The sequence below is a fragment of the Panthera leo genome, chromosome F3 (assembly GCF_018350215.1).
Source record: "Panthera leo isolate Ple1 chromosome F3, P.leo_Ple1_pat1.1, whole genome shotgun sequence".
Lineage (NCBI taxonomy): Eukaryota > Metazoa > Chordata > Mammalia > Carnivora > Felidae > Panthera > Panthera leo.
The window spans coordinates 54,141,018-54,285,196 of record NC_056696.1 but is presented as its reverse complement, the minus strand read 5'-3'; the positions used below and the strand labels follow the sequence as shown (position 1 = coordinate 54,285,196).

The following is a 144,179-nucleotide window of genomic DNA, read 5'->3' as shown; positions in this document are numbered from 1 at the left end:
AAGGTTTTCCCCTTTGCAGGGGATTGAGAAATTCAGATTAGAGCATGTCTTTCCAAGAGAAAGAGGGAGAAGAGAAGGTAAGAAGCAGTAGCAAGAAACAGGTACACAGGCTAGTCTGGACATCTTGGCCAAGCTGTCTCCTTCCAGTGCCACCTATTTCGATTCCTATAAATCTTTACTTTTATTTTTGTATTTCATTTTTTAAAAGATTTTCTTTTAAAGTAACCTCTACACCCATTGTGGGCTTGAACCAAGATCAAGAGTTGCATGCTGCACCAACTGACCCAGCGGGCACCCCTAGAAATCTTTACTTTTAGGTCTCCTGTTGGTGTGTGGATCCAGTTGGGTTTGCTCATTTGGTTGTTTCTAGATGTAAAGTTTGACAACACAAGGGTTGTCAACACAGTACTTGATAGGAACCTTTCCAACAGGGTTGAAGAAAACCTTCCTGGAGATATCTTTTCTAATAGATGAGATCTCTGGGCTACAGATTATGACGTCTGATGCTTTCATCTCCCAGGAGTGAATTATGGAAGATTGTCCTACCAAAGTATGATTATTCTCTATGGATTTGATTAGGCTTTTGCAAAATTGAAGTATAGCTCTTCTATCAGCTGTGAATCAAAGGAAGTAGGGGCTAGGTGCATTGGGTGTCCTACCACAAGAAGAACATATTCTCATTGATCTTATGCAAGTGCACATATTGCCATGGAAAGTAAGAATATTTAATAAGTGTTTCAGAATTCTGGAGGGATCAGGTAGGGAGAAGAAGATAAATGCTTCACCCTTAGTCCTAAAGATATACTTTATCAAATTGCTTCAAGTTAGAGAGCTTAAAGGAGAAGAGAAAAAGAGATCCTTTAAATCTGGAAAAACAGAACATAAAGCAATCTGTTTTCTATTAGTTTTAGCAATTCTTACCCAGTTCAGTGTTCTGATCTTCAATTTATCAAAACCTGTATTTTTAGAGTACTTGTCAAAGTCTTTTTCATGACTCTCTTTGAACATGAAGCACTTAAAACAACAAATGATAAATGTTCATAAATGGTAAAAATCTTAAAAATAGCATTGGTTAGAGATCTGATCAAAGTTCATTATGATATAATTGACAAGTAAATTTGGTTATTTTTGTGATGTACATTTTAAAATTACGACTGATAACATTATACCAGGACACAGCAGAATTTTAGAAATTTCACATAATTTTTGGAACACTTTCATTGATGTACATCTATACAAATACAAAGTAAAAATGGCTTAGTCTTCTTATTTGACAAATGCTACCCACGTTATTCAGCATATCAAATAAGCCTAATGAGTGTAACATCTCTCTTCTTTAAGAAGAGAAAACAAATCGTTTGAGATGTTCCAGGTACCTTCTGGAAATTTTAATAGCTGCCTTGAGTCAAAAGACTTCATTTAAAATTTTACTGGGGGAAGTTTGACGGAATGTCAAAGGTTTGGACACTTGGCTAAATAGGATCACAGAAAACTATGAAACAATACTTAATTATCTATTTAACCAAAGTGACAAAAACATTTCAAGGACATACATAGAAGATTCCATGGCTGCAAAAAGTTTGGCTCTTTTTGAGGAAAGAAGTCTCAGCTTTTCTAAGTCACCAAAGACAAATCACAGAATGTCTGTTTCTGAGGCAGATTACATTACAGGTGAAGAAGCATTTTTTTTTTTACAATTTCTTATTAAGATCAGACCCATACGCTAAGAAAATTTTGTCCTTTCAGCAGAAATAAAAACAAATTCTAATTTTGTGCCAGTGTACTTTTGATAGTTAAACTTATTTTAAAATAAAGTCATCCCAATCATAGCCAGCTTGATTACATATAAAATTAATGTCCCACGAACCTACAGCTTCCTGTGTCCATTTTAGTTTATCCCTTTTCTTTTTCTCTTTCCGAAATAACCATCGTTACTTCAGGAAAAAGTCACTTTCATTTCCCTCAACAAAATACATTTCCATTCCTCATACCATCTTTTTTTTTTTTAAACAAAAAACACATATTGTGTTTTCCTTGCTTACTTGACCATATACAATGATTTTCTTTGACCCTTATTATTTTTAGTATTTTTATTTTATATATATTATTTAGAATTCTTAACCCTTAGAGTCCTTAATTGCCAGCAAAAAACTAATAAGCAAGCAATTATGGACTAGGAAATTTAGAAATACATTTTATAATTTCTAAAAATGTGTTCTTTCTCATCGAACATTCTCCCAGTGTGACTGTGACATAAAACATGTTTGCTAAACATGAGAAACCAAAAGTGGATAAACTTATGTTCAGAAATTAATGATTTAGTATTTTATCTTGTTTAGAAAATGATTCAGATATTCAATGAAATTCATTCATTTGGTTTTACTTAGCAAAACTCTAAAGTTGTGAGTTACCAAAAAAAAAATTTAGAGAAACTAATTTTTTAAGCACACCTAGCATAGAGCATAATTATTGCACTTAAAAACTATCCCATTTCAATTCATATCTCTAAATAATTTTGTTCCAGACAATTAGGTTTAGCTTACTCACACAAACTTTATGAGAAGTTTGAGAAAGTCAGTCATCATCTCAAGTGAATGCTCTTGCTGACAAATTTTATGATAGAGATAACATGAACGCATTTGACTAATAAGCCCATGTAGAGTAAGAGTGGTACGTTTGCATTCTATTCAACGTTGATAACTTTAAGACATGCCTGTATTAAACCAACAAACTTAAACTAGCTTTTATTATCATAGATTATCCCAGATCACATAAACTTGAAAAACATTTGGGTTAGTTTACTTAGTTTATATAAGTGCTTATTTTTTCCTTATGCCAATTAAATAGAGCTCTTTACAAATTAATTTTGGCAATACCTTCTGGAGGTAGAAATATATCATAGACATTCATAGACATGCATAAACAGACAAAGATCTTATTGGTGTAGTTAAAAAAAAAAAATGTTAGCCATGCTCAGGTACAAAACTCAAAAGAATAGTTGGGTCCAAATTGTGTTTCTGGAAGATGAGCTGTTATGGTCACCTGCTCAGATGGCCAAAGTAATTTGCTAAAGATTTTTATTTTTATGCTGTAAGAATCCTTTTGGAGCTGTTTTTGAAGTCATTTTGTCTTTAAAGCTTCTGCATACGAATCAAAAAATGCATTCCATTGTCTCTGAGATGTTTGGGATCCTCTCTTCTAAGGTATTTCTTAAGATAGATTTATATAGGTCAAAGCTTCCCCAGAATGGCCATTAGAGTTACAAATTATCCACAAGTTCACCCAGTTTTCCAGAATAGCACAAGACCTTGTTCTTTTTTTTTTTTTTTACATCTATTTATTTTTTGAGAGACATAGAGAGACAGAGCACAAGTTGGGGAGGGGCAGAGAGAGAAGGAGACACAGAATCCGAAGCAGACTCCAGGCTCTGAGCTGTCAGCACAGAGCCCGATGTGGGGCTCAAACTCAGGAACCATGAGATCATGACCTGAGCCGAAGTTGGCCACATAACCGACTGAGCCACCCAGGCACCCCATACAAGAGCTTGTTCTAAGGACCAGGTGGAATCTATCGGACTCCCTAAAACATCTTAAATATGAGTGGCCCTGTTTTCCAACAGCTGTTCTAAAACACCAGAAATCAGGTGTTTCCCTCATTTTGAACAGGATGGGTGGCTTACCAAGAAGCTTCATAGAAACAAAAAAAGATCCAGGTAAAGTTGGAGAGCTCAACCAAAGGAAGGGGAAGTCTCCAAGAGGAGACCTACCAAATGGAAAGGGAAAAGAGAACTCAAGGAAACAGAGAGTGCAATGAGCTTAAGTGGGTACTGCACTCGAGTCCATGGGTCATTGGTTCCTCAGGGGTTCATTTCCTTTGGATCCCATTTCGGACATCATATAATGTTAATCTTAAGAATAAAATGGCCAGTTATTTTATCAGCAAAATGAATTTATTCAGGAAGAGCAAAGGTCAATTCAGGAAATGCAGACTGGTGAACCATAGGCAAGTCCAGAAAATGAAGGAGAGGAGCACTCTTTGGTAAAGAAAAGGGGGGAGCTGGGAGGGACTGTTTAGAATGCAAATCCATTAGAGAAGAACAAGAGTGGTGGTGGCTTCTCATTGGCTGAGTGTAGCAGTTTGTCATTGGCTGGGCTGTTGCCAGGCCAGAAGAAAATCTTTCTCCTAGTAGGGTACGTAGGATAAGCTTATTCCAGTTGGAGCTTGTGAATGGTGGCAGGTAGTGGTGTAAGAGAGCCACCCCTTCAGGACTTCCCAGCTTGATTTGAAGTGAAGTTTCCTTTACACATTTTCACAACCAGTCTCTCAGGTAGTCTTCCTTCCTGTACCCCATATCATTATGCTCATCCGTTATCCTAATTTCTAAAATCTCTGTAGCACTCAAGGATTCAGTTGAGAACATATTATTTTAAATATTGACTATTTGTTGCTTTTTAATATTTGTCATACTATTTTCTATATGTATATGTTGTCTCTTTTAACTAGATTTTTAAAACTTTGAATGTCAGAATTCAGTAGACATTCAATTAGTTCTTTTTTTAGATGATCCACTCATATGAATTACAAGAAAGTGATAAGGACTTAAGAGTCTAGTTTGGAAGGAGCTCCAGGGTCCAAACCATATCAGGCCAGGCCTCTATGTTTTGTTCTTTCAGAACCTGGACCAAATGTTGGCCATTAAAGAAGAAAGCATATTTCACTTGCTTACTGTGAAGCACAGTGTGACTTTAAGTGATTAGGATGGTGAGCAAAATACCCTACCCAAGAAAATAAGGAAAGCTGAGATTTGGCCAGACATCCAGCCACCTCAATTCACCATTTAAGTGAAATGCAGGTCACTGGAGAATTCACTGCTCCTGATTGCTTATAATTGTTGCCTCCCTTTCTTATAGTTTCGCACTGTGGGTTTTCAATATGAACAGTTTCCATCAGGGCTTGCAGTCGAATGCTCTAGGTAGAGAAGTTCCTCTTAACACAACTCAGGAGATTTTTATTGGCACTTCCATGAATGCCATATTATCTATTTGCAGATGTGTGTAACAAGCACAATCAACAGTCAACTCAGCCCCAAGTTCCAAGATAGGCTGCTTAAGGCTTAGGTTTGGTTGCCAGGATGAATTACATCATTGATTCAACCTGTCTGTGTGTTTGTCTGTAATTATTTCTACTCACAGTTCTTTTATTTCTAGTTCCATAAAAACAGTATAAATGAAGGATTAATTGGAAATACTGACGTGTAGATGTCAACATGGTTTTCTAGGACACCCTTTTACCTGTTGATCTTTATGCATTAATACATGGGCAGCATTTGGGGCGGTGCCTGGTCCACAAGAAGCATTCCATAAGTGTTAATCATCATCATTATTATTGTGGTTGTTACTGAAAATAGAAGTGGAAAACAACATATCTGGTGGTAAACATGTATGTGCAGTATCGCTGTGTGAGTGCGTGTGAGTGTGTATGTGTGCCATCTACACTGTGGCCTCAATGAAATTCTTTCCAAAACACAAGTCTCATCAAGTCACCTGTTTCCTCTTTTCCTCTACCCACACTACTTATTCTGCCACTTAAATGAATGTGTGGCTTCTTAAATATGGAGCCAAAGCCTGCATTTCTTTGAGTGGTTTGTCAGGATCTAGAGGATCAGGTCCCTTGGTGCATTTCAAACCTCATAGCTTGTCACTTCTCAGAAGTCTGCATCCCTGAGTCAGCACTGTCCAATAGAATATTCTGTAGTGATGGAAATGTTCTGTAACTGCATTGTCCAATAAAGTAGCCACTAGCCATACAGGACTATGGAGCATTTGAAGTACAGCTAGTATAACTGAAAAAAAAAAACCCATTTTAGATTTTAATTAGTTTACACTGAAATTTAAATAGCCATATGTTGGGCAGCATGGCTCCAGATCCTGTTTTTACTTGCTTCTCTGGCACAACTATCTTGTGTGACTCAAATGTCCTATCTTTCTACCTTCTTCTTCTACATATATACTTCCATGTCTCACCTCAGTGATGCACAAGTACCTTCCTTGACTTCCAGAGAAGTTAATTTTTTTTTTCTTTATGTTCCTTCTAGGGCTGGACTCATGCTTTTATTAGAAAGCAAGCATTCCATCACTGTAATTATTTTGCTATGTGCCCACCTCCCCAGCAGACTATGAACCTGAAAGGAATCCTCTGTTATTGCCCCATGCCTACCACAGTGCCTGGCACATAACAAGCACTCCATACGTGTTTGAATGTTGGATTGGGTGAATATAGTGAGGCCAACGGATGAAACCAATCCCTTTAAGATGCGGTAGAAAATTAAATGTGTGGCCCACTCAGCTTGTTACTGCTGCTACTATCATCATCATCATCATCATCATCATCATGACACGGGGCAGGTTTAAACATATTAGAAAAACAACAGAGAAGAGCCTCTAGCTGGTCAGCCACTCTTACCTCTACCACAAATATGGTAGATATCCAAGAGACCAAAAAAGCAGCGTATATCTTGTATTAGTTAACCTGTCCTCCCCTCCCTCCCACCTCCCCGGTTCGAATTGCATCGCCTTAGCACTCAGGATGCCATGGCCAGATGAGATTTGGCCCAAGTCATATTGTAAGCAGATGCAAACATATGCCACTGATTGCAAAAAAATTAAATTTAGTTACTGTTTGGATGGGGAAGCCTAAGCCGCGATTCACTTATTTCGGAATTGAGTGCATTGTGATGGGTTAGCCATCTGTCCCACATGTGAGACGTTCAGCTCACATATACTTGTGGCACTGATACTGGCTGGTGGTGTTGGCCAAAGCCAAAGTGAATGCAAATGTTTCATGTTCACAAACAGAAATTGATTTAGAGGTAGCTGCTCTGTCCTCCCTCCCTTCTTCCTTCCCTCCAACCCTCCCTGGCCTGCCCACTTTCCTCCCAATTCTTCAGGCTTTGCAAAATAAAAGCGAGGCTAGTAGAGTGTAATGGCTCAGCTTTAACTTCCTTATTCCGAGGAAACTCCCTAGGTCAATTTCAGTCCCTTTCACACATCCTCCTCTGACTTTGAAGACAGAGCACCACCCCCTCCATCTCTGAAGCTGGGCAATGGCCCTTTTTTGTTTTCATGCACTGAAAATAAAGTGTTCACATGAGCTCATTTACTGAGAGTGGAGTTGGCAGTCTTATCAGGAGAAGAGAAAGGAGCTCTGAAGATGAAAAGCTCTCGCAGTGACAGAAGTCTTTATTACTTTGGGCAGTAATGGAATGTGGTATACACAGAGTAAAGTGACGGCTACCTAGAGCATTTAGGGAAAACTAGAGCAGTAATCGTGTTTTATGTTGTTCCTCATCTGGCTTTCTCGGGAAGCCGCTTGACCCCAGGGATGGGGCTTGTATAGGTTGGAAGCAATGTAAAAATGCGTGTTCTTCTCCAGAGAAAACGGAGCTGCGGGTAATCCCCGATTGCTCTCTGAATTGACTTTGGGGCAGCACACGTCAACACAATGCATATGAAACATGGCAATAAACCCTTGCCTTTCCACCTACACAACCGAAACATCCAACTTGTTGCAGGTTTTTACTTCGAATGTGCTACCATTTTCTACCAAAATTATGCAGAGAAGAAATTCTATTAGCGTTTCGTAGAAGTGTTTTCATAATCTAGTGTTGTAGAAAATAAAATCGTCTCTTGATCCCAAGGGCTTTGAGGCAGCTTAAGCAGAAATTCAGCATTCTAAATAATCAGAAGTTGGGAGAAAATAGGCAGGAATGCCCTTAGCTTTTTCTCTGAGTTGTACTTGAATAGACAGCTAATTAGGCTCTCTCAAAATTTATTTGTCTCCAGAAAAAGAGGAAAGGTGCTAAAAGCATAATAGAAATGAAATCTGTGCTGCACCCTTTCCAGGAAATTGACATTTTATGCATTTGACATTTGACACTTGATACTAGCAGTTTATTTTTTAAACTATTTGAAGTTTAATTTTCTGAGATAATTTAAACAAGTTCTTATTGTGCATGCTTCTTAATGCATTTCCTGGACTATGTTTTATCAAATGGGAAATAAATACGCTCAATTGTGATTGATTATGTTAGACTATAGCAGTAGGACCACATCAGTTTCTTGTTTCTCTGTGGATCGGGCCCTGTCATTTTTGAGTGAACCTGAGTTCTTAAAGTAATGAGAACTGAATGCCATGAGGACTCAAGAATTTTAGACACCCGGTAAGCCTACCCAGGTACTAATATTAACCCTAAAAAAAAAAAGCCATGTGTTCTATCATTAAACATTGTTTAATGTGCTATATAGTAATGTTTTAACCATATTAGTTTCTCTTTTTCAAATATTTGTCTAGAAAGAAGTATCCTTCATCTCTCTTAGAAGGAAAGGAGATAGATTTCCATCCCACACAAGTACTTGCAGGATTTTTGCTAGAGGAGTTGATGGGATCATTACCTCTACCCACAGTCTCCTGTCTGCAGGATGGATTCAGTGATTGCCACTTGTGACGTGACAGATGCTAGAAATATCCCAGGTCTCAAAACGTCTTCTCTATCAAGACACTGCTGAGTGCAGAAACTCAACCCAGAAAGACTTATTTTCTTTGCATTGCCGTGGTTTCCTTTGCGTGGTCATCCTTCCCAGGAAGGAGTAACATGAAGGCCAGTAGAGAATTAACTGTTACTGAGGGTCTCTTGTGTGCCAGATACGGAGCTAGGCTTGTAGAAATGTTTTTCTGATTCCTCATGCTAACTCCACAGGAAAGGAGGAGAATGATCTTTGGAGGTGTTAATGAATTGTGCATAAGTCACACAGCAAGAAAGTGTTAGAGCTGTGTGATTCTAGCAAAATCCAATCATTTTTTCCACTTCATTTTACTGTGGCCTGAGGGATCGATCAGATCTCATTAGTTGGTTCCAGAATGCTTAGTGATCTGGTTAGCTGACAGGATGGAGGTAGGGGACCAACTTTGAAAGGTGGGAGGGACGGAAGACAGTTTCTGAAGGTTTTCCTTCTAGATTGGATAGCTGGCTACAAAATAGGGCTGATGGAACCATTGAGCAGATAAATTCGCATGGACATTTTGCTACCCATGGAATATTCTAACTGGAGATAGTATTCAAAGAGGTATAAATAATTGTCTCTAAATAGGCAGGGTAGAAATTTGAAAAACTAAAACAAAGTCTAACACATAGTAAAGTGTATCAGATATGCAAATGTTATTATGAGTAATAACTAGCATTTTTTGGTAATAGAAACAAATTATCTCATTTGGTATCACGTGTCCGGGAGGTGCATATGGTTATTATGGCCATTTTATAAATAAGCAAGCTAAGGCCCAACAAGAGATAAATCACACATCTGGGAAATGATGGAGCAGGGATTTGATCCTGTCTTATAAATTTAAAGTCACTGTGCCACTCTTAAGTGCTTCCTTACCCCAATTATATAAGGATTCCCTGTGTTTCAGGATTCATACTACTATTAAGATTCAGTCCGTATGAGTGAAATAAATCCTAGAATTATTCACTGGGAATTTATTCAAGCATATATATAGCTCCTTTTGATTTCAAATCTGTTCACTCCATCAAACTAGATAACTATCCAAACTTTACAAAGGCATACAAAGTGGTAGACTTGTAATTAGTTGGATTTTTAAAGTAATAATTAGAATGCAGGTAGTTATTTACAATTGGCCATTATCAGAATCCAATCTTCTCTACAGTGGTTGGCCCAATTGTCATGGATGTTCCGGTTCAAGAAGGCAGAGCTGGGGTATGAAGGAGGGCCAGTGTCAGTGTTGGGATTGTCTTTTTAATGTCCAGGAAACAATGGGTCTATATTTCCATTTAATTAAAACACTAACATTGTGCCTCAAATATATGGAATTCACCAACAATTATAATTGATTTTGTTCATTTTCTTTATTTCTTTCCTTTTTTTAAAAAGAAAATCACAATTAAACAATAAAGGACTGTCCATTTTAGTTACAAAGCTAAGTAGCAATGGAAGAGAAGATCGATTACTGTGTCCTTCCATACGTTAATTGAGATGGCATAGGGACCATTATTCATTCACATTGAGCAACCTGAACAATACCAACTTCTTTCAGTGGCAATTCTTTGTCTAATTGATTTATTCTGTTTTATAATGCTGAAATGCAGATAGTCCTTTGGATATATGATGCTGATGTCAGAGTGCTCACTTTAATCCACAAACAATGGATTGAATTTGCCTCAGTTTCCTCATTTGTAAAATGGGAAATATAGCAATACCTGTCTCTCAGAGTGGACTTGACAATCAAAAGAGGTAAGCTAGGTGAAGTGCTTCAACCAAAAAGTAATACACAAATGGTCTTCAAATTGTTACCTCTGACAGCTTTTACCAAGATGGATGCACCATCCTGAAATCACACCTACTCCAATGTCATTAAAATCTATTGAAAATACAGGTTCAGGAGGTAGAAAAAGAAATGGAAATCTATTGGAGGATAAATATTGTTTCCTGGTAACACTAACCACTAGAATCTGGGGAAGGGAGAGATGAGGAAAAAGAGGGTAAGACAGAAGATAGAGTGAGCCATATTGAAGGAACTAAAAATTAAAAAAAAAATGAAACTCAAGGGATTACTGAAAATTCCAAGAGTAATATATTTCCATTAACAAGAACTATAGGTTTATAATTAAATTTGAATTTTTTTCTTGACTGTCATAACTAGGAATGTCGAAGATTTGGGGCCAGTTATTTTGTAGAATCTTCTTCGATTTGGGTTATTATGTTTCTTCATGATTAGATTCAGCGTACGCAGCTTTGACAGGAACATCACAGAAGTGATATCACAATTTCATTACATCAATCAGGTGGCACATGGTTTCCCCTTGTCTCATTACTGATGACATTAGGTTGGCCACTTGTTGAGGGTATCCACCAGGCTTCTCCACGATAAGGATAAGGTTGCCCTTTTCTGCTTTGAGAGTAATAAGAACTATAGGAGGTGATAATCTGATACTATACAGATGTTCCATTCTTCATCCAACCTGCATATTATTCATTTATTTATTTATGTCAGCATGGATTCATGGGTTCCTCTTTCATTCAGTGAGTTATACCCCATTGCTGTCATTATTTATGTGGTGCTCAAACTGTCTCAGACTCATCCAGTGGGGTTGAGGGGGATGCTCTTCAAGATGGCTTCTTGTGAGTTACTGATATGTTGCTGCCATTCTTGGTTCACTTCTGTGCTTTTCTGGCCCAAAAGGACAATCCAGGTTTATTTTCTACTTTCTGTGTCATGGACAGAGCTAAGAAGCTTTAGTTCTTTGTGGTATAGAATGGTCCTAAGAAACCAAGATCTAGACACTATTGCTATTGGGTTTTCTAACACCAAGAACCAGTCTTCTGATTCTCCAGACACCACCTAGGTGTCCAGCAATTCACTTCAGTTCTGCCTCCATCTTTCTGGAGTTAGCATCAGATTTGACATGTTAAGGGCTCAATCACACAAAACTACTTTACTTTATATGCCCATCACAAGTTCCAGGCTACCCATACTTTTGACCAACTGGCTATAAATGGGATGTTCTCACACCCCTGTTCCTTAGGTTTTATAATTTGCTAGAATGGCTCCTAGAACTCCGAAGAAACTTCACTTATTATCAGTGATTATTATAAAGGACATACTTGGAGACTAGTCAAAGGAAGATATGTATAGGGCAAGGTATGTGGGGAGATTCTAAAGCTTCCATGCTCTTTCTGGGAACACCATCCCCCTACTTCAGTGTGTTCACCAACTTTGGAAGCTTGGTGGTTCAGTCAGTCTTCAGTCCCTGTCCCCTTCCTGGAGATTGAAAATTCCAAGCTTCTAATAACGGCTTGGTCTTTCTGGTGACCAACCGTAATCCTGAAGTTTACCTGGGGCTTGCCAAGAGTCTCCTTATTAGAACTTAAGAGGCTCCTATCACTCTTATTTATCACTCAGACAATTCCAAGAGTTTTAGGAACTGTGTGCAGAGAATAAGAACAATGAGTAAATATCTTTGTATGATACCACAGGTATTGTTTGATTGTTTGTATAAATGGAATATCATCTTACCACAGGGTAATGGTCACGTGTCAGTAAAGCTTAAGCTTTAGAAGGTCACATGTCAATAAAGCATAAGCTTTAGGAGACAATAGAAGGAACATATATTTAGTCTTTAGTTACTGAATATGAGTCTATCTGTGATGCTGTGTTGTGGCTCATACTCTCTTGTGGGAAATAAGGTTGGGTTTGTAGTTCTCATGTTATACTTTCATACTCCATAATAAGATGTCAGGCTATATTGTGTGTATTTAAAGACTTGAAATCACAGAATAATATTCAGTCTTTTGTTTAGAAGCTGGTTCCCTCTTCCGTTTCCCCATTTCGCCAAGAGCAAAATTTCCTTTAGGATCTAATTTTGGCACTTCCTTTGAACTTTGTCTTCTTTTCTTCTCTCACATATTCAGTTGTGAGTCTTGTGGATTGCTGCCTTTCACTTTGTTCCCATTGACTGCAAGTCCTGGGGGTGGGGAGAACATGGAGGTGGGAGGATCAATGAGTGAGTTACCTGCTTTCCTTTTATTTATTTCTTTTTCTATTTTTTCTTCTTAAAAAAAATTTTTTTAGAGTTTTGGAAAGTATATGCTATATGTGTATTATACATATAAATACACACACACACACACACACACACACACACATATATGTAACTTAGAATTACAAAACCAAGTCCAAGATCTTGGTTACAAGTTGCTTAGCTCTGAGCCTACAAACTGGAGATAGTAATCCTATACCCACAGCACTGAGTTATAAGAATTAAATGAGATGATCTATATGAAAGTGCTTGGTAAACATTAATAATTCATTTGGATGCTTTTACTTACTGTATTCCCAAGTCTTTGAAATAGAGGTGATTGTGCTCCTTCCAGCAGCACATATACTGAAATAGAGGCGATTAATGTATTTGAGATGTCTGGAACTTAAAGGCATTGAAATTATAGTTATTTATTTTTGTTTCATATAAGGCAATGCCAGACTTAATTCACAATGATAAATTTATTAATAGAAACGGTCCCAAATGCCTTGGTTGTTTTTTGTTTTTGTTTGTTTTGTTTTGGTTTGGTTTGGGTTTTGGTATTGTTGTTTAACATGGTAGTTCCTTACTCTCGGGTCTTCACATATTAAACGTTATGGAAGGAACAGTAACCCAAGGATACGAAAGAATTAACAGCAGTGTAATCTGCAAGTTTGCCTAACTTAAATAGTACTGATTTCATGTGCTAAAAACCCTAACAATCCGTGGGCATCCATCAAATTAAACCACTAGATTGAAAATAAAGGTGAAATCACAGGTATAATGCACTTATTTATTGATATTGGTTCAAATTAATTGATGATTGAGCATTAGCCAGGGTGAGCCCATGTTAAGTAGTATGCCCATAAGATACGGAGGAATTCACACAACTATCTGTGATATATTTGATACTCATTTCAGATTTATACTGTTGCTGCTAAAATGGCATTTCACTCTGTGCAGAGCTCATGCAGTTTCAAAAGATGTTTAATGTAAAATTAGGATTAATGGCTCAATGTAACCTTTCCAAATAGAGTCATGCTTAGGAAATGAACACACCTCAGCAATAACATACTGCTTGCATGAACGCTAATTCTCGTGTATTATGTCCAGAGTAAGCCTGTAGGCTATCCCTGCTTTAAAAAGGTTTATTACTAAAGGAGGGGAAACTATACGTGTTTCTTGCTGCACAGTGCTTTTCTTGCAGATTCCTTTTCTTTTGTTTCTTTTGGAATAGTTTTATTTAAAAATATGAATTATTTTTGTGAAATTCTAAACATAAATGCTTTTATAAGAGCGGGAAGGGAGGCAAGCCTTCTCTTGTGACAATTATTGTCCTTATTTTTTTATTTATTCATTTTTGGGTTAATTTAGTCTGGCTAAAATTACATACATATTCATGTTCTTAATAAGAACAAAGCTTTACTCTTGGTTATTTTCCATAAATTTGTCCTCATAAGCAATTTGATAGACATGTACTTTAACTACTAGAATACAAGTTCACAGTGAATCCATAGAACTTGGTTTCAGATCTGTAATTCATTAACTCCGTCTCCAAAGGTCCAAATGCTTCTTTATCAGATTACAGTAAAATTGCTACTGCTTTCTTTTGAAGTTTCAGTGTGGGCACATATTGTCATAGAGGGGTAGATTGTCTGTTACTAAATGTGTTAGGATTATGAATGTCATTTCATTTTGGTCCGAAACATTGATTTGAAACAAAATTAGGGATGACAAAATGAGTTATAATTTTTCAAAAAAGATTTTTTTACTCAGAATTCCATGGAATATATGTCTACCTGTTTTATGATAAATATACCGTTATTATATACTTACATTGCCAGTTTATCATATATGTATACACACACATACACACACACACACACACACACGAGATTTATAATAACCATTCATATTGAAGTACTAATAATGTGATGCTTTTTATTAAACTTTCAGTTATCATATGGGATTGATTGGACATCAGACACAGGAGACTTAAGTAGGACAAAATATCTCAAGTATATGGAGGTGCTAATAAAGGAAGATTTTGGAAACCCAAAAGTTAACTAAGGTTATCAACTTCTTAGACAAGTAGAACTTGACATAAAGTTCACTGTGATTTCACTTAATAGTTTTATCATTATTATATATATGTATTCATTTATATTTATTATGTAAATAATTTATATTTATAATATAATACATATAATTATAATTATATATTTAAATGTTTATTTATATTATATTATTATATATTACATTTTAAAAATAATTAACACATCCTTTTAATGGCCAAAATTAATGCACCTTTTAACTTTGCCACTAATGTACTTTAAAAGAAAGCATTAACTGTTGGTTTTCAAAATGATGTTATTTCATCTATGGCAAAAATATCTTTGGAAGTCGTTATTTTAAAATATTTTTAAAGTATTTTTTATTCCAGATGCCTGGAGAGATTGTGCTGAACTTTTTGGTAAGGAAGCTGAAACCCAAGTAGTTTCAGAAACTAGCCTTATGCCAAAAAGGAAACTAGAAAAGTTGTAACGATTTCAGTTTTTAATTTAAAGAATCGTTACTCTGGTTGTGAATTATCATTTGTATATATTCACATTTCCTTAAAGGAAAAATGCAGTATTGGTACTGTGATTTCTTCAAAAGTATAAGGACTTTTTAAATATTAAAGAGTTAGCTTGATTTTTATGTATTTTCATTGGATTCAATTGTTGGGAACGAGAAAGCTTATATAATCGGTCCTATATTTCTATTTCTATTGCATTATTCGATAGCAACATGTTATTCAAAAACAATGTTACTTACACACAACTATAAGACATTTCTTGACATTGTTTGGAATAATTAATACCCTACTTGTAAAAGGTTCTTTTTTCTCAAATATCAGGTTTCTTCCCCCATTTACTTATTCAGTGAATGTTTTAGGATTTATTTACTTCCTTATTCAGTCCTAACTTGATTTCAAGAGAAATTTTACAATTAGGTATTCTAAATGCAGATTTGGCCCTCTCTAAGAAGGCAACATATGATTTAAATTGATATATACAATATTTGATGTACCCATGCTAAATACTTTGCATGAAAATTCAGAACATGTTAGCAGTTTATTAAATGTGATTATGTAGATTTACAGAGCTCATGCCATATTCTTTATTTTCCCATTTTAAGTATATTTCAATCTTGAAAAAAAAAATCCATAACAAGTACCAGCGAAACATTAAAAATACCAAGTAGTATTTTTTGTAGGTATTTTTTTCACATTAATACCAGGCCACTATCATATCTTATTTAATTTTTAAACATTTTCTCAATTTGGGACTGAATATGTGCTGATAGATTAATTGAATTCTCATTTTGTTAGAACCAATAATTAAAATAATTCCAGTTACTTTTATTTTCATCCTTATTAACAATGGACTTTTACTGAACATTTTTTGTACCATGAGATCTGGAACATTTTAACATGGTCCGGTATTTAACACACAATTGGTCTTAAAACAACTTCATCACATGTTGATATTCTTGAGTCATGCCTTCAACAATAATAAATAAATCATATTATGGACGGATATGTAGAGAATTATAGAGCAGAGTTCTATTTTCCCCATCTTAATACTAAGCTAATAGTACTTGTCTTTCTTTTTTTTTTTTATAAGTAGCAACTGAGACATATGTAGAAACAATGTGAAAATTTTAAAAGGATATGCAAATTTTTTATGATTGCTGGGAGATTATTTGGAATTTGAAATAATTTGAATAGTGGCTATTCACAGAATGTTCCTGAGTTTACTGATGTATTTATGTTTTCTCAACTGTAACGTAAAAGTTCTTAAAAACAAAGTACACTGATTTACAAAAACTATAATTTCATTGGGGCACCCGGGTGGCTCATATGGTTGAGCATCCAACTGTGGTTCAGGTCATTATCTCACGGTTTGTGAGTTCAAGCCCTGCGTCAGGCTGTGTGCTGACAGCTTGGAGCCTGGAGCCTGCTTCCGATTCTGTATCTCCCTCTCTCTCTGCCCCTCCCCCGCTCATGCTCTGTCTTTCTCTCTCAAAAAATAAGTAAATTTTGTTTTAAATTAAAAAAATACGTATATATAATTTAATTTAGAAAGATTTGATCAGTCCTTACATAGATACATAATGCATATGTATGTGTATCAGTGTGTATGAATATATATAAATTTAAATTGGTTGGGCAGACAGGAGAAGTAATGGAGAATGAGGGGGAGAATGACTTCTGTTTCTCCTCCCAAACACATTGGCCGTGTTGACGGTCTCCCTTAGGGTGTGCTTAAATGCATGAGGTAACTAAGATAAGACTATCCAAAACTTTTTTAGAAATCAAAATATCATATGTTTTCCAGTCTCAACATTGGGATGGAAATTTTATTATGATGTTAAAGTCTACTCCTCCCACCCACAGATAAGTAAGTAAGTAAATAAATAAATATAAACGTAAAATAAAGTCTACTCCCAGGCTGCTTGATGGGCCACCTGCTGTGCTTTCTTAACCTACTGTGTGATGACTTAGTTTCAATTTCTTTGTCTTTCATTTCATATCATTTCCCCCAGTATTTCCTGAATGCTGAGAGGGCCACCAGGAAGCCCCTGGAGAGGAAAGGGACATCTCATGCTGCCTGACGGCAACCTTCCTGACTGATCAGGACACTGTGATGATAAGTTCCAGGGAATTTCTGTCTTTTCTCTTGATGGCAGCAGAGATGAGATGGCCGCTTTGAAAAGCGACCTTCTGGAATTCATACTACTAGAAGCAGCCAGAGGTCCATGTTGCTGGGATGGCTTGATATAATAGGGGTTATGGAGTACCATTTAGTTCCTCAGATGTACACATTTGGCTTTCCTCTGTTAAAAATGAGTCTGGGGCCTCATAAAAATGAGTCAAGAGCCTCTGACTCTTAACTTCGGCTCGGGTCATCGTCTTCATGGTTTGTGGGATCGAACCCCATGTCGGGCTCCATGCTGGCAGCATGGAGCCTGCTTGGGATTCTCTGCCCCTCTCGCCTGCTTGTGTTCTCTCTCTCTCTCTCTCTCTCTCTCTCTCTCTCTCAAAATAAATAAATACACTTAAAAGAAAATGGGTCTATGTTTTCCTGCGCTCGGCTGCAAGATATGTTGGTTCAGGACCTATTGCTGTCCAGTGTGTGCCATGGTCTGTCTAGAGACGCACTTTTTTACCCTGTGTGATGCTCTATTCGGCATATGGAAAATCATTCATGATGCATTTGCATATTCTTCATAACATTTAACAGAAAAGTGATTTTTGCCACCTTCTTTCAAACTTAGCGGTTTTATTTTTTAAACACTCAAATCTTTTCAAATTAAAATTCTTTCTCCTTCTCACAATATCTTTGATAGACAGTCACTCTACTGCGACCATCTCCCACCCACACTCACCCCCTCCAGCTTTCCATCCTAGCAGCATCTTCTGGTCCTCTGTACTTTGTGACCTGCTAACCCAGGGAAAGCACTGTTACAGCCAAATTCCTTCTAGGACTGTTCCAGAAAGCATTCAGCATCATCTTACTCCTTTGCCACTTCGAAGACCTTCTCTTCCATATCATGCAACAAGTTGGGGGAGAAAGGGTGTAGGCCAACACAAAAATGATTCTCCGCCAGCTAATTCCCAAAGATGATTCATCTGGTGTAATCTCAGTGACAGTGGAAATGTGCCAGTTGTATGACAAGAATTGTCATTTCCAAAAGAGTTCACAAGGCAGAAAGATGTTCCTTCAAAAAGTGAAAACATTTAGCACACCTAATGGGTGAATTTAAAGAAAGCCTTTGCTGCCATTTACAGTAAATTACCCTGGAGATCTGTGCCTAATAAGAGATTCTTGAAGAGGGACTGGCAGCCCGAGGGCCGTCAATTAGCTAAAAAATTGTGCAAACACTTAAATATTGGGTGATTTTATGTAAAGGTCCAGATTGCTGGCTTCTTTTGGAAAAGGGGAACTCTGATAACATCAGACTACTATTCAGTTGTGCCGACCACTCACGAGGCGGTACCACATCAGAGCTGGCCAGAGGCTGTGCGCATCTGTGGGACAAGTGCACTTTCATTCCCTGCAGTACATACAGACCCCTCATTTTTTTTCTTTTTTAACACATAGCCCATTTCACCCCATGTAGTTGTTTGAATTTGCAACTCCTGATATAATTATCCACATAAACACACATAACGCGAGTTCTCTTTGGATGGAAAAAACTGGCAAATATAAAAAATTCTCACAGGGGTGACTGGGTGGCTTAGTTGGTTGAGCATTTGACTTTTGATTTTGGCTTCATTCATGATCCCAGGGTCATGGGATTGAGCCCCACCTTGGACTCCACACTGAGCGTGAGCCTGCTTAAGATTCTCTCTCTCCCTCTCCCCCCTTCCCCCCACCTCTATTTTTTTATTATGTTTATTTATTTTGAGAGAGAGGGTGCAAGTGGGGGAGGTGCAGAGAGAGAGAGAGAGAGAGAGAGAGAGAGAGAGAGAGAGAATTGAGAGAATTTGTCAGTGTAGAGCCCAACATGGGGCTCAGACTCACGAACCATGGGATCATGACCTGAGCTGAGATCGAGTCAGACTTAACTGACTGAGCCACCCAGGTGCCCCTCCCTACCTCTAAAATAAAAAGTAAATAAATCTTAAAAATTCAAAACACAATTTGCACAGAATCATTTGACCAGCCAAATCATTATCAGGAAAATAAAGAAATTGAATAATATCTTCTATATTTAGAATTGTGTGTGTATCTTTCTCTGTACTGTCTATATATTTTTGTATGTGTGTGCATATACATAATGTGCACACACACACTACAATTTCTGAAACATGGATGGCTGTAGAAGTGGAGATGGAAGATTACCCACTGTGATGTATTTACTGAAATCTGATCAACTTAGTCAGATGCCTTTTTCTTTTTAAACTCCAGATGAGATTTAGTTAAATAGTACAGTAGCCATTAACTACTCATTGGTTGCTTTCAAAATATCCATTATTAGGTCATCTTCTCCTCTCCTTAGCATAATGTAGTGTCTATATTGTAAAATGCACACAAATCTGTAGCTGTTTATGATTTTCCATACTTCATTCTCCATAGTGATGTGCAACAGGCATTGATCTTTTCCTAATGCAGTAATAAGCTAGAAGCATTTTTCAAACATGGGCACTTTATTTGCTTTATTATTGTCAAGAACAAAAGGAAATGCATTTGGCCAAGGTCAGCATGAGGGGAATGCTAAGACCTGGACCAGAAAGCCTACTGCTCTTCTGGTTCATTAATGCTCTCCATTTGGCTCCGGTCTTCCCTGATTTAAGATATGAAGCATGTTGATGTTTCCAACTGCCAAGCAGTTGTCGTACTCTGAATCTGTGGGTCAGTTCCATCCTTTTAAATACACCCATTTCATTCATAGAATCCTAGAACTGGAAGAGAGCATACCACATGATCAGACTCATTCATCTGCTTCCAGGCAGAACGACAATAAAAACGTCTCAGAAAGAGAATGGTTTTCTTCATTTGTCAAGTTTCCCAACTATAGGAAGCTATGATCTTTCTTGTTCAGTATTCAGGATCTAAATGTAATTATCATTAGTAAGTTTTCTTATTATCTATCTGAGTTTTTCCCAGCAAACCAAATGCTGGGTGTGTGTTTTTTTTTTCTCATATTGTCCAGGATGAACATAGAAACATTTAATTCTGATGTCTTACCATTCAGAAACTCCTTTTTTCAGTGCTTCATGCTATTTTGTTACCTTTAAATTTTCTATCCCTTTCTAAAGTTATTATAGATTAGTACATTGAGAAAAACACAACCAATAAAAACTATTGAAACAATTGTCAAGAGAGTCCTATCTCTCTGTGTGTCCATGTGGGGTTTCAAACAAACAAAAAGATGAGAAAAAAACTAATTATTACATAGCGATAAAGGATATTGTAAATTTATTTTTTTATTTAAAATGGTTTTTTTTTTGAGACAGAGAGAGAGAGAGCAAGTGAGGAGGGGCAGAGAGAGAGGGGGACAGAGGATCCAAAGCGGGTTCCATGCTGACAGCACAGAGCCCAATGCGGGGCTTGAGCTCAAGAACCACGAAATCATGACCTGAGCCAAAGTTGGGCACTTAACTGACTGAGCCACCCAGGCACCCCTACATATTGTAAATTAGTTTGTTTGTTTGTTTGTTTGTTTGTTTATTTATTTATTTATTGTTATTTATTTCCTTCCTTCCTTCCTTCCTTCCTTCCTTCCTTCCTTCCACAGTATTTTTGAATGTCTATGTGGCAGGCATGTGATATATATACTTCATATGCAATGGTGAGCAATATACAGTTCAAACACACACCAAAATCACTTTTGATCAGTTGAAACTATTTCAGTTAGTATATAATTTCTCACCATACTCCCTCCCTTCATTTTTTTTGTGGAATGAATCTGGATACATATAATAAATAAAATATTTTGAAGTTTGAGGTTAGTCCAAACTTTTTGGGTTTTGTATTTTTAGGTTTTGTATTTCAAAAATATAGAGAGAGCCAGTTGACAGGGAAGACTTAAGAAAATGTAGCTTGGAAAATGGCACACTTTTCATGGGAAATCTGCCTCCTCCTACATAAGGTAGTGACACTGGAGTCTTTATCCCCAAAATCTAGTCTTGAGCTGCCTTTTGACTGGAAAAGTGTGTGTGTCTTTTCTTGGCACACTTTGGGATTTCAAGATGGCTCCTAAGATTAAAGACCATCGGAATATGGACTCCTGAACAGTCCTGACTCCTCATGTAGCATCTGTACACAGGAAGTCAATCGGGAAACTCACCACCTGGTGCAGGTACAGGCTTTCTTCAGCCAGAACCTAATATATTTGGCATCTGGAAATATCATTAGTGTTTTCTATATTCTTTCCCGCACTCTTCACATGTCCTAATTTGAGAATAAAAGTAAAGACTGTGGCCTATACCTGCCATAACTCTTTAAATGTACAGTTTTCCTGTGCCTCAAAGTATGCACTTCCCCGTTTGTTATTTTCCTTGACAGAAAAATGTGATGTGTTTACATTATGTGTAATGTAAACCCCAAAATTTCAACACTGTTTATCAATTAAGCATGAATCTAGAGTAGATATTTATTAAAACCTAGATTCTCAGAGCAGTAAAATAAACATGTCATTGAACAGTTGGCTTGAAAACTGGATGTAAATTTTTTTCTTTTTATGTGCATATTGTCTCCAGCAAATCAAACCAAATTGGTAGTCATCTTGCTGAAACCAGGTAGAACGGAGATTCTGAAAATATTCAAGAGATAAAAAGATGATAAAAGGAAATTAATTGCACAAGAAACATTACTTAGCATGTCTGTTATTGATAGACTTTTTTAAAAGATGTTTTCAAAAGTAATCTCTACACCCAACATGGGACTTGAACTCACAACCGCGAGATCAAGAGTCACCTGTTCCACTGACTGAGCCAGCCAGAGGCCCTGTTCTTGATAGTCTTTTAATATATTCCTTTATTTCATTTTAGTGAATGTATCACTTATATAGAGGTGCTTTCTGGGGTGTCTGGATGGCTCAGTAGGTGAAGCATCTGAGTCTTGATTTTGGCTCAGGTCATGATCTCACAGTTCCTGGGATCAAACCCAGCATCGGGTTCTATGCTGACAATGTGAAGCCTGCTTGGGATTCTCTCTCCCTCTCTTTCTGCGCTTCCCTCCCCCAAATAAATAAATAAACAACAACAACAACAAAAATGAAGGTTCTTTCTTATTATCACTGCCAGTCATGATTCTCCCATCCCAGTTTTTCTCATGAGGTCTTAAATTCCTCAACAATCAAATTTGTTACCTTTGAGGGAGAAAAATTTTATTTTATTTTATTTTTAGGGTTTCCAAATAATTTATCATCCAAACCGCACTTTTTTAAAAATATAATTTATTGTCAAATTGGCTACCATGCAATGTATACAGTGTGCTCTGGGTTTGGGGGGTAGATTCTCGTGGTTCATCACTTACATACAACACCCAGTGCTCATCCTAGCAAGTGCCCTCCTCGATGTCCATCACCCATTTTCCCCTTTCCCCCACCTCCCCACAAACCCTCAGTTTGTTCTCTGTATTTCAATCTCTCATGGTTTGCTGAGAGAGAAAAATTTTAGCTTGAAAATGTGTCCACAGTGGCCACATGCTGTTGTGAATGTCTCAGCGTCAAAGGCAACTGGGAATGTACTGATTCTTCCATGCTTGTTTTCTCCACTTCTGCATTCCTACAATCCTCATGCTATCTTTCATACTTCCTCTTGTTTTTCTTTTTCTCCCTTAACTTTCCTCACAAATATTTAACAGCACAAGTAGCAGGTGAATAGGCGTTAATGATGGAATATAGAGTTAGTTGAGAAGGGATGAAAACCATTGCATTTCTTTATTTCGTATCAGACCCTGAATCAACCCATTGTCCATTCTCTCTCCAACTCCGTTTTTATGTTCCTTACTTTCTTGTCTTGGTCCATTTGGGCTGCTATAACAGAATACTATAAACCGAGTGGCTTACAAACAACAGAAATTTACTTCTCACAGTTCTAGAGGCTGAGAAGTCCAAGGTAGAGGAGCTGGCAAATTTACTGTGTGGTGAGTTTCTGGTTCTCTGACCCTCTTCTCTCTGACCTCCCATGGCGGAAGGGGCGAGGGAGCTCTCTCTGAGGTCTCTTTCAGAAGGGCCCGAATCCCACCATGACAGCTGTACCTTCATGACTTAATCACCTCTCAAAGGCCCCGCCCACCTCCACACACCGTCACATTGGGGGTTAGGTTTCAACACATGAATTTTGGTGGGGCACAAACATGCAGTCCAGGGCACTTCTCATTGACTCCACTAAAGACTTACAGTGGAGCCGCTAGACTCCACTATTTTCCTCTCCAATGAATGGAATAAAGTGACCATGGCTTTCATCCCAGCCACTCGAAAACTAGCTTGTTTAATTTCATATTTAATTCATTTTTACAGGGTACTGAATTCTGCATAAATAGTGCTTGTGCTTTTGTTTACACAGAGCATCCCTGTGGAGTGCTGTGCACTGTTATTACTATTATTATTGTATTAAACTTATTGCTGCCACTATCACAAGAAATTAGAAATAAGTGTCAGCACCAAAAGAAAATTTGTCACTGGTATGAAATTCGGGCATGTTTGCATTAATATTATATTAACATTTAATCTCTCTTGAACTGATTTGTTCCCTACATATTTTATGTGCTAGATATAATTCTTCTTCTTCTTCTTTTTTTTTTTTTTTTTTTTGCATGGCCTGGATATATATATATATATATATATATATATATATATATATATATATATATATATATATATATATAAAATGTTTCTTTGTACTAGATTTACTTTGTTTTGAATCTCAATTTTGCCAAATCACAATCACCAGAAAAATATTATTAAACATCTTGTGTCACTATGATGTCTTATCATTGGCTCTCAGCATCTCTGCTGGAGTCTAGTAGTACAATTTATGTTATCTTTGGCGACTTACTAACAATTTGGCCAGGACTTAAAGTTTTCTGCTGCTAAAATGACCATACGCTTCTCTTTGAAGCTTCAAAACTGTCTTTGGGTGCCCAACTGATCAAGAGTCAAACATAATGAAAACAAATGACCGCCCCCCGCTGCCCCGACTCACTGCCACTTTTCCCTGTCACCTATTCCCGCCCCCCGCCCCCAACCTGTATTCTCTTTGAAACCTACATCTGCTTTTTTGGTCATTAGACTCCACTGTATTCCTGTCCATTGAATGAAACAAAGTCACTCTGGCTCTCAACGCAGCAACTTGTAAGCCAGCTTGGTTGATTTCATATTTAATTCATTTTTACAGGGCATTGAATTTTGCATAAATAATATTTGTGCTTCTGTTTACACAGAGCATCCCCATGGGGTGCTGTGCACTGTTATCACTGTTATTATTGTGTTAAACTTATTGCTGCCAGTGTCACATTTAATTGTGAATTAGTAGAATCACTTCTCCTGATGTTGATGTGCAACCACATTTCATGTCCTTACCCGCTAACTCATAACTTTATTCATATGAGAAGGCAATTTTGAAAAGAATAAAGGGAAGAGTCGCCAGTATTAAATAGTAACAAGACAAAATAGAGTTTAGATAGGCATAAGTCACAGCAGTATCTCTTTGAGTAGTTTATGCAATTTTTAACAGGCAAAAGAAGGAAAGGGGAAATCTTTTTTTCTTTAAAGGTTGTCTCTGTGTTTAGCAAGTGCAGGCCAAGCGTGCTCTCCCTTTCTCTCTCTCTCTCTCTCTCTCTCTCTCTGTGACATCAAGCAAAGTAAGAAATAGTGCCTTTTGAATAGGAGATTTCCTTTAATTACATTGGGGAAGTGATAATGGTAGGTATTGCATGTTTAATGTAATGTTCTGGATGCCCCTTTTTCTTTTTCTTTTTTTTTTTTTTCCTTCACAGCCACCTCATCTTGAGCAGAAATAAAAGGTTCAAGGCTTGTCAGCATCAGTTTATAGATAGCTGTTTAAAAATAATGAGATATTGGGTATTGTAAGGCTCAGGGCCGTCTTGCCAGACTCATTTATTTCCATTCACCTTTTGTCAGAATTGCAGACAGAAGACATTCAATTAAAACTTGTCACCTGTTGCAGATGACCTAATTTGTACTTGTATGTGTCATAGATTAGGGCTGCATGCTTCAGATGAAGCAACTTTACTCCTGATGGAACAACATTTCCCCTGCAAAATATTTTGTCTATGGTATTTCAAATTTCTATCATTTTGATTTCCGCTCCAATCCAGATTATAAATTTAGCACATACCTCTGAAGCAGCCAAGCAAGAATGGTGAATCACACCTTGAGAAAAAGAAGGAGGAACTTCTGTAGAGTTATGCCCTATGCAGGAAACTCTACAAATGAATTTTAGATGCACCTTGAATCTGAAACAGAGGGAAGCCTTTGTAATTTCCTATGCAAGCCTCACATGTTTAATAGTCCAGATAGCTATCGGGAGACCAAAACGAAAGACTTCCCCTTGCTAATTGTTAATTCATCTGTAGAGCAAGGAAGCTTTAATGTGAGCCATGGCTTTTATTTCTTTTAGTGACTGAGGACTCAGTTAAGAAAAAAAAAAAAAGCCCACCTAATGGATATGCATTTTCTCTCCCTGTGTGATTTTCCCCTTTTATTTCAGCAGAACTTAAGAGTGTTTCCACAGGCAGCCAGTCGATTTCCAAAGTTCCTGAAATGTTGCCATGATATTCCAGCAGAAGTAAATGTAACCCTTGGGCAGGGGTGTCTGGGAGAAAAGCTGCTGTTTGGACCTCCCTCCTGAGCTCAACATTCAGCCAGAATGTTGCTCTGCCTGCGTGGCCCTACGGAAGAGGCTTGTCTAATTTGCAATAACATTTTAAGTAAGAACAAAGAAATTAATTTCTTTGGGCCCCTGCCTCAGTGGAAAAGCAGAGTCACTGAATCTTTTAATCACTTTTACTTTGTCTGCAGTCTCATAGCTGCGAACTTTGTAGAGGCAGCTCACCCTTTCTGGAATGATAGATGCAAAATCTCTAGCCTTTTAGTTGAGTAAAAATATTCCTTCCCCCTGCTAGTCTAGTGTTCTGCCCACCTCTATACATGCACCCCCATATTATGATGCGAGTATTGTTTACCATGATAATCAGGTTTTATCTGCCTGCAGTTCTAGCTTTTGGAGTAAATACCAACTGTTCTTTTCCAAAAATAGAATTTGATGGCAGGGAAGCGGTGTAAACATAGTGCTTAAGAGTGTGGGTTCTGCAGCCATTCTCCCAACTCCCAGGCCTGGCTCTGCCTCTCCCTAGCTCCGGTTTTCTCATTTTGTAAATGGGATAATAATAGCACCCGCCTCATAGGATTGCCGTAAGGCTTAAATGTGTTCATATATATAAAACAATTAACCCGCTGCCTAGAAGGTAAATAAGCTCTTGACAACCAGTGGCAGCGGGTACCTGGCTGAGATTTTGGTTTATTCCAAGACACTCCGTGCAGAGATTGATTCATTCAATTAATAATGAAGACATGGCTTGGGAGGAAAATGTAGGTACGAGGCGTCGAAGACTGCTGAATCAGGAAGAGGGACCAAACCAGGAAGACAGGTTTAGCAATATCACTGTCTATTTTGAGAAGAGGCTATGGCAGCTGAAGATACCTAGGGGTCGGTGTGGCTTATTTTCTCATGCGATCCTCAAGAATTTAATATGATCAGATTCTCCCTGGAGTATATGTGTGAATACACAAGTAATTTTCACTCATCCCATTAAGAGAAACCTCTAAATATGCACAAGTACTCTAGGTTAAACTGGTACACTCTTTTAGGACATTGTCCCAAAGGAGAACCCCATCAGAGGCTGCCACTAACATGACCCTCTGCGGTGTGTGATACTACTAATCTGCCTTAGCTTCTTTCCCTGCAGCTCCTCAAAGGGATTTTCTCTATCCTCTGTTTATGACGGTTCCCTCACAGGAGCATCTGGAGAATTGAAGGGCGCTCTTAGGTACCTGTCTTCCCAAAGGGAAGGAGCGTGGTTTCCTCCTGCAGCAAAGGGAACTGCAGGATGGGGAAGACATCAAGTGGAAGGGAAAACTCCCGTCCTCTCCACCTTATTGTTTCAGAAGTCCTGCTTTTCTAGTCCCATCTCAAAACTCAATTGCAAGCTACGTTTGGTAGCATTTATTTAATACAACCCTTCATTTAGCATTGATTAAATTAACTGATCTTTTTAAAAAATTCACTATCTTTAAAAAAATAGTATCACTTTAATGTGACTGTTTGCATCTTTCTTAAGTGTTCCAGGAGTCTGTGTAATTAATATTTTTAGCAAACCTTTGCGAACAACATTGTAAAAGGCTGGTCTTTAATATAGGAAAGTAGGCTAGGGTATCCTTGTATAATTCTCTGAAGGGGAGATTTTTTATTATCCTATGAAATGTCTCTGACTTTGTGCTATTAAAAATGTGAAAAATACTTTTGACTTTGGACTATATAATATTATAAAAATTTGCATTTGGGCATAAAATGTGGACTTAAAACGAGCTGACCTAAGAAGACCTTGTGTTGAACTGTTTCACTTCTTTTGGCGTTTATTTGCCTCACGGCGTATTTTTTTCCTCCTTGCCCTCTTCTTGCTTTCTCAATTTTGTAAATTCTGACAATGTAGAAGATTTGTAATTCCCTTGTGGCCATGTAGGCACATGCAGTATTTGAAAGAAGAAGCAATGTGAAACATTCTACTTGGTAGGTAATGCCAACTATTAAAATCTTTTAAAAAAAAAAAAAAGCAGTCTCCACATGAATAGAAACTCCAATTGCCTTAATTAACTTCAAAACCTGTCAAACATTGAACATTGTGGGTATCTTATTTCCTGGGAAAAATCTTACTTTTCAACTTTTCCCAAACTGGTTACAAGCGAAGTCCAGACAGATTGTGTGTGTGTGTGTGTGTGTGTGTGTGTGTGTGTGTGTATTTCAGGTACTAAAGAAGTAAAAAGACAGGCTTTGTCACATTCAGTGGATATATTCCAATTAGATTGATATCTTGTTATGGCAAGTCTGGATTTCCCAGGTCCTGGTCATACATAGTGTTGTTTTTCTTTGTTTCTGCTAAACAATTTGGAAGGCACCTGAGTGGCTCAGTGGTTAAGCATCTGACTTTGGCTCGGGTCATGATCTCATGGTTCTTGGGTTCAAGCCCCATGACGGGCTCTGTGCTGACAGCATGGAGCCTGCTTCAGATTCTGTGTCTCCCTCTCTCTCTGTCCCTCCCTCACTCACGCTCTGTCTGTCTCTCTGTCTCTCTCAAAAATAAACATTAAAAAAAATAAACTATTTGGAGACTTTTAAATACATTAGGTTAATTGGATAATTATCAGTTGTTTACCTTGTATTGTGTGCTTACAGCTAAACTCAGGGATAGCATCCTTATTTTTTATAGAATTTGGTTTAGTTTCTGTATCTAGTCTAAAATAATTACATACCTAAATGATATTATTAATGACAAGGATGAACAGTAAATAGAATGGGACCAAATATTTCTATAAATCTCTTCGACATCAAATGAGTATCATTATTTGTCTTGTATCCTTTGAATTCTCTTACCACTCCATCATACCTCAGTCTATTTTCCTCAGAATTGAGGCAAGGTAGACTGTCAAACTCCATGGGAATAGATTTTTAATAAATGATCAGGATGCAAAATATATTTCAATAAAGTAATACAACAACAAGTATTTCAACAACAAAACAATGATAAAATGACAACTTCCTTGTTTTCCTTGGCATTTTAAGGTTTATAAAATATTTTAATGATGCATATGGATAATATCCAAACATATTAACATTATATGAATACAATATTGAGTCCTTACAGAAAGACAGCAGGAAGGATATTGTCTTTATGTCTATCTTATCTTTGGAAAAATAGATAGGTTAAGGAACTCACCAAAATTTACAAAGCCGGTTAATAAAAGAGCCAGAAAAAAACTTAACTATCTGACTTGCAAACTGTGCTTTATTTTCTTTTTTTAAATGTATTTATTTATTTTGGGAGAGAGAGAAAGAGTGTGTGTGCCCAGGGAAGCGGCAGAGAGAAAGAATCCCAAGCAGGCTCCACGCTGGAGCCCCATGGGGCTCAAACTCATTAACTGTGAGATCATGATCTGAGCCGAAATCAAGAGTCAGACACAACCGACTGAGCCACCCAGGCTCCCCTGCTTTATTTTTTTGAGCTTATTTTTCTTATAATACTTAGGAATAAATTACTATGTTATTATAGTTGGAGACATTAAAGGGGGGGGATCTTCAGTCTTTTCACAATATCATTATTATAGACAAGGGACTAGCTGATAGGGATATAGAAATTGATGATACATACTGCTTTTTGATAGATGCAAGGCAATACATTTTAGACTAGATAATCCAAGAAACTTTCTATAAAATAGGAGTAGTTACAACAATTACATTAAATTACTCTTATTTGGTGATTTTTAATATCTTTATTGTTTCCCTTGAACCATCTTCATTTTTTTTTGTAGATACCTGTTTCTTTTTTAACACAAAGTATCATTTGTGTGTTTTCCTTACTAATGAGAGATTGTGGTTTAAACCTATGTGCCCTCAAGTGCAATAGAGGTAGAATCTTTATTTACAGTGTTTGATTTGCAGTATTTTAAACTTTAGTAGCCTTACATTTTGATTAAGTATTTCTGTTCTTTGTACTCGACCGTTTATCTCTACAAAATCAGCATCCTAATGGGAAGAAGCGTAGTATCCCAGTTCTGCAGTTTCTTTTCCGCCAACTTTTCTACACTTAAAATCAGATGAACAAGGGAACAGAACTCTACTGTAGGCAGAAAGTACTTTAAAAGCAGCAATAGGGAGGGGTACCTGGGTTGCTAAATCGGTTAAGCCTCCGACTCTTGCTTTGGGCTCTGGTTATGATTTCACAGTTCGTGGGTTCGAGCCCCACAGTGGGCTTTGCGTTGACAGCTGTGGAGACTGCTGGGGTTTCTCTGTCTCTCTGTCTCTGCCCCTCCCCTGCTCGCTGTCTCTCTCCCTCTCTCTCTCAAAATAAATAAATAGACTTTTTTTTTTAAAGGCAGCAGTAAGAAAAACAGCTTCTTTGTAACTCACGTGTGCTACTATTTTCAGTAAGTACTTAGACACTGTACTAATTTCTTTGTTTGTGAAATTTGCTGTGGAAACCTACTTAATTGCTCTTGAAGTTGTCTCCTGATTTCCTTTAAACTCTGCTTTGATATTTCAGTATGACATTTCAGGCTTTATCTAGAACCAAGCATATGTTTCTGTGTTTCACGAAAAGATAGTCAACTCTTAAAGCAGTATTATTAAGCTAATATGAAAAATTGTGTTTTACTTTATCTCGTGGTTGAATTAAGTAATCCTGAACATTCGAGTGTATATATTCACTTCAGGATTCCCTAGAGCTGTATCAGCCTTTCCCAAACGGTTTCGTAAAACTCAGAGAACCCACTATTCACATGTTATACATGATGTTACTAAATATTCCAAAAACAGGATCTTTGGTTCAATTGATTTGCAGAACATCGCATAGGCTGTATCTCCTTCTGAGAGTTTTACAGAGGTCATTTGCATATTAAAGGCTCTGAGAGGCCTTTTCAGTAAAATAATAATACTGATGATGCTGTTAAACGAAATCTGTTTTCTAAACATTTTGAGAAATGCCAAAACATGTACAGTGAATTACTTGCTTGAATTTGTTAACGGATCATGTTATACCGTTTTATCAATTAAGGTGCAGCCTAATATCAGAGTGAGTCTCTCTCCTGGCTCTTACTCCCAAGCCACTTCTTCATTAGATAAAGGTTTATATGGTCCGGTCCTAAACTTCATAATTGCAGATTGGAAACCAAGTTATTAATAAGCTCAGCTCACCACTCCCCCACATATGAAACATTTATATTTAATTCCTTTCTTAACCTTTTGCCTCTTCGCTCAATCTTTTAAATCCAGTACCAGCAAAAACTCTCTGAACCTTGACCCAACTCCTCACTCTTGGGGATTTACTAAATACCTGTCGGCTTTACCTCCTTTTCTAGCTTCACCCTTCAGCTCTGCCTCACTAACATAGCCTTCCTTCGACGTCCAAGCCTTCTGAATTCTTTCAGGAAGCTCCTTTTGTCTGTCCTGTGTCCAGTCCCGGTTTTCTCTCATCTGGAAGAAAATACAGACGTGTGCCAAAAATATAAATGACGTTCTCCTCTGAGACATGGTGACATTAGAGTATGGAACATCTCCTCTTACGGAGTGTCATCCCACCTCTCCACGGCATGCACACGCTTGCAGTTCAGTTCAGTTCCACGGGGCCATATTGAGCCTTCTGGTGGACCAGGGAGGGTTGGATAGCTCTTACGAATTGAGCTTTCACTGGTGACTGATGAAGAGGATCAGCTTGCCACTGTCTTTGATTTGAGAAACTAGGCTAGTACCAAGTAACAGTTTCTTTGTATTAATTCCCATGGAAATGGGCCTTTTCTTTGGTGTGCAAATGGGACTTTGATGGCCTTGCATCAAATGTTTTTCAGGCCTGTTACTCTCTGCTGGATTTGGTTTCTAATTACCGGCAATTTTGGTTTAGTCACCCCCTCTTTACATTCTCCCGACACCTCTGGACCATTCTGGGTTCTACTCTCGGTCTCCATAGCACCCACGGGTGATACTCCATGTATTTGATTGGTCTCAAAGATGGATACCTCAGGAGTAAGCCAGTGCCTGTCTTTGCCCACAGGGGTGCGCCTTGACAGAGTACGTGGAGGTCGGCAGAAGTACAAGCGCAGAATAGATGCGGAGAACAGCCCCTACCTGAACCCTCAGCTGGTTCAGCCAGCCAAAAAGCCATGTAAGTACAGCAGACATGTCTGGCTTTCCAACACACGGAATCCTCCCAGTTGGCTCAATGTATGTCCGTTTTGGCATGCCCATCCCCACTGACTCCAAGGAGACTTGTCTTTGTTGGGGGCCGTGGCTCTGTTCCCAAGAATTGCCTTTTAGGAGCAACAGTAACTCAGCTAATTATCTTTTTTTTTTTTCCCTATGGTTTCTCTCCCCTACCTTTTTTTCACGTAGTCATTTTGTAGAAGCATAAGCATATTAAGGCATAGCTTATATAGTGAGAATTTTACATTTACTGGTTATCTTTATTTTCAGAGGTACATAAAATGGATCATACTGTAATCATTAGTTCATTGGAGCTGTTAGTTTCAGATTTCACAAGAAAGTGATTTTTGTAGTTTTCACTAACTAAATGAGTTTGACTGCTCAACCTCCCAATGAAAATACATTAGGAGCCTCATTAATTTGGAGCTATGGAAGGTTAACACACTAGCTAGCAATAGATTAAAACAAGAATAGGCCCTACTAATAACAAGCATAGGTTGGTGGTTCCATCTCAGATGCCCTGATGGGCCTTATGAATTGTTTTTAAGGAGTCCATGGTTTTATAATGCCAGATTGCAATTTGAAAGGATGATGGGTACACTGCTAAAATGCAAGCCCCATTCTCTTTGTCATTAACTAAAAAGAGCCGGGATATAGATGGAGGCAATAACTGCATCCCATTTTCTGAAAAATCAGCTCATAGTTCTAGCACAACAGAGCTAACCTCCTAGGATATTTGCGCATAGAGTTCGTACTAGGCACTGAGAAGTGCTTTGATGGAAACGGTTCTCACATTTAGCTGTCTTTGTCTCAGAAGACACAACCAGCACTTAACCAGAGGAAGCTGCATCCAGAGCAGTTGTGGGAAGACACACGGGTAATTTTTGATCTGCTTTCAAGGGAAGAGAAAGTGTCCGCTTCTAATTCAGATTCTCCAGGAGGGGTCGCTGCTGTGCATCATACATGTGAGCATATGGGGATCTGTTAAATAAATAAAACAGACCCTGAACTGTAAATGAAAGGACATTTTAGCTATGTCAAAGGAAAAACAACCAGTTTTACATAAAATTAAAGCTTAAGTGAACATATGGCATAGTTTCCTTTTGCCTTTCCAAAAAACATTATGTTGATTATACCTTCAATTGTCCAATCTGGCATCTTCTCCTCAGCCTGCATAAGCTGGTTGGCATTCTGCAAATACAATCTAGGACTGCATTAAGCAGATTTTGCACATTATAATAAAAAACTTTCTGATAATACAATAAAATGCAATAAACACTAATGCTTAATTTCGTTAGGGGTTAGTTTCCTAGGCTCAATATTACACAGCCTGCCCATTTCTCATTCATTTTGCACGAACATTGACTGAAACCATTGATAATTTCCTCTTCTGAGAGAAAAATGAGCACCAGCCCGTTTGTAAGTCCACCTGATAGAGGAACATCTATGGTTTTCGGCGTAAACCTGAGAAATTGGGAAGTGGCTTGTCGAGTACCTTTAAGAAGATTATAGCAATTTCAGTGAGCTCCATTTGTCTGAGATAAAGAGGCCTCCTAATAAATCATTACTCATTATCTCAAGGCCTCTGTGTTAATTTCCCTTAGTCCATCCAATTAGTGTGTTTTTGTAACAAACATTTATAAAACTTAATTTTCAGATCCTGTCAGATAAGTCAAGAGGCTGTGCCTGGGCTTTGCTGAGAAAGTGGCTCAGGGAGATTTCTGGACCCTGACTGATTGTTTGTGTACTACAAAAGCCCAAGAATGAAAATTGGGTTCTATTGATTCTAATTAGGGAAACATTAAATAAGATTTACCTAGAAACAGTGCTGTCGGCTATTCCATTTTCCGAATAATGGGAATTTCTTCGCTTCAGCCAAATTTCTCTAACCCTTCCGGTCAAGTCCACTGACTTGGGTAAAACAAGTACCATCTTCTCAGTACTAAAAGAACTAGAGTCAGGATTTTCTTTGGGTACATTTCTGTGCCCTTTGTTAAATGTTGCATTTGCTTCTAATCCTGAGAATCCAGTGGTTGCTGACAGGTTTTGTCGCATTGTCAGAGCAATGAAAGTTGAAACTTTTCCAAGCGTAACTAAACATACAGGGTGTTGTTTCCATAGCATATACAAGAAACAAATGCCATTCTTCACAGATCCTAAAAGTTAAAAAAAAAAAAAGAATCTATATTTAATTTTATTTTTTTCCTACAAAATATGGTGTTTGGGAATATTTCCTCCCAAATCTGCATTTTCAATTTGGTGATAATTGAATATTCCTGCCAACGAACGGTTATCTGTTGATTATTTGCAATAAATGTAATTCTTAAAGCAGCCATAATAATAAAGTTTTTAAATGTTAGAAAAATTGCTAATTACAGCTTGTATAATTTCCTTGTCATTTCATTAAAGAAGACCAAAACGCATGCTACGTTTTCAATTCTAAGAAATATGCAGTCTTTTCATTTAGGGTTAAGAAGTTAATGATGGGTTAAATAGTTAATAATGAAAGGAAAATTATCTAGTAAACACAGAGGAAACTTTGGCTTTGCTCACAAAAGTCCCATTTAATGCCCTGGTTTTCTAGAGTCATAGCAGTACATAGAGCATAAAAATATTTGGGTTTGTTCTTACCCATTTGTATCTCTTAATTTAGAAGAAAGTACAAACTCTAAAGCTACACATAGAAATTGAAAATAGGGCCAACAAGAAAAATCATTCTGTTAGCAAGGCTTTACAGCCTTTCCATAAACTCTCACATGCCCCTAAGCAATAAAACACATTTGATGTGATGCTTTCCATTTGTCTCTAGTGTTTATTTTATGAAGGATTTTAAAAACATATATCACAAATTTCAGACAGATAAATCTGAGCCAGAGAATGAGATAAAGACAACAGATAAAAATAGAGGATTAAAGAATTAGGCGCTCCAAAGAGAAAATATTGTCGCCTTTAAGTAGGAGTAGTTTTCTGGAAACTGATATTGGCTATATTTGAAAGATTGGCTGGGTGTGTGGGGAGGGAGAGAAAGGAGAGAAATTCCTATTTAATGCATCCCACAGAGATAGAGTTATATAGTCAGTAATTCACCCAGGCAGAAGGGCTCTGACCTTTGCTCTTCTTTAAAAGAATTAAGACAATTAATGACTTTCGTGCCCATTACGACTCTGGGCACTGGTAGTTCTCTGCCTTCCACATTATATTCCACAGTTCAGTGGCTCATTGTGGATTTTTATTTTAAAGATGTTGTATACTATTTCATCTGCTTCCCGAAATCCCACTTAAGAATCAAAGAGCAAACCTAGAAAGCATCTAACTTCTCTGATCTCTTTGCTATAAAAAATTTCATTACAGGACAGATGCTTAATTCCAGCAAAGGCAGGTAGAGCAAAGAAGAAAGGAATACATTCTGTTACAACCGCAGTGGCTTATTTCTTGCTATGAGTTTTCCCGAACACTGTTTGCTATATATATATATTGTAACGTAAATAGAATATTCGGGGTTTATTGTAGACCATTTGAATTATTTTTCAAGATGCGGCATACTTTAGGGTCTGTGAAACAGGGGTGATGCTACTAGTGATCTTGTAGTGCTCTGGTCTGATCCTGCAGATAACAAGATTGTCTCACATTTGTTGGTGGCCGAACCGGAGAAGATCTATGCCATGCCTGACCCTACGGTCCCTGACAGTGACATCAAAGCCCTCACTACACTGTGTGACTTGGCTGACCGAGAGTTGGTGGTTATCATTGGATGGGCGAAGCATATTCCAGGTACATTTTCTGAAAAGAAAAAAATGAAACAGAAAAGGTTGCGATGATTCCCTAGGTTGCCTATGTAGATTTAGACAAATTCAAAATTTTCTCACTAGTATGGTTTTTAACGTCTACATTTGTTTTTATCATACTTAATTTAGAGCTTTGCTGATCCTAATCGAATCATAAACCTTTCTATGTCTGTAGCACCTCGAACACTTGTTATTTTCTTCATATGCAAAGGCACTATTGCCAATATAAGATAAAGAAGAGTGTATCTTTAAAAAAATATGTCTTTATTCGTCTTAAAATTCTGACCTTTCCCCTCAGGAGATACTTCTGCTTTTTCTTTTCACTTAAAACAATGTCTTTGTCAGCAGTTATCTAATGTACCTTTTTTTTCCTGTTAAGAATAACTCATTTTGTTGTTCGTGGTGGCTATTTACGCTGAATTGCTATTTGTATTTATAAGCTCTGCTTTGGTTGACATTTACTATTTCCCATGGATTTGAACACAGATTATAAAAAGGAATATTAAATTGACATCATACAGTTTCTCATACGGTAACTTAAAAGTAGTATTTGAAAGTAGCCTATTACTTTGCTTTCTTGGCCAATCCCATACCATCCATAAACATAGAGCTGGTCACAAGTTTTGAGAATTTTAGTAGTCTGCTTGAATTATTTGTTATTTGTTTGTTTGAACTTTGATCTTCAGGTAGTTAAGAAACAAGTTTTTGAATGATGCGCACTGTTTTCCTGGCACAGTTAACTTATTTCTGTCTCCTTAAACTAGTTTGTCTTTATGCTTTGAATGCTACAGTAATTTCTTTAATCAAATTGATGGAAGTCCCTTTCCCAGCCCACACTGAAACCAATTTCTTGGTCATGATACGCCAGCTATGTTGCTAACAGTCGTAACGAACTGTCAGGCGATATCGCAGTGAAGCTAATTTGAAGTCATTAGGTGTGCAGCGTTCAGGCGACAATTTGTTACAGTGGTTAGGAACACAGCTGACATTTCTGAATGGCTTTGTTCGGTGCAGTTCTAGATGAGGCCAAGCAAATTGTAAACTAATTTAAACATCACTCTGTATTATACTAGCTACTTTGTCTTACACTGTTTGCTAATAAAGCACCCCAAATTAAGTCAAAACTAGTTAAATAGGTGAGCTTGAGTGTGTTCTTTGGAAGATACCTATACGAGGGTTACTGCACGTGAAAGGAGGAACATTTGATCATCTGGAGAGTTGATATTGCACTTCGATTGTAATCACACTCGTGTGACTTCTAGAAAAACGAATAAAGGATATGCTGAAAGATGTTGAGACATTTGGGAATTGTAGCATTAGGAAATGTCAGAATTCACTTAAACAATGTATGAAGACTTTTCTGACTTACCTGGATGCAAAGTGTGTTGAAGTGTTTTAAAGCAAAAAGAAACAAAAGCTAACATCTGTGAAGTATCCACAGACCCTTTTGAAGATAATCAATATATATCATTTGTATTTACATATTTTATTATTTTATATAAACAGAGACACACACACACACACACACACACATATACTCAGCTATTTATTTTATTTTTAAATTTTTTAAAAAAGATCTTATTTTTAAGTAATCTCTACACTCCGTGTGGGGCTCGAACCCACAACCCTGAGATCAAGAGTTGCACTCTCTACTGACTGAGCCAGCCAGGCACACCTACCTATACGCACATATTTAAAATATCATTATTCTAACCCAGGGCTTCTCAGCCTTGACACTACTGACACTTGGAACCAATTATCCTTTGTTGTGGGGGACTTTCCTGCTCATGGGAGGGTGCTTACAAGCTTCCTTGGCTTCTACCACTAGTCCCCTTGAGTTGTGACAAACAAAAAATGTCCTCAGGTACGGACATATGTCCGCTGGCAAGCAAAACTGTGCCCCAGCTTCCCAACTGAGAACTGTTATTCTCACCTGGGAATCGAGTAGTATTATCTGTGATTCATAGCTAGGGACAGTTGAGCATAAAGAGGTAAAAACACACGGAATCACAAACGTATCCGGTGCCATCAAAGCATATATTCAGCATTGTTTCCTGGAGTAGAGTCAGGAGACCCAGATGACTGCATTTCACAGAACCATTTCAGAATATTAATGATAATAATGTTAATGTTATTGATAACGACATGAAAGACCATGTAACTATGACTCCAAACCACCCATTATTTCAGAGAACTCTGCCCAAGTTCTCCCTGAATTGAGATACATGTTAAACCAATCCTTTAATATTGTTCAGACATCCCATAATAAAGACCAATAAAAGGCAACAACTCCTTACAGTGCTCTCTGGTAAGGGAAAGTCAGTGATAAATTTGTGGGTCCAGTTGTGCATCTAAGTAGAAATGTCAGCTTACAAAGGAACTTGTCACAGTAAAGGGGCTCTAGTGACTTTTGTGAAGACAGTAACTTTAAATAACTATGAGTAACAGCATTTCCAGTGGTGGAAACAATTACTATACGATTATGTGTTCAGTCTTAAGCTGAGGCTTAGAATCGGTGGGGACTGACGTTATTCTCTCTCCATAGCAAATGCCAGAGGAGGTCACTGTGAAGTGATGATTCACAGCTCTGGTGTTCCACAGCTCTGGTGTTCCCGATACCCTCAGGGTGTTTTAAATGATTGCAAGGAGTGGGTTGGCTTTTCAGAAAAGGATTAGCTGAACAAGAATTAACTGAATTCTTTTAAATTGTTAAATAATGAGTGTGCCATGCAGTGCTTTGAGGTAGAGGAAGAGGATGCTCTGATCTTAGAGTGCTGGTGTACCCCGAGTTCAGGGAGGTTGGGCAGAGCAGCAGTGTGGAGTCTGGGATGGGGGACTGGTGGGGAGGGAGGGAGACAAAGAGAATATAAAGATTAAGGTCACATTTGTGCCATGATAGAAGTAAAATCGTGTTCCTGATAACATGACCCAGTCCTCATAACTGGGGTCAGAGCCTGAATTAAAGCCAAATCAGAACAGAAATTCCACCTGTCTTTGTCTTAAGCATTTTAAAGTTATGTTAAAATTAAAATGAAATATTTTTTAATACCAAAATTTAAGCCTCTGCTCTCTTTATGCTGCTCTCAGTTTGTATAATCACACACGCGCGCGCGCGCACACACACACACACACACACACACACACACACAGTTCAAAAATTAAGTTTAGCATCTAAGATAAGATCAGTAGCCTTTCTACACTGCTGGGAATGCACTCTTGTATCCTTGCTTTTGCTACATAAAAAAATGAAGAATTCAACAAAAGAAAATATTGAAGAAAATACATATGGAGTGTTTTTTTTATCAGTAAATCGAATTAGTTGACTTACTTTAATAAATCATATAAATGGAAAAGTGTGTTCTTACAAAACATGACCATACTTTATCTGTAGAAGAAAAAAGATCACAAGGGCTTTAGAAAATGCTTGACTTTAGCTGGAGGAGCATAAGGGCACAAGAACAGATGATGGTGCCCTAATAGCCCTTTTTAAGAATGACAGGGCCCCGCCATTAGCATCCTTTTATATCCTTGGAAATTGCTCATGCCTCGCTTTTCTGGTTCCTATCTGCCTGACTCTTTTTTATTTCTCTTTCAATTTCGTCCGCGCTCGGATAAGCGCATGCTAACACAATATGATTGAGCTGTAAAATGGAACGCTGTCGCCTCTAATCTCTTTTATGTAGATACGGACTTACTGCACACTCCACTTCATTCTCTCCCCATTGTTGGCCTTTTTTTAGAATGGGCTGCCAAGTAATGGAGGCTCCGTCAAATATTAGAGCTAGGTTTCACAGGGTGTGATAAGACGATTATCAGCCCAGCAGTCAGATCTATTATTGTTCTTTGTGGTTGATTAAAATATTATTATGTACCGTTACTTTGTTAGCAAAATGCAGAATGTGCTTAGTCAGATGGTGCTTAAAAAAGCATAACCCATATTAGCTGACCTATATAAGTGGCTTAAATATATTATGGGTCTCATCCGACAGTTCACTTTAAAAGAATGGAAGGGTATTTTAACAATTAAGTGAATGAATATATTTTAGAACGTTTTTTTCTTTTATCATATATGGTAAGTTTTCAGGTAGGCTTCTTTATTTTTAACATGACAAATTAAACAGCTGTCCTACTGAACAAGAGGACTCGGCATAAGTTCGGGGCTTCTTAGTCACATTTATAAAATGGTATTTATTGTAATGACATCAAACAAACAAACAAAAAACTCTAATTTTTATTCATGCTCAGTGAAGGCAGGAAATACTAAGCTCTAAAGGAAAACCACACTAGGAAGATAATGTGATAAAACAGTCTTTATGGGTAGTTTATTCGTGTAAGAAACAGAAATCTAAAGATTAGAAACCAGTGTTTTTCATTTACACTGAAATATTTTTTGTAAAAACAATCCGTTAGAAGAATATATCAATAATTGCTCATTGAGTTGGGATTTGTATATTTTTCTCAACAGAAGTATTGAGATTTTTCTAGAAATGACAAATCTCTAAAGAAGATGTATAAGCTATTTCTACATTAGGATGTAAATTTTGTGGGCAAATACCCAAGAATATTTTGAACATTTATTGCTAATGATACTGTTTAAAAATCTATCTGTTGTTCTAATGCATTTTCTATAGAGACCAGTTTTTTAAGATTATGTCATCTGCCAACCAAAGTTGTGGAGGTTTTAATTTTTTTAATTTTTAAAATATTTTTTTTAAAGTTATTCACTTATTAATTTTGAGAGAGAGAGGGAAGGAGGGAGTAGTGGAGAGAGGACAGAAAGAATCTCAAGCAGGCTCCACACTGTCAGTATGGAGCCCAACACAGGACTTGGCTCCATCCCAGGAACCCTGATGTCATGACCTAAACTGAAATCCAGAGTTGGATGCTCAACTGACTGAGCCACCCAGGCACCCTCAAAGTTGTGGAGGTTTTTCAAATGCCCATTACTTACCTAAAACTGGTAGCACCATTAAGTGATAATGATATGGGCAAAAACCACCAAAAAAAAAAAAAAGTGTGGTGGAAATAATTACCATAAGATTATGCTTCCATTTGTAACATGAAGTATGTTTCCACGTGTGTATATGTGTGTGTGATTATGGTTTGATGTGCAGGTCAAGGGCATGGTTGACTGGGAGTTATATCATATATAAGTAGCACCTAATATTCTGTTCTGTATCTGTATCACTGACATTTGATAAATATTTTTATTGATTAGTTGATTGAAAATATGCATAGCCCAAAACTGTTCATTGACCCTGAGGCTCCACTCTCTACCCCATCCCATAACCAAACTGACGTGTAATTGTAATTTCTACTTTGCTGTGAATGAATTGAAGTGATTACAGCCTCTTTCCTCAGGATTAATTTTCTTTTGCATATGGAACTTGATGATTTCAGAACTATGAAGTAATCGAGTCTTTTATTTAAGTGTAGAAAATGTAAATTTAAGACTCGAAGCCTTGGCTTAATAATGCTATTAAGTATTACCAAACATTTGGAAGTAACATTTCATGTACCTGACATTTGTATACCTGTGTACCTATAGTTGTGTTTTTTTCGGGTGCAATGAACCTAAAAGTAAAATCAGACAGCCTAAGCTGTAGTTGAGTAATTTTTTGTAAGTTATTTAATTGCTCTAGCCATTAGTTATATTGTGAAAATCAAATGAGGGAAAGAATACACATGCAAATTAAACACATATGTATAATTAATTTGCAAATTACAAAGCATGATCTAAATGTAAAATATTCAGTGTTCATTCTAGTTTCTGAGATACTGCACATAGATTGTCATTTTATTGCAATTAAAACCAAGTGATCTAAAAAGTCAGTTTAATAAAATCCATTTCCAAAAATACTCACAGTAAACCTCAGTGGTAATGCAAAGGTTGGATGGAAACTTTTTGACCAAAGGGATCTTTGTGTGGATACTGTCATCATTCTATCTTAGGTGGGCAGGATCATTAGCATCTAAATAATCTAGTTCATCCTTCTTGGCCAAACCTAAAATAACTGAATGTTTATCAGTTCCTGAGATCACAACTATGATAAGGAAATAGGAACCAGTAAGTTGAAAACTATGTTATGAAAAAAATAATCTGAAAGGTCACCTAAGGTCTTTCATTTTCTGCAGCTACCCTTGCTAGAAGTAAAAAAAAAGAAGAAGAAAAAAAATAGACCAATCAAGAAGTCACAAGTTTTCCTAGACCGAGATGGAAAGATCCTAGACAACCCAAACATGGAGTTGCTTATAGAGACATGGTTACAGTTGCTTATAGAGACTTATTGCCACCACTCAGTGCCACTGTTTGTGACCTAATGCCTGTTCTGTAACCACGTTGAATTACCTGTGCTCACGTGATCTCTATTCCAGCATTACTTACGCTCCATTACTAGGTGTCCCTAAATTATGTTTGCCATCTATAATAGCCATGCTGTTGTATACCTCTAATCACAGAGGAATCATAATTTCATAGTATTCATTGAGTACAATTTAAGTATTTGAGTTGCTATGTACCTAACACTATGGTAGGTACTATGGGAAATATAAAAGATTAACATGACGTGATCTCTACCCTGAATCATGTATCTCTGTCTACATAAATATATATATGCATGTGTGTGTACATATATATGTGATTATTTCCTTTTACTGAGATTAAGCTTTGAATACAAAAACAATTGACATCTAAATAGTGATTTAATGTTTACAAAGTGCTTTCACAAACATTAAGTTGTTACTCATAGCAATTCTGTTATTCTCTGGGTAGGCTTTATTCTTATGATCCCCACTTTATATATGAACAAACTTGAGAGTCAGAAGTTTGACTCACACTGTTAATGGGACTTGTACTCACAGAATATTCAACATACATGACTTTTTACCAATAGCTTCATTATGTCTTTCTTCCCCATCCTTATCAACCCCCCTTCCCCCACACCAATGTACTATCTTATTTGTTCCAGGTTACCTATCTACCTGTCATAACAAATTTAGGTGAATGTAACATATTTGCCCTATCTTTAAATTCTGTCTATGCATTTACAAAATACAAGATTAAAGGAAAGGAGGATGAATTTAAAAAGGAAATGTGTGACACACCTTCACTCAGTGAAAATCAAGGCATTTGACTAATAGTGTACCCTAGATATGCCCGATCACAAATTTTGATGAAACAAGGCAATTGCTGTTTAACTACTCACCTGAATAGTTGAAGAATTCCTTCAATGATTAGTTGCTAAAATCGGATGCTCCCCCTCCCTTACTCCTGTTTGGATTCACTGGACATTGAATTTGATTGAGAGTTACAGGTAAACTGGAGCAAAGGTGAGTCAAGAGACTTTCAACCACACCAAATATCAAAATGTTAGTTCCACCGCTTAACCTTGAATCCCTTTCCTCCCTCCCTCCCTCCTTCCTTCGTTCCTTCGTTCCTTTGTTCCTTCCTTCCTTCCTTCCTTCCTTCCGTCTTTCCTTTCTTCCCTCTTTCTCCCTCCCTTCCCCCCTCCCTCCCTCTCTTCCTTCCTTCCTTCCATAAAGTATTTAGTGAGCTCTGTGTCAGGCAGTGTGCACAAAAGATACACATGAGTATGAATAAAGCACAAGTTCTGCTTTTACGACCCTCCCAGGGTAGTGGGTGATTAGAAAGATGAATCGACAACTAGAACTCCACGATGTGGGCTGTGATGGTGCTCTTACACAGAGTTGCATGGGAGCATGGAAGGAGCCGCATGAGGCTAGACACAAAAGCAAGGACCCCATTATGAAGAATCTTGATAGTCATGCTAAGGAAATAACATTTTATACTAAGACAATAGAAGCGATTAAAAATTTTAATTGAGCCAGCTTACATAGGGAAAGATTACTTGGTATACTTTTGAAAACAATAGTGTTAAATTTCTGAATGTTAAAGATGTCTATATGTACTATGTCCTAAAATATGATATCATTTTCAGGCAAGTTCTTGGTAATTGTTAAAGTCTTTGAATGATGAGGTGACAGGATGAGTCCAGTCATTTGGATTACTATCTATCATGATCTTTCAGAAACCTGAAATACCCGAGGTTTATCAAACTATTGACCTCCTATAAACCTGGCCCAACTCTTTTTGTTCTGGAATTCAGTTTGTCAGTGGAGCTGTTACTTCTGACTTGTCTCTTCTTCTCAAGGCTACTTGATGAGTTAAAGAGAGAAAGACTTTTGTATCTTGGGAGGAAATTGTTATATGAAAGCAGCTATAATTAGTATAATTCCTATATGCTTAAATCCTGAATCAAAATATCTTTTTCTATCTCTAAATGAAGAATTTGAGGGAGAAGAGCAGAACATGACACTGGCATGTTCTGTTTCTCTCTGTTCCTTTTTGACCCTCCCTCCAACCCTAACCCCACCTCCCTTCTGGGGCTGGTTGCACTTTTTCCCCTGCGCCCCCCTTTATCTGCCTCAGCCAATCTCCAAATGAATGCATGTCTATCCTGGCCTTGGCTTTGACACTCTGGATATATTGATTAATAGTTGCCCTAAGCTCCTTTTAGCAAATCAAATTTTCACTTTTAGCAAGGATTTCGCCTCTGATTTATTCAGCAAAGTGAAATGCACTAAATTGACTTTGACATTCAGGGAAAATGGCTGAAAAACAAAGAGCAGAAGAAAGAGATATAAATTGTGTGGCAGCTGGAGACTTCAAGCATCAGAGAAACAGTTTTCTATAGAATACAGAGTAATTTAAAAGCACTTTTTAAACACGGAGAGAAGTGATGTCTTCAAAAAATTTAACTGCTGAGTTTTCTTTTTGCAAGAGGGTGTAAGTATTACTCAGCTGAATTCAGAATTTCTAGTACAAGACATTATATTTTGTAGAGAAAAATAGCTTTGTAATCCAGGATTGTATATATCAAAATTAGTTTATGCAGGCTAGGAAGTAACCTAATTACTTTGGAAAAAGAAATATTCAAAAATTATCCTATACAAAATAGAATAACTTGTAGGTGTTAGTGCTTTACAGCTGTGTGTGTGTGTGTGTGTGTGTGTGAGAGAGAGAGAGAGAGAGAGAGAGAGAGAGATAACGAATGGAAATACTTCATCACCGTAAGGAGAATTTGAAATAATTTTGGATCACAATCTCAGTGTAGAAAAGCCATGCAGCTTTGCTCTTCTGTATGCCTTTTCTCCAAGAATGTCAGCCTTGGCTGTGTTCTTTTGTGTAACTAAGCCAGCCTACTTCCTTGTTAGACCAAGGTTCAGTGAGTAAGTAACCATCAGGTTCAAGATACAAAGTGTGGTTTTGATGTGTAAAAAGAAATAGTACTGGTCTGTGGATGAAGCAAAGGAAGGAAAGCTGAACTCACTAGGGGCACTTGGGGAGGAATTAAAGATGTGAAAGTATCAGGGAATATTTTTTGATATCAAGACCTAATAGACTGTTGCATCGCTTCTGTTGAGGGATTATCAGAGTAGAGAAAGGAGAAGGGGAAGGTGAATTTTACAGTTGGAATTTGGTTCCTTTCCCTCTTTCCTGTTCAGTATGATTTTTCCTTATTAACCAAAGCCAGGGTCCCCGTGGTCACTGCACTCTCCCTTTAACTCTATACATTTATTATTCTCTTTCCTGTGACTAAATAAATGTGATTTATTTTAAATAAATCCACAGTGACCCATTTTGGCATTTTACACATCAGTTATCATCACACTATACCTCCTCTGTCTATATGCATATGCTTTCCCTAAAATCAAGCCACTTCCTCCCCAATTCAGGCCACTTTCAACCATCATAAATGACTGTTTAAGTAGAAGAATCCAATTAAAAGAACCTATTTAACTTGCCAGAATCACTTTAATTGACAAAAACTTCTAAGAAGTTTATGCTATATGATAAACAGACATAACACCTCCATTTGTTTATAAAAACCTTGATATTTTTCTTTTTAACTTTTGTTTATTTATTTTGAGAGAGAGAGAGTGAGACAGCCACTCACATGCATATCAGTGTGGGGGGGGGGAGGGGCAGAGGGAAGGGGAGGGAGAGAATCTTAAGCAGTCTCTGTGCTGAGTATGTGGCTCTGTGGGACTTGACCCAGGGCTCAGTCTTCACCATGAGGTCATAATCTGAGCCAAAATCAAGAGAAGGACAGACGCTCAACTGACTGAGCAACCCCAGAGCCCCAGCCTTGATATTTTTCTTAAGAAAATGTTTATTTTTGGGGTTCTCTCTCTGGCCCTCCCCCACTTGTACTCACTCTCTCAAAATAAACTTAAAAAAAAATTTTTTTAAAGAAAATTTTTCTTTTTTTCCCAGAAAAGAAACTGTTTTTTTTTTCTCTAAAGCCATCAAAACCTTTTTTTTTTCTTTACTATTTTTGCCAAGTTTCTTTTTTCCCTCTAGCAAAAGTCAGGAATCAAGTACAAAATATACAAACTCCGCATGAAAGGAACATTCAGCTTACGATTTATACTTGGATCTCTTATTGGGCACTTCAATATTGTGGTTCTAGGAGTTAAAAAGTGCTAATACATTGTGATTTAAAGAGGAAAATATAATGGGTAAATACCACCCCTCGGTGATTCTGAGCAGTCCCTTCAACTTAGGGAATCCCAAACTTTTACCGGTCTCCATTGATCACATAATTTTGCTTCCAGTAAGAAAATTCTGCTTTCATCGCCAAAATGGGCATTGAGCCATTACTGCCAATTGTTAATATAAAATCAAAAAGGGGAAAGGGCCAATTTCTTCACCTCGATTCAGATTAAGCAAGTGGGTCACTGGACGTCCGGCTCAGCAGCATAGCCTATCTGGTTTTAGAGTCATCGGAGCCCAATTAATAAACACGATCACTCCAGGGGTGTCTCTGAAGAGCGGCTCCCTCCTCTCCGTGTGAAGGAGGCTGCACACCTGCTTAACCTACATTAGGCAAGGATTAATTACCTGGAGTGCCGGGCCCCTCAGCCAGTCAGCACACGGTGGCCTCGGCTGAGGAGGGGGGGGGGGAAGGAGCAGCTGGGAGATCACAGAGAGACGGACCCCTCCCGATGTGGTCAGCACTTCAGGAGAAAAAAAAAGAAGGTCCAGCTGTACTTATTCTTGTGATTTGCTGTGTCGTGGTGGACACAGATGTGTATGCCTGAGAGAGGAGTATACTCCCGAAGGTTGTTTCGCCTGTGAGCGTAACTCAGATAAACCTCTTGTGGGAGAACACGGAGTAACTGTTGACAGCGTTTCAGATTTATTTCCGTGAGTTGCTGTTGTTATGAAGTAAAGTGTTTTATGGTAGATTTTCCCCAAAGTTTTAAAAATGTGCTTGCTTATTCAGAAACGTGCCCGAAGAAAACTTTGTGACACTGTCGTTTTGGTTTGGTTTGGTTTTTTTAATACGCGAAATAATATCGAAGAGAGACCTTGTTCGCAAAAAAATTAGTTATGGGATGACAGAACCAGAATGGACCTTGGAGAGCATTTTCTAGGACTTGGCTTTTTAAGTGGAGGTTCCACACTGGGTGGGCATTGTAGCATCTTTGGAGTTAGAGACCTTGATTCAGATTCTGATATCGCTACATACCATGAACTCAGTGCGTTTATACATAACATGGGATAATAATGTTTACTTTATGGGTTGTTTGGACAATTCTGTGGGTTAATGTGTATAAAGTGCTCAATCCAATCTTTGGCTTTTCATTGCAAGTGTTCAATAAATATTAAATGGCTTTACTTGCAAATTCACTTATGGATAAAGACACTTAGGATGAGGAAAACTGAATGAGTTACCCAGAGTAACAAGCGAGTCAGAGACAGAGTTGAAATTAAAACTCAGTCTTCGTTCCCATTTGGGCATTGTTGACATTTGTCATTGTCACTACCAGTTTTTCAGAAAAAAGTATGCATCCTATCCATAGTATTAAACATTAGCAACTTATCATCTTCACTTTATATCCATTCTACATTATACCATATTATGTTACATTATATGAAAACATGCATGTACTTTTAGGACATGTATTTCTTGAAGATAGACGAGAAGTGAAAACGTTATACAAGAGTTATTGTGGTATGTTTTTTAAAAGGGTATACTGCAAATTACAGGCAATAAACCTGTCTTTATTTTTGGTTATTCTTTGGTATAGCCTGGGTAGCACATCTGGCTGGATATATGAGATAAACCCCTTTCTGAAGGATTATTAATCTCTAGATATGGCTCAGAACACTTCTGTGTCATACAGGGGGAAAGGACAGAGAAATATACCCGATTGAAGCTTCAGGTGGGAAAACATGGCCAACAGGCCAGAGTGTCTACAGGTTGCTAAGAGGAGGCTCTCGATTCAGAACGAAGTGTCTCAATGGCATAAAACAAAGTAACATGAATACATGAGGGGTGCCTTATTCATAAAGCCTCTCTGAATATACTTATATGTAAATGCTGATGCTATCTTTGAAAACAATGTCTCTGGCAGATCAGTATATAACGTTTGGTTAAAATCAGCTTGTGAATAATCCACGAATGTTAATTAACCTGGTTAGTTATCTGACCTGTTACATTCTGTGAGGGTTTTAGGTTTTAACATCTCTGTAATGGCCATGGAACTTTAACTCAAGCTTCCAAGGCAATGTTATATATTTGGAATAGAATTATTTATTATTTAATTTGAACCTGACCATACTAGAATTGTACGGTTGAATCAATTTTATATGGGCTGAGAATGGGTGATATGTTATCTTTAAAACATCAACTATGATAATATTTGAGATAATCTGAATACAGTAATAAGCTCTGTAAATTCAGTTCAACATGTACCTAAACTCCTTGTTATATTCAGCTCCCCACCAAAAATACCATGTGTGAAAGCTAATACCTATCCATTCCTGCACTGAACAAAAATATATATTGAAGGTCTAGTTAGTACATGATAGGCCTGATACTATAATTGATGCTCTTGGGAGACTTTCTTTGTCATTATTATATGGCTAAAAGGCACAGTTGATCTCTTATCAAAATATATTTTGAATTTTTATCTCAAGAGTGTTGCTTTGCAACTCACTCAGGATCACGGTTTTCATTTTTCTGTCAAACATCCTCAAGAGTCTTGAAGAAATGTTTTGAGAGTGATCTAAGCCAGATGTCAGCCGTGCCTCCTGGCCCAGTATTTCAGTGTTGACCCTTCCATAGAGCTTTATCCCCGGGTTCTGTATATCAGTGGTATTCTGTGAACTAGACCGAGTGCCAGCAGCTGCCCGAAAGGATTTTTATGCTGTTTTCAAACTATATATATGTGGTTGTTCTGAACCCATTGGGATTTGAAATGATTAAACTACCTCAGAAATGGAGTCTCTTTATGAAGAGAGGCCTGCTTACTGCATTAAGAAGGTTGGCAGTGTTTTTACTGTAAGGAAATGTTCTTCATCTCTCTGGCCACAATATGGGAATATAGAGCTGATTTCAGCCGTAGCTTTTCTCGAGATTAGGAAGCTCGTGTCGCATCTCCCGCGGTTAACTTTTGTTCTCGTCTGCAGCAGCACAGTTCAGAGGTGTGGGCTCCATGTTGCATCCATACTTGGCGTGTTATCCTCTTATCAAGCTCTTAGCATCCCTTTGTTTATTTGAGGCGACAGGAAGACTGTGTAAAGGCTGCTTAGTCAGGGATATCAGCCTTGTTGGCAGGGGAGTGATTGCCAGTTGAAAAACAAGGCATTATTGCTCATTTTTTCCCTCTTATTAGTTTGATTACATTTGCAAATCAAATCAATCCATCAGACATGATCAGGCCTCGTCCGCATTTTAAGGAATAGTAATCTCCGTCTAATAAGATGCAAATGTGTCACATCGGTAAGTAACCAATAAATCATCGTCTTGTCTTTGGCAATCATTAAATATCAGAACCAACAGTCAATTTTTAGTATTTTCAATTTGCGATATGCCGCTGGAATATAAAGATAGATGGACGTAATTACACAAACCAAACACTATTTCAGTTCATTCCAGACAGCAAATTTAGTGGAAGGTATAACTGGCTTGTCATCACACTACATTATTCCTAGCAGTTCATGCAAAGTTCACAGACGAGCTTCAAATGGACATTGCTTTTTTTCAACTTCTAACAACGTCCCTACAATGGCAAGCAAACTTTGATGTAAGGACTTGAACTGACTTCCGCGCGGCTGTTGCAGTCAGATGCCAACATGACAGGAAACATATGCTCTCTCCCATCAGAAACTGCTGTCAGTGCCAGCTTCAATCTTCTATATTTTCCATTAAAAAGAAAATGAACTCACAAATGTAAAAAGAAAGAAAAACAAAAACAGCCAGAACTCTTCAGATGATCTATACCGTCTTCATCTATTTTGACAGAAAAGTTTCCCTTGGGGCAAGAAGTGGACAAAAACTTTTCATTTTTCCGAGTTTCACATTTTTAGAGCTTCTCTGTTTGGGCGACGTATTCTTTTCACCTAAGCCCTTCTCTGTAAAGTTGTGCATGTATGCAGTGCCCTGATATGCAGTGCCAAAGAAGAGAGTGAGTGTAAATTTTTGGTGCCATACTGAAATGTTGACATACGAAAATGTTATAATTCGAAGGGTAAGAAATCAATTGTTTGGACGGCATATCTGATCTGAATGCCTTTTCCCAAATTATGCTTGGCAACTCAATATCTTCTGATGACCTGTGACAATTGCCTATTCATTCATCCATCCATCTACCCATTCATTCATTCATTCATTCACTCACAGGAATTGACTTCTCACAAATGGAGGATCATCCCCAATCTCTCTTGGCTCTATTTATCTCAATACCATCAATATTCATACTTTTCCACCCTTTTCCAATAATTTCTCTTGTCTACTTCTTTTTTTTCTGAGTTCTAATAGAAGAAGCTCTTTTAAATCATTGATCAGATGATATTTAAAATTTGCAACATTTCTCTCTTTGATTTTTGTTTTTCACCTTAGCCTCACCCGGTTACCGACATCACTTTTATTCTTTCACTCTCTGCTCTCCAAAAGTTGCTTCTCTTCTCCAGTGGAAGTTGCTAAATAGGATGTGAAGAACACATTTCTATGACCTTGGTGCACCTGCTACTTTATTTTGGTGGCACTCCCAGTCATCACTGACTGATTCCAGTTTGTCTTGACAGATTTATCATATTCTTTATAGTTAAAGCTTAGAGCTTAAGATTTGGCAAAGCCAACCCTTTGCCGTACTAGATTCCCTTATTTGCAGTGACAAAAGCAAACTCTTCGGAATACTATTGAATAAAATCTGTTGTTTAAAGTTGATAAAGTTAACATTTCTGACTGCATTGCTTATTTACTTTTAAATGTGCTGGGTACCTTTACCCTAATCACTCTGTAGGAGGAGGTGTACAAAGTACACAGTGTAGATATGGTCACAGTCGGCTGGGGGATTAAAAACAAAGAAACGATTATTACACGATGTTCTAAGTGTATTGATGTGGTAACACAGCATACTAGGGGTACCCCATGGTAGGAACTCTAAGGAATCAGAGAAGGCTTCTGGGAGGCTTTTTGTGTAGACATCCAGTGAAGATAAATTTATAGAGAGGTATCAAGATGTTCCAGTTAAGTGTTAGCTTCCTTCTGCTAATGAAACCAATAGTGTAATGAAGCCCATTTCCAGTACCTCTGTCCCATTTGTTAGCAGGACTGAGGAACATCATTCATTGAAAAAGGAAGAACATTCTTTCAAATTTTAAGAAATCGTAATAGAGAAGTTGATTTACATGCTGGTTAAAAACAGGCCAGGAGGTTTCAAACTTAGACTGGGAAAACATTCAGTAACTGGAGGTGGTGGTCAAAACAGCTTTTGAATCCGCATAGTCAACTTCTTACATTTTTTTTTAATGTTTATTTATTCTTGAGACAGAGACAGAGTGTGAACAGGGGAGGGGCAGAGAGAGAGGGAGACACAGAATCCAAAGCAGGCTCCAGGCCCCGAGCTGCCAGCACAGAGCCCGACGCGGGGCTCGAACCCATGAACTGTGAGATCATGACCTGAGCCGAAGTCGGACGCCCAACCGACTGAGCCACCCAGGCGCCCCCAGCATAATCAACTTCTTAAATGTCTCATGTGTATGCCTGTTGGACGCCCTCTATGTGCCATCCACGTGGGCAGGCAAAATGCACCTTCACTTTGTGAAAACAATTTTATGCTGCTTCTGCACCTCTTCCCGTCGCCATATCCTCTCAAAGTTAGTAAATTTCCAGCATTCTTTTCCTTTCTCCGAAACTGTTGTCAATTTTTTCAATACAGCCCTGGTCTTTCCAGGGGATTGTTTTGCCAGCCAGCCCATGTAGCTCAAGGAACCCCATACATGGCAGCAATTGCCAGGCACCCCTATGAGTTACAGCTGATGAAAGCCATACAGCGCATGCCTTTGAAGCTTTGTACCAGAACCTTATGCTCTCTCTAACCGATTTACATACCACCATGGTATGTTTAATTTGCTTTTTCATCAAATCAATAATGGGTCTAATTGAAAAAATTGGCAGTGCTACGTGCAACCTAACTGCCGATCTCAATGTTTGCCGGCTAAAGGGAATGTTGCGCAGCCCCGTGTCAGACACCTGTGTTATTGGTGCTCCTGCTCCTAATGCGTACAAAAACAAACATTAATACAGGTGGAGCATCTGCACCAATTGATCACTATGCTATGAGAATTAATCACCTGGCTTTCAGCTTGAAGAATAAAATTTACATCTTTAATGTATGAAATGTATTAACACACACGCTTGCACCATCGACTCAGGGTGATGTCAGCAGTCAAGCACGTGCAGCGCCATTCAGATGTGTTCCTCTGGACACTTGGACCTGGCTGTGTAAATTCGGGGCCAGGTTTAAAGCCCTCGATAGCAGTTTTAAAATTTAGATTTGGCACTTTTGTGTCAATAGTGATTGGAAAAGATCGGGCAAGTGTGATTCAATGTTAAGGGATCGACTCTTTGAACTCCGTAAATCCTCCTTCGAAAACTTGTATGATGAAACTTCGGAGGTTGAATTTTATTCTCTCATTCCAATCCGGGATGGATTTTGGCAACATCGTCATTGTCACGGGGCTACATTCGTTGAGCCCTTACTTGGGACCAAGCCCGGTGCTAATTGTTTTACATGCATCATCTCAGTTACTCTTCAGAGCAACCCCATAATTGAGGATTGCCTCTGATGTCACTTTATAATGGAGAAAATTAAAACAGGGAAGTCAAGCAACTTGCCTGAGCTCCCAAAGCCAGTATGATAGAGGAGATGAGATTTGAATTCAGATCTATTGGATTCCAAACCCCGATTTTTATCTCCAGTGCAAAGCCAAATTCCTGGTATAAACTAGTTCATTATTTTTGAAGTTCCAACCTGATTTTTTGTTTAGCACGAGGGGATCTTAACATCTTTTGCTGGGCGAAACACGTTTCATTGTTGCATCCCAATATTGTTGATACGACAGTTACTGCAAGACTGGCTACGTAATTGGTGGAGTCCAGGACAAACCAAAAATGCCAAACCCATTGTTAAAAATTATTAAGAATTTCAAGGTGGCAACAAAAGAGCATGAAACCAAGTCTGGCTCCCTATCCGGGTCACACACCCAAGAAATTGGCCGGGTATTGCCTTAAGAGATGGAAATTTTGCTCGGGGACAAGTTTAACAAATAGAGGACTCTTTCTTCAGGCTGTTTTCGATACCATCGTTCTCAACGTCTAGTCATTCCTTTAGGAAGGAAAAGATGTTTTGCATTGCCCCTACCACCCAGGTGCATTGTTTACCACCCAGGGGCTAATTTTGTCTCACCGGGAACATTTGGCATTGTCTGGAGACATTTTGATTGTCACAGTCAGGAGGGTAGAAGGGAAGAAGGAGAGTCTAGTGGGTCAAGTCCTGGGATGCTGCTACATAACTCTAGAACTCATAGCACAGTCCCTTATCCCTCACTCCCCAGCAAGGACTTATTCAGCCTACAGTGCTGAGAAACCTGTCAAAAACTATTGTACTCATAAGGCTTGTGAGTTTAGTGTTCAGTTTTGCAAATCTTGTGACTACATAAAGAAATACGGTAGCTTTATTACTGAAGAGAAGGCCTCACTTCACCAGAAGCCACCTTCATCCACAAGATCGATAAATATTTATTGGGCAGCCAAGGTGCATTTGCTCCAGCACTTTGTGGCCAAGCTGCAAGTTTTATCTTTGGTGTTTAAAAATAAAACAGAAAGGTTAGTGAACTCTGAAAAGTGACTATGGCACATATGAATTAAGAGCTTTCTGGGAAATTTCATAGGAGATATTTATTATGTGACTAATTACATATTCACATATAATGGAGAGGAGCCGTTGTAGCACATCCAGTAAGCAATATGCATTTTAACAGATATATAAATATGTATTTATTCATCAAACAGAAACGTTTTCTTAGTTATTTGGATGTAAATAATGTTTATAAAAATTTATAAACATTAAGTGATAAATGTTCTAAGCACTCAGGTAGATGCTATGTACATTTAAAGACATTTGAATTTTTGACAGAGATCTTTTATGTGAGCTTATACAAATAACATTGAATAATTCTAAAGATGTTAATATCAATCCAAACATGCTTAGAATTGGTGAACTGGGATAGATATGTCATAAGCTTGTCAATGAGCTGTATGAAGTTTATATAAAGATATTATATATAAAAAGGTATTACATAAATACTTTGGTAATTATTCGTACACATGTATTATATAATCCAATGCTTACTGGCATTTTATAATTCTTAGTCTCCTTTTCTAATCATTTAAGAGGAAAACCAGTGGTGCCTGGTGGCTCAGTCTGTTAAGCGTCCGACTTCGACTCAGGTCATGATCTCCTGGCTCGGGAGTTTGAGCCCCGCTTCAGGCTCTGTGCTGACCGCTCAGAGCCTGGTACCTGCTTCAGATTCTTTGTCTCCCTCTCTCTCTGCCCCTCCCCTGCTCATTCTCGCTCTCTCTCGCTCTCTCTCTCTCAAAAATAAATTTAAAAAATTATTTTTTTTTTAAAAAGAGAAAAACCAATAAGCCATAGTAACCATATTTTTACACAGAAACTTCTGTTTCAGTAAGTCTGATGTCACTTTCAACTTAGTTTCTCTCCATTTTAGGAATAATATGGCAAATTTCGAGTAGCCCAACTCCCTATAGCATAATTGGAAAAACAAAAAACAAAAAAAAATTCAAATGTATTGTAATTGTGAAGTCCCTCAGCCCCTCACTTATGGGCTATTTAAACTCTTTCTTTGAACCATTCCAACTCACTTGCTCTTCTAGTACACAGCAAATCTGAGGAGAGATTGATGTCAAAGGGAATCCCATGGACAGCAATAGAAAGTACGAGTCTGCATGCAAAAATATAAAATGCAGAGCAGGTCCTAAGAAGCCTAGCACTGGAGCCTGTGTAACGTGGGTTTGGGCAGCCGCTCTCCCTCAGTCACCAGTCAGGGCAGCTCGGTGCAGTTTGGATGATCTGACAATTCTTATCATGCTGATTCTGAGTCATCAGGAAAATTAAATATGTATTCAGTAGACTTAGTTTGAGAAGACGGAGAAATAGGTAATCATTTTGAAGGACTTGATCCAAGATGACTAAAATCTTGAGAAATGTTTCGGAGTTGTATATAATGAAATTCACTTACGTGAGATGCCTCCTTCCTTTACAAGTCTGAATCACTATTACTATTAATGAAACAATAATAATGACAATGATTGTCATTTGCATAGTGATGCTTAGATTACAAAATGATTCCAAATAAATTCAGTCCTTACTTGCATTTGATACCTACAACGTCCCTATGAGGTTGCTAGATTCACCTTCTTATTTTCAAATAACGATACCAAGCCCCAAATGTGAAGTGATTTTTCTCCAAAGTCGTAGTTAACTCTGTATGCACATCTATCTCCTGAATAATATCACTTAGGTAATTACTGTTCACATTTTATAAGATATGTAAATTCAAATTATCAAAAGTTTCTGTTATTTTGATATTTGAAACAATTTTCTAAGTTTTTTTCATGTTCATATGTACTGAACATAAACACAAAAGTGGTAAGCTTCTATAATCTCTATTTTTTTTAAATGGCTCTAACTCTTAGATGTGTAAGTGATTTTACGTGTCACTATGATGTTAAGTATAGATGGAAATGCTGCAGATTTTGGAATGGTGTAAAAATACTGTTCAACTGATGGTAAGCACTATATTTTTGTTCAATGAGCTGAGAAACTATGCTGCAAATGTCATCATAGTTTTGATAGTGAGCCGATGGAGATAAATTAAATAAGGATAATAATATATGTTGAAATGCAGTGTGTTTCCAACCCCAAATTTTCGTAGTACGTCTCCAAGAGGCAACCACTAGACATTAATATTGAGATAATAAAAGGAAATTAGAAGCTTGCTGGAATGCTCTTGTGATAGAAACCTGGGATGCTGAGATGGTCTTGCGTCCTGGGGCTTCAAGGAAGTTCATTGTTTGCCCTTTTAGAACTTCCAGGGATTGGTAGAGTTCCAGAAGAAATGTCCTGGGTCTTGGTGCTGAAGAAAGAAATATATTTTAATCCCTAAACATTTTCTTAAAGGTGATAGGGAATTCAAACCCTCCAGATAAAAAAATGTAGAATGATATTCTAGAAGCAGATTTGGAAACGGTACTTCCACCTGAAAAATTGTGTGCATTCGTGGATTTGGGACGGGTGGCTGTCACAGTGCTGTGGAGAATTTCAGAGCACACAGTTTCTCACCAGTGATGTGAAGACCGTCTGGTGTGCATTGTTGCACATGGCACCTGAGCAGTCCATTTACGGTTTTGTTCAGTGCACTTAACTCGTGGCATTTTTCGGTGACATGCTATCGTCATTTTGAGCAGGAGATTATTTATTTTTGCAGAACTTTTAGCATCCTTTGTTTCTCCCACTGAAAGTCTCAGTTAAAAAATACCATAGTTCTGGGGCACCTGGATGGCTCAGTCTGTTGAGCATCTGACTTCAGTTCAGGTCATGATCTCATGGTTTGTGGGTTCAAGCCCCGCATCAGGCTCTGTGCCGACAGCTCAGAGCCTGGAGCCTGCTTTGGATTCTATGTCTCCCTCTCTGTCTTCCCCCTCCCCAGTTCACACTCTTTCTCTCTAAAAGTAAATAAACAGTAAAAAAAAAATAAAATAAAATAAAAAATAAAATAAAAATACCATAGTTCTAACCACTGTTTGGTGAGGGGTAGTGAGTAGAGTGGGTAGTACCATTGGCTGAGAATAATTTCGGTGGAAATAAACACTAAATTCACACTGGTACAAATTAAAATGGGTTTGCTTTGTGCATGCCATGTGCAAGACTATATATGGGAGCCATACAAAAGTGTGGACCTGGGGCTATATTAGTAAATGAATAGATAAGTAAGTAGATAGAGATAAATCAATCCGACATTATTGAAGCTTTTTTTTTTTTTTTTTTTTTTTTTTTTGTATGGAATGCACTGTTTTTAAAATGCCATCCTAGTCATTAAATCTATTTGGGAAAACGGTATCAAAATGTGAAAGTTTAAAAAAAAAAAAAAAAACAGATTTCAAGGATAATTTAAGACACATGCGCAGTAAATGCTGCAGTGTGTCCTGACTCAGGACGGGAAGACAGTAGCTGGAATATTATGGAAGTGTGAGCTTCCAAATGGCATTCCGTGTCTTCACTCTCCCCTCGTGTTGTTACTGACACAGAACTGCATGTGGCTGTGTTATGTACCTACGTGTTGCAGTCTCACTTATATGTGTATGTGAGAGCTCTAGCTAATTTTTAACGATTACTTCATAAGAAGTCAAAAAGAAGTGCATCGTTTTATGCCTAGGAGAGCAAAAGGCTTGAATCTTCCTGAACTGATTAAAAAGGTCTCACTTCTGTGATGGAGATAGAAAATAGTTCAAGAAAGAGGAGAATGTAGCAGGATATAAGCCTTCAAAGGGATTTCCTTGGCAAGAAGCATAGGAAGAATAAGAATTGATCGACCAGGATTAGTAGTAGCATCAGAAAACTCCCTGCCCCCACCCCCCAACAAAACACACGTAGTACAATCACAGGATATAGTACAGTGTGTCTGATTCTTGAAGACCCACCAAAGGGCATATTTCAGGTCAATTTTCTACCAGGAAATTGGCCCGGGTTAGGCTCCCAAAGCTGTGGATGGAAACCACAACCCACACCTTAGTTGTTGACAATCCCAGGAAGCTGCTCTGCAGTCATGCTCGGGGATCACAGGAAGGTTTGGTATGAGGGGTTTTAAGGATATACTGAGGATGAAGGGAAATGCAGTACTTGGGAAAAACTACAGGTTATCTGGCAGGATTTGGGTCTAAAATTGATTACAAGGGTGCCAGGGTGGCTCAGTCAGTTAAGCGTCCAACTTTTGATTTCGGCTCAGGTCATGATCTCGCAGTTCATGAGATTGAGCCCCGTGACGGGCTCTGAGCTGACAGCACGGAGCCTGCTTGGGGTTCTCTCTCTCTCCCTTCCTCTTTGCCCCTTCCCTGCTTACTTGCTCTCTCTCTATCTCAAAATAAAGAAATAAACATTTAAAAATAAATAAAATAAAATTGATTATAGACATAGAATAAAGTAGAGGTTAAGAAAACATATTTGGAATCCATATCCTGATTTGGTTTAAGAGACAGGAAACCTCACGGTTTATCGTATAGTCCCTGAACTTACTCTTGGGGCCAAGGTATATGGGGTGGCCGTTCATAAAAATAACCAACAGACTCAGAACGAGCCTCCTTTACTTAAATATCATTATTTCCCAAACTTATTATTAAACAGAGGTTCACACTCCATAACGTGTAACAACATATGGGAGATGATAATGCCACTGGCTAAGAGATAACACTTAGCTCTCAATCCTTCTGTGATCCTATTGAATTTGCCTGTTAAATTCTTGGTGTAATTAAAGCAGATAGGAGCATTCATACATTTTGTTGCAAATTGATATGATCTCCTTTGTCTGTGATCTAAGTGAGATTGCCCTGTAGTTTTTAATTTAGCAGGTTAAGAAGCACAATTAAAATATCATGAAAAAGATCATAATCAGAAACCGTCTTTTGGGTTGTCCCTGCCAAGTTGATAAAGGGATCGGTGTATTTAATAATTACCTCCTCTGCTGTACATTTGTTCTATTTGTGGGCTGAAGTGTTAATAAATACCTTGCAGTATTCCAGTGGGAAGGTAGGCTTTCCACCTAATTAATAAAACTCTGAAGAATACCTAGGACATTGAACCATATCTTTCTTATTAGTGCTGCCTGCCTCAAAAGAGAATCCCTGTGTCCTCACCACATTAGTAAATGTCATCTTCCTGGGTTATAAAGAAACCTCTTGAAAAACTGCCAGTTTTCAACAGGAATGAAAACGCAAATTCTTTGATGGCTTTTTTTTTTTTTTCAGAAATAATTCAACCATTGAATTTTAAGTAGTGAAAAATCCTAATCAAGCACAACAGGACTTATTCTGTCAAAGGAACATACCTTAGTAAAAGCTCCAGAATAAAGAAACGTTCATATTGAGATATAATTGGCCTTGAATTAGCCTTTATTTCTAGCTATTGTTTTGCCTGTGGTTCAATTGCTCAAGTACTTTCTAGGCCTTGATCCTAGAAAGCTGAAGCTGAGGTTAGCATGTAGCACCATGGCGTGCATGTTTTACCGTTAATTCAGAAGCGCCTAAGTTATTTGTGAATATCTTATTCTTATTAAGATTGAATTTAGAAATGAAAAGTTTGAAAACACATTACTGTTTGACTGAGATAGGCAACTTGCTCTTGTGAGTATATACATTTAATGAATATTTATTTGAGTGCCTACTGCTCTTTAGAGGGCAGATTGAAGAAGTATTTTCATAATAAAAACATTGTATATATTTCTTAAATCTCAAATTAAGTTAATTGGTCTTCCTTTGCTCTGAAATGGGAAAAGAAACTGATGCATTTTGAGCACCTTCCATTAAAAATCTATACAATTCACAGTATGATGCTCGTGCTGAGCATGTTGACATGCTTCTCTAAATTCATTTCTTCCAAGTATTTTATAGAGCACATATTCTGTGAGGCTCTGTGATGTAGCAGTGATCGATCAAAAGTGACAAAAAATACCCAGCTATGTGGAGTTTAAGCTCTAGGAGAGGAGACAGAAAATGTATAGGAGACATCGTACCTGCAAAGGTCCTGAGGCAGGAATGTGCTTGAATATTCCAGATATAATATGGATGCCCAACTGGTTGGGATAGAATGCACTGGGCATGGAGGAAGGTGGTAGAAAATGGGTGAGAAAGAAGAGGGCCACTGATTCTCATGTGGTTTCAAGTGTATCATTTTATTTAATCATCTGTGCATTAATATCCTCAATAATCAACCATATGAAAATTTTGTACCTTCAAATGAGGTGAGGGACATGCTCTCCTTATTAAAGGTTTACGTAATAACGTGTGAAAAAAATTCATTAAATAGTCAGCAAATTCATTAAATAGTCGGCAAACAAATGTTAGCCTTTATCTCGTAGGTGACATGGCTAAAAATGTTCCCTGTTGCCTACAACCTTTGTTATATCTGAGGAGCCACCCCTCCAGAGATTTGAAGTTAGACTTTACTTCTGCAATTAAAATGGTTATTCTGATTTCCTAGACTATTTGGAATGTTGGGCTCATATTGTAGGAAATGAGTGTACATATCAAAATCCATTTTTTTTAATTTTTTTTAACGTTTATTTATTTTTGAGACAGAGAGAGACAGAGCATGAATGGGGGAGGGGCAGAGAGAGAGGGAGACACAGAACTGGAAGCAGTCTCCAGGCTCTGAGCCATCAGCCCAGAGCCCGACGTGGGGCTCGAACCCACGGTCCGCGAGATCGTGACCTGAGCTGAAGTCGGACGCTCAATCGACTGAGCCCCCCAGGCGCCCCAAAATCCATTTTGAACATGTATCGTGACAACAAGTGTTTGAGTCCCACCATTGTCGGTTAGAGTAATTGCTAAGCGACATGACGTGTCTAATGTAATGATGGAATCTGTCTTCCTAAGGGCTGTCAGCTTTCTCATCTTTTAAATGAGCATTGTGAATAATATAATTTTTAAAACTGCTTCCGGGCTTGTATCCTATGCTCTTATGGACCTCATTTAATAAACACCTGGTAGCATAACCGTACCATGGCATTTAGCTTTCCAAAGTTACCTTGAAACAGTTTTGCTATTAATTGGGCACCGGGCATGCTAAAGAATTAAACCCAGGAATGTGGAGCAGCAGCTTGGTGTTAAGCTGGGGAATATGATGATAGTTAGGGCTCTTTGAAAAGGTTTTAGCATGTTCTTTTTGGGCTGATGGGTGCATTTGCTGCTTTTTCGCTCTCAAGCTTGTCTAGCTCCTCAGGCTTATCCTGTGTTCCCCTTGAGGAATTACCTAGCTGCCTGAGTCATCTCTAACTGGGCAGCAGCAGTGGGAAATCTTCCCTGTGCTCTGATTTCTAGCCTTTAGGGCAGAAAGTGGGGCCAGTAAGGGCTGGGGAGCACAGGTGCCACGGACTCACTATTTCTGCCCTTACCTAGGCTCTGACCACTTTTCCTTCCCACGAGTCATTTATTTTTTTCTTATTTCCTAAACGTGGATTAAGACCAATGAGGTCCTTGACACCATGCAAGCTCTGGGCATACGCATACAAAATATTTCCATTAAAAAAATTCTATTTATCACTTAGTGAGGATGCAAAGATGTGTGAGTGCTTTGGCATCATAGAAGAGGTAGTGACTTCAGTTGTGCCAGTGCAATGTGACCGTGCAAATAGGGGAGAGAGAAGTCGAGAAGGAGCGTCACTCTCCCTAAGCTCATTAAGAGATGCTTATCGAAAAATATTTCAGATATAGATGGATGGTTTCCATTCACCCTGCAGAGAGGAAGGGAAAAGGCATTCCAAGCAGAGGCAAAGAACTATCAAGAGCACAGAAGTACTCTATGGTCTGCCTTGTTTGGGGGAAGGGATAGATAATGGTTGGAGCCTCGGAAGAGAACCGTGTGGCATGGTGGTTAAATGACAGGTGCTGGACTCAGATGGCATGGGTGCCAGTCATAACACTAATACTTTCAGCCATGTGACTCTGAGTGGTACCTCAGTCTCTTCCTGTGTAAAATGGGGAAGAGACTAGTATAGGCTCCATACGGATTCAGTGAGAGTTAAATGCTTGTAATGGCCTCACTGCTCTCCTCTACCCAGTCATCTTTTTAAAATGCAAGTCAGATTCTGTTTCCTCTTTGCTCAAAGCCCCCAGTGGCTTCTCATCTCACTCAAAGTAAAAGCTGCAAAAGTTTGCAAAAGTCGCCAAGCCTTTGTGCCGTGCCCATGCCATTAGATGCTGCCGCCCATCTCCCCCTCTTCCTCTGCAGCCACGCTGGCCTCTTTGCAATTCTCTGAACCGTGCAAAGAAGTCCCCTTTCAGCAGGGGTATCTCTGCCATTCCCTCTGCCTGAAACACCCTTCCACAGAGAGATGCGGGGCTTGCACTCTCCCTCCTTCAGATCTCTGCTGCACGGTCCAGCATCAGGGAGGCTTTTCTGGATGGCTTTGCTGAAAACTACACTTCCTTCCCCTCGTCTCTTCCTGGTGCCTGTTTTCTGCCTTAGTTTTGTGGATGTGTTCTCCACTGCACTCCTGTACTGGGAAATGCCTTTGCATTTGTATTTGTTTGTTTTCTCCCCACTCCTCCTGAATGTAAACCCCCAGCGGGCTGGGACTTGGTCTTTTGGGTATCTCTAATGCTTGGCTCATGACAGGCACATGATAAATGGAAGAGCTTAGCATGTTGCCTGGCACATAGTAAGCCCTGAGTGAATTTTATAAATTGTTACCAGCACCATCATTCTTAACAAGAAATAAAGAAGAATTGACCCCTGGCTTTGAAGGATTCAGGAGACCTCACTGAGAGAGGATCCCTGCTTCATATAGATCCATAAGGGGTCAGATCCTAGTCGGGGAAACCATGAGTTGGGTTCAGGTGGAAGATAATGGAGGTCTGAGGGCTGAGGGCTTAGGCAGTGGGACTGGAAATACGAGGTCGAACTAAGGGGTGTTTGATAGAAGCAGTTGGACATTGGAGAAGAGTTAAACAGAACATCAAAATTTCAATTCTGTCTTGCTGAGTATTTGATGATGCTTTGGGGAATACATTGGGATGTTTTTTGGGGGGTACAGGATGAGTTCAATTTTAAACATTTTGACTGTGATACATTTCAATGGGAATGGCCTTCAGGGAGCCAGAAGTAAGGATGCACTTGTAACACAGGTTTGCTATATCCCTAGACATGGGGAGAGCAGCAGAGGGAGAAGAGAAACTGCCAAGGTAGAATTATTGAAAGTATCACATGGAAAGGATTATCACAAAAGAAGGAAGGGAGACCAGGAGAAATATGAGGCACACTGCCAGTGGGGGGTGGGGTGCAGGTGTTTCAGAGAGGAAGAGAGGAGAAGAAGAGCCAAATAGGATTTGAAGGAGGGCAGGCCATTGGATTTGGCAGTGAGGTGATTGTAGGTGGCCATGGTATAACAGAGGGGCTGAGACATGATTCAGGCGTCAGCGGATTGCAGACCAATGGTAGCAGACAAATGTGAGTGTGCTACTTGTGGGGATTTTCAATGGTGAGAGGGTGGGGAAGTGGAGAGATACAGACAGACACACAGACACACAGAGACAGAGAGCTGGCTATTGAGGAGGAACCAGTGTGGAGAGGAAATTTTATGAGAATAGAAGGATGAAGGAATGGAAACTCAGGAAGAGAGATTAAAAGACACAAGAAAGGAAGAGGGGTTGAGCGGGAAATTGATGGAATGAATCTTCAAGGTGGCCAGAGTTGATGGGATTGAGAACATAGTAAAGACCTTCCTCGGGAAGAAAAAGCAATCCCTTTTCTTTACAGACAAGTGGGAGGTATTAGGAATTGGTCCTATTACAGATGAGAAGGCGAAGTAAGTAGGTCAAGGGCATTTATATCTATTATTCTTCATTTCTCAAAAAAGTGGGAGGTGAGATCGCATTGGCAGAATAAAATACGGTCAAGCCTAGAAAGGGATTCAGGCAGGGAGACCATCCATTTGTGTAGGAAAGGTATGTTTCACATCTACGCTTTCTCCTGCCCAAAACAAAGAACACCAAAGATAATAGAATGTTCAATCTGGACTGTAGACTGGCCCATCCAGTCAAGCAACCTTGTTCGGTAGATAAGGAAATTGAAAGATTCGGTGACTAGCTCAAGGTTACACAGCTGGTTAGTAGCCGACATTGTACGGAAACCAGTTTTTCTCACTCTTAATTTGTACTCTTAGTGAAGTGTTTCAAGCTGTGCTTTCCAGAGACTTAATGCCACTTAAACCAGTAATATATCTTCGTTTATAGGCACCACCCCCTTTATGCACACATACACCTTACCTCCCTGCTCGTCTTCAATCTCAAAATCAGCCTACATGCATCCTGCTACTTTTCTTTCTTGCCCTGCGTGGTCCACTGTCTCAGCTTGCTGTCTGAATTGGATTGACCCTCAGATGGGCTTTTTCTCCTGGATAGCCATGTTGCAGACTGGCTGTCTGGTCATATTCATGAAATGAGCCAGCATGTGGCTGATGCCATCATAAGGACTGAGGGCATTAGCTCTGTGAGTTGCTGCCATATCCCAAAGGCAGAGTTGAACTAGATGCTCCCTGGAGTGTAGCACTTATGGTTGTCAAATGAACCTCCTACGTGGCCCTTTTCCACTTAACTTGATATTTGGAAGGATCTACATAAATGCTTAATTCAAAAAAAAAAAAAAGAAAAAAGAGAAAAGATGTTGTTGGAAACCTGTCAAGCAAACCCTAATTTTATCAGTTGTTAGGCTACATGAATTCTTCCATTCCAAAATGAAAATACTTTTGAGCTACAGATGTTGTAGTTGTATCCGAATATGATTTTAGTTTCCCTGTCTGCGTCGCAGCCTGGGTTTCTGTTCTTAGATTACAGCTTATATTTTTAAATGTCAGGATCTATAAGAAAGATACTCATGAACTATAATCTCATTTGTTTCAGGGTACTTATTGTGAATTGCTGTGCTAGTGGTATGTGTGGGCAAAAAATCCCAGATATCTAGCGTTTTTATTTTTTTTTTCTACCTCTGAAATAGATGTTAGGATATCTGAGTAGTTTCTGCCCTTTCAATAATGCACTAAGTACAATGCTCATGGACACACTCACACCCCTTCTTCCTTCTCTCATTTGATTTCGAGATACAGAGAATAAATGAGACGTTCACTTGGGTTTCGCTGTCTTTTATGAAATCCAACCCATTCTGGAATGAATGAGCGAGAGACTCGGGAGGCTGTCTTCGTGGGAGCCAACTGCCTTTCCCAAGTGTCTCATCCTCTCTCTGTCATCCCCAGGCGATGTGCCTGCATTTGTGTGTGTAGATTTATAGTTTATCTTTATCAATGGCTTCATCTGTAGGTAGCTATTATAGCTGCCTCGCCTGGATATTGTTTGGGCCTGATAGATCTGTCTGTAGTTCATCAAAGGGGAGCAGAGTGCCTAAAAGCCATCGGGTCCAGCTGAGGATGAAATACGAGCCATCAGCCTTGGTAATGGCTGTAAAATTTCATAATTACACGGCCTTTATTACATTGCATAATGATCCTGAAGCAGTATGGAACAATTAATTAAGATTTTCAACCGTGGCTCTTTCAGAAATTAAAAGGTGCTAGTAGCTGAGAAATGGGGATCTGTCTTGTCCTAAAAGCATTAGGGATGCTTAAGAAATAACTGTCCTAGGCACTTTTGGTTTTTTTGTTGCTGTTGTTGTTGTTGTGAAGAGGAACATCTTCTAGTTAGAGACCAAGCATCGGTATACCATGGCTATTCTCAAGTTTCTACTCCAACTTCAAAACTGATACTTTAAAAGACATGGGAGTGAGCATGCTAAGGGTCTATATAACTCCCCAACTTCCCTTTTCTCTTCTTTGAAAAATTCTATTCAGCCTCCCGCTATAGCCATTTATCACGTTTATGGTTGTTCGTCTCTACACATTAAATAAATGCAGGCTCTGAGATAGGGGGTCAGTTAACTGCCTACTACAGTATACTGACCAAGGAGTTTCTCTCATATACTCTCTCATATCTCGAGGCATTAAAATTCTTTCAAGATCTCTACGGTTTTGACAGTCATCCCCAAAGGAAGACTTTACTGTTTTCATTTATTATCCTGTGAATTCAGCATGTCACATCTAATATATACCTTTTATTTTTTGTTTCCATAATCTCATCTTCCCACCCCATGAAGAGTAATTAAATTTTGTGAGGGCCTGTAAGAGCTGGTAGGAGTTTGCTATTTCTCAATAATAACAGAAGCCAAAGAAAAATATATGGTATACATACACGTGTGTCTGCATTTGCGCATGCAAATTATGACCCATTCTTGACTCTGTTTTCCATGTCAGGGAAATTATGATTGAGATGGTTGCATACTATAAAATACTAATGACAAGGTGGTGAAACAAGCCAGCATTTTTATTATGATGACTCCAAGCCATATCCCAGGCTTTCATGCATGTATTTGAGAGGAAGTAGATATGTTTCGAGGAAACATTATCAATGGTACAACGGCGATGAGAAGAAAATTAAAAAAAGAAACCCCTAACATCATTGCGATTTACACAGAACTCCTGCATATTTGTTTACGTCAAGTATTATTGTTTTTAAATTGACAATCATCATATACCGTTTTACGGATCTAAATATTTCATGGGAGACTAAAACTTCCCTTGGGCATCCCCAATAATAAACTTTCAGCAGAAAATTCGGACGGGATTATGTGCTTCAAGGAGGAGCTACTGCTCAGAGTAAATTCTCTTGTTGAGGCATTTAGTCCCTTAATAGGAATTTTCTGATCTGCTGTCATTCTTGTTCACACACCGAGTGTCACTGCCTCTAAAACACTTGTCATTCTTTAATGGAAACAAAATAGTCATTGCAGCCAGAGCCACAATGTCATTCCACTACCCCTTGCTGCGTCGGCAATAGTGAAAATGACAGAGCGGCTCTCAGTAGGGGTAATTAAAATGTAAATATTGATATTTTATTATTTGAAATTACTTTCCAGTGCGGCATTTAATATCTCTCCATCTGTGCGGCTCTGTTTAGCGGTCACTTTAGTGCAGCTCTGGGATAGCGAGCAGCGGCTTGATTCCCGTTATGTCAAAATGCTTGTTGCTGCTTAATTTTGATATCTAATTAAGTGGAAAAGTACAGTCCACACTGTAATCCATGGCATCTTAACCAGATGCTTGGGTATATTTAGAATTAATCTCCACTATGGAATCATCCTAATGTATGCAATTAAGAGTCTGCCGATGGCTAATTAGGTGTATTAGAATCAGGCAGCTTTTTTTTTTTCCTCCTTTTTTTCCCCCTTTCATTTTGGACTGTTGCAAACGTAAGAGTCTCTCCCTGCAGAGGTGGTCTTAATGCGACTCAAATTGAGTTAGGAAACAGTGCAACTTCCGAATAAGTTCATCCATGGACAGCAGTATTTGCATTGTCCTATGCTTATTTGCGTGAGGCAACCTAATGTAGGAATGTCCAGGATTTCCTGGATCTATTTGCAGGATCTCAGTGACATGAAAGGGACTGGTCACAGCATAGAGGAGAGGTGGGACACAAAGATAAATATACTTTCCAACAGATCAAAGCAGGGAGACTCCCGGGCAGCACTCTGCAAGCCCTTGTTCATGTAGGGAGGAGAGGAATTATAGCGTGAGAGCTTTGCACCGCAGCTACATTTCCCTCCTCCATTCTACTTTTGAATGGAGCACTGTCTCCGAAAGAGTTATGATAAGAGGCACGGTTTGGTTTGTATATTATGTATCCGTGGTAAATACGGCAGGCAGCCTTTTACTACTGATAACGACTCTGCATTCATGTGCTTGGGGAAGTCCAAGAGCTGTGTTGTTCCCTGTTTTTGTTTTAACTTGGCCAGTGATCCAAATTGGGGGCAGTGAAGAGAGGAAGAAGGGAAGGCAGCGAGGAATCGAAGGGGTTGCCTCTATTGTCAATGAGAAGATAACTGGTAGCCTCCCCAGTGGAACGTATGCCAAGCCGTAATGACTTAGCTCTGCTTGAGCCAGCAAACACCAGCCGTGAACTTGGGAGTAAATATTCGTAAACAGATCTTCATTAGCCACAGAGAAAAATAGTGTGGGAGCCTGACTTTAAACCGAACTCTTGGGGCTAGAAATTCAGAGAAGCTGTTTTCTCATGCTGTCCAGAGCACAAATTATGCTCGGGTCTTTTAAGCATAGATAGTGAGGATTTCTAATATTATTTGAATGTGGAGTTTCAGGGTCAGCATGCTATAATTTCGTATCTGTGACATGCATCTCATGGATAACATATTTCTCCTATGTTCTTTCATGAATACATATGACACTTTGTTTTTAATGGCCTGTGTTGTAAATCCTTTAACTTGTGTTTATGCAGAAGAACCTCCTGATTTTTTTTCCTGCCTCTCTTCCTTCTGGGGCGTATGTTGGAGACTCCCTGAGTTATAGTGTCTTTCTGTTTTGAGAAAAGCAAGAAAAGCACACGTGAAGGACTTTTTTTTTCTGCTTTTCCTGTAACTAGTAAAAGTGAGAGAAAGGGAGATATTAATGTTAACTCCACAAATACCATTTTTTTAAATAATTAGTGCTCTCATTAAAATTTGTGTTTCTGTATCAAGGGGCCAATTAGGAAAATCTGAGAAGATTTGAAGGTATGTCATTTAAAATTAATATAGAAATTGTAAGTGATTTTTTTCTCTTAGAGCTCTCATCCAGAATCAGCTCTTGGTCATTTCACTGAAAGCACACAAGATGATCACAACTTTTTTTTTTTTTTGTAATTGGTAGCTGACATAACATTTTCAAATTTTAGGTGAGCTCATGAAATCACCCAGGTCGTCATGCTGCAAACATTATTCTGTGTCTTAACCTGTGTGTGGTCGTGGCTTTCAAAAATGGGAAAATAATAAAAAGAAAAGATAACCTGAGCTTTCAAGTCTGCAGCTCTGCCTTCATTAATGCGAGTGGATGGACTGGGAAAAACTCTCACCTTTTGTAGATGGGCAGCATTTAATCCCAAATCAGACTGGAGTGGAGCAAGCACTTCTCTCTTTCTCCTAATTTTCTCTTTTGTGCTCACTTAAGAAAAAAAAAAGAAAAAAAATAGATATACACACATATAGATATAGATTCTTTAATTTTTCAATATCAGAATAGTATTTTGGGTCACATATAACAGAAATAAAGCAGCCACGGCTAAATTGCTATTCATAGATTTCTTTTAATGGTTGAATGTTCCCAAGAGAAGCAGTTCCTCATAAATAAATAAATAAATAAATAAATAAATAAATAAATAAATAACTAGCTAGCTTTTAAATGTTATGTGTGGGCAAAAGAAACATTCACAAAAATTCATTTTTAATTTAAAATACAATTTAGGTCAAACACAGTACAAAATCAAATATTAGAAATTATGAAGGAAAGTAAACCATGCCAAGAATTTGTGGTTTAAGAAAAAGTTAGCCAGAAGTTACAGTTTATGGTTGTTTTCCAGCTGTTCTAAAGAGTATTAGAGGCACATTGATCTCTTGCCGAAGTCTGGCAAATGACGTGCTTTATTAATAACTTATTGGTCAGTTTATTAAAATGTTGGATGGTGAAAAAACATGTTATCTGGTCCTAAAATTTATGTTATCAAAATTCATCTTCTTGTGTTTCTCCCTGTATTTGTATTTTAATTGAAACCTATCCTCTTCAGGGACACCTGGGTGGCTCAGTTGGTTGAGCGTCCGACTTTGGCTCGGGTCGTGATCTCACGGTTCGTGGGTTCGAGCCCTGTGTCAGGCTCTGTGCTGACATCTCAGAGCCTGGAGCCTGCTTTGGATACTGTGTCTCCCTCTCTCTCTGCTCCTCCTCCACTCACGCTCTTTCTCTCTCTCAAAAATAAATAAACATAAAAAGATTTAAAAAAAAGAGAAAATCTATCATCTCCAACAGAGATAATCTGTTTGCCGTAAGTCAAAATTCTCAGCTTAAATATGTACAAAAAGTGGGGGGGAAGGAAATGTTCATATAAAAATCATGAGAACTTACTACCTGACTGATTAAAAATACTTTCGGCCCCCTGCTTGATTTCCTTAAGGTCCACCCTGACTTCTTAGAGAGAGACTTGAATGGAGCCTGCTTTACTTGCCTGGAATATTTGCATAGGACTGCGCCCAGCTATGCTTGTTCCTAAGGCAGGTGGAAATGGTTCTTTTTCAAACTTATTACATAGGAGTGGATATGCAAACCAGTTTGATAAACCTGAAACATGTCTAAACGGCATTTAAATTACATTAACACCTACTTGTACAGACACAGTTGAAAGGTCATGACCGACAAGTACCATCTTCCCTGTAAATGTCTAATTTGCTGCTTTAAAACGGGAAGGCACCTTACTCCCTTGGTGCTGCTCAGTGGCTGTCGTGTTGCAAGTATTTCTGACAAGTGAGTGTTTATTTAGTGAGAATCCATTGTTCTAAAATGGACTGAGAGGGAGATTTCATATGAATGCATTTTTATTGCATTGTCTTCTCTTGGCTGTTCTTGATTCAGGGAACGGAAACCCATAAAAAGGAAGCCCAAGATTTCTCAATCTCTCGGCCATTTTTTTAAAGTGTGGAAAGTGCCTGTATTCGGGTTTTATAAAAACTGGTTTTGAAATCTCTGAAGAATTTGTTTAAAAAGTAGGTATACAGATTTTTTATTCCTGCAAGCAGGAAGAAGCACTGAGCATTTGTTTTCATTCCTGACTAACTAGGCTAGGATTTCAGAGGTTTAGTAGTCTAGCTACAGAAGATAAATTCACACATTGTTAAGATCGTTATACAAAGAAGATAAAGTAGAGAAATTAAGATTAAGTAGAGAAATACTTGTAAATAACAAAAGTCATTGTGACATTATCATGGAGTCTGTTGTGAATGGCTATTTATAAATATAAGAGAAAGCAGTTAGGCCTTATGATCAAAAAGTCAACTTTAATTATAAATTAAAAAGGAGGGGTGCCTGGATGGCTCAGTCAGTTAAGTGTCCTACTTTGGCTCAGGTCATGATCTCACTGCTTGTGGGTTCGAGCTCCGCGTTGGGCTCTGTGCTGACAGCTCAGAGCCTGGAACCTGCTTCGGATCCCGTGTCTCCCCCTCTCTCTGCCCCTCCCCACTCACACTCTGTCTCACTCTCTCTCAAAAGTAGATAAACATCACAAAAATTAAAATAAAAAGAAACCTGCTGAGGTTTAGAACAAGACCTTATCAGAGTTTAAATGGCTCCAAAGAAAATCCTATACACTCTTGGCACTTATAAGCAAAGAGCTTTACATATATTCAGTGCCTTAATAAACCCTTCTAGAAATATGAAAAACAATTAGGCTACATTTTGTTGCATATTCAGATTTTCTTTCTGGGGGAGGGGACTGATATCTGAAATGCTATCTTCACTTCTAGTGTCCCATTCTTTGTGAAAGCCATTCAGTGAGTTGTGATTCATTAGTTGATTTGGCACAAATTTATTGAGCACCTGCTACGTGGCTGGTGCTGTTGCAGGTGCCAGGATTACGGCAAGGAACAAGGAAGAGGAGGGCTCCACTATTAAGAACTCCGAAAACATGGCAGCCCACTGGGAAAGATCTGTCTGTCAGGTGGCACATCATCACATTCACTCCTTTACTTGTTTAGGGCTTTAACCTGGAGCTCCACTTTCATATTTTACAGCTGGAAACTATGCCCGTGGATGCTACATAGGAACAATATAATTATAATGGCAGTAGGAATGGAAAAGAATGGATGTATCCACTTGATTTCAGAAATATGAAAAGGAAGGCTTGGTGATAGAACATTGAAAGGCTGGGAGTGAGACAGCAGGCAGATGGTGATGCTGTTAAGCTCGGAAGTAGGAGAGCTACAGGGTGGGGAAAATGAGCTCACTTTTCGCCCTGCTATGCCATCTACAGAGGAGTTACCAGAAGAGGAGTTTTCAGGAAATGTGGCAGGAAAGGGATAGAAGGGCCAAACAGTGAAAGAAATTCCATTTTGTGCCGGTGGGTTTCAGTTTTTTGTCCACTGGGGAAGTTGAAGCCAAGAAAGCATCTTGGCCAATGGATGGCATGCTTAGAGTTCATATTTAAAAATAATGCTGGAATAGCCACGGGTAAGATGGAAGAAGGAAATACCAGATAAGAATTTTGGTATCCCTTTATTCCAAAAGAGACGATGGAGATCTGAACCAAAACTGTGGGGAGTAAGGGAGGAGAGAAATTGATGACACATTGAGGAGGATGTGTACAACCAACACCAATCTTTCCTCCTTTACATATCCGTTCACTTTGATCATTTCTTATGGTACCTACCTACTTTTCCTCATTGTATTCTAATTTACTTTTGCTGGACTGTAACATCTTACAGGGTACGCATTATATTGTACTCATCTTGTATATCCTAATGGGTCGAAGCATAGTGCTTCACTTATCATAGATGCATTAAATGTCAATTGGTTTTAATTTTGTTACACAACTGCAGCAAAATTCATTGGAAACTGAATAATGTACGTCTGGACCAAACCTTTAGGGACATTTGTTTCTACTTCCCTACTTTACCAATGAAAAGGCAGGAACCAGAGAAGTTGACTCATTCCCCAGAGTCACACAGTCACTTGGTGGGACAGGTGGCACCCAGTGCTAGGTTTATTTACTCTCGGTCCAATGATCTTTATCTGAGGTGCTCACCATTACCCACACAGCCTTGTGCTTCATGTCAGTCGTTCTCGCTGCATACTCCGAATCACTCGGCATTGGAACTGGAAGCTTCTTCAAAGATGTCTGGTCCCTATTTCGCATATGTCCATATTTCACAGATGAGAAGTCAACTATGGGTCTGTGTGAGTTTGCTGGGGCTGCTATAACAAAGTGCCACAAATGAGACGGCTTCCAACGGAAATTTATTGTCACTCAATTCGGAAGACTAGAAGTCTGAGATCAAAGTGTCGGGAGGGTTGGTTCCTTCTGAGAGTGGTGAGGGAGAATCTGTTCCATGCCTCTCTCTTGGCTTCTGGTGACCAAGCATCTGTTGGCTTGTAAATGGCATTCTCTCTGTGTACTTTCACATCATTTTCCTTCCATTTGTGTATGTCTCTCCCTAAATTTCCCCCTTTTTAATGAAACTACAGTCAGATTAGGACCCACCCTCATGACCTCATTTTAACTTGACTATCTACAAAGACCCTATCTTTGTAGGTCACGTTCACAGGTACTGAGAGAATTATAACCTCTTTTTTGGAGGGATACAAATCAACCGACAACAGGGGTCAAGTTAGCACTATTGGTTGGAGTGTGGGTAGAAGTAGAACCTAGATCTCCAGACCTCAATGTCACTGCTCCCCACTCTAGTCTCTTTCATCATATATCCCTCAATGGCAGTCACCCTTTAGCTTTTGAATGTTTGACATTACTTATTTCCTACAAATTCTTTAAAAGTCTTTGGAAATGTCTGTCAGCCTACAAATCCTCAAAGTTCAGATAGAGGCAGTATGCCTTTATTTTCAAGGCTTGATTTTTAAGTCAAGTATTAGACCAAATTTGATGAGAACTTGGGAATTTCCTGAAGACAGTTCCCGCACATCTGACGCCCAGGCTGGGTTGATATTCCTTGGACTATTGGTCAGGTCCCCGTTAGCACCCTGTGGTATTTCCTGACCAGCCCAACAGTGATTGGGTAGAGCCAGTCAGATTCAGGCACTGGATCTTTTTCTTTCAAACCAGAAATGTGGCTTCAAAATGAGCTTTTTCCTACTCCACGTCCATCTATTCCCAAAGTAAGACTGAAAACTAAGGTTTTTTTTTTTTAGAGTCCTACATTATATGGCACTGCCTTCCTTTTTTCTCAATGGTCAAACAAAATGTAGTCACATCAAAAAGGAAACTCTCCAGGCAGAGCTGTCTTGTTTTCAACTAGCACAAAATAAAGGTTGTGGGAAAAGAAAGCCATTAGGTATCCCTCCTTTAAAGCAGCTCAGCCTATACCTTTCTCTGTGCCTTCTGACAATTTTTCTTTCTTCTTGGCTTAGATGAAAGGATGGGAGAAGTAAAGTTGAGGTCAAGTAAAAGGGAGTTTGGGGAAAGCTAAAGGAACATTTGTAATCATTCAGCAGTGGTAGGTAAGTGGAATTTCCAAAGAGGAACTGCACACTTCATCTAGATAGTCTCCGTATTCCTATTTTACATCATCTGCCCCAAATCTAGTTCTTTTTTTCTTTTTCCTCTCAAAGCAGGTTGGCAGCTGTCACCCTCCCACACTCACAGAAACAAACAAAAAAAAACCCTTGTTACCATTTTCAGGCTTTTCTGAGTAGCCCCTTGGGAATATCTTTCTTTCGCTGCTATTATAATTTTAATTTTTTTAGCAAGCTGGATTTGGAAACAAGAAGCAATTACTAAAGAAGGCATTTCACCAGGGCCATGGGGGCATGGTTTTAATTTCTGTGCCCATGAGTGGGCTAATTGAAAATTCATTTGGCTGTTTGCATAATCAGCATGAGTGGTCAGTGGCCAGTTGTACCTGGAAACTCAGTTAACAGTGATAATTCCATCTTGGACCAGTAGATAGTGCCTTTATGATTCTATTCTACCCTCCTTTAATTTATCATCACCACCTAGACCATTTACTAAGTTTTATGGATGCTGGTCAAGTTTGCCACGTAGAATTTTTGAATCTGAATTCTGTCTTGCAAGATTTCCACATTTTTCCTATGAAACCACTATTTTAAAATAATGGTTTCATAAAATCTCTGTGAACCATACTTGAAGTATAAAAACAGAACTGAAGAAACAGAAAGAACTAAAAGAAACAGATTTATTATGGAATCAACAAATGTTGAAAGCTGATCAAATTACAAGAAGGAGAGCTGTCCCATTATTGTTAGTTACTGTTGTATTTTACCCAAACTAATTGAGATTGAGCCTGAATTAATGAAATCTGGTTTATGGTCCAACTAAAAGAATAAAGATTCAAAGGATAATATTGGAGGTATTGTATCTAATGCTTAGGTACTAATATAATAGATAATAATTACCATCTATTACAAAGAAAAAATTTTAAATAAAATGCTTCTGATAGCACCAGGTAAAGATTCCAGCTTTCACTTTAGCACATGACCATCTGTAGTTGGCTTAACTCTAGCCGCTACTGAGTGCCAGCCCATAAAGTCCATTTCTGTAAAAATCAAAATAGAAAAAAGATCTTTATATATTTATATATATTAATTTTATATGTTATATATACATATATATACACCCTGCATATATATATATATGTATATGTTACATATATATATGTTGTGTGTGTGTGTATATATGTATATGTATACATATATATGTATATATATGTATTTACACACACACACACACACACACACATATATATATATATACATACACCCTGCAACCCCAGAGCTGTGTGTTTTGTGAATTATACAGCAAGTGGTATGTCTGCTCATATGTGAAGTAGCAACTGGCTTAAACGTAAAGTTTAGCTCTAACAAGGTCTCCTGGTAGGCAAGATCAGATCTTAGTGCCATTGTGATTCTTGTCTCCCCTAGTTCCTGTAAACAGTAGGTTCATTTGTATGAGAGAGAAAGAATCTAGCTCATGCCACACTGCTCGCTCACCTTCTCTCCATGAATTTCGTTTGCGATCTCCATGAGTCATTATGGCATCATTACAATTCTAGCATGATATGCTATTCGTTGAAAGATGTCAATGTTTTGCGGAACAGAGACACTACAGTTCAAAAACTGTGAGCGGGCAAATCAATGCCATGATTAACTGATATTAACGGACACCCTGAAGATTTAAAATGCTTGCTCTCTGTTTCAAGGAAGCAGCCGAGAAGAAAATGCCTAGCAGGGGTTAAAACCAGATGCCTGCACTGCAGCCTATTTCTGTCAACACTCCGTTCAGGAAATAAACATTTATGCTTTCTGAAATGAAAGTGTATTTTTGAAGACTAGCCGTCAGATATTTTTTGCCCTTCACACTTTCAAATGCTTAGCCTTTTCTGAAAGTTGACTGCAAAGTGCATCAGTTTGCCAGGCTAAAAAAAAAAAAAGTGCTTGACAAGTGCCCATGGCACCACTGCCATCCTCCGAAGTTTCTAGTAGAAGAAGGCAAGAGGGCTGGCACAGAACATACTTTCTTCAAGCCTATTACTTCAGGGGTACCTGCCTCTTGAGAAGCTTTTCAATCCTTCCAAGTGATGTTATTCTCAACTGTCATCTGGTTTATTTGGAGCACACTGTATTGCAGATAAACATGCTATTTAACTGCGGGTCAAGGTAGAGAGTCATTCTGCTAGCAAAATGCCTGAGATACATTAAATGGCACTGACTCCGGGACAGAGATGAAGAGAGATCCCAGTTGTCAGCGATAGGCATGGAATGGGCCGGAGCCGGGGAGGAAAAAAAAAAAAAAAATGCACCATGGTATCAGTGTGTTTTAAAAAGCTGTAATATGGCTGAACACTTAAAACTATAAGCTGTCACACACCAAAGATTAAGATCCCAGGACGCACAAAACACGAGGTTCACACAACACGACTGCAAAGCATATTTTATTTCACTTGGGAGAGAGGTTTCTCTCCAAAGGTATCTGAATCCTATAGGTGATGAGAACCTCTAATTTGTAGCCCAGTAGCTATAAAACCCCACTAAATGCCGGGTGAAGGTGCACACAAGTAATTATCATTGGGACACAAGCGTGTGTGTGCCAAGAGAGCAGTAAGAGTGTGTTTTTAAAAAATTCCTTAAACTCAGTTTAGTTAGATCTTGGACATTTAGGTTTTGATACTTTGCTCAGGTCCACTGGTAAAAATGTTATCCAGATATGCTTATATTTGTAATGTGTCTTAAGCTATCACTCCTAAGGGGCAGTAGAAGAACTTTGTGGAATTAAAAGCTAATGTCTGTGATGTATGCAGCCTCCTTAGTGAGCAGGTGAGCACGATAATCTCATAACAAGACCGTTTCACTGCCACGCAGGCATCTGGGCAGAAGCGACCTTTGCAACAGCTTCCAGATTGCACAAGTGTGGTAGGAAAGGGTTAAAAGTGTTGCGATTCAGTTATTTCTAGAGCAAGAAGGGATAAAAGTCCGGACTTTTATTTATACTCTGTAAAGCATGGATTGTCCTTTTTCCTACCGTTTTGCAAAATTACACCTCCTTTAATCAGCTGAAATAGATTTGAGGATATCAGGCAAGCAAACTTGTCAAACCTATATTCATCGTCACCTATATTCATCGTCACCTCTTCCCTCACCAAAAAAATAAATAAATAAAATGAGAGAGATCATCTTTTTCTTTACCCTTTTTCTTCTTTTTATTTCATCAAGAAGTGAAAGAAAAAAGTTAAGTTTACAGGAAAGATACATGCACACGTACACACACAGAGCCATCGACAGAGAGCAAACAAATTGCAGGGTCCACTTTAAAAAATGAAATTTTATTGTTTTTTGCTTAATTAAACCCCAAAGAAATGTGTGAAACGTTGTTATGGCTGAAAATTGTTAATTTGTAAATCACAGGGACAAAAGGGCCCCTGTGCAACTTTAAAGTTTCCGTGCACGTAAATGTCGATAGCGTGCCTTCTCCATCATCAGCACTAAATTCACATTGATGCCTCTTTTCTTCTCCGTATTGATCCTTCCATGAGAACGTAGATTTGTATCTGTTAATTAATGCGTCCTGAAACAGCGTTTGTATTAATCAGGCAGATAAGAAAAATTGGATGCCTGCATCCTCCTGACAACCGTAAAAGTGCTGGCCCTGATAAAATCGTGGCTGGACCTCAATAAAAAAGTTCCTCCTTCCACTCAATAAACTAATCATCCTGCTTTTAATTATTCGGCAGAAAGATGTGTGGAGATTGGAGAATGTGTAAATCTATTTACTAACAGCAGTGTCGGGAGGGAGAATAGGGCTGTCACAGGAAGGTGCTGCGGGCTACGCGCTCTGTCCGTCTGCCGCTGCAGAAAAACTGCTGCTTGGGAGCCTGAAAAGGAACAAGAAAACTAAGGCAAAGGGAAAACAGCCATCCCTTTTGGCTCGTAACTTCCTGGATGAGCATTTATTTCTTCGTCTATTTCATATACAAAAGAAATCGTACTGTTCCCTTTTCTTGAGCGAGATATTTGGATTTGCATTGCATGTTTTTTTCCTGGAGGGGGAACAGAAAAAAGAGCAATAGTGTTTGTTTGTTGTTAGTGTAACGTTCTTAAGATCAGAAGCAAATGGAGCCTAACCTACTCAGGCGAGGCCATTATTTTACTCTTTTGACTGTTTGAAATGTTACCAATTGTTGTATCTTTATAGGAATTTATTTTTAATAAATGTGTTAATTATGCTGACCAAAACAAAAGGCACGGAAAAAGAGAAAGAAAGATTGACACAGCCAGCTCAAAAGAAGCTCTGTCATGTAATGTGTAAACAGCTTGATAAACAATGAAAGAAATGCTTTTTGCACACGTCTGAAGACCATCCTTGACAAAAGCTGGACTGATCCTTCTTGATGATCTTCTTAAATACTTCTAGTTAATGGTGCCAAATGGCAAACCACTGGTTTTCACCAACAGGCCAGGAAATCACTTTCTTTTCCTTATTGTGCAGTAGTTTCTTATATCACACGGGACATGAACAATTTGATACGAATAAAAAATGGAACAACAGTGATGAGCATAAGCAGGAGCCTAAGTAGACTGGGTGGCAGTGGGTATTTATGAGGAAAAAATAGATTTCATAAGTTGCACTATTAAAATTTTCTCCTATAGAATTATTGGTGGCAAGATCTTAAATCATAGTCCCGTGTCCTCAAAAACCACAGAGGTGGTCGATCGCTCTTGGAATTCCTGGGCATAATTTTGGAAATGAAAGTGAAGATTTAAGAAATATTTCTTTTTTTAGGACTCTTGGAAAAAGTAGGTGGCTGATCATCAGGTATCACCAAGACTTCCTTTTATTTTTATTTATTTACTTATTATTTATTTTGAAAGGGACTTCGTTTGGAATCCAGACCTAGTCCGTCTGAGATCTAAATAGACATTTTAACTCCTAACTAGGTTTAAAGGCACTACGTCTGCTTTCCCTATTGAACCACATTTTCTTTTAAAATCTGTTTGCATGTTTTCTTAAGGTCAGAAGGAACTTTAAGCATGTATGTGTGTTGTGTGTGAATCAGACCAGATTGTTACGGAAGAACTAAAGCAGTCATATAGGTAGCTCGATAGTTAAGAAAAAAGTAATATTTGATATGGCTGCATTTATTGAACCTATGTTATAAATTAGTATTTTGCTGGGTTTTATATTGTATTTCCAAAAAAAAACAAATTGAGGTGCAGGTGAATTGTCTTGCTCATGGCGAAAGACACAGTAGCTGAGTGGGTCCAATATTTAAATTCAGGATCTGGCTCTGCCTATATGCTATCCATGGAACCCCATTGCTTCCACAGTTAACTTTTTAAATAGCTGGATCCTAATAAGAATAAACTGTGCCTTTTTGATTTGGTGAGGAGGCCAAGCTGCTAAGTAGTCTTCTCTCTCTCTCTCTCTCTCTCTCTCTTCCTTTTTAAAGAATGTTTTCTTTTTTCTTTTTTCTTTCCTTTTTTATTTGTTTTGAAAGAAGAAGAGTGAGTGTGGTAGCGGGGGAGGGGCAGAGAGGGAGAGAGAGAATCCCAAGAAGGCTCCACACTGTCAGTGTAGATCCCGATATGGGGCTCAAGCTCAAGAACTGTGAGATTGTAACCTCAGCCAAAATCAAGAGTCAGATGCTCACCTGAGACACCCAGGCTCCCCTTCGACTCTCTTTTATACCAATAATCACCATTTTAAGAGGACTTCATGCTAAATATCCGTGGGTGCAAAATATCAAATTAAGAAGTCTCTTTCAGGTATCAGAATACCCATTATTCACTGAACGTCTGACTATTAGAGAGAAATGTTTCCAAATTGCACTCTATAGTGTGAGTCTAAACGTTTGTTTTCCTTTATTTTGGGATTCTTTTTTTTTTAACTTTTATGTTGTTTATCAGTAGTAGTTTTTAGAGATGAAGTAGATGAAAACCTGACTTCCTGTAAGACATTTATAAAAACTCCAGCCAGAAATTTGAGTATATTTAAAGACTACATATTATTTTCTCCTGAAATGAAAGAAACAAAACTACTTTTATGTTCTAGTCTCCTCAACTGTGTCCGTAAAACTTATAAAAAGCACCAACAAGTTGAACTGGTTTATGACTTTTACTTTGCCATTTGCAAAATGATCAGGGAAAAATGTAAGAGCATCTAATCAAAGCTCAGCATAATTTTGAGCACCGATGCAGAAGCCGACTACCATATGAAACTAATGTTGCATTATGAAATTATGGCTTTAAAGTAACTTGATCTGCCCATCTTCCCATGCAGGCTTCTCCACGCTGTCCCTGGCGGACCAGATGAGCCTTCTGCAGAGTGCTTGGATGGAAATTTTGATCCTTGGTGTCGTATACCGATCTCTTTCATTTGAGGATGAACTTGTCTATGCAGATGATTATATAATGGATGAAGACCAGTCCAAATTAGCAGGCCTTCTTGACCTAAATAATGCTATCCTGCAGCTGGTAAAGAAATACAAGAGCATGAAGCTGGAGAAAGAAGAATTTGTCACCCTCAAAGCGATAGCTCTTGCTAATTCAGGTTGGCATATTGACATGGTCATTGTTACATTTTTTAATATTGCAGTTTTACCCTTCCCTCAACTTCTTCAGGGATTTGCTAAACCCAGTTGTAAATTCTGTATGAGACAGCAAAATTATAGTCATTACAGCTTTCTAGTGAAAAGTTAGATACAGAAAAATCAACTTGAATTATTTTTATTATATTTACTTACTAAAAGCGGTGAAACTTTTGGCACCTAATGAATTTCCTAACTGGTAGTGTAAATGGCCACTCTCGGGACAAAATTACCTCCATTGTCTTGTAGGCACAAGTGAAAATACCTATGAATTATGGATACACAGAAACCTTTTCTCCCCCTCAAAAATGCACATTTTGCAATTGGAAAAACATATTTGGTGTTGTTTTTAGCTTTGGTTATCAAAGAATCCTCTGTTTTCTTGTATTCTGGAGTTCTCTAGAAATCTAATTCTGCTGGAGTATTTCTCTGAAAGGTACCACCTATGCAGTAAGGGTTAAGAATTATGGGAATAAATGGTCTTTACATTTGAACTGAAATGTACTAAAATAGCAACCTCTGATAAGTAAAAATCGTTGCTGCTTTGTTGTTTTTCCCTTTGTGCCTCTCCTAATGCTTTATTGTGGTCTTAAGTCTCTGTTAGCATTTGCATAAAGTTCAGGATAGATCCCTCCTTAATGACGTGCCGATCATTAGATACCTGCATGTCAATAACATGCTCTGATGCTATGTACCATTGACAGTCACACCGTGCCCCTCCATCTGCTTTTGTTTTGACCCTATCTTTGAACTTTATCTTGGTTGCTGGCCAGTAGTTTTCCCTTTAATTACAAGAAGGAAACTGTCAATAAAATCTGTTAAATGGGATGCAATGAGTGGCTTGAATGGGCGGACGGCTATTTGTTCAAATTCTGCAGCATTCAAGGTATTGACAGTTTGTTTTCTGGGGCCATATGTGACGATCAATCTCAGGCTGGGCTCAGCCGCGCTGAAAAATGAAAAACCAGATTGCTTTTGCTTACTTGTGGATGACGACTTTGTGATTTGGCGCGGTCCTAGTGAGATGAGACCTTCTGCCCAAATTGCCCCCATGAGAGCCGGGGACGCGTGACTGTTTTTAGAAATAATTTTTAATTGATTTTGTAATTAACAGTTCATCTACAATATTGATGCATGCATCCTTGGACTGATAGGAGGGAAATTGTTTTCAACAATGAAGTTGTACTTTCCTATTTGTCTTCATAATGGAGTTTAGCATTGCATACTTTTAATCGCGAATGTAGCCCCTTGCTTACCACACCATTCACCTCTTTTTCTTTTCCTACTCCCCTGTGAAACTGTAAAATATGATTCTTTATGACAAGTGGCACTGTTGATGCAAACTCTCAGATACCCCCTGTCTGCCTCTCTAGAAGAGAGTCAAAGTGGGAGACGGGAGAGATAATTTTCCAAGAACACGTTAGTTTGCATGGACTTCACATTATAACATCTCTCATAATTAGGTGAAAGATTTCACAGCAGTGCTTTGGGGAAGAATTTGTGTTTGGTAGTCATACAGTGATTCTAATTTAAAACATATACTTGGTTAATTATTTTTAAAATACAGCGGGTATGTTTTATATCTTTTATATTACCTACTGCTTTTTAAAATTGTTAACTAATGAATGCTAAAACTTTATCAAAATTGTTAAAATCTTATAATTTTAGATGCTAGATATATACTTTCTGGCCTGAATTAATTAGGAGCAGCATTTCTGTCTGTTGTTTAGAAGTGTAATCATTAATGTTTTGATATGTAAATATTCGAATCTCACAGACTCTGCTGTTGGGAGGAGGAAGTGACCTACTTTAGAGCCATGACTGGTGATTATAAAGTCTTTAAAGAGCTCGTTAGTTTGCTTTTCCTGTTTAAAGCCAGACATAGTGAACAGGCCCTCTCTCTTTTTCTCTTGTACTGTTAGTGAGTTACACTCATGCCGAAAATTTGGCCTTGTCACAGAGTTTTTCTGCAAGTGATTGTAACTTATTTTTTAGCTTCTCAATACCAAGAAAATTAACTGAACCAGAGTCCATGAAAAGGAGTAAAGATTAAGTACTTTAAGGACTATGTTGATGTGTAAATTGTGCCACCTTTCTTGGGTTGTATGGATATGGCCCTTCCCTCATGCATGCATCCCATGCGCCCCGCCATTTTAGCGTGGGATAAACCACCCAGAATATCTTTTTTTTTTTTAATTGTTTTAGTGTTTGTTTATTTTTTTTGAGAGAGAGAGAGAGAGAGAAAGAGAGCACGCACACGCGCATGCGCATGAGTGGGGGAAGGGCAGAGAGAGAGAGAGAGAGAGAGAAAGAGAGAGAGAGACAGACAGACAGACAGACAGAATCCAAAGCAGGCTCCAGGCTCCGAGCTGTCAGCACAGAGCCTGACGCAGGGCTCGAACTCCTGAACCATGAGATCATGACCTGGGCCGAAGTCAGATGCTTAACTGACTGAACCACCCAGGCGCCCCAGAAAAGAATTTTTTTTCTCACACTGTCAATATGATGCTACTTTATTCCATTTTTTGTCCAGTATTTGGTTGACAGCAAAAAAGTTGTAGATTCAGTTTTGCTTAGATCCAGCTTAAAAACACATCAGTATGAAAAATGTTTTAATACTTTTCATAGACACCCTAAAAAGCTCATAGATTTTCTTTTAGTATTTAGAAATTTCAGATTAACATCAGTGAGCTTTGGTGCACCAAAAAAAAAAAAAAAATCTGTTTTAGTGTTAGTTATTTAGATATCTTAGCGTCCCCTCTATGGCTATAGGTGTTAACAACCCTTGTCTTGTTAATCTAAATTTCAGCTTATTTTAAATATCTGTCTTTATTCAATAATTATAAATATTGCACTTATGCTTGGGAAACAGGGAATCATCTTCTTGATCAAGGCTGTAATATATTTTTGTAGCTCTGTTTCTGGCATGTGTGAATTCAGGAATTCTTACAGCACCAAAAACATCATCAGAAGTACTTTCCCTATCTTGAGGTATATGGCCAAAAAAAGAAACCCAATATATTATGAACTAATGTTGTAATTCTCACATTCAAAATTTGAAAACCCCAAATAATTGTTCCTATTATTTTTGAAGGTAAAAAACTCAGTTTCTTAAACTCTAAAGTTTCCTACTTTTGAGTGCCCATGACCTCTTAGCTGATTACCGCATCCCTAATATACCTCTGTGCGATCAAATTTAAAAAGGAAAATCTGGGCCCCAATTTTAACATTGTTATTGCTAGGCCCCAGTTCTCTCATCCATACACCAAGAAGTTAGTCTGATCTCTAGAATCCTTTCCATTTGGGGAATGTTATGATTCTGTAATTAATATTATGTATTTAGTGGAAAATTTAGTGAAACATTACCACACACATTTTGGGTAAGATTACACCATGTGATTCTATTCTCTCTGTTTGGTTCTATTGATTCTTATGTCTAAGAATTTGTTTGACCCTATTCTCACTGTCCCCATGAAAATGTACTAATTTTATGTAACAGAAGACTAAAGCAGCTTAAGAGGAAGAATAAACTTTTAGTCTGGTCATTCTCTTTTGCTCAGATCACAAGTGACCCCTTCATAGCTGCCCCTCATACCTCAAGTCACCCGGCCCTGCCCCCAACCTGGAGCCCTGTGAGCCCAGCCCATTCGAGAATGAACAGAATCACGGTGCCTGGGTAGCTGAGTCGGTAGAGTGTCCAAATCTTGATTTCAGCTCAGGTCACAATCCCAGGGTCATGGGATCAAGCTCCAGGTTGGGCTCTGCACAGAGCATGGAGCCTGCTTAAGATTTTCTCTCTCTCTGTCCCTCTGCCCCCTCCCCCACTCCTCTCTCTCTCTCTCTCAAAATAAAAAAAAAAAAAAAGAAAAAGAGAACTGAAAAAAATGAAAGAATAAACAGAATCTACAGGCTTAATGCTGAGTTTTTATTTCTATACCATACTTCTAGAATAATAGCATCTGTTAATATAAAACAGTGAGTAATATTTTGGTCATCAGTTTCAAATCCTAAGTAATTATAACCACATCCAGATAGTATTTTGTCCATGAGAACAAATGTTTGATGTGTAGAATTGTGATATAATTTCAAGGGATAGAAAGTTTATGATGACTGTAGGAGACTGGAATGAGGGCCATACTTAATCACGATATTTGGATCCTCATAAATTTGACCAAGTGTTTCTCAGTCTTTTTCCATTATCACTGCCTTGGGGTAGCCTTTTTAGATATGTTTTTCTTAATAAGTCCCCAGTGAAATATTAACATTGCAAATATGTTACGTATCTGTTTGTGTACTGTATATATATATGCATTTTACCTTTTAAAAGGATTTTTTTTCACCACTTCCAAATTCCAAATTTCGCTTCCTTTGAGAATGCATGCTTTAGTCACATAACTTTTCTTGTCTGTAAAGTGAGGTAGGTGAATTAAATAATGTCTCATATCTCCTAACTGGCCTAAAATTTTTATGTCAGTTACTTTTAAGTGAGAGCAGTGAGTTTGGTCATATATTTTTTGTGTGTGTGTGTAGGTGCAGAATTTGTAATATAGAAATATTAACATCTTCATGAATCTGAACAATTAGTGTAAAAGTGAAAAAAACCTCTCCAGTCCCTTTGTATCTCCTGGGCCCTTAGACATAATTTTATTCAAATTTTGACTACATTTGGTGATTTGACATTTTAGATATTGACCAAGAGATTATCCTTTTTAAAGAATCTTTCAGTAGACTTTTTTTTTTTTTTTTTTTGCTTTTACTGGGGAATCTCATTTGATTTCCACAACATGCCTGTGAGGTAAACCTGTCCAATGTCATTTTACAGGTAACTGAAGCGAGCTGATAAAGACGTGTGGCCGCCATGAGACAGAGGGCTGGGCCCTCTGTCCCTTGCTATCAATAAGCTATTTCTAGTCCACAAATAAGTATATAGCACGTCTTTAAAAGGGTCAGTGCAGAAGATTAGCAATTGCAATTTCACATCCACCAACCTAAATTAGTACTTTCAATGTAGTTTAGAATTTTGCACTCACTTTATCTTGCTGTCTTCTTGGAATTACAAGAGTATAAAACCACCCTTGAAAGTGACGAAAAAAAGAATTGGAGACAAAATTTTTACTGCATTTATAGCATTTTATAAGAAGTTAGTAATGGTGGGTCTTTTGTGACAGATAGATATTTATTCTTAACTTTTACCCAGACCAAACTGTAATTAATACTCTCCTCAAAATCAAAATTATGATTTTACATCTCCTAGTCTACTTTTCTTTGACTTTTGTTCAGATCTGCCATCACTGTTTGGTTTATTTTAATTTTGATTTTTCTAATGTTGATTCATTTTTGAGAGAGAGAGAGTAAGTGTGCCACTCAAGTGGGGGAGGGACAGTGAGAGAGGGGGACAGATGATCCGAAGCAGCTATGTGCTGACAGCAGAGAGCATTGACAACGCAGGGCTCAAACTCATGGACCATGAGATCATGACCTGAGCCAAAGTCTGAGACTTAAGCAACTGAGCCACCCAGGCACCCCTAATTTTGTTTAAGATGATATATTTGATTTCAAGCGGGTGGTGGATTTATTCGGCGTAAACTTTCATACATATTAGAACTTCATACATATTATGATATTTCAAATTTTTATGTGAAAAGTAAAATTGGGTTTTTAAGTGTTTCTTATCATATTTAGTGATCACTATGCCCTGACGTGGTGTGAGAAATATTTGCGGCAAGTGTCTCTGTGCTTCCGACTGGGTAATAAGCACATAAACACTCTGCAATTGCTCTCCTTCTAGGGAATGACATAATATAACTTTATTTTCATTTACAGGTCTTAAGATAATGACGAATCCCTTACAAAAAGGTAATTAGCGTGGTGCAGATTGTTTATGATACTGTGGAATGTTGAAATATTTACCACCCAAGTTGCTATCAACATTCACTTATGGAGTATAATTGTCTTATCGCTTCTAGTAAAACAAGTTAGAAAGCTCCTGGATAAGTAGATACCGAAGGGAGACAGAAGGCCTTAAGTACTTGTAGGGAAATAGAACAGGCCTAGCAGGGAAATCTGACCGTGCAAGGTAAATAGAATAATGGTAACAATAATTTGGGATTTATGAAAGGGAAACCTGGAGGAACTATGCACTATGGATCTGTACTTTAACATTTGATATAAATGCAGTAGAAGAGTGATTTGTGTGGCCTGTATAAACATCAAAGTCTGGCTCAATGGAGCAAGAAATGAGGAAAACAGCTATCCCAAAAAATACGTATGTCTCAGTGGAAAGCTTTAAAATCAATTCTGTTCTTCTCATCATAGTTAAGCACAAAATAAGAATTGCTATTGCTATTTCCAGCATTAGAATTATAACCTTTCTGCATTAGGAAAGACCTAAAAAGTTTTTTGGTCTAACCTCCTCCTTTGTGTGTGAACAGCTTCCTTGGCATATCTGCCAAGTGTCTCTACAATCTTGCTCAGAATATTGCCTAATTCACTAGTTTCTAGAAGGGACCATTCCATCAGAAGTCTCTCACTGTCCCTATCTCTGTCTTTTTCGTACCATTTTAATGTAAAATAAAACACAGAATTTCACACACACACACACACACACAACCATATGTATAATTTAATGGGTGTTTTATTTTTTTATATTAAAATTTTTTTATGTTTATTCATTTCTGAGACAGGGACAGATCATGAGTGGGGGAGGGGCAGAGAGAGAGGGAGACACAGAATCTGAAACAGGTTCCAGGCTCTGAGCTGTCAGCACAGAGCCCGACGCGGGGCTCGAACTCACAGACCGTGAGATCATGACCTGAGCCGAAGTTGGTCGCTCAACCGACTGAGCCACCCAGGTGCCTTTTTTCTTTTTTTTTTTTTTTTTTAATTTTTATGGGTGTTTTAGTTTTCTATGGCTGCTCTAACAAATTACTGCAAGTTGGTGACTTCACACAATACATACTTATTCTCTTTGTGTTCTGGAGATCAGAAGGCCATAATCATGTTCACTAGGTTAAAACAACATGTAGACAGAGCAGCAATCCTTCTGGAGGCTCTAGGGGAGGACCTGTTTCCTTGCTTTTTTCATCTTCTAGCGTGACATTCCTTGCATTGCTTGACACATGGCACCTTCCTCCATCTTCAAAGCCAGCAGCATAGCATCATGAGTCAGTGGTAACATTGCCTCCTTCCGTTGCCTCTCTTTTATAAAGACACGTTTGATTTCATTGACGATCTTCCTGGATAATCTAGAATAATCTCCCATGGCCAATCCTTACTGGCAGCTGCAAAGTCTCCTTTGCCGTATCAGGTGCCATTCAGGTTCCCATGATGGGCTATCTGGATATCTTGGGGGCCATTGTGCAGTCCGTCATGGTGGCTGTATGAGCAAAGACACAAAACTTTGCAAGATATCCCAGAAAACCCTCCATGTGTTTCATCCTCATGTCACCCCCCTCCTTTCTCACAAAAGTAACCACTATCCTGTCCTGTTTTTTTTATCACTTCCTCACCTTTCATTATAGCTTGATTGCTAAATGTGTATCCTCAGACATAATAGTCTAGTCTTGCCCATTTCAAAACAAATTTTGTTAATGGATTTTTTTTTTAACTCTCTTTTAATCTAAAAGTTCATCTTTCATTTTCTTACAGTTTTTCTGTTGAAGAAGCCAGGGCATGTGACTTGCAGAGTTTCCCACAGTCGGGGCTTTACAGATTGCACACTTCAGGTGCCGTTCACTGTTTCTCTGCCCTTTGCATTTGTGCATCTTGGCGGCTGGATCCAGAGACTTAACCAGGCTCGGGGGCAATCCCTATGGCACCTGTAGGAGGTGTGCTGCTCATTTGAGAGGCACATAATGTCTGGTTGTCTCAATGGGATGATAGCAGCTGCTGATGCTCTTTGCCTAAATCTGTTTGTCACTGAGGGTTGAAAAATGGTGATTTATAATTTTTTCATCTCTTGTTTTCTTTCAACCATTGGGATACTTACATAAAGTGACGCTTTTGTTCATCTCTTATCTGATTACCAATGATACGGTTTACATAGGAGCTTGATTCTTTCCCGTCATTCACCAGTTTTCAAAACAAAGAATTGATGGCCTGTCTTTTTCAAATACCATTATAACCAAATGTATTTAAACATACTCAGTGGATTTTAATCAATTGCGATTATAATCCTTTTGGAAGCTCAAATTGCCCTCTTTTGGGTCAGCAGGAATCTCTTCAGGTTGGCTTCTGGAATCTTTCTGAATGATTTAGTAATTGTAGTTAGTGTCTTTTCTATCTAGCTTAAGATGTTCAGTTCTTACCTTAAACATTTCCCAGCTGAAGCCTGGAATCTACAATCTGGGTGCTAGGTTGCTCATTATTCGTTTCTCCATTCCCGGCTTGGCCATCCTTCCTAGGTCTCTTCAGTGGACAGAGCTAGGAACACACACAATTCTGATCTCCTGTGTGTGTGTGTGTGTGTGTGTGTGTGTGTGTGTATCTTGGGGATACCTTGTCACTTAGTTTTGTTTGTAAGTGTTGTCTGTGGGTTTTTAGTTTGGCCATTTAGTTCTATTTTTTTTGTGTGCAGATTTGAAGAGATTAAAAAATTTTGCTGCCACCACTGCCATCTTCCTAGAATCCTGCCTACCGATTTTTAATTAAAAGTTTATGATTGGCATCACTTTTGGAAATTTAGGATCAAGTATCAGTGCTAATCAAGAGCCAGCTTGCATTGTTATCAGCAAATGTCCCTCAGTTTCCAGCTGATTGCAACCACGAGAGTCACTGTTAGACATATATTGCATATAAAACTTTTGAGATCAAATTATCTTTTAGAAAACAGACCTTTGCTCACTTCTTTTTCCATCATGTTGTGCTTCATTCATTTAGTGATCAGAGAGTCTCATTGGCTCACCTTTCATTTCCCCTATTCATGTAGGCAATTTACAAACACTAAAGAAATCAACACTTGGGTTCCACAGAAAAAAGGTTACTCTGAGTGTTGATTTATATTAGGTACTAGACTTTGCTCTGAATATGCTTTGCCTATTTTTAATATTCATTTCCACCCTCAAAATATGATTTGGAACCATTGAGAAAGTATTGCCAAGAAAATATTGCCAAGAAAATATTGTCTTCAAGACAGCTCCCAGATAGGATTTGGACATTCTGGAGTAGCTATGCCCATGCCCACAATAGTTAAAATTTTTACCATAGAGAAAGGCAGTATTTTATTCCAGGTGAAATACAAAAATAAAATCTTCTTCTGCAATGGCTCTGAGTCTCACTGAATTTTGCAGCTGTAGGTGTGAAGATATTTAGCTCTCTTCCCAAAGTAAATGGTCTCAGCTAGACATGTTCCTTTAGGATCTCACTTCACAGAGTAAAATATTGGCACTTAATGAGAGGGTTCTATTTTATTACTAAGTGCTGATATTTAATATATGGGTGACAACGTATGTATCATTTGAATGTTTGTTATCTTTTGAAATCTGGATTCTTTTAGCAGTATGGTTTTATAGTTCAACAACCCTGGCTTGGCCATAGAAGCACCTAGATGTTTAAAACCACCGAAGATGCCTTGGATCTAGCTCCAATATTCTGATAATAGGCCTGGGCTTGGGCCCAGACATCCTCGTTTTCTTAACCATTGACCCAGTGTTTTTAATGTACAGCCTCACCCTATCTAGTTAGTTCATAAGGCTATGATTCCCTTTATTAAAGTTTGCTGCTTTTCATTAGCACAAATACTGGGGCTGTTTCCTTTAAAATATAAAGTTAAAAAGAAACCAGCACTAACAACCAATGCTAAATAATTCCATAAATTAATGCCAGTTCTATTGAGCCTGGCATAAATGTATAAATGTAGCCAAAAGAACAAAACAGATTAAAGCCACAGAGCCAGAACTTGAACTAGGATCCCTAATGGAGATTAATATTTTCTTCAGCAGTCTGCCAGCTGAATCATGGTCTAATTAAATAGTTCAGATTTAGTGAGTTTGCATTTAAAGTATTAGCAGATCTGAGAATGGGCAAAGCTAGAATGAGTTAGAATCTTTTCTGTAAATGGGAAGTTAAATTATCATAGTAATTTGATTAAATCATTTTTAAATCTCTCAAGCTAAATCACAGCCTTTAAAGAATAGTTTGAAGTCTTAATTGCTGTTTGTGAGCATATCTCTCTGCTATTTGTTCTCGCCTCATTTCCTGTGACATCCTATAATATATCTCCTGCTGGGCAAGAATAGTGGGGGAGGCAAGGCTTGGGGCGGGGGCTGAAGTGACTGCAGCTCACTTCCGGCTTTTAGAGATCCGCCATGGAGAAGGACGTTTAGATACTTAGGAACAGGACCAAAGAATATGGAAGTTGTAGACAGATTTGGGAAGATCTGAAGAGGACACTTCTAATAATCGGTTCTGTCCCTTGTAAAATAGAATGCTCTACATACATCTAGAAATGTCTTCATTAAAAATTTGTAGAGAGGGTTCTTGGTGAAGATGGCAAGTTGAATATCATGAACTCAGGGGATAATTATAACTCACTTTTTAAAAAAAGGAAATGCCATGTGCAGCGTCACGCATTCTGGCAGCATAATGTGATTCAAAGAAACCTGAGTCAAGCCGAACTGTGACACTACCAGTACCACATGACTTACAGGCAGCTGGGAGATGAAATAAGGCAGTGTCACCCCAGACAGGTCCTTAATATGTGGTGTATTTATCATATTTATTCTGCTTTTTTTTGGTCCGATGGGACAAGTTATTTCGTATTAATTTTGTCTGTGAGGATGCAATTCCTCTCTTCCCCACCCATTTATTCCCATTTTCACGCAGAGTGCTTTGAGTTCCGGGACAGATTGAGTAGGTCCCACCTTATCTCCCTTCCCTTATGTGCAAGGTCTTTTTTCTTTCCTTCTTTCTTTCTTTCTTTCTCTCTCTCTCTCTCTCTCTTTTTTTTTTTTTTTTTTTTTGGTGTGCTTTTTTGTTCGTTTGTTTTTGTTTTGTACCTGGACACTCACCGTTAGCGTGTGTCCGTGCCCACCATTTTCCCTTCAGACAGCATTTAAGAGTAAAAATAGAAAACAAATAGCCCATGTTGTCATCTGCATGACAGTTTTTCCCTCACTAACGTTACCAACCGTTAGACATCTTTGACAATTACGTGTGCTGTTGCTATGAGAAGGCACATAGGAAGTGGATGGGATTGTCATTTCTGAAAGGGTCCAGAGTGAAGAGAAGCCTAGCTAGCGACTATCCATAGGGAAAGGCTAGGTTAAGTACCGAGGAATGTCCTGGGTTCCACTCCACCACCAGCAACATTAACCACGTGGGAGAGTTCCTTCTCTTGGCTCAAACAGGCAGGCAGGAGTTGAGTCTTGAGCGGGGAAACACCAATAAGCCTCTCTGTCCCAGATCATTCAAAACTCTTTTAGAGAAGCGTGTTATTAACCACCTAATGTGAATAGTGGTCAGTTTACCAACGATGTGATGAAACAATTTAAAACTGACAGGGTAACAGAAAAAAACAACAAAATACAAACGAGTTTTTAAAACATGTTCCTGGTTACAGCTACCAACGTTTTAATTATTTTCCCATATTTTTTTTATCATATGTTTTTAGCCACTTGGTTGTAAATTACATTTCCTCTCTCTTTTGTGTGCGTGTGACCTGTTATTTGAATTATATGAAAGATTAGGCTAACTACATATATCTTAGAGCTCTGCATTCTCAGAGAACGAGAATTATTAAACGTGAAGAATCCCCCAAAGACTCCATTATGTGTAATTAACAGATAAACTGTCATCAGAATCAATAAAACGTGCTAAATGATTCAAACTTGTATATAATTAAGTGTCTGTTTTAGAGCTACAGCGGTAACTTTTCTTTTTCCTCGCATCTCACATTTCTCAAAAGAATAATTGTGGCAACCCTGTTAACCCTTTCCTTGCCTGATTGAATTAGATTTTTAAATTAGTCACTTAAAGTTCACCTTCACAAATGTGAAAAATATTTCAGAACTCATTAATCTAAAGACTTCATTTGTTTTTCACTAGAAGCAGGCTGTGGAAAGATGCTTTAAAGAACTGTTAATAGGACACTGAAAATCTTAAACGGACAAGCAATTTACTGTGATTTCTGCATATTCGACAACTGAACATGGTGTCAGATTCAGTGTATTTACATGGTGTTCTTAAAACCTTGCTCATCTACTTTTTTCTTTTTTTTTTTACTTTTGGGAAATATGGGCTTTTTGAGGGCAAGGTCATAATTTTAGACAATTTTACCTCCACAGGTAAACTATAATTTAATATAATTTTAATTTAATATAATTTAAAATATTTAAATTTAATATAATATAAAATAAATTTATATATAAATACATAAAATAAAATAAAATAAAACAAAATATAATATAATATAAATTTAATATAATATAAAATTATAATACTTTTAACAGATGACCTTTGATAATTGTTGAATGAGTGAATAAATACATGTATGAGATAATGAATAAAGTAACCAAAATTGTAATCTTTTAAAAGAAATTCTTCTCTATTTGCTCAGTTTTAGAAAACACACACACACACACACACACACACACACACTTTTAAATAATGGATTTTTTGCAGTAATTTCCATGTTCTCGATCCATACTGGTAATAATCTACAGTAGGGAAATCTAGGGAAAAAATAGAGATTTTTAAAATGTAAACTTCTCTGAGCAAATCACAGGTTAGAATTTAGAGTCGTTCAAGAATAATATTTAAGGGTGCCTGGGTGGCTCAGTCAGTTGAGTGTCTGACTTCGGCTCAGGTCACGATCTCGCGATCCGTGAGTTTGAGCCCCGCATCGGGCTCTGTGCTGACGGCTGAGAGCCTGGAGCCTCCTTCAGATTCTATGTCTCCCTCTCTCTCTGCCCCTCCCCTGCTCATGCTCTCTCTGTCAAAAATAAATAAATAAACATTAAAAAATTTTTTTTTTTTTAAATTTAACTTCCATAACTGTAATCTACACATCGGTTGGGGGTTTTTTCCTCACTATTATTGATATTGCTGCTCTGTGTTTTGCTTTGTTGTGCAGACTCCATGCACATAGAAGACGTCGAAGCTGTTCAGAAGCTTCAGGATGTGTTACACGAGGCCCTGCAGGATTATGAGGCCGGCCAGCACGTGGAGGACCCGCGCAGGGCCGGCAAGATGCTGATGACCCTGCCGCTCCTGAGGCAGACCTCCACCAAGGCCGTGCAGCACTTCTACAACATCAAACTAGAAGGCAAAGTCCCCATGCACAAACTGTTTTTGGAAATGCTGGAGGCCAAGGTCTGACTAAAAGCTTCCTGGGCCTTCCTATTCTGCACGCCGAAAAAGGGAAAATAAACCCAAGAGTGATGTCGAAGAAACTTAGAGTTTAGTTAACAACATCAAAAATCAACGGACTGCACTGATAATTTAGCAGCAAGACTATGAAGCAGCTTTCAGATTCCTCCGTATCTTCCCGATGAGTTTCTTTCTACCTTATCTCCTCTCCTTTCTCCCTTTCATCTCTCATTTCTTTTGCTCTTTTTTTTCTCCTTCCCTTATTCCTCCTTTCCCTCATCTCTTAGCTTTCTTCATTACTGATTCCCGCTTGCCTTCATTTCCTTCCTTCTGTCCTTCCTTCCTCCTCCTCCTCTCTTTTCCTCTCTTCCTTCCTCCTTCTCCTTCTCTTTTCTCATCCTTCCCCTTTCTCCTAAATTTCACATATGTCTAGTTGTAAGGAAATTGTTCATTTCCTTTCCTTTCCTTTCCTTTCCTTTCCTTTCCTTTCCTTTCCCTTCCCTTCCCTTCCTTTCCCTTCCTTCCTTCCTTCCTTCCTTCCTTCCTTCCTTCCTTCCTTCCTTCCTTCTGCTGCTGAACTTCTAAAAGAGGTCTCTAACTGAAGAGAGATGGAAGGCAGCCCTGCCAAAGGATGGAAATCCATAATATGGATGCCAGTGAGCTTGTTGTGAACCATAACGTCCCCAGTGACTAAGGAATCAAAGAGAGAGAACCAACGTACCTAAAAGTACAGTGCAACACAAACAAATTGACTGAGTGCAGTATTAGCTTTCACGGGAGCAGCCTCTAATTAGACAACTTAAGCGACGTTGCATCGGCTGCTTCTTATCATTGCTTTTCCATCTAGATCAGTTACAGCCATTTGATTCCTTAATTGTTTTTTCAAGTCTTCCAGGTATTTGTTAGTTTAGCTACTATGTAACTTTTTCAGGGAATAGTTTAAGCTTTATTCATTCATGCAATACTAAAGAGAAATAAGAATACTGCAATTTTGTGCTGGCTTTGAACAATTATGAACAATAATGAAGGACAAATGAATCCTGAAGGAAGATTTTTAAAAATGTTTTGTTTCTTCTTACAAATGGAGATTTTTTTGTACCAGCTTTACCACTTTTCAGCCATTTATTAATATGGGAATTTAACTTACTCAAGCAATAGTTGAAGGGAAGGTGCATATTATCACGGATGCAATTTATGTTGTGTGCCAGTCTGGTCCCAAACATCAGTTTCTTAACACGAGCGCCAGTTTACCTAAATGTTCACTGACACAAAGGATTAGATTACACCTACAGTGACTCCAAGCAGTCACGTATCTTACGCACTGCACATGGAGAACAGATCCGTAGAATTATCAGGAGTGCGCCTCTCTACCCGGGAGGTACAGTTGCCATACGATTTCTAGCTGCCATGGTGGTAGGAATGAGATACTGCCTGTTTGCAAAGTTACAGACCTTGTCTCAGAAGGAGCTGTGAGCCAGTATTCACTTAAGAGGCAATAAGGCAAATGCCAGAAATTGAGGAAAAAAAAAATCATCAAAGACAGCAGACGCCTGACCAAATTCTAAAACCTAATCTTTATGAGTTTATTCATTTAGGAATGTTTGTTTAAATTAATCTGCAGTTTTTACCAAGAGCTAAGCCAATATATGTGCTTTTCAACCAGTATTGTCACAGCAAGAAAGTCAGTCAGGTTCCAGACTGTTAAGAGGTGTAATCTAATGAAGAAATCAATTAGATGCCCCCGAAATCTACAGTCGCTGAATAACCAATAAACAGTAACCTCCATCAAATGCTATACCAATGGACCAGTGTTAGTAGCTGCTCCCTGTACTATGTGAACAGTCTTATTCTATGTACACAGATGTAATTAAAATTGTAATCCTAACAAACAAAAGAAATGTAGTTCAGCTTTTCAATGTTTCATGTTTGCTGTGCTTTTCTGAACTTTATGTTGCATTCGGAGACTGTCGTCTTGTTCTTCTTGTGGTGTTTGGATTCTTGTGGTGTGTGCTTTTAGACACAGGGTAGAATTAGAGACAATATTGGATGTACAATTCCTCAGGAGACTACAGTAGTATATTCTATTCCTTACCAGTAATAAGGTTCTTCCTAATAATAATTAAGAGATTGAAACTCCAAACAAGTACTCACTATGAACAGATACACATCAAAATCATAATAATATTTTCAAAACAAGGAATAATTTCTCTAATGGTTTATTATAGAATACCAATGTATAGCTTAGAAATTAAAACTTTGACTATTTCAAGAATATAGATAAGTCTAATTTTTAAATGCTGTATATATGGCTTTCACTCCATCATCTCTCAGATGTTGTTATTAACTAGCTCTGTGTTGTTGCAAAACTTTTTGGTGCGGACACGTTTCCAAAACTATTGCTACTTTGTGTGCTTTAAACAAAATACCTTGGGTTGATGTTTCATCAGCCTAGTGCTAGGAATACTGTGTATCTATCATTAGCTATATGGGACTATATCGTAGATTGTGGTTTCTCAGTAGAGAAGTGACTGTAGTGTGACTCTAGATAAATCATCATTAGCAATTCATTCAGATGGTCAATAACTTGAAATTTATAGCTGTGATAGGAGTTCAGAAATTGGCACATCCCTTTAAAAATAACAACAGAAAATACAACTCCTGGGAACAAAAAGGTGCTGATTCTATAAGATTATTTATATATGTAAGTATTTAAAAAGATTATTTTCCAGAAAGTCGGTGCAGGGTTTAAGTTGCTACTATTCAACCACACTATATAGAAGTAAAATATATGCGATGTATACGTTGTTTTCACTGTATCACATTAAAGTACTTGGGCTTCAGAAGTCAGAGCCAACCAACTGAAAACAGGAGCTGGAGATGTGCGAAAGGAATGAGGTACAAATCTTAGTTTTCAGTTTAAGTGACTCTTGGCGTTTCCAAGAACAAGCATCTCACATGTAGGAGACACGACTTTAAAAGGCAGATCTAAAAGAACTGCGCGGGCTTTGGGGTCAATGCTCATCTTAAACCTCGCTCGAGGTAAGTTTGTTTCAAGTTTCAAGCAAGGCCATTTACTTAATGTGAAGTTTTGGAAAGGTATAAAAGAGTATGTTTTCACCATATGATTTGAACTTTCATTTCGCTTCTTTTAGGTTTGTTCTTATTTAAAGCAATATGATTGTGTGGCTACCTGTAGTTACACTTGTGTTTCAATCAGATCAGATTGTTGTATTTATTCCACTATTTTGCATTTAAATGATAACATAAAAGATATGAAATATTTAAAACTGCTATTTTTCTTATAGAAGAGAAAATGGGTGTTGGTGATTGTATTTTAATTATTTAAGCGTCTCTGTTTACCTGCCTAGGAAAACATTTTATGGCAGTCTTATGTGCAAAGATCGTAAAAGGACAAAAAATTTAAACTGCTTATCATAATCCAGGAGTTGCATTATAGCCAGTAGTAAAAAGAATAATAATAATAATAAAACCATGTCTATAGCTGTAGATGGGCTTCACATCTGTAAAGCAATCAATTGTATATTTTTGTGATGTGTACCATACTGTGTGCTCCAGCAAATGTCCATTTGTGTAAATGTATTTATTTTATATTGTATATATTGTTAAATGCAAAAAGGAGATATGATTCTGTAACTCCAATCAGTTCAGATGTGTAACTCAAATTATTATGCCTTTCAGGATGACGGTAGAGCAATATTAAACAAGCTTCCACTTTTGATTGCTCTTTGTATTGTGTTTCTTTTTTGTTCCCCCCACCAAAGAGCCAAATCAATAAACACTGCCCTTTGTTGCTTCCATTCAAAAAGGATCTCTGAGTACCTATTCCCTAAAAATAAAGTAGGAGTTTAAATAAGAGCTATATAAAGGCTTGTCAGAATGAATTCTAGGGTGCCAAGAGACACTTTGCATATTTAAGAGTATGCAAAGTGTCTCATGGCACATTAGAATTCATTCTGACAAGCCTTTATATAGCTCTCATTTAATCTTAAAGCATCTCCACATCATCCTGCATTACTCAAAATCATCGCCTCTATGTCAATGTCATAACAGAAAACTTTCTCCCTATTTTAAGATCATATTAAAACCTGCTAGAGATACCTATTATTTCCCTCCATCCACAATTAAATCATGTGCTTGCACGCAGCTCGTCGGCGAGCTGCAGGCTCTCCGGAGCAGCCGCGGAGTCGCTGGCCAGATTTCCTGAATGGGAAATCAACAGAGACCTTGCAGATCCGTGTGCGCGAGGAGGGGGAGCTGTCTCCGAATTCAAGAGGGTTAAAGGCACTGCTGACAGCAAACGGCCTCCCCTTGCTTTCGTTCCCCCGGAGAGGTCGCGGCCCTTGTTGCCCTGGGTCAAGCTGCACGTCCACAGGACCCTCCTGGAGCCGTCACCGAGGTGCTGATATGTGCTTTCTTGGCTTCTCTGCCCATCTTGCGTTTTGTCGTTGTGTTTGGCCACCGTATTTCTCACCTTTCAGAGGTGGCCGGTTCTCTCGCGCCAGCTGATGACACAAAGGCCACCGAACGCAATCCGATTTAGGGGCATGAGATTACCTAAATCACCAAGATACCCTAGCTAGCAGCATCACTCACGGGTCTCTTCCTCTTTCAATGTCCTTTGAGTGGCAATAGCGCGACAGAGACTCTGAGGTGTTTTAGTTTAGATATTTGCAAAGTATTCGGGGGGACCTGACACCATGCGAGGGACAAGCCCAACAGGAAGAAGCCGCCTGTGATCTTTCAGTGAGGTCCTCATTTAAACACATGTAAGTCGCAGGCGAATGCTTTTAAGAAAAATGTCAGACTTCTCTTGCTGGTTTTTGGAATTCTGAATTATTACGGAGTCACTTTTCTGGTACTGACGTAGTTATCAGAGATGCCTCAGGTGTAAAAGAAAATAAAATAGGATTTTGACATTTTAACATGTTTATTTCTTGATATACAAACAGTGAATACCTCTGACAAACGGCTTGTGTATTTGTGTCAAGGGATTACTTTTCTTTTCACCTGTTGTTTGTAAGTCACTTTTGGCTTTAAACTAGTGATTCCCAAACATGGCCACATATTGGAATCACCTGAAGAGCGTTCAGAATTCCTGACATCCTCCACCCACAGAAGTTAGGGGATTAATTGTGGCCCGGGCTTCTGAACAGTTAAAAAATCATCTCCGGGTGATTCAAACGGGCAGATGTGAAAACATATGAAGAAAACGTAAATTGTTACACGTTCCTCAAAGAGGCCAGGGAGATCCTAAAAAAATAAAAACTTCTCGCACATTGGCTCTGAACTTTTGTGAGGGTTTTAGACTATTTTTTTTTTTAATATCATGACAAAAGGATTAAGCCTTGTTTTTAATCACAAAGCCAATGAGATGCATTTGGATTGCTTCAGCCACCACCTCCCCTCAACGTCCCCCTCACACACTGCCTGGTCGTCTCTTCCCATCCATCCTTCCCCAGACACATGGGGGACATGTTCTATTAGATGACTCCCACTCCACATCTTTTATATGGTCGTGTCCCATATAAAAGCAGAAATGTGCCTGGATGGCCCAGTTGGTTAACCATATAAAAGCAGAAATACCTGCTCCAAAGCTTATGCAGAATATCTCACAATCCCCTTTAAGGAAAAAAAAATCCTGCTCATTTGACCTTTCCATGTGCTTTCAAGTGAATTTAGGTGTGGTTTAAATACCTGTTTTTCCCTACTTAAAAAAAAAAAAAAAAACAGAAGCAAAATTAGAACAAAATTCATTTCTCACAATGACCTGTCTTACCTACGTTTTCCAAGCTTCAGATTTAGGTAAGCAAGAGGTAGAAATGGTAACGGAAATGAGAGTCTTTCACTCTCGGGCCTATGCAAAAAACTTTAGGTACATTTTGCTTTTTGCCAACTTTCATTTGCGATTAATCTGTAAAAAAAAGAGGTGTGTTTAAGTTTCTTGTTTCATCCACGATAGTTTATGAACTGCGTGGATTCTTCCGTAGTCCAATAGATACCGAAGTGGTTAAGTCAGGCTCTCAGGCCCTTTCGCATCCAGAAGTCTGGCTTCTCGGGCCCCTTGGTGGTGTGGAAAAAACAAAATGAAACAAGTAGCCTCAGATTGATTGCCCACCTCATCTTATTATGAAACAAAACAGAAAAGAATTTCAAAATATAATCCCCCTTTCCCAGGAGTATTTATCTTGTTCTCCATGAAGTTAAAGGTCTGAAATAATGTGCCCATCAGGGGCTCAATGTTGCATGTCCATGACAGTTGGTCCAAGGGCTTGTTATGATGGTAATGACCTCCTGAAACGTGAGCTTGGATCGCAACAATACTATTGCTACCAGCTCACCCGCTGGGAGAAATATTTTATTATTGTCAAATGTCCTCCATAGAGATTTGTTTTGCCTGTTCCTGTTTAAATTAAATTCAAAGCCGAACTGCATTACTATTTCTCTGGAGTATATTTGAGATAAACAACTAGTCTCAAAATTTAGGATTCCTGGCTAGTTCAAATTTGTTTATTAGCAGAAAAATTACAATAGGTGACACCATAGCTGCAGGAATGTTATGATTGCAGCCTCACAAGAGATTTACATACCAAGTCCATGACCTAAAAAAAAAAGAGAGAGAGAGAGAGAGACAGAGAACTCCCTCTTCATTACAGATGCCAGCCAGATTAATAATTAACTATTCCATCAATTGGACAACCTTAAAAAAAGAAAAGATGTCCCAATGTACTAATGCATTGCCGTAACATGCCACAGAATTTTGGCCATGAGAAAATTTGCCCCAAGTAGGAAGTGTTTTAAATTTAAAGTCATAAATCAAGAGTGTGTGTAAAAATATTTTTAAACAGCAGCCAACTATAAATAGCACAGAAGCCCAAAGCATGAATTAAAATGCTCTTTGAGCATGGTATACTTTTTCCAGCATTATTTTTTAAAAAAGAATTAAATGTCCTAGAATATACGGAATTACTTGGATCATTGGGCCACAGGCGCTGTAATGCAGCTTTGGCAAAGGATTCTGCAACAGTGAAGCTTCAGTCAATACACATTTTGTCACGTGCAGTCAAATTAAAATGGGACCTTACTCCACCAAAAAAAAAATGCCCGTTACCTTTGTGACAACATCCCGGAGGCCCATGTGTTCCATAATGGCCTGAACTCTGGAGAGCTGCTTTTGGGAAATGCAAATAAGCTGCTGAGAGGGGTGACTAAGGACCTAACAGGAAAACATTTCAGACTATTCAGACTAGCGGGAGCATTAAATCACAGTATTCACACTCCAGTCCCATCCGCCATGCTCAGCCGAATTTCACAGTTTTGTTGGGAAGTGAGGAACCGTCTGCTATTAAAGAAATAACAGCACTAACGTCAGAAGAGCAGTTTCTAAAATGAGGTCTAGGGCTATATGCAACGATTGGCTTTTTTTCCTTATAGACATTGGTTTCATGTCATTACAAATGAAAAATACTAAACATTAATGCAAAAAAAAAAAAAAAAGGAAAGAAAGAAAGAAAGAAAGAAAGAAAGAAAGAAAGAAAAAAAACCCTCCAGATCCTTTTGTATTAATCTGTTTGAGATTCGTTATCTCCACTAGACTTGTATTTTGCCTTGGTCTTCTTCCTTTAGTGAACAAAATGAATTGATAAGCCCTAAAGTATCAACTCTTTGCTTACAAGTCAAAACAGATATATAGCCTGTATTTTTAAGGACATGTATGGAAAAACATCCCTTCCTCCACAGAAATAAATATGTAGTTGAGAATAATCTCCAGGCTGGATAAGAAATAAACTGATGTTTAGATATGATGATGTTTTTACACATAAGGAATTCTATACCACGTGACTTCCTTGTTGTTCTGATTTAGTAAGATTGGGTTGTGCTGAATGAAGTAGATGGGAAAACGATGAAGAGAAGCAACGTGTCTTACTAGTTTCATGCTTGGACTTTGAGTCAGTAGTACATGGGTTCAAATTCCAGCTCTGTCACAAACCAGCTATGTGAACATGGTGCTCAACTCTATTCAACTTCAGTAAATGGGGATATAGATACTATCAAGACATCGTTATTTGAATTTGGGTAATTTAAGAAAATATCTTGTACCTAAGTAAAAAAAAATAGTTCATTATGGTGAAAAAAAAAATTTTCCCCCCAAGAGAGACTAGGTGAGATTCCAGGATAATCTAATTGAGACTGGGAGAAAACGTCATTAAGATGGGGAGGGGAGCAGTGGGGGTAGGTGTAGGTATTTCAGATCCAGATGTATATAGTATCTGCTTTGGAGAGTTAGTCTTGAGTGGGCAACACTGAAGTAGTTCAAAGTCAGCGTCAGTGTGGCTCTGCACATACAGGTCTGCCTGGAAAGCAGTCATGGACCTAACTATGTGCTGGCACCATGCTGGTTCTTTTAATGCATTAAAAAATTTAATATTTCCAGCGGCTTAATGGGGTAAGTACTGCTATCTCCAACTCATACATGAAACAGAGGGGGCTTCAAGAAGTTAAATAACTTGTACAAGGGCCATCTAGTTAGTACAGAGTCTAACTAAATTTGAATCCAATTCATCTAAATCCTGAGACTAGCATCTTAAAACATTAACTCTGTATTTAACAATTTCTCGAAATTGAATAATAGTATATCTTTTTTTCTTATTTGGACATATGGGACACAAGGTTGGATCAATCCTACTGCTTTCATGAAAGAATACTATATTCATCCTCTGGCATCAAGTTCATTCCCTTCCCCCACCATAAAGCTCTTTGTGAATCCTTGGAAAATACGAAATGTTGATCTGTGTGTATAAGAATTTTTATATACAGAAATTGTGCTGTGTTGACTATCGAATGCTGTTTCTTACTTTTACTCTGCACTAGGTTTTTAAGACTTATCCATGTTTGGGGAGAAAATCTGCTGCATAGTAAACCATATCGCATTTTATCTGTTCTCTTTGTGATGAATGATAAGGTTGCTTTCAATTCCTTAATACAATCAATAATGCAATGAACATCTTGGGGTGTTTTTCCTTACAGACCAATGTAATTATTTTTCTAAGTTATATGCCCAGGAGGGGGTTACTGAGTTATTGACCATTTATATGTTTATTTTCACTACAGAAATTATTCTACAGGATTAGAGCAGTTTGAACTCCCAGCAGCACGGTGTTTGAATTTTATTTTCCTTCAGCAGCACGTGATACTATTTTGCTCTTAAATTTTTACTAATTTGATTATTTAAAAACTAACATAGTATTGGTTTGACTTAAACTTCTCTGAACATCTTATTCTTGTGCTAGATCAGGCTTTCTTTTCTGCGAAGCCTATTTATAATCTGTATATAAAGAGCAAACTCGTTTGTCTGTTGGGTTCTTATCACTTTCTTGTTCATTTGCAGGAGTTCTTTGTATATTCTAGATATTGATCCCTGTCAGTTTCGGGTTTTGTGAATGCCTTCTAGTCAGTCATGCATCTAGTAACTTTGGCCTTTGTCTTTGTTCACTAGAAATTATTAATTTTGATAAAGTCATACTCATCAGTTTCTTCATGTCTTCAGAGTTAAAAATATATGTTTCTAGTGTTTTTGCAATTACTTCTATAATACAAATTTCACATTTAGGTCTTTTATAATCCACTTCGGATATTTTTAATGTGATGTAAGTTTTTCCTTGTTCCCTACCAACTTTGTTTTTCCCTACCAATGTATAATGTCACATCTATATTATACCAAATTACCGTATATAGAAAAGTCCATTCCTTGATTTTTTTAAGTTTCTTTTTCTTTCTTTCTTTCTTTCTTTCTTTCTTTCTTTCTTTCTTTCTTTCTTCATTTATTTATTTGAAAGAAACAGAGACAGTGCAAGTGAGGAAGGGACAGAGAGAGAGGGAGAGAGAGAATCCAAAGCAAGCTCTGCACTGTCAGCACAGAGCCCGATGCGGGGCTCGAACTCGCCAACTGTGAGATCATGACCTGAGCTGAAACCAAGAGCTGGATGCTTAACGAAATGAGTCACCCAGGTGACCCTCTTCATTTTTTTTGTTTTTGTTGTTGTTGTTCTTCTCTTTGACAATCTCTATGGTATTGACATAATACTATATTTATCTTTGGACAATCTCTATATTATTGACATAATATTATATTACTATACTTTACTATACTATTACTATATTTATGACTGCATTTTATTGGTAGTATATTTTAATTCTATATTTTATTATTTTATTTCTATAGTTTTGTAGTTTGCCTTAATGTCTGAGAGAATGCATCTTTCACTCATCCCCACACACTTTGTCTTATTTTTTCAAATTCTTCATTTTTTGGAAAATTTTATTCTTTCTCATAAATTTCAAAATGTTTTTTGGGGTGCCTGAGTGGCTCAGTTTGTTGAGCATCTGACTTTGGCTCAGATCATGATCTCACAGCTCCTGGGTTCAAGTCCCAGGTCGGGCTCTGTGCTGACAGATCAGAGCCTAGAGCCTGCCTCTAATTCTGTTTCTCCCTCTCTCTCTGTCCCCTCCCCTCCTTGGACTCTGTTTTTTTCTCTCAAAATAAATAAATGTTAAAAAACATTTTAATTTTCAAAATGTTTTTTCAAGTTTTCAAAATGATTACCCTATAAATTTTAGAAGAATTTTTAACATACAAATTAACCTGAAAAAATTAACATTTTTATAAATCAAATGTAATAAACATATTGTCTCCATTTTTTTCATATTTTCTTTTATTTCTTTGGTAGAGATATTTTTTAATTACCTGCATAAAGTCTTAGAGATGTCTTACAGGTTTTTTTTTTAAGTTTGTTTATTTTGAGAGACAGAGAGAGAGTGTGTGTGTGAGAGAGAATGGAAGGGGCACAAAGAGAGGGAGAGAGAGAATGTCAAGCAGGCTCTGTGCTGTCAGAGCCGGAAGTGGGGCTCAAACCCACAAGCCGAGCAGCGAGATCATGACCTGAGCCAAAATCAAGAGTTGGACACTTAACTGACTGAAACACCCAGGCTCCCCAAAGGCTTATTGTTTGAAAGTCAAATCCTGGATGATTTATGGATTTATAGCTGTTACCAATTACGACAACTTCTTTTCTATTATATGAGTGAACCGTTTGTTTTTGAATAAAAGAATGATACTACATTTTGCGAATTGATCTAATACTTGGGAATTTGCTGCGCATCCTCATTAGTTGTAATCATTTGTTTACAGACCTGGATTTTCTACAGAAATTATCTACATTCACTCTAAATTTAGACTGCAGACTGATTGGCTTATTTCTGAAGCCATCTCTTTCTCATTGCGCCTTATTACAGGCGGTTAAGAGCAGTCGACTCACGCTTTTCGCATTCTGACCATAAACCATCCTGCCCAAACCCATAAATCTGTTAGATTCATTTTCTTTCTTCCAAGTTACTGAAGGCAAAACTTTTACAAATGGGTTGCCAGTATATAACATGAATTGCCATTTTTCAGCCTTCAAAAACATCTTTCAGCTTTCTATAAGAGTTCCCCACTGCCTTTGTCCTCAAGCTACTTCCACATATTTTAGGTTTTCATTATGGCAGCAGCTCCCTTTCTAGGTACTGATTTTTCTGTCCATCAGTTTTTGTTGCGTAACAACCTGGAAACCCCAGTGTGGAATAAAATAGCTAGTTATTTCTTGGAGTTGGTTGGGCTGCCTAGATAGGGCTTGACTGAGTGGCTCTCCTTTGACCTGTGGCTCCAGGGGGCTCAGGTCTGCCCCTCCCATCTCACTCTAGGGTCTGGGCCGAAGGGCCAGCAAACTACTTTAGAAGATGCTCTTACCATGATGGTCACAGAGGGCACAAGAAAGCAAGTCCCAAGGCACAAGCACATTTCAAGCTTTTACTTGTCTCCTGTCTATTTACCTCCCATTGACCAAAGCGAAGCATGTGGCCAAGTTCAAAGTCAAACAACAGGGCAATATGCTGTGCAATTTTGTGGAAGAAACTTCAAATTTATATGGCAAGGGATGTAGATATAGGTGGGAATAAAGAAATAGAAGCCACAATTCAATATGACATAAATGCTTTCATAATTTCTTTTCAATTTGTAATTTTTTAATGACTGTTTTCAAGCCACCCATTTTCCACTCAATACTGCTCTAGCAGTATTCCACAAATTGTCACATGCATTGTTTTGCTGGCATTCGGTTCTAAATATTCTATAATTTTTCTCATTATTTTTCTCTCTAATTGAGGGCTTTGTACCAGCATGCTATGTGTGTATATATTTGCCAGAATATGTTTTATAATATTTTTTACAAATATGTCCTGTTATTGATTTCTAATTATATTTTGTTATGGTCAGAGAACATAGTCTATATGAGGTTGAAACATGGAATTTACTAAAGATTGCTTTGTGGCTAAATTAGGATCCAGTCTCTGAGAACATTCACTTGTGTTCAAAAAGAATGTGAATACTCTGAGTTGTGGGTAAATTTTTCATCTTAACACATTATTAATGTTATTTAATATTTGATCACTGTTTATTTTTGTCTGCTTGATATTAGAGCTTCTTGGTGGAATGTGTTAGACTCTCCACTTATAATTATTGATTTATTTGTATCTTTGTCAGTTAAGACTTTATATATATTGAGCCTATATCATCAATTACATATATGTTTATTATCTTCATGACAGTTTAATCATTCATTCTCTTTTCTTTTTCTTTTAAAATTTCTTTTAAAATATTTTTAAACATAGGAAGGGCATAAGACATAGATATTCCTTAAAGAATTCTCATGAAGTTAATGCTCACAAAAGTATCAGTGGGGTAAAGAATGAAAACATCGTGAATTTCAAAAACATCACAGCTATGCTCCTTCCTTAAAACAGATTATCATGATCTACTTTTTTTTTTCTAATGGTACATCTCTAAACAGCATAGTAGAAGTTTGTCTGCTTGTGACATTTATATAAATTGAATCATACACTATATAGCATTTTGTGACTGGGTTCTTTCAGTCAGAATTACTTTTTTGTCTAGTGTTTGTTTTTTGAGAGAGAGAGAGGGAGAGAGAGGGAGTGGGGGAGGGGCAGAGAGAGAGAGAAGGAGAGAGAATCCCAAGCAGGCTCTGTGCAACACAGAGCCCAATGCCGGCTGGAACCCATGAACCCATGAACCCACAAACTGTGAGATCATGACCTGAGCTGAAATCAAGAGTTGGACCCTTAACCAACTGAGCCACCCATGTGCCCTTCAATCAACATTACTTTGGAGAAATTCATCCGTGTTGTGATTAACAGTAGTTCGTTCATCTTCAGTGCTGTATACTACTGTTTATTTTTCCAAATGATGGACATTTGAGTTATATATAATTTTTGCTAGTACAAACAATGCTTCTGTAAACTTACTTGTTCGCCACACCACCTGGCTCATATGTACACACAGTTGTTACTATCCTCTAAGGAGTAGCATTGCTATATTGTAGAGCCAGCATATATTCAAATTTAGTTAATTCTAAACTATTTTCTGAAGTGGTTGTACTAATATACTTTCCCACCAACAATATGGGAGAAAGTTCTAAGCATCTGAATGTTACTGCATGCCTTTAAATTTTAGTCATTTTCATGACTACATAGTAGTATTTAAATTTTTTTTAACGTTTATTTATTTTTGAGACAGAGAGAGAGACCCAGCATGAATGGGGGAGAGTCAGAGAGAGAGGAAGACACAGAATCTGAAACAGGCTCCAGGCTCTGAGCGGTCAGCACAGAGACCAATGCGGGGCTCAAACTCACGGACCGCGAGATCATGACCTGAGCCAAAGTTGGATACTTAACCGACTGAGCCACCCAGGCGCCCCTATGTAGTAGTATTTTATAATGGCTTTCATTTTCATTTCCCCAAGGACTAGTAATATCAAGCACTTTTTAAATACTTTTATTAGCCATTTCGATATCTTTTTGTGAAGATTCTGTTCCGGTTAATGGCCTCATCCCACACTTCTGGTCATCTGTACTTATTGATTTGTAGGTATTTTTAGTAGTTTGTAGGTAAGAAGCATTTGTGGGTTATATGTGTAGCCAATAACTTCTCCAACTCTGTAGCTTACATCTTCATTCTCCAATGCTATCTTTTGATGAAGACGTTCTTAATTTTAACATGATCCAAATTATCAGTCTTTTTCTATAACTTGTGCTTTCAGTCCCCTATTTTTTTAAACGTTTCACTCCTTTGAGGCTGTGAAAATACTTCCAAAAATTATCTTCTAAAAATTGTATTGTTCTACCTTTCTCTTTTAGGTATTCAAATTATCTGGAACTGATTTGTGTGCACGACATAAAGTGGAGATCAAGTTTTCTTTTTGTTTTTCTATATGGGCATCCGATTGGGCAAACACCCTTTATTAAGAAGACAGACCTTCGTCTGTAGCTCTATAGTGTCACCTTTGATATACATGGATCTGTTTCTGAGTCCCCTCTTGCACTCATTCATTTGTCAACCTTTGTGCCAATCCTGTACGTTAATTACTTCCTAAAACACTTGTAAGACTTGATCAATGACGGGGCAATTCTACTTCATTATTGTAGTTTTCCTAAGTATCTTGTCTTTTAGCCTTTCTATATAAAATATAGCATCATTTTGCTAATTCACACATGCATGCACACACACACACTCGTTCAAATTTTCACTGAGGGGCACTTTGGTGGCTCAACTGGTTGAGTGTCCGACCTCAGCTCAGGTCATGATCTTGGGTTTGTACGTTCCAGTGGGTACAGAGCCTCCTTCTCTCTCTGCCCCTCCACTGCTCATGCTCTCTCTCTCAAAAATAAATAAACATTAAACTCTTTAAGAAATTTTCATTGCTAGGGCACCTGGGTGGCTCAGTCAGTTAAATGTCTGACTTTGACTCAGGTCATGATCTCATGACCATGTTTGTGAATTTGTGCCCCCCCATCTGGCTCTGAGCTGACAGCTCAGAGCCTGCGGCCTACTTCAGATTCTGTGTCTCTTTCTTTCTCTGTTCCTCCCCCACTCGTGTTCTCTCTCTCTTAAAAATAAATACTTAATTTTTTTTAAATTTTCATTGAGATGGCATTGATTCTATAGATCAATTTGTAGAAAATTTGTATCTATGTTACAGTGAGACTTCCAATTCATGAGTATCTTATAACTCTCATTTTTATTTTTCTTGAGTTTTTTTTATGCTTTTAATAAAACAGCATCTTTAAAACAGTTCTTGGGGCACCTGGATGGCTCGGTTGAGCGTCTGACTTCGGCTCAGGTCATGATCTCACAGTTCAAGCCCCACATAGGCCTTGCTGCTATCAACGCAGAGCCTGCTTGGGATACCTTTGTTCCCCTCACTGTCTGCTGCTCCCCTGTTTGGGCTCTCTCTCTTTCTCTCAAAAGTAAATAAAGATTTAAAAAAAAGAAAGTTCTTATAGCATATACATTATAAGTATATGAATCATTTTGCTACTTTTGTAAAGGACCTATGTCTATATTACTTTTTAAATTTTCATGTAGTTTTTTACTAAAATATAAAATAAAAATTGATTTTGTATATTTATTTTGCATTTGTGAACCTGCATAAACTTACCTATTAATTCTAATAATTGTCTAAATGTTAGATAAATTATTATCCAATAATTTATACTTTTCACATACCCAAACATATCTTTCACACATAATTACTATTTTAATTCTTCCTTCTCAATCCTTATATCTTTTACTTGTTGTCTTTGTCTTGTTGCACTGGTAAAGTCCATCATTCCACGTCAAATAAAACTTGTCAGAGCAAGAACCTTTGCTTTACTGCCTATCTCAAAGAAATAGGGTTCAACTTTCAGCCTTAATTTTGATGTAGGTTTCTTGTAGATAGCCTTTAATAGACTGAGGATGTTTCCTTCTTTTCCACTTGTTGCTAAGAGTTTTTAAAATTCCTGGACTTTGCATTTTATCTAATACCTATTCTTACATCTACCGAGATATTCTGTGATTTTTCTCCTCTCTTCTAGTAATGTGGCAACATATATTGATTGTTATTTTCCTGTAAAACTGATTTTGCATTCCTAAAATAAACTTAACATGATCATGGTATATCAATCTAAATGTTGCTGAATTTGGTTTGCTTATGTTTTGCTGAAAAATCTTGGCATCTCAGTTGATGAGCAAGAAAAGTAAAACTTCCTCTTTTCATAATATAACTCTCAGGCTATGATATAAAAATTATCATAAAATCAGTTTGAAGAGTGGTAACTTTTTTTATCTTCTCTGGGACAATTTGTACGAGAATCAGTCTGATTTATTGTGTTATTTCTTTGGTAAATGCATCAAAGAATTTGCAGTGAAACCATACGGGCCTGACATTTCTCTTGATAAAACCATTCAATGGTTTGATAGGACCATTCAAATTTTTAAATCTCTTCTTGGATATTGTTTGTTAGTTTTTACTTTCATAGGAAATTGTACATTTAATCTATTTGTTAAATTTATTGGAGTAAAGTTGTACAGTTTTTCCTTATTAATTTTTTTTAGTGACTTGAAAGTCTAAAGTAGAGGGGTGGTCTTAATTTCCCATGGCTACTGTAACAAATTGCCACAAACTTGCTAGTTTAACAAGAGACATTTATTCTCAGGCCAGAAGTCTGAAATCAGCTTCACTGGTCCAAAAATTGAGGTGTCAACAGGGCTGCGTTCCTTCCAGAGACTCTAGAGGATCATCCATTCTTTGCCTCTTCCAATTATGGGGGGTGCTAGCTCACCTTGCCTTGTGGCCATATTATTCCAATCTTCAAATGTCTTTTGGGTCCATCTTCGCATGGCCTTCTCTCTCAGTAGGTTATCTCCTCCTGACTCTCCCTTATAAAGATATTTGTGATGGCATTTAGGACCCACCAGGATAATCTAGTATAATCTCCCCATCTCCAGATCCTTAACTTAATCACATCTGTACAAACCCTTTTCCAAATAAGGTAACATTTACAAGTTCCAGGGATTAAGACCTGCTATCTTTGGGGGGTATTACTTAGCCTGCTACAGTGGCATTTCCTTTTCCACTAGAAATTCCTTTTACATTGGATATCTGTATACTCTTATTTCTTAATCAGTCTCTCCCAAGTTTATGAATTAAAATTTTTTTTTCAAAGAACAAACTTGGATTTTCCCCCCCTTCTAAGATTGCTGATATGTCAATTTCCATTCTCAAATCTATCTTTTATTTGCTCCTTAGATCATGTGCTTTGTTTTTTTATCTTCTTGAGATAGATGCTTACCCACTTAGTTTTCATCTTTTCTAATATTATGGAATTTCCTCTTTGACAGCTTTTGCTGGACGAAATACTTATTTTGTTAGCAGTAAATTCAAAAGGATTTCTAATACCTCAATCTCTTTCTGCTTGATTGTAGTTTATATAGGAGTATATTTCTTGATTTCCTTCCGTTATTAATTTCTATCTTAATTGCACTGTGGGTAGACAACACACTCTGTACAAATTCAGTACTTTGAAATTTGTTGAAACTTACTTTGTGACTCCGTATATGGCCAGTGTTTGTAAATGTTCATGTTTGTTTGAAAAGAATGCAAATTCTTCAGTTGCTAGGCTCAGCATTATATATATTTCCATTAGGTAATCTTTACTGATCAAACCTTCTACAATTTTTATTATATTCTGAAATTCTACTGATATTTTGTCTGCTTATTCTACCAGTTCCTAAAAGAAATACTTCTTTTAACTATCCCAAGAGGATTATTGATTTGTTTACTTCTCATTATAGATTTCTCAATTCTTTAAATTTTTGTGGCTGTATAAATTTAATTTCTTGTGTGGTTTTGGCAAATGACATCTTGACCATTCGAGCATCCTTCTGTAGCTCTAGGATCCATTTTCCCCTAAAAGTCTATTTTTTTCCTCATAGTTCCACTAGTGTTACTTGTTTTTTCATGATACATGTCTTTCCTCCCTTTTTTGGCCCCACTCTCTTCTCCTGTTCCACAATGACAAATTGGATGGGATGCAGGGAAGAAAAAAGCCCAACAAGAAGACCCGCCCTTGCCTTTCCAGCCTCTCCTGTGTTTTGTCTGTTCCTCTTCACCCTCTTGGTGTGGTTTTCCTCCCACACGGTACCCCAAGTATTCCTCACACCGGGTGTTTTTTTCTTAATACTTAGTAAGTCCATCTCATTTTTGTGGCATCTTCAGCGTTGAGTGTAGGGGGCAATAGAAGCAGTTCACGCTAGTTAATACTCCTGATGCTTTTAAAGGAAAAACAAGTCGGGGATCTCCAAGGTTCACTTATTTTTTATCATAATGTTACTTAAATAATTACATCTGAAAAATTCTGTGCACTCCGACCGCAATTACACAACAAAGCAACTCTACAAAGTAAATATAAAACAAATGAATAAATTAAGCGATCGATGATGCTATTTTCTTAAAACCAGATTATTTGGCACAAATAATTCGGCACAAATTTTACTGTTGTGGTGCCAACCAATAAAATCCAGGTCCTATCGCACTTGGAATTTATGTGCTATTGGGAATGCAGGTGTGGGGAAGGTTGGGGGGGGGGCAGGCACCTCATGAGCCAAGTCATGGGTGTCTGTGAGCGTCTACATTTGCCTGGCCAGTATCCCTGCACTCAAGGGACTAAGGTCTTAAATACTCCCATGCTGATAAAATCACCATGACAACTCAAGAGAGAATCCATGTGGAAACAGAAATGCATTTTCCCTCTGAGTTTTTGAGCCAGGAGCCCCACATTTTCATATTGTACTACCTCCTGCAAATTATAGGGTCAGCCCCATTTGTGAATTTGAGGCTACCACTTTACTCTGTGTGAACTATCCTGAAACCTCTGCTCTAAAGCATATTGCGTTATCTTTTAGCATGCATTTGGTGCCCAGATAGCACCATATAAACCTATGTATTTTTAAATTTAAATCCAAGTTAGTTAACATATAGTATAATAATGATTTCAGGTGTAGTGTTTAGTGATTCATCACTTCCATATAACACCCATTGCTCATCCCAACAAGTGTCCTCCTTAACGCCCATCACGCATTTAGCCCACCCCCTCACCCAATACCCTGCCATCAACCTCAGTTTGTTCTCTGTATTTGAGTCTCTTCTAGTTTACCTCCCTCTCCCTTTTTATCTTTTCTTTCCCTTCCCCTATGTTCTTCTGTTTTGTTTCTTAAGTTCTACATGAGTGAAATCATATATTTACCTTTCTCTGGCTGACTTATTTCACTTAGCATAATACCTTCCAGTTCCATCCACATAGTTGCAAATGGCAAGATTTCATTCTTTGGTGGCTGAGTAATACTTCATTGTATGTATATACCACATCTTCTTTATCCATTCATCAGTTTGTGGACATTTGGGGTCTTTCCATAATTTGGCTATTGTTGATAGTTAGGGTCCATGTGACCCTTCAAATCGGCATTTTTGTAACCTTTGGATAAATACCTAGTAGTGCAATTGCTGGATCATAGGGTAGCTCTATTTTAAATGTTTTGAGGAACTCTCATACTGTTCTCCAGAGTGACTCTACTGGTTTGCATTCCCACCAAAAGTGCAAAAGTATTCCCTTTTCCCTACACCCCCTCCAACATCCCTTGTTTCCTGAGTTGTTCATTTTTAGCCATTCTGACGGGTGTGAGGTAGATAGCATTATATATTAAATATACCTCTATTACTTTTTTCGTGGTCCTGAAACAATCTTACCCCAAAGTAATTGGTGGGAACACTTGGTGGGAAACCAGGGAGGTACCGAAGCATGCTTAGTTTAAATGTGTTTGCACAAAATTAACTTTAAGATTTCTTAGGAAGAGTTCTTTTACCCTACAATATGAGAACACCAAAGTAGAATGAAACCATGAATTTAGCACATGAATAAAAAATAACCATCTCTGAAGATTCAAGCTGAGTTAAAGGTAGATCCCCCAAATTAAAATCTTAATATGGTTTTACTTTACTTACCTATAGAGAAATTTGCTTGACATTTCCTCACACTGTTGATAAGTTGGTCAGTCACCAGGCTAAAGTCTTGCCAAACATGAAATAAGCTAAAGTCAATGTAACTGACATCCCTAGGAAGCGATGGCATTGCATATATGTTGCTGTTTTTCAAACGATCTATGGCTTTTCCAGTTAGTATTTGCCTCATCTTGTGGTTTCACTCATGAGAAGTGTTGGACTTGTATATTTGCCTGTAGTGGTAACTCTCTCTTTTTTTTCCCTATCTGCTTTGGTAATTTTCTCATAATGGCCTTAGAGTAAACTAAACTATTTCTGAAAGCTCACATTGTTTCACACACGTGAATTTTTGTATTTTACGAAGTGATTTGAATGTGAATTTCAGAAGACTCTTGGAGACTTTCTAAGTGAAGCTTCCAATGAATATTTCAGCATACTGGTCTAGGTATACCCACAGTAGCTAACAAAATAGGACCATGGAAAGAGGCAATATTAGAGCCCAATTAATATAAAATACAGATAGCTCTCTTTATACTATGCTTTTCTAGTGTAAACAGAGTCATAGCATATTAAAGCTGGAACTGACTGCATGGGTTATCTGGCCCAATTCATTTATGGTACAGGTGAAAGAACAGACTGAGAGGGTTTGGGTCTTGCCCAGCATCCTGCAGTTAGCTACTTGCTTTTCCATCTTTCTCCTATTTGGTGCCATGCCCTCATCATTCCATGCTTCAAATGTCGCTGTCATATACTAATTGACTCACTTTTCCTCTCTCCTCCTTTACCATCTATCTTGGGTCTCAGATTAATCATCATAAAATCTTCTAGTTAATACAATTGTCTGTCACAACAGGAACAAAGTTTCTTTTTTCTGGCACTAAGCACCCTCTCTGACCCAACCTCGATAAGACAGCCTTATCTCCGAAAATCCCAGAAATCAAATCCTACCCTGTGTCTCCTCTTTCTTTCTCCTTTCCTACCTTGGCTTACAGTGATGCACCTCCCCTGCCTTCACCTCTCCAGGAACTTGCCCCCAGCTGGTGTTTGCCCCTACTTTTCTTGACTTCTTGTTGATCTGTATCACATGATCTAATTTTTCTTTCAGATTATGTGTTTCAAACTAGAAGGCAAATAACTCCAAGCCAGAGTTCTTTTCCCAGATTTTTATATGTATCATTTCTAACCTACCATAGTGCTACGGGGCACAGAGGTTGGAACCAGCCCAATGACAGAGGCCCTCGACCAGCAACTATGTTCTTTCTCCCTCCCTCTCTTTTACTGTTTTTTTTTTTCAACCAGAAAACACAATTCTGAGAGATATCCTTGCTTCTTCACCTTCTTTAGATCATTGTTCAAAGCCTCAGTGACATAATCACTTACTTACACTGAAAACCCCATCCCCAGCCTCACTATCCCCTTTTACTGCTTACTTTTTCTCCAAAGCAATTATCACCTTCAAACATTTCTCTAGAGAATTCCCTCCTTATTTGCTTATTGCCTGTCTCCCCTCATAGAAGGTAAGCTCCATGAAGCAGGATTTGTGTTGGTTTTGTTCATGACCACATGACATGTGCATAGGACAACATCTGTTACACAGGCCGAGAGCCCATCATGCACTGGCTGCTGTGGTATCTGAAGAAGGATGTGAGAAACCAGACCTCTTCCTTGCAATCCTATAGTTTGGGTGAGATAGAGAGGAGAAGCTTTGAATGAATAATTGAACTGTAGGGAGTCCATACAAAAAGGAAATACTGGCTTCTAAGGAGTGTGAAGTGAAAGTCCTAATCCAGCCTCTCTGGGTTGATGCAGCCCTCTAGAAATAAGAAATATTTGACTGAAAACAACCAGCTGTTAGCTCCCCTGAGGAAAGAGTGGAAAGGAGGGAGCATAAATTGATTTGGGGATCTTTTTTTCCCCCCTTTTCAAATTTTTATTTAAATTCTAGCTAGTTAGCATACAGTGCAATATATTGGTTTCAAGAGTAGAATTCAGTGATACAACACCCAGTGTTCATCACAGTGAGTTCCCTCCTTAATACCCATCACCCATCTAGCCCATCCCCCATCCATCTCCCTCCATCAACCCTCATTTTGTTCTCTACAGTTAAGAGTGGTTCAGGGGATCTTAAATGAAGCTATGCACCAAATGCATGCTCAATGATAGTAATTAGAGGCCAATTTTTGACCTCCCAGTTGTACTTTAAACCACATTTGATAACATGCAAATCAATTTTTGGGTGCCTGGATGTTTGCCTTTCTGGTTAGTTCTTTCAATCCCCAGCAACACTGACACATTCCCAACATGAATTCCCAAATTAAGACCGCCATATACCTTACAATATATTTCAAAGGAAAGTATAGACATAAATTAATAAGTAATAGGTCTTACAAAACAATCATTATTACAATGTTGACTAATTTCTGGGATGCCTGGGTAGCTCAGTCGGTTAAGTGTCTGACTCTTGGTTTCAGCTCAGGTCATGATCTCACAATTTTGTGAGTTCGAGCCCTGCATTGGTCTCTGTGCTGATAGCGTGGAGCCAGCTTGGGATTCTTTCTATCCCCTTCTCTCTCTACCCCTCCCAACTTGCACTGTCTCTGTCTGTCTCAAAATAAATAAATACACTTAAAAAAAATGAATATTGACTAAGTTCTAATTTTCTTCCTCTACCCAGCCACAAACATTTCCATCTGTGATTTTTTTAAGACCTTTTTTTTGTGTTTCCTCACATGCAATCTATAGGGCATTTCTGTCTGAAGGCATAGAGCCTTCCCTTGGCTCGTGTCTGAGCTGGGTACCATCCAGACTCAATACAGTTTTCCTGGTGCTTTTATGGATGAGAAATGTGTTCTCATATTTTTTTACCCATGCCCCCCCCTTCAGTGGAAGGTGTCTATTCATTTCACTCAGGTTTAAAAGTAGAGGTATTTTTCTTGAAAATAAGTCTGTCATCATCTAGCTTTCTGTATAGACCCCACAAACTGCCTCCCCCTAACCCCAGTGAAACTGGTCAACAGTTAAGTTACTACTTCAGACCAGTTTTAATAAAGTTATATAAAAAGCAGTTTTCAAATTTTAACATCTTTGTTTTCAAACCGATACACGTGATCTATAAAATTTTACACACCAAATCCATACTCTTTGGCCTTCCTCAAAAGAGGTAGGGTAGAAGTTGACTCACATGAAAGGAGCCTATAAAACAGAAAGTTTTTTTAAAGGGACGAAAGGAGTAATCGTTATTTCAGTCTATATTTCCAGGACCCTGGGGATCGATGTTAGTATCTCCATTTTTTAGGTTAGAAAGCTGAGAAAGAGAGGAAGATCACCCAGAAAACAAGAAGGAGAGAATAAGACTTGTATCCAGGTGTATGTCTCTAAAGTCTGTGTCTTATCCACCTGCCAAGTGGCCTCCAGGAACAAATGGGTGACTAAGGCAAGATGAAAATAACAGAAATTAGAAACAATAGGGGAAGATAGTTTCTTTCTTTCATATAAAGCTTTTATTCAACAATTGTAGGTGATGAAGTAGCTTGTTCTGTGCTTGCTTGATTTTGGAACCAGTGTTTGATTCCTGAGCATAAGTTGCTAGATATTAGGAGTTCTTTAAACTTACTTAAAAAAATTTAAATTAGGATACCAGTGGAATCTTCTTTAAGCCAAATAATCTGTCTGAATATTTATACCATGGCCTGTGAAGACACTTCTACTGAGAAAAGTTGACAGTGATGAAAGAAGACAACAGGACACTGTCATATGTTAAATTGTAGCCAGTTAGGAGTTAAAAGGGAGGAAGAACCAAAACTCAAAATCTCCTGCCTTTTGCTTTACTTTTCAGAAATCAGAAGCAGTCCCTGGTGTGCCTTAATGTGACCCTTGGAGGTGCTCTCCTACAAACAAAGAAAGAGGAACTGTCCTGTGACTGGAGATCCGTTGGGAGATGGGTGAGTATGTGACCCTGCAGGAGCTAGAATCCCTCTGTCCAGGGACTTAGAACCCAGGAAAGAGGATCAAATACCACACAATTGGAACTATGAGAGGTCAAAAGAGAACGTAACCTTTACCAGGGCTGCTCAGAAAAGTTGTCAGAGAAGGTCCTTTGAGTTGGCGTGGTGTTCCAGAAAATCAGGGAGCAGGGAGGAGCCCTTCAGTAACCCTTGTCTGTAAATAGACACCAATAGGGGAATACATCCAGTTTGGAGTCTTCAAGTTCTATAAAAGGTCAGAGAACCTGGAAAATGCTAATTATGTGTCATGAAAATGATAGTGCAACCAAAAGGAACAAGTAGAAGAATTCATATCGTGGACAAAGAAGAGAATAAGCTAGCTTCAAGTTCAGTGAGTTTTACCTGGTGGTCCTAGGTGTTTTGGGAGCCATGGCTTTGGTGCGGACATGGCCAAATCAAGAACCACACTATGTATAACCAGTCCCTAAAATGGCACAGAAATGACATCAAAACAAAGTCATGGATGTCTTAAATGAATTGATCCCAATTTCCTAAGGAACACGTGCTTTCCAGGAAGCACAATAAGAAGGATCAGAAGAAGATGGAGACCAACAATGCCAAAGCCATGAGTGCATACGCTGAGGCTAGCAAGGCCCCTGTAAAGCCCAATGACATCAAGCCCACCGTCCCAAAGGGTAGCAGTTGCAAGCTCAGTCAACTCGCCTACATCGCTCACCCCAAGCTTAAAAAATGTGCTCTGCTCATATCACCAAGGCTCTCAGTCTCTGCCTGCCAAAGTCCAAGGCCAAAGTTCAAACCAAGGTTCAGGTGGCAGCTGTGGCTTCAGCCCCCAGAGGTACCCAGGCCCCCACAAAGTCTTTAGCATAGAGACTTCTGTCTGCTGTTATGAAGACAGAAGGACTGGAGTGACTCCCGGGCTTCTGTCTGCATGGGGCCGCTGTCCTCCTGGGCTATTTGTACAAATAAAGCTGAAGTATCTGTTAAAGAAAAACAAAGATCACTACCTGAAAGGAACGCTGACAGAGGCCCAGAATTATCAGGAGTCTTGATGATTACACCTGCGACATCACACAAGTTATGTCATCTTTTAACGCTTAGTTCCATCGTCTGGAAAACAAGGGAGTTGCATTAAATTATACATGAGGTCTCTCTCAGCCGTAAATTCTAGATAGGTGAAGAACATGTCTATAAGACGGGAACTGGGAAACCATTCATAGCATTTAAAGAAAACAATCAGGACAAGCAATGGGTTTAAATGAAAGGGGAAAAAGAAGTGTGCAATTAAAAATATTCTCATTTCCTTAACTTCTACATTAGGTCCCCTTACATATTATGAAATGATGACAGACAACCATTTACTAGGTACAATTTTGCTATAATAGCTATCATTTATTTGGGGCTTCCCATGGGTCAAAGTGCTGTATTTAGCACTTTAGATATTATATTTCATTTAGTACCTAAGACCTGTGAGGTAGGTGCCATGGTTGTTCACCCTTTGACAATGAGATTGAAGCTCGCAGAGCTGAAATATCTTTCCTTAGGTCCCATGCTACGTCCTAAGCAGCAGAGGTGGGATTGGATTCCAGTCTGTCCTCCTGCAAAGCACTTGATCTTAACCTTGACAGCCCACGGACTTAGACCAAGAATGACCAGATCAATTTGCAAGATCCCTTCTTTAATGTTGAGATCATGGAACAGCTGATAAAATTTTAAGTACAACTTTTTTTTTTTCTTCAGATGTTACCTATCAAAGAACAAATATCTAGTGTTTACAGAAATAAAAGTTCTATTACATTTCTTCATGTCAGAGTATACAGAGGGTTTATGTGCATCTGTGGGAAGAAAAGGAAATACAGCTGTTTTGCAGGTAATAACAGTTTATTTTATGTCCCATTTTCTTTAACAGTGATTGCTCTTACTTGGAAACTCTCCTGGCATTTTGTAGGCAATAAAAACGTAAGAAGAATGTTTTTTGCAGAGTTTCACAACCCTGGCCCCCAGTTCATAATCTGTGGCAGAAGGCATCTGCACCCTGATTCCAGAGTGGTTTATCGATATATCCAACAGAAGCATGCGAACCAGGGCCACACCTCTGGTGTGCTTCATGCCTCCGGTCGAATCTTCCATCAGTGGACCCTCCAACAGCATTGTGAGAAAACAAACAAACAAACAAACAAACAAACTTGCCAATTTGAGAGAATGCTGAGGGAAATGTTTCTCACAAGAAAGAAACAGAAATGGACTATTCCAAAATAAAATGCATAAGTTGATGTTAATAACACTTCATTGCTCTCCGATTAATGATCCTCGTCCAGACTCAGGGCTAGTCCAGAGCAATAGAAACTGTGTTCAATGCCTCAGAAAACTCCTTCTGAGCATCCTCATTGCTTACACTTCTGTAAGCTCCCACTCTCCTGATCTCTGTAAGGTCCCATTCCTGGTGGCCCTCGAGGGACAAGTTTTGTTCTCTGAAACTTCTCTGCTCTCCATTCAGGTCTCTTTGGGCCTTACTTGCTACTAATGAATTAATCTGGATGAATGGGTACAGGCGCCGCTGAAGTTTTGGCTCTTTAATTTTTGAAAACTAAAGCACCTATTTAAGTACCCCTATTCTGGGGGCACCTGGGTGGCCCTGTTGAGCGTTTGACTTCAGCTCAAGTCATGATCTCACGGTTTGTGGGATTGAGCCCTGCAATGGACTCCGTGCTGACAGCTCAGAGCCTGGAACCTGCAGCCTGCTTCAGATTCTGTGTCTTCCCATCTCTCTGCTCCTCTCTCTCGCGCTCTCTCTCTCTCTCAAAAATAAATACAAACATTAAGAAAAATCACTATTCTGAACCTAAGCGTGGTGCTAGGTGCTTCATGTAAATCAGCTTTGAACCTTCAAGAGCCCTGCGATATTGATATTTATGGAAGAGGAAGGGGAGGCCTGGAGAAGTGAAGGGATTTGCCCAAGTCCCATGGAGTTCACGTGGGAGATGGTGGTAGCAAAACCTGTGCTTTCCTCACTGTTGTGCATTTCCTCCCCATGATGTTTTAGTCATGCCATTGGAGACAGTGCTAAAATTATAGGCCCCTCAGGCTTCAAGCAGGCCCATGTGCACGAGTGAGAAAGGAGGAAGGGTGCTCAGCAGATCCATTAATCGTCAACTGAATCGACTCTGGAATGTTCTATCGTTCTTCTTCATTCTCTTGCTGCCACAAATATCTAATAGAATAATTAATAATAATACCTTATCATTCTCTCTTTCAGTTGTATAACAACTTTGTGGTATTGTTTCAGCTAAATCAAGAATGAGGTCTTAGTTCCAGGAGTGCTTATCTTCCCTAGCTGTTCCTTGGAGTAGCAACATTGCACCCTGGACATTTTGAATTCGTAAGTCTTCACTGAAAGGTACCGTGGAAACTTAGGATAATTTTATACTTGTTATTATTGTATCCCATTGCTAGAGACTTTGAGGAAACTTTATGAGTGTGAACGGTTGACATTTGTTTGTTTTAATGGCAATGACTGACTGGAAGAAAGGGATTAAGAGAATCTCATGGCCTGCTACTGTGTGTTGATATTGAGGTTAGCACATCCACGCGCAAACAGTTGAACAAGGTATTTTGCAATTTGTCATGACACACTCGATTCAGTTGATGACTTGGAGGATGATGCCGGCTTATGGTTCTGACAATAGGACCTCTGGAGTGAGCCCGAAAGCATACATATTTCAGCAGGTCTTAAAGATCATTTGGCAGGTCAGATTACCAAGAGCGACACCCAGTCAGTCCACAAGCAATAGCAAGGGGTGCATAGTGTAGTGTCTGTTCGCTGATCAGAGCAGGTGCTACAGAAAGTGCCCTCAGGGAAAGAGGGCTTGACTCTTAACCACTCCTACAAGCGAGAAAGCTGAGGAACAGCTTCAGAAACACTTGCCCAGACACAAGCTATTGGGAGAGAAATACAGCAGTATTTAAGCATTTACAAGCTATACCAGTGCCGGAGGCAAGCCGACCCTTTTCTCTGCTTTTGCACAAATGGAAAAAATACGAATTGCCATGGGATCTAAAAATATGCACCACAATGTTTGGGAGAAATCAAGCATCTCACATAATTTCAGAACGGGCTTCATTACCATGAACTATATGGATTTTTCACTCTTAGAACATGGGAAATGTGAACAGTTTTTATACCCAGAGAAGGAGGATTCCTTCTTTCCCTTGCTCAGAGATTTTGTCCTAAAGAATTTTTTTTTTTCATTTTCTTCTCATGGAAGTGTTACTTAAGAGGTTACATAACCAGTTCCTAATAAAGGATCTCGGAAATATCAGCAGTGTTGCTAGAAGTTCAGGGGTGAGATTTTGGTTTTGTTTGTTTGTTTGTTTGTTTTTGGGTTTTGTTTTTTTTTAGCTTTTGACGTTTCTGAGATGCTTCTGCAAATATGGCTCTTATAACATTATCTTAATATTCCTAGAAAATAGGGGGTTATCTCATGCAGACAAGGTGGCTTTTACTGACCTTTCAGCCACCAAGTCACGAAGTCTTACGGTATTCCTTGCATAATAATTGACATACATTTACAATAATGGATGAGTTAAATGGGGCTATTAAAAGACCTTAAGAAAAACCTCTCGTGTGAATACACATGTTAAGTAGCTATGTAATGTTTTTATGATCATTTCATATTTAAAGCTACTTCACACAATCCCTGGGATATAGGCTTAATTATCGTATAAGTAAACCAATGAGCACAAAACTGGTAATGCTGACATATTTAAAGAAAAATCATATCCTACGTATTTGTTTTAGCGAGTAGGCTGATTGTCCAGGTAGCCTCAATACAACATTGAAGGTTTAAAATAAATAAATAAAATGCTCCCAAAAAAACTACCTATAAAATGTACTTAATGGTTTGATCGATATGTGCGTGTGCCAGGTACTACACTGAGAGCTGAAAACAATAGATAAAAAAGGCAGGGTCCTATTTTTAAAGGATTTGATGAGTACTCAGATATAAGTGTAGAATTTCTATATCATATACACTTATATTGTATATAGACTTTATATTTACATTTATACATATATTGTATATAGACTTGTACTATGTACTTATATTGTATACAGGCTTGTATATTTACATATATATGTAAATTTGCATGTGATATCTATCTGATACCCAGAAACGTCTAAGAATGAGATGGGAAAGGCAACTGCCATTTACTAAGCCTCCGCTATGGAAAATATGATATGTATGTAGGACGTTTACTCACCATAATTCTGATGATGTGCAGGCTAACCCTCTCATACACAGATACTGAGGTTGAGAAGAGAAGAACAATTTGTCTAAGGTCATGCATCTTAAAGGTAGATCGAACAAAACAGTTGTGACTCCAAAGCTTTTATTCCCAAATTCCACCTCCTCTCCCATCTCCTCCTGTCTCCATTGTGCCATACTGCATCAAATACTGCACAAAGTTTTACTTTATTTGTTTTGTTTTACATTGATAATGTAGTACACATGTTCTTTCCTGGACCATTATATTTGCTTTTGCTGAGCGTGTAGGAGCAAACGAAGATGAGAGCCCAGAAGCTCAGAGTCAATTGTACAAGGCTGACTGGCTGCTAAAAAATGGATAATTCACAAAATAAATCCATTATTATCTGTTCAAAATATACTGTAGAAACTGGAAAGGACCTTAGAGACCTCCTTCATTTTACAAATGAAGAAACTGAACCCCATCGTGGCACAGTTGTAATCCATTAGTCAATCACTTATTAAATAGGGCAGCAGAGAATTTTATTTGAGCATTGTTCAAGCAACGATTTGCAGGAAAAGGCCTCTAATTTGTCACTTGGATTCTTGGCACTGTTTTTAAACCATGTTTTCTAGAATAAATAGACATCTTCAAAACAAATAGATTATTGCTATGTTCTTTTTGCCTGGGATTATGAGTTTCCTAAGGACTGGAAAGAATCAAACTATAAGGAAAAAACTAGGGGGAACTAATCTTCGCAGATTAATTTGGTTCTCCCACCCCAGTTTATGAGGCAGCAATCTTGCCATGCTTATTGATTATCAGACAAGACTACTAATCCCCTTAAGGTCATTAGTGTACTTAATTAAAGAGCAGTTAGCAAGCTTCTCTTTACTAAAGTAATGTGGCTGTTAAAAGTGATTTGTACTTTACCAATATGGTAGCTATTAATCTGAAGGTCAATTTGTCATTTATATTTTCCCAAACAAATATATTTGGTAGGTCAAGCGAGCACTGATATTTATCACATGCCCACTTGATGCACTGTATCTATAATTGTCAGTTAAGAAAGAAAGCTTCTAACTGTCCTGTCTGTATACAAACCGTCATTCCTATCTTTTTGAACATCACGCCCGACTATTGTTTGCTTAACAATCCGATAACTTTCCTCTTTTGCTAAGGGTATGGTATGCAATAATGTTGATTGGAAAAATAATTTTTTTTCTATGTAAACTGCTGGGTTCCAAAATCATTTGAATAAGAATGAAAAAAACCCACATATATAGCCCATTAGGAAGTGGTTCCAGAGACAGATTTAAAAAATAACAACTGAGTTCACCAAATTCACAGTTGGAAAGCATAGGTCGTTGCATTTAACATATATAATTTCATGTGATAGTTGTAGAAATATGCAGGTGGTAGAATTCATTGGCTGGCCTCCGACGGCATTCTCCATTTGGTCCTATCCACTTTGTTTCAGTATTGCACCTGCAGAGTAGTAAATGTTCAATCACATTGTATCTGAGAACAAACAGTCCTGTGGATGATTAGGTATTAAGGAGTTCCTAATGAAAAGGGAGAGAAGTTGCATAAACCGTTGCTGGATTTCCTTCAGGAAAGAATGGAGAAGTTTCCAGAGCTCAGAGAAGTGATGACAAACCTAAGTGTTAGCAATCAGATTACATGTTAGATTATCTCACTGCCTTTCTCAATCTTCTAGATTCTGTTTCTATTTTCCAATTGGAAAATGAATTCATAAAGACAGCTATCTCCTTTGGGAACACATATGAAAGCATTCGGCTCCCTGGAGAAAACAAAACAAAACAGGCCAACAAGGTTTTATTAACTGAGGTTATTTTTGGTCTGTTCCTCCAAATTACAGTTCAAAAGGTTAGACCATGATAAATGAGGAGAGAAAACACTGTTGAGTTTTTGTGAGGTAAGTGGTGAGGGGAAAATACATCGAAGTATCATGTCATTGAATGACAGGTATAAAGTTTTGCCCTTTCTGATTCTAGATCCCTTTTCAGCCCCAGCAATCATTTTCCAGTGGTATCCACTTTCGGAGCCAAACCAAATGTGCCAAATGCAAAAATGCAGTGGCCGGTGCAGCCAATACAGGCTCCCGCCAACTAACATCAGTCAGACTTCCCTTCCGGCTCTTGGGTATCAGTGTTATGGCACTGAGATTGGCTGGTGATTCTAATTTTGCACTTGGGATGGAAACAAATGTTTTGGGGTGATTACTTGGCTCTTCGGGACTATCTATGACATATTTCTCTCTCATATTTCTAACTGCAATTAATCTAACATGTGTATTTCAGATGCACCGTTACAGTACCCGGAGAGCAACTTAAAGAACCATGGCCCACATTGGGAGATTCCCAAGGAGCCTTCAGTAGGGAGTTGAACCATGGGATTGCAGCCAGTTAGCAAACTTTAGGAACTAGAAGTACAGTGTGAAGTGTAGAACAGCAACATTTATTAAGCTTCTTGGTTTTACCAGGCACACAATTACCTCTTTTATGCAACCACCCATGAGACATTATTATTAGCTCCAGTTACAAATTGGGGTCTTGAAGCTTAACAAGATCCCACACCTAGTAATCTGCTTCCAGGGTGAGTGCTTCTCCATTGTACTAACACTTCAAGAAGAGAGAAGGGCCGGTGAATGAGCACATAAGAGGGGTAGCCAGGATGGTCCCAAACCCATACCCACCGACACTCAAATATTGAAGGACAAACTATGCTCATTCATTAGTGATCATGACACTCACAGACAGGTTGAGTGGTAGTAAGAAGGGTGGTAGCTTAAGTATGGTGTGTCACGAAAGGTTTCTTAAGCTCTCTCCAGTCCCGTGGAAGCTCTGACTCCTAATGTAAAACTGAATTCCAGAGAAAGATATTTGGCCATGTTTGTCGTATTAGGATGCTGTAATTATGCTTTAAAAGCATACTGAACTATTCAACATTTTTATTGGTCTGAGGATTGATGTATCTGAAGCAGCAGAAACCAAGACTTAACTAAATTAACCGCATTCTTAACTTTCATTTTGTGATTTGTTTTCCTAGCTGTTATTCTGTGCTTTTCTTTAACTTTCTGTGTATGTGTTCATGTTTGCCAATGTCATAGCCATATCCAGGACATCTCTTTAATATTCCTTCAGTGACTATTAAATTTGATTTAAAAATACATTCATTTGGATATTTTCAAGCTGCTTAACAGTTAGCAGTATTTTTAATGTCCTATTTATCTAATACAGTTGCTTGTGCTGTTTTCATAATCAGATAAGGGTCATTAAACCATTTTTGAGATTAAATAGCACAAAACCATTTTTTTCTGTTTATGTGCCCCATTAATATTGAAGCTTATGCTTACTATGGCTTAATGTTTCAATTTTTAAATATCATTTATGTTAATATGGAAAGGCTGTATTATCTAATTGTGAGGATTATTTCCATTACCTTCCAGCATAATCTTTGCAAATATTGGCCTCCATATTTCTTTGAACTGACAGATTTTTAACCTTGGACATTTCTCAGGACATCATTCAAAGTACTGTTATTAAGTCTTACTCGTATAGTTTTTTCTTTCAAGACTTGATTTTTTTACAGTAGTTTTCAGTTTACATCAAAATTGAGAGGAATAAAATATATAGGGTTTTCCCATATGCTCTCTGACACGACACATCCATAACCTCCCCCATTATCCACATAACTTACCAGAATGATGCTTGTTTTGTTTGTTCGTTGACCAAGGACGAACCTACATTGACACGTTAGATTGAGCCAAAGTTCATATGTTTACATGATGGTTCACTTTTGGTGTTGTACGTTCTATGGGTGTGGACAAATGTATAATGACATGTCTCCACCATTATAATAGCACACACAATATTTTCACTGCCCTGAAAGTCCTCTCTGCTCTGCTTATTCGTGTGGCTTTCCTTAATCCCCACCAACACTGGCAACCTCTGATCTTTTTGTTGTCTGCATAGTTTTGTCTTTTGCAAAATGTCATGTAGTTGGAGTTAGGTGGACTTTCAGATTGGCTTCTTTCACTTAGTTATACACATTTACGATTCCTTCATGTCTTTTCATGGATCAGTAGCTCGTATCTTTTTAGCACTGAATCATATCCCATTGTCTGGGTGTATCACAATTTGTCTGTTCACCTGCTGAAGAAAATCTCTGTTGCTTCCAAGTTTGGCAATTATGAATAGAGTTGCAATAACATCTGTATGCAAATTTTTGTGTGGATGTTAAGTTTTCAGTTTGTTTGGGTAAATAACTAAGAGCACAATTTCTGAGTTATTTGGCAAGCATAGATTAGTTTTTTAAGAAACCACTCATCTTCCAAGGTGGCTGAACCATTTTGCATTCTCACCAGCAAGGGGTGAGAGTTCCTGTTGTTCCACATCCTCACTAGCATTTGGTATTGTCAGTGTTCTGGATTTTGGCCCTTCTAACAGATGTGCAATAGTATCTCATTGCTGTTGGTTATATATATATATATATATATATATATATATATATATATATATACACACATATATACATATATATGTATATATATATAATTTTTTAAAAGTTTACTTATTTTTGAGAGAAAGAGAGAGAGACAGAGACAGAGCATGAGCGGGGGAGGGGCAGAAAGAGAGGGAGACACAGAATCCAAAGCAGGTTCCAGGCTCTGAGCCTTCAGGACAGAGCCCAACATGGGGCTTGAACTCACAAACTGTGAGATCATGACCTGAGCTGAAATCAGACACTTAACCAACTGAGCCACCCAGGTGCCACTCTCAGCATTGTTTTAAGGTGCATTTCCCTGATGATGTATGATGTGGGCACCTTTTTATATGCTTCTGTACTACCTGTGTATCTTCTTTGGTGAGGTGTCTGTTAAGGTCCTATTAATAGCTGAAACATAAGGTCATTGTAAATTTTATCCAACTTCAGTTACGGTAATTAGAGAGAAGATCTTCCATGCCAAGACTACCAAGTTATCTCCCTGTTCAGCCTTTCAGTCTACAGTAGGCTGTTGCTTTGTGCACCCAGTACCTCCTGTACAGAGAGGGCTCCTTAGGTGTCTCTGTGTGTTTCGGTGGATCTCAGTTCCTCCAGGCTGGTCTCTTCCATTGTGACCCATGACCACTTCTTCTCGAACACCCTATTCTTTCCCTATTCTGATGCGAATGTCATCATTGATTTACAGTCCCACATAGACGATGTCTCTGGATAAAGGAGTATTCGCTCTACTTACCTTTTTTTATGTTTCCTTATCACGTCGCGTGTAGCTTTGAATACAAATATTGTGGCAACAGCTCTGAATCTGAATTCGGGAGTGTAGGGTTCCAATCCTATTCTCTTTCATTCACTCGAGATGTTACTTAATCTCTCCAAACCTCAGTACTCTTTCTTAACAATGGTAGTCAATGTCACCTCCTTCGCAGGGGCTCTCATGAAGATTAAAGTCAGTAAGTGTGCATAGATATGGTTTTAAAGTCATAAAATACCATATCGTTTAGATGTCAGCAAACATACTACCAGTAGTAATATATGTAAATATAAGCACCTAAATAGCACCTACTATGTGTCAGACTCTGTTCCAAGTGCTTTATTATGTCATACCTCTTTCAATTCTCTTAACATTCCTGAGAGGTGGATACAGTGAATATCTTCATTTTACAGATGGGTAAACTGAGAGGTTAAGCAAGCTCCTGCAGAATCCCATAGCTAGTAAGTGAATGAATTGGAATTTGACCCCAGAGACCATTTTCATAACCACATACAATGCCTCTTCCTAAATAACAGCAAAATAATGCAAATAGTGATAATAATTACAGCAAAATCCTATATATATGTTTTCTTATAGATCAGAAGGTTACACTTTTTCTAATCATCCTGTACTCCTTAATCATTGACCCATCTCCTGAGTAAATATTTCTGGTAAAGTAAAGGAATGACTCAGTGTGCAGAAATTTAAAATACATGTCCTAATACAGTAGGTCAACATCTCATTTTCCCTCCTGGTGACGGTGTTGTTAGGAACAGTGAAATTTAAATAGTAATATAATATTTTCATTTGATATAAAATATTAATAATGATTTTAAACTATATTTTCAAGGAAATTATTGGTCACATCTGTGTCTACAGTGTATTTTGCCGCCTCCTCTATTTTAGCTGCCTTCAATTTAGATAAAATGCATTAAACTTGTATTTATCTCTTCTCAGGTATTCATGACACTTTAAAGATTGTTTAGTTACACTTATGCTTGTCATCCTCAGCATGTAGCTTGCCAAATGGAGTTACAATATATGCTAATCGATGTGAATGCTTCCTAGCTGTGCTGTGGAACTTTGTCCATCACGCTGCACATCTCTTTATTGAGTCCTCGTTCCACCTGATGGCTGAACATGTGTTAGCCAGTTCTGGATTTTCTGTCATTCCAGATTTTAACTCAGTGAATTAAAGCTTTTCCTTCTTCTTCTACCCCCATGAGCACCATTTAATTCCCAGGACTCCCATAGCATCATGGCGGCATGGAGAAATGTCTGGCCATGACACCATTGGCTGAAATGGCCACAGTTGTGCAGAGTCAGGTCTTCAGTCAGGAGAGCAGTAGCTTCTTTGTCCCGACTGCAAGGCCTCCTTTCTTTATGTTGACCAAATCTCAGCATCTACACAATTCTTTTGGGGGCATGGGAAGTTTGGGGAAATTATCTTGTGTTCTCTGTGCTTCTGGAGAGTTGTGGGGTAGAACCAGGGAGACTGAAAGGAATATTGTGCCCTGTCTTCTCTACTGAACCTGCCCCTGTTTGTTGCTCCTGAGTGATATTGCTGCTTTTGCATTCTGGCAAAGGATCTCATTTATTTCCTTGGGCTCCACATAGGAGCCCACAAGGCTTTCCCACACTTACGTAATCAAACTTTACCAGGCATTCCTTTGCCCTTGTTAACTCTGTTCCTTCCTTTGCCAGCTTGTAGTGAGAAAGCGAGGTTGAAGACAGGAGGAGAACAGTACAAAATTAGTTCCGTAGGATTGCACATTCTTACACACCTTTCTTTATAGGAAAGGTATTTACACCTGGACTTAGCACTTTGAAGTGAAAATCAAGATGATAATGGTTTTGTCCAGTGATCCCAGTGTACGTATTTCCCTAGCTTTGGAAGCTCCTGAAATGAGAAAATGTCAAGATATACAGAGTATGGGACCGGGCAGATGGTGTGTACCCTATTTGTATCATGTCACCGCATATATTTACTTGTATTTCCCAAATCTAAGTCAGTGCAATTGACAGTGGAGCAAATTTCTCTTTCATTTCCCCCATTCCTTTTAAAGATGAATGTGAGAAAGTTTTTGTTGCTGAAGAAGGAATGGTCACAGTTCTACTTTTCTGCCCCAAAGAGGTCTCTCCATTACATTGTTTGACTGCATGTTGCAGGCCACTAGATCTCTCTCTCTCTCTTTCTCTCTCTGTGGACTCTAGACTATATTCTGTTCTGTTTAAATTTTACTTCAATTACTTACATTTGCTTTGTTATCAAATGGATGTTTAATTCCAACATTTACTTAGCTATTCACCTTTTAACAAATACGAATATATAAATGAAGACTAAGATATCTAAGCAATTTACTTATTGTTTCTTTTTAGCTTATTATTCAAACATAGATGTGTCCATGCAATTCTTTGCACCATCCTCCTTCCTGACAATGGACTCCAGGAGACAACAATCTTTACTTTTATGGGGTCTATAGCCTCTCTTAGAAGGGGATTATTAGACACTAACAATAAAAGATTGAGAGTCCAGCAAAGGTAGAATGAGAGATGGGCCATAGTTTTCCAAAACTTCCATGTGTTATAAAAATAGAAGAAAAGAGAGTCCTCTTATGTACCTGGGATCAAGCTGAAGCTGAATCATTCCACAACTCTTCCCTGTGACTCAGAAGTAGGTATGGGGGTGGGAATGTGCAGGCAGATTCACCGTTACTTTAGAGTATTATAATTAAGTATAAATTTGATGTTTCTCAGGATGTTAAAGAGATAATCACTGACTAAAAGCATCTGATGAAAATAGTTTCTTTTATTGTATAAGAAATATAAAATATATATAAATAAAGATACTTTATTATTTTATTTCAACATTAGACATTATAGGTATGAGGCTTGATGCTGATGAATTTGACACAGAGTCTGGAATGACATCCAGCACATTCATCCACAAAAATAACCCTGACAACATTGGAATTCGTTGTTAAAAATAAGCCAGCTTGGAAATATGACTCACTCATAATCAACTAAAAGGTTTTGTTAGGAAAACTGCACCGATGCAGAAAACAAACATTTGTATCTTATGGTGGAGTTTGCACTGATGTTTTTAAAACAATCATGAGAAATTTGGTTTTGTACTAGGCAACCAGAAATAAGAACCGCATCTCAGGAGTCCTCATCTCAAATTATATTTGGTTTATAACACTTGTTTCTTTTCACCTCCAGTACTTTTTTTTTTAAACAAAGATTTCCTTTCACCAGAATTGTGCCTGTAATGCATAGCCGTATCTCTATGAACAGTGCCTGCCCTATGTATAGCTAGATGAATATGCAATTTGCATGTTGCTGATTTAAATGAAAGTCAGTATGCGTATATGAATGTCTGGTCACATTTGAAAAAGAAATCTCGAAAGCTGACAAAATACCTTTCCCCCCTTTCTATACAATCCAACAGCCTTGAGTTCTTGTATACCCACTAAGCCTTATGCCATATCTTTTTAACAAAGAATGAACCCATGTATGAAAAGCAGCCAGGAAGACTTTGGCTTTGTGGATCTGCAAGAAACAAATGCCCCATGAGAGCCTCTTCCCGCTCCTGCACTCCTCTGCTTCAGAATCCCTGGCTGCTCGTCTTTGAATGATGTAGCAATAGGTGCTCATGGGATTTCTACTCGGCAGCAAGAAGCCCAGTTTTAGATCATAATAGACCAGCTACTGGTGAAGAATACAGAACGTTATCAGTTAGTTTCTACTCTGGTGGCTTGGAAAGGGATGGGGGTGGCTGTGGGGAGCAAAGGAGCAAAGGAGAAATTGGGTAGGAGAATATACTATACCCTGTCAATTCCCTGAGTTACACCAGGGGACCAGGGGGACATTTATTTTCAACTATGTGAATAGTAGCCATTGGTAAAAACTAATGTTCTTTCAAGAAGTGGCAGGTTGAGAATAAGACAGCTACTGCTGATATGGTCAAAGGAGGTCATTTTGCATATTTACATCTTAAAATGTAATTAGAAAGGTGCTCACAAAATCCTTAACTTTTGAGAGTAAATTATGTGGAAGCACATGCTTTTCCTAGAACATCTCAAAGCTGCACATGTGAGAAAATCACCTTGTCTTCACGTTCTGAAACCAATCAATACGTTCATCGACACCAGATTTTTCATTTAGGTCAATCACTTACCTTCAAAGTCGGTCATGAATACAATAACAATAGTTAAAATTGTCAATGACAATTTTTCCCTTTTATCCAGAAAAGCTAGGAGTAGGGTTTATCTTAAATTCATTTGTCTTGCCTCCACCACTAGAATTAGACAATTTCTTTTAGCAAATTAGTTTGCTTTCTACATTTGTGAAGTGGAACTAGAAAAAAAAAATTACGCAACAAACATTTAATGTTTGAAAGGCATTATTTGAGGTGCTGGGAACTGCAAAATAGGAAACAACAGTCAATCATACAACACTTAGCTATTGGCTGTGTTTTAGATGTTGAATAAAGTTTATTTAATTGAAGGATGGCTGTGTTAGGAATAAAGCCCTAATGATAGTTCTAAATGAGTAGCTCATCCCCTCTGGGACAGCCTGGGAATATTTCTCAGAGGAGGTGACACTTGACTTTGGTCTTCAAGTATAATGAGGAACTCGAATTCAGAGGAAAACAAAGGAGAAGTTCATTTTAACGGAAAGTCGAGGATGTGTGAAGACATGGGTAGAAAGTACAGAGCTTATTTAGGAAACTCTGGGAAATTTGGTGTGAATGGAGCATAGGGTACAGGTGTAGTATGGAGAGAGGAGGGGGATGAGGCTAGAGGGTGGATTAGTTCATAGGGCCATAGTTCAGAGAAGGCATAGTCTTGCCTTCTACTCCCCGTTGCATGTTCAGTACAGTGCCTCGTTTTTAGAAAGGGATGAATGAATATTTGTTGAGAAAATAAACAGATGAAGGAATAGACGGATGAATGAGTATTGTGATGAGGCCATTCATCTTCTCTTATCGACAGGAAAAGATTATTGAAAACTTTGAAACAAAACGATGACATTAGATGGAAGGGTTTGTGGGCTGGAAGACAGAGGTTTGGTTAGGGAGATCACCTGAAGTAGAATGCAATTGTTTGCCAATTAGTAGCTAAGGGGAGTTTTGTTTAAGGTAAAATACTACTGAGAGAAGGAGCTAGATATAAAGCAGAATTCAGAGATATAGTTGACCCATTGGATATTGGGGGTAGAGGGTTGAGGGTGGCTGGCTGAGCAATTCATGTGGACCAGTGGCCCCTGAGAGAGCTGCACAGGTTTAGATAGAAATGTCCTGTGCACTGTTAGACACACAGGAATGAAACTCACCTGTGAAAGGTAAAGGTGAAGCAGAAGAAGTCATTAGGGCGTAGAGGATGTTTGAAAACACAAAAAATGTGAGGGTGGAATTTTGAGGATCATAAATATACAGGAAGTCTGAAGAGGAGATAAAAAGCACACTGAGAGTCAGGAGACTCAAAACAATAGCTGGGTAAGAGAGGAGCGGGAAGAATTGAGACTAACTACCTTGTTCTTCTCCTCCTCCTCCTCCTCCTTCTTCTTGTAATATAATTTATTGTCAAGTTAGTTAACATACAGTGTATACCGTGTGCTCTTGGTTTCGGAGGTAGATTCCCGTGATTCATCGCTTACCCAGTGCTCATCCCAACAAGTGCCCTCCTCAAAGCCTATCACCCATTTCCCCCTCTCCCCTGCTCGCCCCCACCATCAACCCTCAGTTTGTTCTCTGTATTTAAGTCTTGTATGGTTTGCCTCCCTCTCTGTTTGAAACTCTTATTTTTCCCTTCCCCGTCCCCACGGTCTTCTGTAAAGTTTCTCAAGTTCCACATATGAGTGAAAACACGTGGTATCTGCCTGTCTCTGACTGACTTGTTTCACTTAGCATAATACCCTCTACTTCGATCCACGTTGCTGCAAATGGCAGGATTTCATTCTTTCTCATTGCCAAGTAGTATTCCATTGTGTATATAAACCACATCTTTATCCATTCATCTGTTGATGGACGTTTGGGCTCTTATTTGTTCATTGGAACACTTTGAGCAATGTCATGTATTAGTTACTGAATGTAATTTTTTTTTTCAGTCAGTTTGGAATTTTCCCTTCCCTAATGCACACTCACCGTTGGTAGCTGATTTAATGTAATTATGCCGTTTAACTTGGCTAAATGAATATTTAAGATACCATGAGGCCTTGTGATATTTTCCAGAAAGATCCTACATTGTTATGTTATGTTAAGATGATCTTTTTTAAAATCTTTACTTATTAATACCAAGAGAATGCTTTGCCCCCTGTTCTAACTTTCAGAGTAATACTGGCACATGTATTCTGTTAAAATCAGGCACAAACGTGGGGAAAAAAAGTGAACACACGTAGGTTAGAACATACGACTCTTTTCTTGAAAGAAGTGGAAGGAGGAGTCGAGGGAAGGGAGCATCCACACAAATCCTGAGGATTAGATAATTTCAAGTTTCCTTTTCTTTATTTGAAAACTGTTTCCTCTACTGGGATTTATCTGTTACTCAGAGAAACCAGGTGAGTTAAACTTCCTCCCAAGTGGGCATTTTTCTGGATCCCCAAATTTGATACAATTTAGCACAAATTGTCAGTCTGTGCTGAGAATAGCCGGGCCTGTTTTCAGCCGTTCTGCAGTTCATTTTACAGAGCTTTGAGGTGAAATCACGGCACTTATGGGCACAAAGCCATTAGTCAGCATTTCAGTCACTCCTGGCTCCCTGTGCCTTTCAGAACTGAGAAGGCTGCCGTTGCCCCTTCTAGAAAATCAGAGAAAAGTGTGGAGCAAAAGAGAAATCAATTAATTTTACAAATAATAAATAATAACATATACTAATAAGGTAAATGAGATCATAGGAACAAATTGAGAAAGGCATTGCAGTGTTTTTTTTTTTTTTTCCTTACCACACAAATTAGTTTTCATAAATGAGGACATTAATGTATATATAAATCTGGTTGCTGCTTACACCATTAATTTATTATCTCTTTCCGAGACAAATGATCGCTATGTAGATTCTATTAAAAGCATTAGTTGAATTTTGAGCTTGTTTATGGAATGAGGACTGAGTGTCCAAGTTCATCCTGTGTAACTGTTCCCTGTCTATTTTTCTTCATAATTTATTTACTGATTAAAAGCTGACTTTACTGTTATCTTTTTTTTTTTTTTAAGTAAGAATGAGAAAAAGAGTGTGTGGGGTAGGGGCAGAGGAAGAGGGAGATAGACAATCCCAAGATAGCTCCATGCCCAGCCCAGAGCCTGACACAGAGCTCGATCTCTTGGCCGTGAGATCATGACCTTAGATAAAACTCACGAGATTTTGTTTTTTCTATGTTTCTAAAACATTGAGCAGATTGCTTACTGGTCAAAGCAAAAGAACACATAATACGGTACAAAAAAGACCCTTTTCTTTAACAATCATTGGATACAATAGTGAAAACAGAGGTGAAGACAGCAGTGAAAGCGACATGTTGCTTGAAGAGTTTGGAGTTTGGAGTTCACAATCTGCTGTGGAGACAACACAAAGCAACTATAATTGCGTAACCATGATTATTTATTTGCACTAGACAGAATTTACTCTCTTCCATTCTCATACACACCCATTCCACAGAATATTTGAAATAATATGCACGCACATGCACAAAAACACATTTTTACTATAAGCAGATAACTGAGCCTGTTGAAGGAAAAGAAACATAAGGGCTGTAAAATATTAACAAATAAGGCCAGAGATTTGTACCATTTGGGTTCACGCAGTTGCAGTTCCTAGAGACGTTCAGGAAAACTGTTCTGTAAGCTCCCAGAATTCAAAGCAAAGAGGAGAGCAGTCATTTACAAGGTTAAATGGCCCAAAGATATGGCATATTTCAATGATGCCATCTGTAGTCACTATTTATTAGGCACTTATATTTCTCAACTGCTTCTCCCCAGAAAACAGGACAGGAAGGTGAAGGAACTTGCTCCAAGATCTACAGTGAGTAAATGGTAGGGCAGAGGTCAGAAGTCAAGGTTGTTGGATTTCTGAGTCTGACCCCCATGTGACCTGCCCTACTGTCCTCTCCCCTGGCCTGACCTGCAGGTGATCTGCTACACTGCCTTCTCTTCTAATGCTTATCGTCTCACAAGACCCACGGAGGAGACTGTGCTCAGGGTCACTGTAAGGTCCTATCACAGAAGCATTTTCAAAATGCCGTGGAAACATAGAGGAGGAAGTATTTCTGGCTGTATATGTGAGTACAGGCAGTAAGTTTATAGAAACATTGGCTTATATGTGCTTTTAAATAATTTGTCTGCTTTTAGAAAATAGTGTTTTACGATCATTCGATTCCTTTCTGGTTGTTTCCTTCTAGATGTGCAACTACCATACATATCATTTTTCTCCCTAAATCTTTTAATGATTCTAGAAGATATAATGTTGATTATTGAGATTGACTCACAAATCTCATATCACAAACAATCTAAAATGCTCAGAAAATACTTAGAAACATGCCAAAATTTGGTTGTAACGTATCCTATTTCTTTAATCAATAGGCTAAAGATAAACGTGCTATTTCAGAGCTGTGTTTGAAGGCTGGTCGTCAGTAAAACAGTATTTTTTATGAGTTGCATAAATGCTTTGTGGTGTTACTGAAATATCTTAATTGCTTTTATGAATGTATTTAATGAGTTCCATTTAAAATGTGATGTTATTTACCTTATGGGATTAAATGACTCACTCCATCCAGACACTGTGCAAACCCAAAGGAACATTGCTTTTTGCCTGCGGTGCAGGGTGAACCAGAAAGCTCTAAATCCAACTGTTAGTCGCTCTGCTCTGTCTGTGTGAGTTCTGTGCTGTACCCACAGGAGATCTGGGCTGGGGACTCTCCATCCAGGAGCCTCTGGTCTGGTATCCAGGCTTAATTGAATAACAGCAGGGGCTTCAGCTAGAAGAGATGAGATGGCCAGTCAAGATGGCTACAAGGTCAAGAAACAGCCTCAGAGGAAGCAATGTTTATGTCACAGAGTCGGTGGAAGATCAGTTTCCGACAGTTAGTTAGTGTGTTACTGAGAAGAGTTTTGCTTTATTGTGGAAGGAGAAAGAGTGAGGGCAAGAGGAACACCTACTTTGTTAGAACCCTGATCATCAGTGCAGCCCGGAGTGGAGGATCTTATTGTTTCTTTTATGCCTTCTTTATTTCCATCTCTTTCCCCATGATTTTATGCTTCATTTATTATACTTTGGTGTAAATAATAATAGCTAATTCTAATGAGCACCTACTATGTGCCATTCACAGTACTAAGCACTTTCACGTGATTCTCTCTCTTAGTCTTCCGGGCAAACTCTATGAGGTAGCTACTGCTATCGTTATTATTCCAGTTTTACACATGAAGAAACAAAGGCTTGGTGACTTTGCTTAAGGTTATGCAAGTATTGACTGCAAGAGGTAGGATTTATTTAACTCTCTATCTATTTGTTTTTGTGGAGAAAAGGAATTTTACTTTAGGATCACTGAATAAAAACAGTAAAAATTGACATTATGAGTTAAGTAGGGGTTTGTGTTTAATAGGATGGTTGTGTTTTAGAGCCGGCAAAGGAACATGGCTGCTCTTTGGTATTAAGGAAATCCACTGAGAGTTTAGCATTATGCTTTAGTGAGAAAAGGACCAATGTTGGGAATGGCTGAAGTATTTTTCCCCCAGATTGGGATTTTCCCCCAGTCCATTTTCATGAATTACCAGTGGGTATTAGTCATTCTCATTCTCATGGTAAGATGGAAAAATCAGGGGCACCTGGGTGCCTCAGTTGGGTGAGCGTCCTGACTCTAGGTTTCAGCTCAGGAGGTGATCCAAGGGACATGGGATCAAGTCCCACCTCAGGCTCTGTGCTGAGTGTGGAGCCTGCTTAATATTCTCTTTCTGTCTCCCGCTACCCCTCTCCCACTCACAAACTCTCTTTTTCTCTCTCTCTAAAATAAATAAATACAGTGAAACCTTGGGTTGCAAGTAACTTGTTCTGCGAGTGTTCCCAAGATGAACAAACATTTCTAATAAAGTTTAACTTGATAAATGAGCAATGTGTTGCAATACCAGTAATGACATCAAATGTCACATGATCACAACTGAGCCACTGGTTCTTCTCTCTCTCTCTCTCTCTCTCTCTCTCTCTCCCTCTCTCGCTGTGGGATTGTGGGTGATCATCTCCCGTGCTCAGATGCTCAGTCTCAGGCCATGGCGTTTGGCAGAAATCAGTGAATTTTCAGAACGTTGGAAGGTGCCCACAACTGGCACTAGTATATTTTTTGTCATTTCAAAGCACGTATGGACAGTCCTTTACTTCTCCATACAAGAGTAAGCTTAGGAATGCTTTGTTTCATTCTAGGTCATTAGATAGGTTCCTTGTTAAAGTTGCACAAAAGGAAAAAGATTCCATCGAGCCAATAGATAGCAGTGATTCCATTAGTGATAGTGAAAGTCATCCTACACAATAACCCTCCTCCCTTGTCTCCCTTGCATTAGTCACAAAGGTTTTCAGAGGTAAGTGCAGGTTAATTTGTTTATTTTTCTTTATATTTTGAATTTATTTATTATATTGTATTATATTACAGTATTGTAATCATTTTCATAGGAATATTTTTGGGTTGTGGACAAATCATCTGAGTTTCCATGACTTCTTATGGGGAAATTCACTTTCATATACAAATGCTTTGGATTACAAGCATGTTTCAGGAATGAATTATGCTTCCAAACCAAGGTTTTACTGTAAATAAATAAATAAATAAATAGATAAATAAAATGGAAAATATTTTTGTATCCCAAAATCATTTTGGAATAATGGGATAAAATGATACTTTAATGAAAAAAATTAATAAAATAATTATTTTTTCACTCAAATAAACAAATACATTATCCTTAGTATTAACCTGGACTTGAGAGGATCCAGTGAATCTCACAAGTAGGTGTTAATCACTTATATTTGTAAGGAAGTGAAGAAATGTTACTTTATCAGAGTTAGAATTCCTGTTGACAAGCTATTTGGAGGGAAGAAAACATGGGCGAGAAGGCTGAGAATAGAGGAGAGAAAGAGGGTCGGAAAGAGGGGTAAGGCACAGCATTCTTAGGGGGAGTGAGCAGCTGGTAAAAATTCTACTATGGTGAACATGGTAACGGTTTAATTTTTTTCAATGTTTATTTATTTTTGAGAGAGAGAGAGAGAGAGAGAGAGCAAATGAGCAGGGGAGGGGCAGAGAGAGAGGGAGACACAGAATCTGAAGCAGGCTCCAGGCTCTGAGCTGTCAGCACAGAGCCTGACGCGGGGCTTGAACCCACGGACCGTGAGATCATGACCTGAGCCGAAGTTGGATGCTTAACTGACTGAGCCAGCCAGGCGCCCCCAGGGTGAGAGTTTAAAGGAATTTTCTCTGGGGTGAGGGGGAGAGATGAGTAGGTAGAGTACAGAGAATTTTCAGGGCTGTGAAAACACCCTAGAAGATATTATAATGATGGATACATGATACATTTGTCCAAATCCATAGAATGTACAACACCAAGAGTGAACCTTAATGTAAACTATGAACTTCCGTTGATTATAACGTGTCCGTATAGGTTTATGTGCCCTTCAGGTAAGTGATGTTGATAAGGGGCAGGCTATGCATGTGTATACCTCCTTCTCAATTTTGATGTAAAACTTAAACTACTTAAAAAGTTAAAGTTTTGAGGGCACCTGGGTGACTCAGTCAGTTAAGCTCTGACTCTTAGTTTCGGCTAAGGTCATGATTACGGTTTGTGAGTCCAAGCCCCACATTAGGCTCCACCCTGACAGTGCAGAGTCGGCCTGGAATTCTTTCTCTCTCCCTCTCTCTCTGCCCCTCCCCAAGTTGTTCTCTCTGTCTCTCAAATAAAAATAATTAAATTTTTCTTAATTAAAAAATAAATTTTTTAAAAAGCAAAGGAAAAATAGAAAGTTAAAAATATCAGACTGTCTTATTGATTAAAATAATTCTTTATAGATTTTAGATATAAGTCCTTTGCTTCATTAGTCATGTGTTCATTCTGCCTACCTCCTACCAAGTAATCAGTTAACATTTATTAACTATTCTTTATTAGACATTTTGGTAGATCTAATAGTGTCGTCCCAAATTCATGTCCACCTGGCGTAGCAGAATGTGACACTATTTGGAAATAAGATCTTTGCAGATGTAATTCATCAAGGATTTCAAGAGGAAATCAACTTCCATGTAAGGTGGACCTGAAATTCAATGACTAGTGCCCTGACAAATGAGGCGAGGACACAGAAAGGAACACAGAGAAGACCATGTGAGGACAAAAGTGTCATGTTGCTAGCAGCCAAAAATACTAGGAAACACTCGAAGCTGGAAGAAGCCAAGAAGGATTCTTCCCGGAGCCTTCAGAAGGTGCATGGCCCTGCTGAGATCTTTTTTTTTTTTTTTTTTTTTTTTTTATGTTTACTTATTTTTGAAAGAGAGAGCATGAGTGGGGGCAGGGACAGGGAAAGAAGGTGACACAGGGTCTGAAGTGGGCTCTACACTGACAGCAGGGAACCCAATTGGGGGCTTGAACTTATAAACCACAGGATCATGACGTGCACCGAAGTTGGACACTCAGCCAGCTGAGCCACCCAGATGCCTTGGCCCTGCTGATATCTTAATTTTGGACTTTTGGCTTCCCAAAATGAGAGAAGAAATTTCTGTTCTTTTAAGCCACCAAGTGTGTGTTAATTTGTGTAGTTTCTTCAGGAAACTGATATAGACATTATTCTAGGAGACTGGTACTAAAATGAATAGTATATAGTACTTGTCTTTAAGAAGTTGAAAGAGTGGGGCACCTGGGTGGCTTGGGTGGTGGAGCATCTGACTTCTGCTCAGGTCATGATCTCTTGTTCACAAGTTCGAGTCCCGTGTGGGTCTCTGTGCTGACAGCTCAGAGCCTGAAACCTGAGGCAGATTCTGTGTCTCCCTCTCTCTCTGCCCCTCTCCTGCTTGCGCTCTTTCTTGTGCACGAAAATAAATAAACATTAAAAAAATATATATATATATATATATTTATTTATTTATTTTGAAGTTCTTTTATCGATTTATTTGCTTATTTTTGTCAGAGATGTCACATTCACATGGGTCAAAAAATAACAAATATAAAAGATAATCAGTGAAAAGTCACACATCCAACCCTTTTCTCTGCCATCTCCATGGATTTTCCCCCTCTACATCACCCCTTCCCCAAACCCCATCAACTAACTGCCTTTTGTTATGTTCTTACGACTTATTCCAGACCTTTTATTTTTTTTTTAATTTTTTAGATAAATTGAAAGAATGGTGTTGCATAACGAACTGGTGCCTATTTGTTGAAAGCACCTGCAACATTTTTATAGAATTAGTAATAACTGAGCTTATTTCAAAATGATGGCCAGGCTTTGCCTGGTCAGATGAGAGAGGGAGGGAGAGAAAGGATCAGAGAGGCAAGATACGGTAGATGTAGCGGAGCTGTGGAACCATTCTAGAACCTGGTAGGAAGGGAGCATGTGAATCTCACCGAGGCCAGAGCTAAGAAGGAGCGGGGAAGGAAATAAGGTTGGAGAGGGTGGGAGATGGAGATAATCTGAATGGCCTCGTGTGCTGTGCTGAAGAGTCTTTTGTTTTATTCTGTAGGCAATGTAGAACAAGCCAAGACCTTAAAGACGGAAAACTATGTGATCAGGCATCAGGACAGCGGAGTGATTCAAAACACATGTGCCTGGACCCAAACCTTGGCTCTGTTGCTTATTAGGTTTGTAAATTTAGGCAAGTTCCTTATTACCTGACCATCATCGGTAAAACAGACAACATAGTTCCTTGGGCAAAGCGCTAGGGTGAGGAGGGTGAGGAGTAAATGAATTAAACAGGCGTAATTTTTAGAACAATGTCTGGCATATACTAGGTGCTTAACTGAAGGTTAGTCCTTCTAATCTGTTGTGCATTTTATCAACAGCAAGTTCATTCTGGCAGCAATGTGGAAATACTGGCATTCATGTAAGCAAAAGCCTGAACAATGTAACAAGAAGGAGGAAGAGTTTTTCTGGAGATATTTCCTAAGTAGAATCAAAGGGTTGTATCTAATGTGATGTGAAGAATTAGGAAAGAAAGACGCCAGCTCAAAAGTTTCTGCCTCGATGCAGAGTAAACAGTGACGCCATCATCAGAGAGCAGGAATACAATACAAGCTATGGGGTTCAGGAGAGGTACAGCAAGGAACAGGGTAATACATTTTATTTCAGACATGGTAAGTTTAAGGTGACGGTGACATCCAGTTAGGGAAACTTAGAAGGCAGTTTTGAAAGTATTCTAAACGAAAGGGGACAGATGAACACTGTTAAAGTCATGTTTCTTAAAAGGGGCCCCTTGAGCAACACTTTATGAGAATCATCTGGTTCTCTTTTTAAGAATGCAAATTCATAGATCCCACTCAAATCCTACTGAATCAAAATACCTGGCAAGCAGGCCTTGAAGGGTTGCATCCTGAGGACTCTTCCTAGGTGATGCTTATGCACATAAGAATGCTTAGCTTCTGGAAAACATATAAGCCTCCAGTTCTGGCTGTCTATAGAATCATCTTAGGAACTTCTAAAAATACTGATACCCGGGCTCCACCTCAAAGAGATTCTGATTTAATTGGGCTGAGATGAGGCCACAGCTTCAACTTGTTTGAAAAGTACCCCAAGTGATTCTACTTTGCAGACAGGAACTAGAAGGAGAGAAAAAGAATATTCAAGAAGGCAGGAAGATCTGAAGATCACAAAAAGGATTCATAAAAGACAGAAGTGAAAATATCTGGACGTTAACTGTGGAAAGGTCTTCTTTCTTTTTTTTTTTTTTTTAAGTAGGAATAGGTAGCATTACTACCTTCGATAGATATCAGAAGAGAAAGAGAACTGAAACCAAGCTAGTGGTTTTGACCAATAGGAGATCAGTGATGTAAAATTTAGGGAGGGCTTTTCAAGGGAGTGGGATAGAGACAGAAACTAGAGGCAGCCTTGAGGACACGGAGACAAAGAACACAGACTATGCTTTCACGAAGTTCGAAGAGAGATGGAACACAGCTTACAGCGAGAACTGTCTCCCTTTCTCCTTTTTTCTGTCTTTATATGAGTGAATTAAAATATTTAGAATATTTGTGGCTGAAAAAGAAAATGCCAGAGGAAAAGATGAAGATATAATCTTTAAAAGTATATTTCAATGAGTCTTAAAAAAAAGAGAAGGAATTCAGAGTTTTGGATGTAAAGAGGAAGGACGTGATTCTGTCCCTGAGAATAAGAGGTAAGGGTGAAAGAAGGGGTGATCACAGGGGATGGGAGCGTATTTACCATTATCTGCTGTGAAAGAGAGGATTGGAGGATATTGGAGGGCTTGAGGGAATGTGAATTTTTTGCATTGGGGATTCAGGAGGAAAAGGACAAGTGACCAATACAAACACTACTGGACAGTGTTTAAAGGTCCCACTGGGATAGGAAGTCATAGATTTATAGTGGCAGCAAACCACATAACCTAGTGAATTTCTCCAGCATCCCTTGGCAGTTCACACATGAGAAATACAAGGCCGCATCTGGGTTGAAACTGGCCGGGGTAGAATGAACGGAACTGATATTGTTGGAATGCTTTCAAGTGATTCGTACAGCGACTCTGTGGTGTGGGTAGGAATGAGGGCTGAAGAGGCC

At 38.3% G+C, this 144,179-nt stretch overlaps 1 protein-coding gene and 1 long non-coding RNA gene across 2 annotated transcripts; both read left to right on the top strand.

Annotated features, from left to right (window-relative positions):
* The first annotated feature begins 31,886 nt into the window (after window positions 1-31,886).
* On the top strand, window positions 31,887-94,343 carry LOC122211549 (estrogen-related receptor gamma). Its single transcript, XM_042924784.1, has 4 exons — window positions 31,887-32,040; window positions 35,688-35,849; window positions 80,413-80,682; window positions 93,789-94,343. Exons 1-4 carry the CDS (start codon window positions 31,887-31,889, stop codon window positions 94,031-94,033), a joined length of 831 nt encoding a protein of 276 aa, XP_042780718.1. The 3' UTR covers window positions 94,034-94,343.
* A 3,994-nt stretch (window positions 94,344-98,337) lies between these two features.
* On the top strand, window positions 98,338-120,061 carry LOC122211764. The gene is made up of 3 exons (XR_006198820.1): window positions 98,338-98,441; window positions 117,806-117,911; window positions 119,842-120,061. It is a non-coding gene; the product is annotated as an uncharacterized LOC122211764 (long non-coding RNA).
* The last annotated feature ends 24,118 nt before the right edge of the window (window positions 120,062-144,179 follow it).

Excerpts from the sequence above, each read along its gene's own strand:
- LOC122211549 (XM_042924784.1), top strand. The coding sequence starts at position 31,887 with ATGGATACCTCAGGAGTAAGCCAGTGCCTGTCTTTGCCCACAGGGGTG. Across the intron at positions 32,041-35,687 it reads TCAGCCAGCCAAAAAGCCAT|ATAACAAGATTGTCTCACAT; the intron begins GTAAGTACAGCA and ends CTGATCCTGCAG. Across the intron at positions 35,850-80,412 it reads ATGGGCGAAGCATATTCCAG|GCTTCTCCACGCTGTCCCTG; the intron begins GTACATTTTCTG and ends CTTCCCATGCAG.